The sequence below is a fragment of the Macrotis lagotis genome, chromosome X (genome assembly GCF_037893015.1).
Source record: "Macrotis lagotis isolate mMagLag1 chromosome X, bilby.v1.9.chrom.fasta, whole genome shotgun sequence".
Lineage (NCBI taxonomy): Eukaryota > Metazoa > Chordata > Mammalia > Peramelemorphia > Peramelidae > Macrotis > Macrotis lagotis.
In genome coordinates this window covers 560,902,786-561,046,964 of record NC_133666.1, presented here as the reverse complement: position 1 = coordinate 561,046,964, position 144,179 = coordinate 560,902,786, and positions in this window count along the sequence as shown.

Below are 144,179 nucleotides of genomic sequence, written 5' to 3'. Positions count from 1 at the left end.
CTTTAGAGGGAAGTAGGTAAATAATACCAGTGATGTCTTCAACACGTGACATCAAAAATCATACTTTTTTCATAGTAAATATATTTTAAAATGTTGCACACCTAGAAGAGTTCAGTAAGAGTCAATCACATTATATCAATTTGTTTGGGGGAGGGCTGGAGAGTGACAAAAATGAATAATAAATGAACAAGTGAATGAAAAAAATATTTTAATCAATTCCTTACCAAATACCTCTACCCTAAAAGAACAAATATTCTAATGAGCAAGATCACACATATAGTGAAAGAAAGAACCCTTTGATCTTGAAAGTCACAAGGATAGGGTCAATTAGGTAGAAGAATGGATAGAGTACTATCCCTGGAATCAAGTTCAAATCCTGACTCAGAGAGACAGGATTTTTTTTCCTTAGCTATGTAAGCTTGGACAAGTCACTTAACACCACTGCCTTGCAAAAAATGCCCCCCCCCAAAAAAAGTCACAAAGATAGGAAGGGGAGCCATGGAGGAGTAGATTGACACACTCAATATAGAGACAATGACAGAATGGATTTGATCAAGATACATGGTCTCAGAACAATGCAAGATGGTAGAGAAGAAGGAAAGAAACTATGAGACAGTTGCCAAAGGAACTGTGAAAGAAGCCAAAGAGTGGGGAGTAAAGAGAAATACAGTTGGGGTTTCCAGAACTTGTATTCATGATGATACAGTGATCAATGGGGGATGAGGAGGTGGGGTGGAGAGAGCTCAACCAGGAAATATCTCTCCATAGCATATTCTTTGGGAGAAAAGAATAGATAATTGTTGAGGAGGCTATAGAAGAGGAGACTGAAGAATATCTACTATTCATTCATTCAATAATAACATTGATTCAATTCATCCAATAAACATTTTAAGCACACTCATAAGGCCCTGTGATAATCTAACGGTTAAAATAAATATCAGTTGGTTGGTTGGTTGGTTGGTTGGTTCTTGTCCTTCATTATTGAAGAAAACCAAAATGACAACACTATGTTAGAGTAAGTATGTCAAACTGTGGATGATAAGATCAATACAAGCTCATAATGACTTTGGACATCTCTAAACTTTTGCATCTAATGGTTTCTTTGAACTGCTTTGATTCTTCCTTGCTCATAGAGCCCAGCACCCTCTTTGATGAAGGTTCACCAGCAAGGTCTCCCTTGCTGAACAAGAGAGAACATGAGGTATCACTGTTTCACTTTTTCTGCCCCTCCCCACTGCCCGTGAGTGCTTGCCCTGTGTGAATTCTCCATAAAATAGTCTTTTGGCAAGCAAATATTTGGCATTCAAACAATGTGGCCAGTCCAACTTAGTTGTGTTATCTGTAGTAACATTTGAATTCTTGCAGTTTATCTTGAGAAAGGACCCCAGTGCTGGATCTTATCCTGCTAGGTGATATTCGATATCATCCCAAGACAATTCAGTTTCAAAGCATGGTGGTGGTAGACTGTCCAGCTTTCACAGAGTTATAGCAATGAAGTCATCACAATGGCTCTGTAGAAATTTGGTTTGTTTGAGAGTCAATCTAATACTTCTTCTCTCCCACACTTTCTTTCAGAGCCTCCCAAATGCTGAATGAGTTAGCTCTGGCAATATGTGTGTCAGCCTCATTTGCATGCCTCCCTGGAAAGTATACTACCAAGATAAGTGAACTTATCCATAGTATTCAAAGCTTCTCCATTTGCTGTGACCAATGGTTCCACATATGGATGGTGTGGTGCTGATTGATGGAGCATTTGATGTTTTCTTAGTATTAATTGTAAAGTCAAAATTAGCACAAGCAGCAGAGAAACGATTCTTGCTTCATTGCACTCCAGCATCAGAGGCTGCATTAAGTGTACAATCATCTGCAAATAGCAAATCATGCAACAACACTCCCTCCACTTTGGTCTTGGCTTGTAACCTTTTCAGGTTAAAAAATTTGCCATCAGTTTGGTAAATGACCTTGGTAGCATGTTCATCATCAGTGAAGGCATTTGCTAAAAAGCATGGGAGCAAGGAAAGCTTTGTTTCACTCCATTGGTGACTGGGAAATCTTGAGAACATTGTCTACTCTCCAGAACCTGGGCATGCATGCCATCATGAAATTGATGTACAATACTGCCAGTCTCTGGGCAACCAAATTTTGACATAATTTTCCATAAACCCTCATGACTGCTGTTCTACAAACTTTGTATTCAGACACCTTTTATGCTCCTTGCAGTAAACCTCATATCAATTGTTTAATCTTTTCTGAAACCACATTGGCTCTCAGGGAGGCAACCATCTTCCAAGTGAAGGTTCAATCTATTAACAAGGACTCTGGCAAAAATCTTGCCAGAACTAAGAAACAACCCCTGTGATTATCACAAGACTATTTATTTCCTATACCTTTATAGAGATGGACAATGGAGGCTTCCTAGAATTCCCTGGGGGAATAACCTCCCCATGACATATAATCTGAAATTTTCAGTAAGTTTTTATTCATTCATTCAATAATGGACCTCCCCACCACCACCTTGTAAAATTCAGCTGAAATAGAAACAGCACCAGGTGTTTTGCCATATGAAAGGAGCCTAATGGTATTCTAAACCTCTTCTTCAGCTGGAACTTCAGGTAGGGAAAAATCAAATTCAACTTGAGGTAAAAAGTTGATGGTTTCCAAATTGATTGAAGATGTTCTGTTAAGAACACTGAGAAAGTGTTCAGTCCATCCTTCTAAGATCATGATCCTATCACTAATCAATGTAACTCCATCGGCAATGAGTAGTTGAGATGCACCATATGTCTTTGCCACATAAATAGCCTTCAGCATGTCATTTAAGCACTTTGAATTGCTACTATCTGCATAAAATTGAATTTCATCTGCCTTCTTCCTGAGCCAAGAATTCTGCATCTCTAAGCTTCACTTGTACCTTACTTTTAGTGGAATTAAATGCTGCCTTCTTGGAAATGGATGAATTATCCTGCTGGTAAACCCTATGGAGCTCTCATTTTTCATTTAGCAACTTCTGTTTTTTCCCATCATTTTCATCAAATGAGTTTTGATGTTTGCAAATGTTCTGACCCAGATGAGCAAATAAAATGTTGTACACCAGCTCTCTGAAAGCTTCCTACTCCTTTTCTGCTCCACTGCTGCCAACTGTTGGCTCAACAAGTTAGCATTAAACTGTTCAGCTTAGAGAAACACTCTAATCTTTTGACATTAATTCTTGTGATAGTCATTTTGCCTTGGGGTCACTGCTTCTGTTGAATGTGAATATTTAATTTGGAGAGCCTAAGTCTGTGATCAGTCCAGCATTCCACATCACACATTGTCTCTATCACTCTCACAACCTGTCTGTCTTTTCTCCTTATTATCACATAGTCTGTTAGATGTCAATATTTGCTATGAGGGTGCATACAGGAACTTTTATTGTGTTTAGGTAAATTAAAGACAGTGTTCATGATGAGAATATTATGAGATGCAAACGTCTTCAATAGCAAGTAACCACTGCTGTTGCTGTCTCCAATGCCATTCCTCTCAAGAACCCCTGCCATGTCTGGTCATCTTAGCCTACTCTAGTATTAAATACACTCAGAATTATAAACTTGTCCTCCAAGAAATTAATTTCTATACTGGTCACAGCAGTTCACAAATGTTAAAAGGAAAAGAAGGTTTGTAATCTGAATTGTTCAAGAATCTAGACATACCAATAAAATTACCAAGTCTTGAAGTATAGATTCACAGAATTTCAGAGGCATGATATAGTAGAAAGGACAAATTGATTTGGAGTCAGAGGATCTGAGTTCAATTCTCACTTCTGTCATCTTTGCAACACTGAGCAATTATCCACCAAGTCCTTAGTATCTTAATCTGTAAAAGGAAAGAGTTAGGTCAGATAATGATTGCTCACATTTTTATAATGCTTTAAGATTTATAAGGTACTTTACAGCAATTATCTAATTTGACCTGAAGAGTCTTAAGTCCTTTCCAAATAAAAGCATATGACTCTATGATTTAAGGCCATTTATTACATGCCACTGCCTGCTGGAAGATTCCTTCTTACAGCATCCCTAGACAATGACCATATAGTGTTTGCTTGGAGACCTCCCAAGAAAGGAAAGGATCAAGTTTGGGAGAATTAAAAGTGTTAGATTGGTTTTGTTATTTGTTTGTTGTTTTCTGTCCATCAGCTTCACTAAATCTACCCTTTACTTCTGGTTCCTCCCTCTGGACCTGTGCAAAGCAAATGTTACCTCTCTTTCCCCTGATTTGATGTCTGGAGAAACATTCCAATACCTTCTGCATTGTTACTGAATCTGGTACTGAAATTCTTTGTTAATAGGGATTTATCTAGAGTTATATTGTGGATGGGTACAGCTGTTAGTGGAAAGAAGGGTACTGAAATTCATGTCAGAAATCATACTCTATAGATAGAATCATGAGTCATGTGTTTAGAGTTGAATGGAAATTTAAAAGTCATTCAGTCCCACCCTCTCAATTTACAAATGAAAAAAACTTGAGACCCAAAGGGATGAGTGACAGAAGTGAAATGTGAATATGGAGAGCTGAACTCTTTGGAACCTAAGGATCTATATATCTATACCTATCTGTAATAAGAAGGAAGGGAACAAGTAATTATAAGGCATTTGCTGTGTCATATACTACATTTATGAAAAAATACATTTATGAAAACAAGACAACCCTTGAACTTAAGGAACTTCCATTCTAAGGATGGAAGATAACATATCAAAGAAAACTGAAAAGGGGAGAGAGAAGGAAAATTGGAGAACTTAGGGAAGGAATGCACCTTTTGGGTACCTGCTTCTAAAGTCCAAATAAATTTAGGAATAGTATTCACTTTAGTCCTCCACAAAATAAAGATTTCAGAGGAAACACCAATGGAAAAATGGGTGCAAGCTTTTGAAGAGTGATATTCCATGATGTTGGACCCAAAAGGTGATCAATTGTTCCAGGACCAAGAAGCCCCATGCCCTGAAAGAAATTCCAGTTGACCCAGTAGCAGTGTATGTGTGGTTCTTTGCCCCTCTCAGAATATCTCCACATTTTCATAGTTCAGAACTATTAAGGGCTCAGATACCAGACCCATATATCACTGGCATCCAGTCAAGAACCAAGAGTCTCAGTCACCAAAGAAAATAAGAAAATCAATATACTAGCTAGAACCAGGTTTTAGCTCTTATTTCTTACTGGAAAGGGTGTTGTAAGTAAGTTTCAATCTTCTTTTTTTATCAAAGGTCTTGACAATCTGGCCTCAAGTCATCCAGACTTCACTAAGGAACCAAAAGTATAGGCAAGAATTTTTGACAATTAAGGCAAATTCAGCTTTGGGGAAGGACTACTTCTTTGTCCACCACTAGTCCCAGAAAGATCAAAGATAGAAAGAAAGGCAACATATCAGAATATTCATAACTATTATTTTATGGTAGCAAATAGACAGATAAATAAAAAAACAAAGTAGCTACTCAATTGTTTGTAAAGAAAAGTAAAATCACTACATTTTACTGTAATAGAATATTATTGAGTCATAAGATTAATCTGAAACATTCAGAGAAGCATGGAAAGCATGACAAGAACTACTATAGAGTGATTTAAGCAGAGCCAGAAAAGCAATATACACAATGACTACTGCAATGTAAATGAAAAGAACAAGAAAAACAAACAAAATTGAACTCTATTACCTTCTCTTGTTTAATCCCCTTGTTTTCAATATTCAGACTCCTTTTATCTTTCTGGCTCTTTCTCTGTTATCTATACAGATGCTTAGCTCTCCCTTACCTTTTAAAACAATTGTCTCCTAACCCTGATATTACCTTTAGCTATACTTATCATCCATTCCATGGTAAAAATCTTAAGAAATATCTCCATTCTTTAGTTTTACTTCCTTACTACTTAACCTTTATTAAGTCTAACTTTCAATACTATGCACTACTAAAATCTCTTTTTCTAAGATCACAATGATCTCTTAATTGTTAAATCCAGGGTTTTTCTGTCCTTACCATTTCTGACCATTTTGAAAATTTTAACAGTTTATGTTTTTTCCCCATGGTTTTCATGATACTTTCACCTAATTGTCTTCTTACCTGTATGATGACTCTACTTCTCATTCCCTTTTCCTGAACATCTCCTGGGTCCTCTTTTCTTCATGCATTCTTTTGATAATTTCATCAACTCCTATGGGTTCAGACTTCAATTCTATGCATGTGACTCCCAAATCTGCATCTCTAGTCCTACTTTCTCTCCTTTGTTTTATTATAGCTTATCACTACCAACTGCCAGTTAAAAATGTCCACCTGGCTGTTCTGTAGTCTTCTCTATACTAAACAGCACTCTCTTTACCTAGTTAACCTGCTTATTGTACCAACTTTGAGGGCACGACTATCCTTCCTGTTACCCAGGTTTACATTTATCACACTTAATTCTTTCCTTTGTCCTACTGCCCTTCACACAGACAATCACCTGCTATGACTTATTGATTCTCCCGCCAAAATGTATCTCGCACGACTCCTTTCTATTTACATAGCTAATATCTTAGTTCAGATCACTTCTCACAAAGATTATTGTAGGCATTCTTCATCTGAATTTAAATGTTTTTAAAATATATTTTGGCAACTAATTTCACTATAATTGGTTTCCTTGGTGATTCTATGTCTTTTAATTTAATGCATTTAAAATATCAATCCAAAAAGGAGTCTATAAACTTCCCAGGCTGTCAAAGGGGTCCATGAAGCAAAAAAAGGTTTAGAACTCCTGAATGACTGTAATAGCTTCCTCCCTGATCTTTCCTGATTGATCTCTCCACTTCCAGGCTTTCTCCTCTTTAATCCATCCACCATGCAACTGCCAAAAAATTCTTCATAAAACACAAGTCTATGTCACTGTCCTTATCAAAGAATCTTCAATGACTTCATATTGCCTTTAGGATCAAATGCAAACACCTCAGTTTGGCATTTAAAGACCTTCCCGATCCATCTCTTGCCTGCCTTTTTAGATTTATTCTGCATTATTTCTCCTTATACTCTCCAGGTTCTAGACAAGCTGACCCTCTTCAGTTCAGAAAATTCTCTCACTGGTATGCCTTTATATAATATGTCAGTGCCTGAATTGAATGAATAAATGAAGGAATGAATGAACAGCATATATTAAATGCTTAGTCCATGTGAAGCACTGGGCTAAGTCTTGGGAATACAAATAGAAAAGCAGTCCTTGTGTATATTTTAACAAGGAAGTCAAGATTGAAAGTTAGATGTAACAGTCCCTTGGTGCTTAAGGTTGCAAAGGCAAAACAGGTTAAAATGCCTCTTCTTTCATATCTTTTCCACTAATAAATCCTTAGTTTTTGATTTTTTTAAATTTATTTTATTTTAAATTTATCCAATAAAAAAGCATTTCTATAACAATGCAATAGAAAAATTGCACATAAAGCTACCATGCATGCATAACTTGTTGAACCATTTCTCAGTGCCAAGGATTTTAACAGCAAAAACTTTCTTTCCTGGGTTTTTAGTAACTGTACTAAAGGAGCAGATATTCCATAGGGGTTTTCACCCCAGAATAATGCTGTCACTACTGGGATAAAAGGATTGTTATTTGCAAGATTCTTAGTTTCAGGGTCTTTGTCTCTAGGAAACTCTCCAGAGATATGTTGGTCAAGATAGTAGAAGAGACAGGAGGAAATGGACTTTGGGAAAGAGTGCTTAAAGATGGATCTACAGGGATTCATTTGGGGTGGGAAAACTCACCAATCTCTAATTCCAGAGGGTAAGAAAAGGCATAGACTATAATTCACAGATTGCTGGAATTGTACAAGTTACTACATAAAGTTCACAGATGATTACAAAAAGTTCACAGTTTAAGTTCTTTGGAGAAGCAGCAAGATAGTGACTTTCTTAAAAGACAGACTGATTAACAGAAGAGGTTTAAAAAAAAGTCCAAATTGCTTAAAATGGAAAAAAGGAAAGAGAAAAAGTTTAGATCAACATAAATCCAAGTGCATGAACCAGATCATGTGGTTCCAGTTTAGAGAAGAGAAGAGAGAAACAGTTCAGTTGGAGTCCAGGAGAAGAGAGAGCCTTGGCAGAAACTCTGCTTAAATGCTTTTCAAGTGGGTGGGACAAGGGTGGTTTCTGATGAGCTAGCTGTTCAGCATCTGGCTTCAGATATTCTTCAATGCATACTGCCACAGGGGTGGTCCCAAGTTGTGGCTAAGACCACACTCAATGAGCATGAGCAGTTGTTCAATGCCTTCTTCTGCCTCAAAGGACAGTACAGCTGTGTCCAGAGTTCCCTTGCTTCTTCAGCATGATTTGATTTGCCTATTTCAGTGTTCCTTGCTGCTTCAGCTAAGTTGACTAACCTGTCCTGTAGGTAACAGTTGGTCTTTGGTGGGAGAGGCTGAATCCTTCTCTGCAGGAGTTGTTCCCCAATAATGGCTGTTAAAAGTAGGCTAGAATCAGGGTTGGTATTCTAGGATATGGTCCCAAGGCTCCTATATGTGTCTATAAGAGCTGATTAGAAGTTTTGATTGATAATGAAATGGAAGGTGGTTCCCCTCTCTACAGTGATTTCTCTTTTCAAAAATGGCCAAGGGACTGGGTTGGAAGCAGTTCTAGTGGTTTTCTAATGGAGGTGGAGATGTGTGGGAAGCACTATTATTTTCAAGGCATTTGGGTTCAAGGTCCTGGGCTGTCTCCATTGGAGTCTGAGGAGAGATGGTAAGTTGGGAATGGTGATGATGGTATGACTTCCCCAGGATACCTTTAATAATTCAGCAAAACTCCTGTCTCACCTCTGTTCCCTTGACCCAAGCTTCCCTCAAGGCTCATGTCAATCCATTCCTAATTCCCTCAGTTGTAAATGTTGCCTACATCCCAATATTTTGTAGTTAGATTGTACTTATCCCTAAGGGAAGAGATGTTTTGCGTTTGCCTTCTATTTTTCAACATTCTGACATGGAGTAAGGGACTTCTTTAATTATGAAACTGTAATTCAGGCTATTTCTAGTTGTAAACCCTAGCAAAATTTGCTAGATCAAAACCTCAATTTCCAAATCTATAAAATGAGAATAACAAGAGGCAGTTTTTAATAATGCAAAGAACACTATTAGACATGGAGTTGGGATATATCTGAGTTCAAATCCAACCTTTTAGAGTTATTAGCTATATTTCCATGGTCAAATCAATTTAATCTCTCCAAGTCTCAGTTTCCTCTTCTATATAATGATTATACTTATCTCAAAGTGCTATCGAAGGAGATCAAGTAATTTACAAATGTTTAAATTATTTTATTACTATCTCAGAGATGACATGAGAAGCTAACAAACACAGTATATAAAGTTACAAATCATGAAGTGTTAATAAATGAGATCATCATATAGGTACAATGTAAAAGCCAGGTGGAAAGATCCCTGAATTGGGAGTCCGATGATTAGGATTCAGATTCTCCCTGTCATTTATAACTTCTAGGACTTTGGGCAAATCATTGGAGGTCCTGAGCCTCAGTTTCTTCATCTATTAAACTATTGATTAGATTAGACTAGATGGCCTCTGAATTCCCTTCCTACTCTGAATCTACGACCCTTTTATTACCTGATCAATCTATCCCACTTATTTGTCATAACTTCATATATATACCCCAAAGCATACTTCCTATACACACCATTATTTTACATCCCTAAATCATATTCTCCAAAATAACTCTATTATCTGTCTGATGATCTCGTCTTTCTGATTTATTTGGAATTTTTACTTTTATTCTTTGTATTCTTCTCATCATATCCCCAATCAGGGCTTACTTTTGGTCCTCTTTTCTTTATACTCCTAGACAGATTCTAATTTGCTACCTGGGCACCCAGGCAATGTGTGTTACAAATTTCTAGTTTTATACATTTATCACAGTCAATCCGAGTTTACCCTATTGGGTAGCTGTGAGTCACTCATCAATATCTACTCTGTACAAGGTGCAGTTCAACCTGCCTCAAGTGTTCCTCGAGGACTAAACTTTCTTGGATTACAAGTGGTGATGATCTAACTATAGCCATGATTGCTTCAAGTTCATATACGTGTGTGTGTGTGTGCATGTGTGTATGTGTGTGTGTATGTATAATACTGGTTTTCATGAATTCTCCTCTTTGACATTCAAAATAGTGTTCTCTCCCTGCATTTCTTCTGCAGCTTTAAAATAGCCTTATGTATTCCAAGACTGCAGAAGTCTGAGAGTAATCCTTTGTATCTACAACTGATTTGTCCTCAAAAGGAAACTCAGAAGTTAGATCTTTTTTAAACTCTCTCTCTCTCTCTCTCTCTCTCTCTCTCTCTCTCTCTCTCTCTCTCTCTCTCTCTCTCTCTCTCTTTCTCTCTCCCCCTTTCTCTAACATACACATACATACACACACACACAAACACACATACATACACACACAAACACACACATACATACACATAAAAATACACACACTCCTTATAATCCATTATTGAAAGTAATATCTCATTTGCCTTCAGCAATCACTAACTCATCTACAATCCTACAATCTTGAGGGAAAACTGGGATTTTATTTGCAAGTTAGAATTTCATTTTATTCAAGACAGTACATTTTAAAATGAGTTAAGGGGATCAACAGAAAAAAATGCAGAAATCTAGAGATTAGAGTCAGAGTCAGTAAATACTAAATAAGTGCCTCTTCTATGGCAGGCACTAAGCTAAACACTGGAAATATAAAGAGAGGCATAAATCAGTCCCTGCCCTCCAAGAGGTCACTACAATTTAATGGAGGAGACAATACATAAAATGAAGATGAAAAGGTAGGGTTACCCAGCATGGAGGAATGATGAAGCCCTGCAGTAGGGGTGAGAAATGATGAGGAGGCTTCTCTGAGTGTCCTCTTTAAATGGAGGAGGAGGAGGATCAGGAGCTACCAGAAGTCCACTTTGTTCAGCAAAAGGAGGGGGCTCCAGGGGCAGGGGGTGCTGAGGAGGTATGAGTTTCCAAGTCGATTTCATCTTGATCATGAAATCCAGGAAAAACAGTCCTCTGGGACCTAATTATTCCATGTAATAACTGGACTGAAAGGCTCTCTATCAGTACCAGGAAGTTCCAACCTACTCTTAGGCCAAGGGGTACAAAGCATTCCACTGGACCACAGAACTAGACTGAAATGAGACAAAGTCAACTAGGTAATCTCTGAACCAGTGAAAACTCCCTAGGTCTGCCCTGTTAGAATCTTCCTCACCCATCACTTCCCAGAGCAGACTCTTAGGGCACCAGATTTATATTAGCATACAAGGTATAAGCAAGCTTATACACAAGGAAATAGTACAAGTACAGAGACATGGAACTATGTGTCCAATTCCCTCCCTTTTTGCACTGCACAGCACTAGGTAAGCTGTTATCTATCCTGAACTATTGAGGGTGTCTCCCAGTGACACTCTTTGCTACCACACTATTTTTCAACCCCTCTTTTCATTCCTATCATATCCCTGAGTCAAGGGCTTGATGATGATGATGTTTGTCCTTCATTCTCAAAGAAGACCATGACATGTGGGAGGTGATGCCATGACAGGCAAGTGCATTGAATTGGAGTATGGGGATGCTGTGCTAAATCACCAATCTCACTTTCTCCTCTGTAGTCATCTGGATCTAGCAGTTGGATATAAATGATCCTAGACACTAATCAATTAGGGTTGTGATTTTCCCATGATCCCACAATTATGAATTCTCTGAGCCAGATTTGAACTCAAGTCCTATAACTCCAGGACTTGCCAAAAATTTTATTTCTTCACCCCAAGGAAATGAATTTTTTAGCACTGTGTCTCTGAATTCATCAACTAGAGAAGGTCAGTGCTGAGCTGTCTCTCTCCTCACCTACCCCACCCTCATCTCCACGCACCCAGAGAAAGAAACGGAGCCCTGGTAGTGGGAACAACCGAGTTATGGGCAGGATATTAGAGAGTTCAGGGCCTCTGTACCATCCACTGTACCATCTAGCTGGCTCCTCCCCCTCAAATTCCCCCCTTCTCCCCCCTCCCATCAGGAGCTTAGGAACCCTTGGAATCATCAAACTTAACAAAACTACATAGGAATTCAATAGAGCTAGGGTAAGAAAAGTCTTTCAAATCAAACAGAATGCCTCTGGTTGCCATGCAAATCAACTTGGCAGCAAGAGTTTAAGAAAAAAAATGGGATAGATTGGACCAGTGGAGTTCCTTTGTTCTCCTTCACATCAGGAATCAAAATTTTCTATATTCGCTAGATAATTCACACTCAAGTGTTAACAGCTGATTTTCTCTACTTGAAGTATTTTAACTGGAGCTACTGTTTTAATCCAAAAGAATGATTTTTTTTAATGGTAGGATTTCAGGGAACAATAACATACCACAAGTCCTTGAGGGAATATTTAAGAGAATGGGAAAGTGAGGCTCTTTCTGGCACCACTCTCTTCAATCTGTGAAAACAGCCTCTGGGATATGAAAAATTTTGGACAGTTTTGTCTGTATGAAATATCAGAGAAGAGAAGAGTGAGGGGCCCTGAACTCTCCTATATCCTGCCCATAACTCGGTTGTTCCCACTACCAGGGCTCCGTTTCTTTCTCTGGGTGCGTAGAGATGAGGGTGGGGTAGGTGAGGGGAGAGACAGCTCAGCACTGACCTTCTCTAGTTGATGAATTCAGAGACACAGCGCTAAAAAGTTCATTTCCTTGGGGTGAAGAAATAAAATTTTTGGCCTTTCCTGGGAGCTCAACAAAAAGAAATGGGTTTGTATGCATCACAGATTCTCTGTTTCATAGGTCATTCACAAACCCATTTTATCTTAGACAAGAAATTGTGTTTCCTGCTATGAAAGGGGACACAGTGATACCGTCCTTGTTTCACTACCTGCTATTTTCAGGTTTGATCATATATTGAAAAACATCTATAATACCAACCACTAGAGCTCCTGCTTCAGGGAGCCTGGCCTTAGAGGTTAGTCTTGTAATCTACTTCCTTTCAATAAGCTAGTCTTATTTCATCTTTCTTCTCAATCTTTTTCCCATCTCCATAGGTTCCACTGACCCTGCCTATATTTGGCCCCATTCTCTTTTTTCTTCTTGAAGGAAGACTCATAACTTAATTTTCTTTTTCTTCTGAGAAAGGAGACATTGAAAAGATGGAAAGAGGCATTTACTATTATTTGGATCAAAAAGCATGGTGAAATAAAAATGTTCCTTTGAGAAAAAGAAATTCCAAGAGGATGTACCAAGCATACTAAGGATGGTCAAGGATTTAAAAAAAAAAAGATCTGTCTGATTCCCTCTTGTGTTCTGAGAGGTACCCCTCCTGGAAGATCATTTCTTACAAACTGACTGCCTTTTTATCTGTCTATTTGGAATGTGTTTATCTACTCCATCAATTAATCAATGAACTCTCTTAAACTGAGCCTTCAGAATTGAGTGTGACTAATTTCATGATTAGTGGGGGTTGGGAAGGGAAAGAGAAACATCTTGTTGATGCTACTTTCTGGAATAGACATGTGGGTTTTAATCCATAATTGATCTGAGCCTAGATTCCACTCCCACCTTCTAACTATCTGTTAAGGGTCTTTTTTTTGTTGTTGTTGTTTTGGTTTGTTTTTGCTTTTGCAAGGCAATGGGGCTAAGTGGCTTGCCCAAGGCCACACAGCTAGGTAATTATTAAGTGTCTGAGGTCGGACTTGAACTCAGGTCCTTCTGACTCCAGGGCCGGTGCGGGCCGCTGGGTGGCACAGTGGATAGAGCACCGGCCCTGGAGTCAGAAGGACCTGAGTTCAAGTTCGTCCTCAGACACTTAATAATTACCTAGCTGTGTGGCCTTGGGCAAGCCACTTAGCCCCATTGCCTTGCAAAAACAAAAAAACCTAAAAGGGTGGGGGGAATCATCCAAATATTGGCAGCTAGATGGCTCATTGGATAGTGATGGACCCAGATTCAAGGAATCTTGAATTCAAATCCTGCCTCAGATATTTACTAGATAGCTATGTTATCCTGAGTAAGTCGCTTATCTTACACCCCACTCAAAAGTACTATTTGCTCCCCAGAAATAGAGTTGATTTTTAGAGTTGAAAGTATTATTTCGCGGGCAGCTAGGTGGCATAGTGGATAAAGCACCGACCCTAGAGTCAGGAGTACCTGGGCTCAAATCCGGTCTCAGACACTTAATAATTACCTAGCCGTGTGGCCTTGGGCAAGCCACTTAACCCCATTGCCTTGCAAAAAAAAAAAAACAAAAAACTAAAAAAAAGTATTATTTCCTTATAGGGGGCTGCTACATGTTAAAAATGGTTAGAGTGTAGAGCCTGGGGTCAGGAAGATTCATTTTCCTGAGTTCAAATCGAACTTTAGAAACTTATTAGATGTGTGACCCTGGGCATCCCTAACCCTATTTGCTTCAGTTTCCTTATCTGTAAAATAAACTTTTTTCACTTACCTTGTATGGGAGTCTATACACACTTCCTCCAAAGTTTCTACTCTATCCCTCTTCGTGAGTCATGACTTAAGAGTCAAGAGAGAACTGAATCAAGCCCCATGATATATCTGTGATGCTGAGCAAGTTGATTAACTCTTTGAAAGTCAGTTCTGTCATCTGTAAAATGGTGATAATGCCTGAATTATCTACCTTCAAGAGTTGCATGAGAAAAAGATTTTAAGGGGTCAGTTAGGTGGTTCTAGTGGATAGATTACTGTCCTGGGAGTCAGGAAGATCTGAGTTCAAATTTATCCTCAAATACTTATTAACTCTGTGACCTGGAAAAGTCACTTTAGCAGGAGTGCCTCCCCCTTTCCTACCCAAAATAAACAGATTTTAATTGTAAATATGAGTTATTATTATTATTATATTATTATTATTATTACTACCTCTTAAAGTCTTGAAATTTCAGAGGCAAAGATGTCTATTTTAGGTATCAAAGCCCTCTGTCTTTCAATATCAACCAAAAACCCTAAATCTTAATTTTTATACTTGCTTGTATTTGTTTTCATTCATAGAATGACTTAAATGAAAATGTGTTTTGTATGACTACATATGTGATGATGTTGATGTTTGTCTTTAATTATCAAAGAAGATCACAACATCAGGGAGATGATGCTTTGACAAACAGGTGAATTGGATTTGAGGGAGGGGGGCTGTGCTAAGTCATAAGTCTTACTTTCTCCTTTGGAGACATCTGGGTCCAGACAGGATAACCAGAGATGGTCCTGGATGTATAACACATATATAATCTATGTCCTTTTTTGACTTCTCAGTGAGCGGTGGGGAAGGAAGAAGGGAGAGAATTTGGAACTCAAAATTTGAAAAAAGATGTCAAAATTGGCTATACATGTAATTGGGAAAAAAAATAAAATATTATTAAGTTTTTTTAGGTTTTTTCAAGGCAAATAGGGTTAAGTGGCTTGCCCAAGGCCACACAGCTAGGTCATTATTAAGTGTCTGAGACCGGATTTGAACCCAGGTACTCCTGACTCCAAGGCTGGTGCTTTTTCCACTATGCCACCTAGCTGCCCCAAAATATTAAATATAAAAAATCTATTATTATTGACTTCTTTTCTCTAAGGTCTATCTAGTCTCTTATGGTTAAATATCAAAGCCTTTATCTATCATTATTTATTAGATGATGCAGGAATAGAATGCAAACCCAAGACTCGAGTACTATTAGAGGACAGGACTTCAAATCTCTTCTCTATCCCTTACTACTTTTTTATTGTATTTGTATCTTTATCACTTGAATAAGTCCCTTAAGATTTCTGTGTTTCAGATTTGGACAAAAAGATCTCCATGTCCTATTCTAGGACTAAATCTATAAATATAAGTTAAAATATAATATTTCCTCAAATGGCAACTATAATTGTTTTCCCCCTAATTTTAAGATTTGCCGTATATAATAACCCCCTCCAAAAAAACAAACAAAAAACTAAAAAAATACCTCCTCTGTTAATACCCCCATCCTCACAAGTACCAGGATTTTCATACCACAGGGATGACATGCCAGATTAGGAATAGCAAAAAAATAGAACTGAAAAGAGGGCCAGTAGAACAAAACACAATGACTTTGAAGAATTTTAAAGTCTAGAAAGGCAAAGGAAAAAAGTTCATTGAGGTTAGCTAAGACAGTGTAGGTATAATGGGATGTAAGAAAGCTGGCAGGCAGAGTCTAGAGTCCAGGAAGCCAGTGTCGACAAGAAAGGCAAGAGTTGCTTTGAACTCTGTTCCTTCAATAGAAACTATTTGTTCTCTACTCTGTCTTATGCTTCCTGCTGGGTCAGGGCAGCCCTGGGCCTGTAGGTACTCATCCTAGCCACAAGATAGGCAAAGGCCTGCAGGCCAATCCTGTCCCTGATTGATGTAGGAGTAGAAAGGTATTAAGATTATCACACCAGGTACAGTCAAAACTCTGAGATTACTTGCTTTTCACACAACTTCTGTTTTTATAGAAGGCCTAACCTTTTTTGCCTCTGGGGATTATTTAAAGCATATTAAAACATGCAAAACATTCAGAAGCATTTTTGGACTTAAAAAAAATTCACGATTACAACCTCCTCCAAGAATAGAATGTGTATACATATATATTCCATACACAGAATATACAGACTAAAAGAGGTGGAGGAAGGGCATAATGGGATAGGAAGGGAGGCAGAGAGAGAGAAAAATGGACATAGCAACAGAAGGAAAGGAACAGAGAGAGAATACTTATTTAGGGGACAGGTCCTGTGCTAAGTGCTTGAGATAGAAAGACAATAGTCCTCGTGCTCAAAGCAGCAAAAAGCAATACCAAAAAAGAGAACTGTAAAAGGTCCGGGGAAGATGACATGGTGAGAAGACCACAGGAAGCAGAATGGTGGCTCTAGCAAGATAAGGCAAAAAACTCACCTATTAGAATAAGAAAATCCAAGGGATGGTACCCAAATGTTTGTTGGAGTGAAGGTGGTAAGAGAGTAAGGTAAAGGTGAAAAAATGTTAGGAAGTGTCTAATATGATATTCTTTAAGATAGAATTAATATTTCTTGATCTATATATTTCTATATATTTATAACTAATAGTTATAAAATGTCATTCTGCTATATAAGGTCTGTCTCCTACAATGTTGACTTCATCTGTGTCAATACTATTTGGTCCTCTCAATGTTAACCTTACCTGATCAACAAACTTCAAGATAAGAGACATCCTGGATAAGCAGAGAGAAAATCCTATTGTTATTATATACATTTACTTACTCTTCAGCATAAGTAGAATTCTTGTCTATAGGAATTTTAAGAATCATATTGTGAAACCATGTCATCTATGTGAAATCTCCTTGGTTGGCTGCCAAAAGTTTTATGAGTCTTTGTTCATTTTGTCTAAAATGCCTCCCGAATTTTGTATCAATGTTGGCATTTGCAAGGATGCCACCCACCCATGGGTTTTGGTAAGATCCTAGAGGATTAAACTTCATTTACAAAACTAACTTTGTTGTTTCATTTTTAGCCTAAGGAAATTATGTTTAACAGAAGTAATGTGGAGACCTGGGTCCCAACAAGATAAGGATAAGGAAAAGTAGGGGAGCCACGGGAACCAAGGCAAGAAGTAGGCTGGTCATTATATAACATAATTCACTTCACATGTCTAAGATGGTGGAAAAGTGGCAAGATGTGGCTTACATAAAAAAACTCAAGGGATTTTCATGAACTATTATATAAATTCAATACAAATTGACCAAAAGGTTTCTTGAAAAAAGGTATGATACTGTAATAAAGTAATCATAATCCATTGAATAAAGTAATCATAATCCATTGAAGCTTGCCCTGGTCAGGTAAATCTAAAGGATTTTACTCCAACTTGTACACTGAACTTTAGAAAAGTCATCAGTACCATGAAGAGTATTCAGAAGAGAGCTAACCAAATGAGAAAGAGTTGCAAATTCCTAGAAGCAGGGTCAAAAGCAACTACATGATTGACAGAATATTCTTTTTTAGTATGTGTCTTGCTCATATAAAAATGTGTATGTCCACATGGAATGTCAAAATACAGACTTTTGACAAGAATAGTTAACTCTGAAATCCTTCCTACCTTTCTTCAAGGGAGAGTTTGATTCTTACCTTGAGGGGAGCAGGACAAGGGACCACAAGGACGGCTATTTTGTTCTTCTCTGAAAAAAAAGTATCAGAATAGATTTATATCCACCTACTTTTCTAAATATTGCTGACGCAAAGGCACAAATTTTAGTTTCAAGTCATTTTCCTAACTGCTATCACTTAAGGGGGGGGGGGGGTATATTTCAAGCTTATATCCACAGACTTGATTCCTTCCTAGTAAGTGGTAATTTATACAAAAGACCATCACCAAGAGTGAATAGTAAGTAAACTGACTTTTCCAAAATAGCAAATAGCAATTGAAGTTCTACAAATTAGGGATATGCTGATTTTACTCAAGGGAAAATTCCCTTATATCTTTAGAGACCCAAGATGGAATTTAGGGAAATATTAAAGTGCCATATCAGCTACATTTCTGTCACCTTCTTGTCTTTTCTCTCCAATAGTGTCTCCTCAAAGAGAGTCTGGCATCATATGTGACTCTCTCTCAAAGAAAGAATTCAAAATGTCTCTAATCTCCAAGAGCTCTCATACTAAATCTTACCTCACACACGGGCATGCAGTTTATTTATTGAGTTTTTTCTGTTAATTAAGAGAGTTATGCAAAATGTTAAGGACTTAGGTGAAATCAAGGTTATAAATGTCCAGAATAGAACCTATTTTCTTTCCCCAAATAACCTTCCCTTGCCTGAACTGTCCTATTCATGTTGAGAATACTGTTAGTTCTATTGTTGTTATTGTTCATTCATGTTTCGGTCACGCCCAACACTTTGTGACTCCTTTGGGATTTTCTTGGCAAAGATACTGAAGTAATTTGCCATTTCCTTCTACAGCTCATTTTACAGATAAGGAAACTAAAATAAACAGGATTAAATGACTTGCCTAAGGTCATACACAGATTTGAACTCACAAAAATGAGTCTTCCTGACCATAGACCTGATACCCTATCCACTGCACCACCTTGCTGTCCTAATCATAATTCTATACTCTCAAAGAGATCTTTCCAATCATACAGGTTCACAATCTTGGTCAAATTCTCTCTTCCTTAATCCACACCCTATTTTGTTAGCCTACAGAAGACCATTTGAAACATACCCCCACTGGTTTCTCTGCTTCAAGTCTACCCCAACTACAATTCATCCTCTACATGCTGCTAAAGTGACATTCATAAAGTGGACTTCTGACCATATTAGTCTTCTACTCAATAAATTTCAGGAGTTCCTTATCACCTCCTGGATTAAATATATAATTCTTTGTTTGGCATGTAAAGTTCTTCACAATATAACTCCTTCCTGTCTTTCCAGTCTTCTTATATTCTTCTCTTCCCTAAGCACTCTGTGATCCAATGATATTGCCTTTCTTCAAACCCATCTTTCATTCACTGCCTTTGTGTTGATTGTCTCCCCTGGAATATTCTTCCTCCCATTCTCTAATTCTTTTTTTGTTTTTAGGTTTTTGCAAGGCAAATGGGGTTAAGTGGCTTGCCCAAGCCCACACAGTTAGGTAATTATTAAGTGTCTGAGTTCAGATTTGAACTCAGGTTCTCCTGACTCCAGGGCCAGTGCTCTATCCACTGCACCACCTAGCCACCCCCCATTCTCTAATTCTTAGAATCCCTGGCATTTTTTAGGACTTAATTCAAATGACAGCTCCCTAAATTCACCGTTTTTTTTTCCTTCCCAACTAATGGTGTCATCCCTTCTAAGGTTGACCTCCATTTTCTACTTGTCTTGGTTTTTTTTATGTTGTCTCTCATGAAAAATAAAAGCTTCCTGAGGGCAGACCCTATTTTTGCTTTTTTTTAAATCCCCAGAAGTTAGCACAGTACCTAGCTGTGTGTTTGTTTTACTATGATAAATACATAATAAATTGATTGATGTCACATGAGAATTAGTTAAAGGAACCATGGGTATGTGTCCTGGAGAACAATTTCCCTTCAAGGGAAAATATGTTAACTTTCTTCAAGAATTCAAAGGCTGTCATATGAAAGGAGAATTTAATGTGATCTACATGTTTCCAAAGGGCAGTACTAGGTGGTATGGAAAGACAGATGTTTAGGCTTGATCTAAAGAAAATTTGCTAACAAAGTGGAATGGGATACCTTAAGGTGTTAATGAACTTTGAACAAAGATTGGATGATCACTTTTTAGATATTATTTAAAGAGAGTTCTTGTCCAAGTATGAATTGGACTAGACTGCAGCTGTGGAGCCTTTCAACCCTGAGATTTTATGTTTCACCAATCACTTTAATCCTTTTTATTCTCTTGGGGAATAAGAAGTCGAGAGAAAGAAGTCAATGTAGTAGACGAAGCACTGGACTTAATGGTCAAAAACCCCTGAATTTAAATCTGGTATTGGGAGCTATGGGAAAACATGTACACTGATGTACTCTTCAGTTTGACACAATTGATCGCCCTCTCCTCCTTGATATTCTCTTCACTTAGGTTTTCAGGACATAACTCTCTCCTGGTCCTCCTTCTACCTAGCCAACTACTTATTGCCAGTCTCCTTTGCTGGATCTAATTCAAATCCTGTTCATATCTATAGACCTCTTACAGGGTTCAGTCTTAAGTATCTTGTCTTCTCCCTCTATACTACTTCACTTGGTGATCTCATCAACTACCATGGATTTAATTGCTCTATGTAAATGATTCTCAAATCCATCTATACTCTCAACATCTTTTGCTGACTTCCAGTCTTGTATTTCCAGCTGTTTTTAGACATCTCAACCTGGATATCCAATACAAATCTTAAAGTAAACACATTCAAAAACTGAACTCATCTTTTCTCCTAAACCCTTCCTCCCTCCAAAATTCCTTATTATTGCAAAGGGTAACACCATCCCTTCAATCCCTCAGGCATTCATCTTAGGAGTTATCCTCAATTCCTCATTATTTCTCAATTCTCATATCCAAGTTAATGCCAAAACTCAACTTCACCTCAGCATCATCTCTCATCTGTACTCCCTTCTCTTCTCTGATATCACCACAACTCTAATGCAGACTCATATAACATTATGCCTTCCATAGACAGTTGGAGGATCTGCTTGCCTCAAATATGGCCCTACTTCAACCCATCTTCTATTCAGCTATAAAAAGTGGTTTTCCTGAAGCAAAGGTCTGGCCTTATTACTCCTCTACTCAATAAACACCAATAAACACTCCTATTACCTTCAGAATCAAATACAAAATACTCTGTTTGGCATTCAAAGTCCTTCATAATCTAACCTCTTCCTACCTTTCCAGTTTTCTTGCACCTTACTCCTTGCCATGTATTCTTCAATCCAATGATTATTGATCTGGCTATTCCAGAAATGACCCTTTATTTCTGGTCTCTGGGAATTTTCCTCTGACTGTTCCCCATGCTACTGACCTCTCTAGGTTTCTATAAATCTTTACTGAAATCTCAACTTCTAAAGGAAGGTTTTCAAAATTCCTCTTAATTCTAATACCTTCAGTTTATTTATTATTTCCTATTTTTCATGCAGGTAGTGCATTTGTTTGCAAGTTTTCTCCATCATTAGACTGTAAATTCCTTGGGAGTAGGGACTGTCTTTTGCCTCTTTTTGAATCCTTAATGATTAGCACAGTGCTTTGCACATCATAAGCACATAATAAATGTTTGATTCATTAATAATTAATAAACTATTGATGAGTCTTTGACCTGACCCAGTTCTTCTGGAAAACAATATAGAACCATACCCCCCCCCCAAAAAGCAATCAAATTGCATATAATCTGTAATCCAAAAATGCATGGCATGTAAAGTTCTTCACAATATAACTCCTTCCTGTCTTTCTAGTCTTCTTATAGTCTTCTCTTCTCTCTTATATTCCTCTCTTCTCTCATTGAGAGGCAAAACATAGAAAAATCAGAAAATCTATTCCCCAAAGACATCAAAGAAAGAAGAAAAACACATGTAAATAAATATTTATAATAACTCTGTCTGTGGTGGTAAAAGAAAATACAACTAGAAACTAAATTTTTCCTCATCTGTTGGAGAATGTCTGAACAAATTATTCTTTATGACCACAATGGATTGCTATCATGTTGTAAGAAATTATGAAGGTAATGGTTTCAGGAAAGCTAGGAAGAATTATTTGAACTGATGCAGAGTGGAGTATTCAGAACCAGGAGAATACAATAACAACAACATAAAGACAAACAACTTTGAAAGATGTTACGAGTCTATCAATGTAACGACCAGTTACAAATACAGAAGATTCCTAATGAAAAAATACTATCTACTTCCTAAGGAGGTGATAGACTCAGGGAGCATTTTGAGGAATATATCTTTTGGATGTGGCCAGTGTGGGAATTTGTTTTTGCTTGACTGTACATATTCCTTACAAAGGTTTTCTTATCCTTTCTTTTCCAATTTTTTGGGGGGAACTGGGGGGGGATGAGTAAGTTGAAGTTGGACTCCAGAATTTTTAAAGTCTCTCCCAGCTCTAAATCTATGATCTTCTGAGAAGAAAAGAGGGTCCAAGAAAGAAAGGGATTATGGTTCAAATATGAAGAAAAATAAAAGAGGAAAGGGATGTAATAAGAAGGGACTAGGAAGAAGAGACATAGATTGAAGAGGTAAAATCCTCCAATTGATTTGGTGTGGCAAAGTCTTCATAATTTACAATACTGAAAAGACTTCAGTTTTTCATCATTCTACCTTTTCTCAATTAATGCATATGAAGGAGCTTATTCTTTAGGATGTTGAGGTTTTTCCCCTTATTTCTCAGATAAGACATTTACCTACCAGATCTTTGGAACAGTACTTTTCTGGGTCCCATCTTATATGATAATCATTATAATCCAAGAGAATTTTTTATTATTGCTATGCCTTAAAAATATTTTCAAGTGGATACACATCCTATCTCTTTTTTTCATTAAAGGAATCTGTTAAATTCATTTGAGTCTGGTTTTGTTTTTTCACTGAACTTTCAGAAGGCATCATTTCTTTTGGGATTCCTAGTTTCTTTTCCCTTTGCATTCCTATTCTGTTCCATTTCTGAATATTATCATAGGCTTACAGAATTTAAATAAACAGGATAACTTAAACCATCAATCTTACCACCACCCAAATAATGGAAACTGAGGCTCAGGACTTTTCCAGGATCATATTCTTATCTGTCCTGTTCTTTCTTCCTCTCCCCTATCACTTTTATAATTTGCCTATATTCTTTCTGACCCTGGTCACGTTTTTTGAAAGCATAGTCTGGAAATCCTGCCTTATATCTAATCAAAATTTCAGTCTGTACTTTTAAAAAATTCCTCCTTTTTGGCCCTTAGAGGAAATGGAGAGCAGCTGGTCACCATCTTCTGTGTAAGAGCTCTTCATATACTTGAGAATAGTTATTAAATTGTCCTTCAGTCTTATCTGCTCCAGGCAGAATCATCCCACTTCCTTTCATCTCTCCCCATCGTCTGATTTTTCAAACCACTTTATCACTGGGCTCTGCTCCTAACCTGCTACAATGGAACCAAAGTCAGAATACTCTTTGCAAAGTTCCAACTACTAAAATTAGTATGTAGCAGGGAAAATCTCCCTGAAAGGCAGAAGAAATGCAAAATGGGTTAAAAAAATACAGAGGGAAGCAGATAAAAAGAAAAAAAAAGGTCACAATCATTGACACTTATGATAGTCCTTAAAGGACCTTTCAACTCTAAAACTCTACATTTCCCAGAATTCTCTATTACTTTCAGAGATTTGTTAGCTATAGTAGGAAAGGACCAATTAATGTTTACTGATAGAGTGATTAATAACCTTTTGCTATATCTTTGACCTGTTCTAGATCTTCTTAAAAACAATTTAGAAATATGCTTTTCTTTTTTCCAATTGATATTTTATTTCATTTTTCCAATTATATCTTAAGTTTTTCCACATGTATATTTATAACTTGCATAATTTTACATAATTTCCTTCAACCCTCCTTTCCCACTCCCCTCCTCTCAGCAGAGAACAGTCTGGTTAATATTGTACAAATACATTTGAGTTTAACATGTTTACAGAATAATCATTTTCTGTATGAGGAATTAGGATTAAGAGAAAAGAAAGAAAACCGTGAGATAGGAAGAAAATAAAATAAGAGAAATTTTTAAAAAGTGAATGTAGTATAGAACTATGCTTTTCTTATTCACATTTACATTCTACCCTGGGCCTGGAGCTCTCTGCCTAATATATAAGAATTTTTTTTATGATTTTATCTATAAACCCTCCCTTTGAAATTTGCTGGCTGACCTTAGGCAAGTTACTACTTCTCTGGTTCTCAGTTTCCCCATCTAGAAAATGAAGGAAATTGCACTAGATGATAAATTTCCTGAAATAAAAGTTAGCATTTGTATGGTACTTTACAAATACTATTTCATTTTAACTTCACAACAAACCTTGAAGGTTGATACCATTATTATCATTATCCCAATTTTACAGATTTACAGACTCCAAGGCACAGAGAAATTCAGAGTAAGTAATAACTATCTGAGGCACAAATTGAACTCAAGTTTTTTGAATCCCAATACAGAGTTCTATCCCCTCAGCTGCCTCTAATTTCAGTGATCTCATAATTCTGACTTTTCTGAAAAAGATGGGAGACTTTTATTGGACTGAAAACACACTATGTCAGCAGTGTGGAGTGGCAGTCAGAAAAAGGCTAATGAGCTCTTGGATTTCATTGAGAGACAAAACTTAGAGAAATCAGAAAGAGATAATTCCTCTGTCCTCTCCCATATTTAGACATTCATCCCAAGTATTGTACTCAACTCTGAGTAATAGAGCTTAAGGGCATTAATAAGCTGATGATCCTTCAGAGCAAAACTAGAAGAGTGAAGTATAAGGTAGTGTTAGAATCAGGAAGATGAGACTCAAATCTTGTCTCTGACCATAGGCTTGTACAACCATTCATTTCTGCCACACTTCCATGATCTCATAAATCATATTCTTTCATCTTTGGCAGTTTTGACAGTTGGTCAACCAGCATCTATCAAGTTCTTAATATGATCCAGGAAGTGTGCTTAAGGAAGGAAAGCCAAAAACATAGTTCCTGCCCTCAGAAAACTTACATTCTAATGAAAGACAACTGAGATGGATAGATTGATACATAGACAGACAGACAGACAGACAGACAGATAGATAGATAAATGATGGATATAGATGTGTGCGTGCACACACACACACACACACACACACACACACACACACACACAGAGTGAATAGAGTACTGGGTTTAAAATCAGCGAGACTCATCTTCCTGAGCCCAAACATGACTTCAGATATCAGTTGTGTGACCCTGAGCAAGTCACCTAATCCCCAATTTGCCTCAGTTCTTCATCTGTAAAATGAACTTGAAAAGGAAATGGCATCCACATCCAGAGAAAGAAGTATAGAATCTGAATGGAGATCAAAGCATACTATTTTCAGCTTTTTATATTTGTTTTTTGCTTTTTCCTTCTTGTGCTTTTTTCCCTTTTTGTTCTGATTCTTCATTCCCCAGTGTGACTAATAGAGAAATAGGTATAACATGATTGTACTTGTAATACCTATATCAGATTATTTGCTATCCTTAGATGTAGGGAAGAAAACTTTACAAAAATGGATGTTGAAAATTATCTTTACATATAATTGAAAAAACTAAATAACTGAAATAAACCTTAATAAGGGAAATGGCAAGCTTAGAGTAAAACATGACTGGAACAAATAAACAACAACATATACATGTATGTGTAAATAGTTATATGCTTTCATATTTATTTACATGCATAAACATATACATAATTCTGGAATTTTCCTCACCCTGAGGTCTCTTTCCCATGGAATATCCCTCTCATATGCTATAGTAAAGGTAAGTTTCATTGCTCTATCATTGCCACAGAGAGCTTACATTCTAATGAAAAACAACTGAGATGGATAAATTGATAGCTAGATAGCTAGATAGAAAGATAGATAGATAGATAGATGGATAGATAGATAGATAGATGATAGGAAATGAATAGAAATGAATAAACTCCAAAGTACTAGGCACTGTGCTAAATAATTTACAAATATTATCTTATTTTGATCTCACAATAATCTTGAGAGGAGCAAGTCAATAAGAATAAATGTGTCAGCAGCATAGCTGACTATTTTATTTTAAATCTCCATTTTATGAATAAATTGTTTTAAATAAGTTTTCAAATAAAGAATAATAACTTGTGTGTCAATGAATAGTAAATAACATATATGTATGTTCTTAAATAACTGATAAGCACACGATTGGACAAAATATCAATGGTAAAACCCTTGAAAGGAATTATATGGAACTCACCAAAGGCCCCAGTGTTCAACCTGTTCCTAGGCTCTGTTGGATTAATCTCATGAATCTTATAGCCTGTACTTGAAATCTGAGCAACCAGTATGCCATAGAACTAATTCAGAGGAAGACACATTGCTTTTGATAGACAAGAGATTCTAACATTGTACTTGATTCAAAAAGAGCTTAAGAGGTTTCTAAAAGAAGTAGGTAGCTTGTTTTAAGAAATGGCTAATGTTTGTATTATTTGCATTCATTAATTAATAACATTTGGAAAAATGGGAAAAGTACTGGGCCTATAGTAAGGAAAATTTACCTTTCTGAGTTCAACCTCAGACCCTTACTATATGTGTTAACCTGGGTAAGTTGCCTGACCCTATTTGCCTCAATTTCCTCATCTCTAAAATGAACTGGAAAAGAAAATGGCATCCACTCAAGTGTCTACATCAAGAAAACTCCAAATGGGATCACAAAAAAAAAAAAAATGGACACAACTGAACAATATGCATTGAGAAGTGAAAGTCTAATTAGTATTTCTTAGTCACAAGTTAGCATATGTAACAGAAGCATACACCCTACATAGACACGCCAGTCCCCTTCTCTCATTGGTGAGTTCCTCTAAGATCATTGATTTTAGTGATGGATCCAGGTCAGACATGTTTTCATTCCCTATCCCTCCATGTTTCTGTCCCTCCACACGCCCTTGTGCAGGTACCTTCTACTTACCTCCTTTTAGCTTTCTTTTTTCTTTTTTTTAAATTAATTGAAGGCAATGGGGTTAAGTGACTTGCCCAGGATTAAAATGTGAGTTTCGTGAAGGCAAGGATGCCTTTTTTCTTTATTGCATGTCTGTATTTGTATCCCCAACATTTAGCACAGTGTCTGGTACAGAATAGATGCTTAGGAAATGTCTGTTGCTTACATGGAGAAAGAAAAAGAGAGTGAATATGTTTTTGTGTTTATGTATGCATGTGCATGTATGTATGTGCACAAGTGTGTGAGATGTGTGTGCATATAAGTTAATGAGTTGTGTGTGCACATGTGTATGAGTTATGTGTGTGAATATGTGAGTTATGTGTGACTGTGTGCTGTGTTGAAGCAGTTAAGTATTGTAGAGGATAGAACAATCAGCATGGAGTCGGAAGACTTAATCTCTGTTTATCTTCATTTCCCAGCTATAAAATGCAGAAGATAATAACTCCCTCCTCTCAAGATTATTGTGAGATCCAAATAAGATAATATTTGTAAATTATTTAGCACAGTGCCTAGTACTTCGGAGTTTATTCATTTCTCTGAGTGCGCTGAGTAGGGGTGGGCGGGTAGATAGGAAGTGTTGGCTTATTTTTAAGATCCTCTTCAAGCCAAAGATATGAAAGGGAAGAAAAGGGAAAGTAGGGGCAGATACACATCAACATAAAACCAAACTTTCCTCAAAATATAAGAGAAGAAATAATAACAACCCATCTCTTTTTGTCCATATGTGTGACTTTAACTATATGAATACGTTGTCAGTCTGTCAATAAACATAGTTCAGCCCTATGCTAAGGATTGGGGGATACAAACAGAGGTAAAAGACATACATGCCCAGTTCTCTAGGAGCTTATAATTGAATGGGAGAGATAAACAAAAGAATCATTCATATTATATACATGTATGAATATATACATATATATATGACAAGTAATAAATAAGGAAAATTATAGATAATATGTGGCCAGTTAGGTAATGCAATGTATAGAACACTGTCTTGGGAGTTAGAAGAAGATGAGTTCAAATCCAGCCTCTGACACTTACTAACTGTATGACCCTGGGCTAGTGACTTAACCCTGTTTTGCTTCAGTTCCTCATCTGTAAAATTAGCTGGAAAAGGAAATGGCAAACCACTCAATATCTTTGTCAAGTAAACTCCAAATGAGGTTACAGAGTTGGATATAACTGAAACAATGCAACAATAGATAATTTTGTATAGAGAAATAGCTTTGTTGCCCTTTACTTTCCCAAGGTAAAAGCTTTCATTAGAGCTCTATTTTGTTTTTCTTTTTGCTCACTTCTTTCTAATTAAATGCATCATATCTTACAAATCTTTGTTTTTTCTCTATCTATATACATTAGACAATTGCATAAAAAAATTATGATAGAGAACTTAGATAACTTTTTCAAGGGACATCCCAATTGACTGGAGGGGGGTTGGAAATGAAGAGAATTCCTTTAGGAATTCTACTCTAGATGGTATTCTGAGCAATTCTGATTTGAGAGTAAGATTGATTTAGTTTTAGTTGGGCAATATAGTGGGAAAGGATCGGTAGTCTAGATTCTTTTCATATTGTTTCAACCTTAGCTAAAATTAGATTTTATTTATATTCATTTCTATAATACAGGATGTCTCATAAGATTTTGTGCCATTCCTGCACTAGATTTGGGACATCCTATATTTATAAAGATCTCCATACTAGAAAAAGTAATAGAACAGTAAGGCTATAGTTCAGCAGAGGCTATAATAAATTAAGATCACATGTTAGTTGTTCCTTTAAAGGGAAGGACAAGTATAAAGTCCTGAAAAAAAGGTCTTCCTGCACCAAAATGAAACCACTGCTCAAGTCCTTCCTACCACTCCCTTGTATCCACCTAGAATATGATGATTACTATACATTTGAGACATAAAATCATTATGATGGTCTCAGTATAGCTTTCAGAACACTCTAGAAAACTGCATGCTAAAGTCTCCCATTTGCTTTTCCTTGTCCCTTTCCTTCCCTTTCAGTATTACACCCTTCCCCAGGTAAATCCCCTTCATCCTCTTCATCCAATCATTCTGAGAATTTATTCACCCTCCAATGGCAGTCTTCTGTAGAAGTGTCAAGCATGAGTTGCATACAGCCCATAACACTTCCTAGTGCTGACAAACCATGCAAAAATTGAGAAATATTTTTAAAATAATTGAGGAATAATTTTCAAAATAAAACTAAAACACTGATAATATCAATATGTAGTTTTTTGCACCAATATGTACCTGCAGTGATTAGTGGTCACCATTTCTATTTGAGTTAGACAACACTAGTCTAATATATTACCTCTTCCAGAAACATTAAAAGATGTTGCCAGGACATGGCAATGTTTACCAAAAAGGAATGAATCACTAAGGGTGAAATTTCAGCCCGTAATGATAGATCATGAAGGAAATTTTTACATATCTCAAATTACACTGACTCTTATACTCAATATATTCTGCATCTGGAAAAACTTCCTACTCTTTGCCATACCATGAACATTTGCTCACACTATATTGAAAAGAATATCTGTCTAGGAGTAAAAACATCTGCAATTCATTTTGACTGTTATCACTAATTTACTATGTGAATTTTGTCATCATTTTCATCTCACTGTGTCTCAGCTTCCTTATCTATAAAATAAGTGGTGTAACTATCTATCTTTGCTGGAAACATAAAACGTATGAAAATCACTGATTACATGGTCTATGGCTCACAGCTGTAATCGTGTTGAGCTGTAAAGTTGTGTTCTAAAATGAATAGAGGGCTAGCCAGAAAGAGCTGAGTTCAAGTCTCACCTAGGATTCTAGCTAAAATGGAGATGATAAGAATTGAAGAGATTAATGAACTGGGGGAGTGATGCTATTTCAAAAGATATCAATATGTATAGAGAGGTAGCACAACATACTGCATAAAGAAAAGACTTTGAAGTGAAGACCTGAGTTCAAGTCAAATCAAGATATACCGATTGTGTAATCCTCAACAATTCACTTAATTTCTCAGGGCTCCAGGCATCCCTTTGAGATTATGGGATAGATTTACATTGGTAGAATTTTTTATATGGGAGCTCTCCTTGCTTATGAAATCACAGACCCAATCTTTATCCCTACCCTTATGGTTTTGAGTCCATTTTTGCCTTTCTCACATCTGAGTCAGGTGCTTCAAGTGAAACGATAAGATGTATCCAGACCTTTTAGTATAATATTGCACTTACATTCACATTGAGAAAATTTCATATTGCTTTTAGTCATCTTAAACTGCTATCTTTACCAAAAGCCCATCATTTAAAAACTAGTGTCCTCTAGGTACATGACTGCAATCAAATAACACCAAAATTAAAAAAAAAATGAATGTGTAACAGGATGAGGGGACATCTTCTTAAGAAAAAGAGGCCATTGGGGCAACTGGGTACCATGGTGGGTATAGTGCCAGCCCTGGAGTCAGGAGGACCTGAGTTCAAATCCAGCCTCAGACACTTAATAATTACCTCATTTTGGGATCTTGGGCAAATCATTTAACCCCATTGCCTTGCTGAAAGAAAGAAAGAGAAAGAAAGAAAGAAAGAAAGAAAGAAAGAAAGAAAGAAAGAAAGAAAGAAAGAAAGAAAGAAAAAGAAAGGAAGGAAGGAAGGAAGGAAGGAAGGAAGGAAGGAAGGAAGGAAGGAAGGAAGGAAGGAAGAAAGAGAGGCCATTTCTCTAGAAGGTAAAGGTGATATGATATTAAGATTAGTTGAGTTTATAACTGGTTAAATGTCCAGAATTCCAAAGGCATCCATTGTAATTAATTCAATGTCAATTTGGGTAGGTGTTCCCAGTAGAATTCCCCAGGGATGTCTACTTGGCTCTCTTTTGTTTCACATTTAAATCAAATATACAGATATACAATTTTATCAAATTTACAGATAACACAAAATTAGGAAACCTTGTTAAGATGTTAAATGACAGAATCAGGATTAGCAAAGATTTCCAGATTAAAACATTGGGATGATAAAATAAACTTTACCAGGAACAAATAAACATAACACTGGAAAAGCAAATTAAGTTTTTTTGCACATAATTTAAATGCATTATCTCTTTTTTAGCCTCATAACAATCCTAGGAAGTTGATTTTATCCTTGTTTTGTAGAAGACAAATTTAGGCTCAAGGAGATTAAATAATTTGCCAAGGGTCACACAGCTAATAATCATCTAAGAAAGAATTTGAAGGTCTTCCTGCTTACTGGTGACACTAACCTTGCTATTTTTCAAATATGAGATGAGAGGAGGATACTTAGAACTTCCATTATTAGCCTGGAGAAGAGAAGACTTAGAGGAAAAACTGTGAAACTGTCTGTAAGTATTTGAAGAGATGTTATGAGAAAGAAGAAATTTAAATTTTTTTCTGTGCAGACTTAAGAACAATATGTAGAAATTTTAAAGAAGGAAATTTAGGTAATGCAAGGACATATTTTCCTTACAATTAGAGCTATCACAAAATGGAATCTACTGGTTCCAGGGGCAGTGAGGTCTTGCCACATATAAGGTCTATGTAGTAGAAGAGATTCAGTAAATCAAAATAGCAAGTAGTCCTAATGGAGATAAAAGGACACATGGTAGGCATGTGTAGACTGCTGCACCTGAGGAAGGACATGAGTAAGCAAAAAAAGGAGGTGAACTGTTCATGAAATGAGAATGAATAGTACATGGAGTACCTAGAGCACTCAGGAATAGTGGCTGGTACAGAGTAGATAGTTTCTGAAGGATTTATGGCAAGCTACATATAAAAATCATGTGTCATTTTGATCAAAGGTCTCAGAATTAAGTATTAAAATAAGGAAACTATCAGAAATTTCCAAAGCCTTCTCTAATTCTATGATTCTATAACATCCTATGAAAGATGACATATCTCTCCCCCTATAATAATGACAATTGGATTCTTTTTATTAGGTTTTTGCAAGGCAAAAGGGGTTAAGTGACTTGCCCAAGGCCACCCAGCTAGGTAATTATTAAGTGTCTGAGGTCAGATTTGAACTCAGGTCCTCCTGACTCCAGGGCCTGTGCTATATCCACTGACCCACCTAGTTGCCCCTTTCCTTCTTTTCTTTCTCCCCTCTCACTCTGTTCCTTTTTTTACTCCCCTATCTTCTTCCTTTTCCTTCTTCCTTTCTTCTTTCTCTCCCCCTTTCTTTCTTCTTTTCTTCCTACCTGCCTCCCATCCTCCTTTTTCCTTTCTCTCTTCCATTCTTCCCTCTCTTCATTCCTTTTGGTTTTATATCACAGCCATTTTCTAATTTACTTTCTCCACTACTCAATAAGCCTTCATTTATAGAAAGAAAAAGAATTAAATGGAGTGAACTGTTCCAACAACTGGTCTCTGATGGCAAATATAGCTTATATGACATTCTGCACCAATAGTTCTCTTTCTCTCCAATGAAAAACAAATGAGTAGGTAGATCCCTCTGCCCCTTTCCTTCAGGTTAAGATTAGTCATTACAATTACAGTGTTCAGTTTCATTTTAGTGAAACACTAGTATCTGAAAGCATGTAATGAAGTGATGGCGGCAGAAATGAAGGTTTGATCGTTGCAATGATGAAAGCACCAGCTCTCTAACACAGGCAAACTGCAGAAAGCCTTTCAAGAAGTTGCATGACCTTCCATTCAGCCTATAGGACGACAATATAATTAACTTGGTTAGCTAACATGCTTCTACTAAAGAAGATTTAGAACTTGAGCACAAGGGTATATTTATAGACAATAGTCTTTGCAATATAGGGTTGTTATTTTCCGGGAGAATTGCAAACATCTTTATGTTTATTTTAGGCTGTCTATTCTTTGAATTTGTAATTCTTTAAGTATTAGTTATGGCTTATCTGGGACTTAAGAACAAGAAAGAGGGCAATATGCTGAAGTGTTGTAAATAATGAATGCAATGTGTAAGCTCCAGCAGAGTAAAAATATTGTAAAGCTAAAGAATTTAATTTGGCTTCATTCTCCCCCTGGGCTGTGTAACCTTACAAGCCCTTTGTGCCAAGTTTCAGAATTCCAACAGGGAAGAACTTGAGTTTTATGGGAGGAAAGGCTGTTGGCTGAAATAGAGAGAAGAACCCCTGGATCCCATAGAAATAGCCTCCTGATAATATACCATCCCAACCCCCCCCCACTTGCCAAGAAATGCCTTTTCTCTCCAAAAACCAATTTAGCACTAAACTAATGTCTAAACTAATGGCAATACTTTCCCATAAACACCAGCTTCTCAGTCTGTTAAAGTAAACAATGAAAGATAGATACATGATCCCAAGCTATTTTTCTCTTTGCAGCTTCTAGATGGAGCCCTATCTGACCCATTCTTTATCAGCAACGGGGCAAGCAACCTCCAACTCATTGAAGCACTTTTAAGTAGACATTCACTGGGATGCCCCTGGATGACCTAGAAACTGCCTTCACACAAATGCTTTGGACCAATAATAAATTCAACACTATCCCAACCCCACCTATGAGGGGACAACTGGATATGGTAAGGCTACACAGCCTTGGAAAGATGGTCACAAGAGTATCAGGAAGTAAAGAAAAAAAAAAGATATTTCATTTCCCTCCTCCAAATTAAACAATTATAGTCATTCTAATATGTAACAGTGTGTTCCCTTATTGCCTTCTGCCTGCTCACCAGAGGTATGGGAGTGGAGGTGAGGAGAAAGGGGGAAAGAAAGGGAAAAATAGTAAAATGATGAATAAAATTCCATTACCACTGAGGTCAGGGTTGAGGGTTAAAGGAAAGAAAAATGAGAATTGTGTCATGTTCCTTTAGATCTTAAAAGAAAGCTTATGATATGTCTAGATTATGGGATTATAAATCTAGAACTAGAGGAGCCCTCAGTGGTCATCTAGACCAAATTCCTCATTTGATAGAAGAGGGAAATGAGGCCCAGGAAGGCTAATTGAATAACCCAAGGTCATATAGGCAACAATTTTTAGGGTTCCAGAGATTTTAATCTAAGTCTTCCAGGAGTCAGTGTCTTCTGCAGACCATGCTGATGTTTCAATTCAATTCAAAAACTTCATTTATTAAGTTCTTTCTGTGTACAAAGTATTGTTAGGTACTAGAAATGCAAAGGTGTAAAAGCATTAGAGTCCCTCCTCTTATGGAACTTACATTCCCCCTGGTAACTACTATTCAATATTAACACAAGAGGCAGCTAGATGGTGCAGTGGATAGAGTACCGGTCCTGGAGTCAGGAGGACCTGAGTTCAAATCCAATCTCCAACACTTAATAGCTAGCTATCTGTGTGGCCTTTGGGCAAGTCACTTAACCTCACTGCCTTGAAAAAACAAAAAAAAATTAATACACACAAAAAAGTCAGGGACTGAATGAATGGAACAAAAGAAAGTCAAACAAAATTACCTCAGAACCTTTGAAGAGGGAGAGAACTCTGTCAGCACCTAGGTAAAGGAAATAGTGTGTGGAGTTGCATTTACCAAGCAAAATCTTAAAGGAAAAAATTAGGTTTTGATGGTAAAGATGAGAGACTGCATTACAAAGGGAATAAATGGCCTTCATAAAAGCACTGAGACAAGAGAAAGTCTGTCAAATTCAAAAGCAGCTATTAGTACAGATTGATTGAAATGTAGAATGCCTAAAAGGAAATAACGTGAAATAAGATTGGAAAGGTTGTTAGAAGGATGTTGGAAGACTTTAAATGTCAAACTAGAGAGTTTTTATTTTATCCTAAGGTGATAGGGAGCAACTGAAGGTAGCAGGTTTTTGAGCAGAGAAATGTCATGGTCAGATTTCTTTCTTGGAAAGATTGTTTAGCTAGCAGTAGGAAACATAAATTAGAAAGGGGAAAAACTGGGGAACCAATTAGGGAACTATTCAAAGAATTCAGACAGAAGATGCTGAGGACTGGAACTAGGGCAGTAGTAGCAATATAAATAGAGATATAAAGACACATAGTGGCTATAAAGTAGAGATAGAATGTGTAGGATTTAACAATTGGTTCAATAGGACTGTGAAAATGAGGGAGGACTAAAAGGTGATTCAAAAATTTCAAATATCATTGTTTAAAATGCCCTATTCCCACAACAAAAGTTGGAAAGTATTGAAGAGGGGGTGAATTTAAATGAGAAGATAGTTCTATCTCTATGTTTATATCTATTTATAGATATTTTGAATTTATGTTTTATAAGTATGTCCAATGCCTATCATACTTTGCATTTATTAGGGAAATGTCATTATTGAAATAATGTCCGGGGATAGTAACCTGTTTTTCAGGTTCTTGAGGTAATCCTACCTCCATTCCTGGAGACTTTAATGAATATTCCTGGAATGAATAATGATATGATTTGGAGCATTTAGAAATTTGTGAATATCAGTTCTTCAAGAATGTGTTGGATTTGAACTTGAGAGTTAATATGTGCATATATATATATAAATATATATATAAATATATATATATTTATATATATACATATATATATATGTATATATATATATATATATATATATATATATATATATATATATGTTCTATCAGGTGGGTATGGAAAAACTGAACTGAAAAAGCCATTCTTTCAAATCAATAGAGACAAGGGATTTTATTTACCTTTAGAACCTAGAACAGTCTCTTTTTTTCCTCGAATGAAGTCCTAAACATTAAGAAGACAGTTTTTCCAAAGTTCTCCGGGTCATAGTTCTTTCTAAAGCACCATGAACTGTCTTCCATGAAATTCTACAGTTTTACTGGCCTTGCCAAATGACTAAAAATTTAGCAGATCATGAAACTAATGCCTAAATGTTGTGGCAGTAACAAAACATAACAAAGTCTAAATGAAACATAAAATTCATAAGACCTTTTTTTCCTACCTAGAGAACACAAATCAGATTTGGATATACTTTGCTCAGAGACTGTCACGAACAACACCTAAATCTTTCATCTCTTTTCAGGGAGGTTTCTTTTGTAATATGAGAAAGGATGGTAAATATTTTTCAGGCTATTTCAAGAAGATGCTTCTTAAAGTGCTCTGATATTTAAATTGGGTCAACATCTTTTTTCTATTCATGTTTATTCTATGGTTGAAATCTTGATCTTCTATTCTGTACAAGTATTATTTCCTGCCAAATTCAAGATTACATACATGTTGCTAGGAAAGTCGTTAGTATTCAAGTCAGCAGGGAAAAGCCTTCCTAAATTAAATGAAATTTCACTGTGGTTATATAATACCATATCAGATTGTCTGATTTTAACAGAGATTTGGTTAGACTCAATTTTACATGTAATTTTCTATTTGTAGGAGCTAATAGAAGAAAATTGTAATAGACATGAAAGAGAACAGGAATCTTGTAGAGTTTGTCATATTCTCTGTTATGCATTAAAATGATAACACTGATTTCATGGTCAGCTATTTCATTAAACTTCCTGCTGTCATTAATGCTCTTATAATTAAAATAACCCTAAATTTAATACAGAAGTTACTACGTATTTATGACTTTTCCCTAATGCTGGGTAATCATCCTAACAGCTCTTCCCTTGAAGTGATGTGATTAACCTTTGCACCAACAACAAGCTATGACTTAGCCCAAAGAAATAGGAGAGATTTATTTTCAAGATAAAGATGACAGGCTATTGAGAGTGAGCAAGACGGAGAATAGAGAGCTGGTGTTGGAATGAGGAAGACCTGAGGGCAAGATTCATTTCTGACATATGCTGATTATGTGAGCCTGGACTTACTTTGTCTCAGTACTTAAACCTTCTCATCCCCATCCCACATAGTTCTAGAATGATCAGCCTTGATCAAATCAGCTCTGCTGACCTTGGACCTGTCAATTTACTTCCTTTCAGCCTCACTTAGTCTCCATGTAATTCTTTAGGCCAAAATGTTACTCTCTGGCCATTGACTCTCCTATATCTACTGTTTTCCACATTAAAATATAAGATCCTTTAAGATGGGGTGCTTGCTTTTATATTTGTAGGCCTGGAGATTACCATTTAATTACTACACAGTAAGGAATTAATGATTTTTCCTATTCATTCATTCATTCATTCATTCATTTATCCATTTTACCTTTTCCCAAGCAACTCCCTTAGATTCCTTATATTAATGAAATCAGAACTACAACTTAAAAAGAAAAAAAAAATGAGTGCAATCTAACATAAAGTCTTTTCTAGAGGGTGTGATTATATAGGAATTAGCATTTCAGTGCACACAAAAAGCAATTTTAATTGCTACTCTATCAGAACTTGCCTCATCTAAATCAGTGACTCAGATTTGGGATGTTGAAAGATTCTGCTCTTGCTGCTATTTTCAAGGCATTAGTTAGTGAATATCATACTGGATTCTGGTTCAGAAAATTCTGGGTCACTTAATCTCTCTTAGCATTACCGTCCTCACCTAAAAAATGAGAGTAATAATAGTCATATTACCTATCTACCTCACAGAAAAAATATATATGTAAAAGTGTTTCACAAAACTTATTTAGATAAAAATCTGAATCCTCTCTAGATGTTTTTCTGGTCTCTTCCATATTTTCCCACCCCACCCAAAGTATATGTTATGATTCATTTTTTGTTACGATTAATCTTGTTTTGAGAATTTCACAATACCTTTGAAACCATATATACACTCCAGAGAAATAACTGATAAATATAAGCATGTATAGTATGCTTTATTAAAGCTATATATTTATACATTTGTATATTATATATTTATATATAGGTAGATATTTATATACATATATATTTATGTCTATTAGTAGTATTCTCTAGGGCAGGATAGGAGGGAAAAAATTAAAAAATGCAAAGCAGAGAATAACAGAAAACTTAGAAGGAAGAATAGAAAAAGAGGGTAGCTTTAAATATTATGTATTTATTACATAGTTTTCTAAAAAGTAAACAGTATGAAACAAATTCGTGATTTTATATTTGCATTTAATCCTCTTTTTATGTTGTTCTCTTTTTTTTGTCTTTTTGTATTTAAATTCACCATTTCAAGGAGTTCAGTTGCCAGACTAGAATGACTAAGGATCTGAACCAAATTCTGCAAACTACAAGCCAGTGAGCTTAATAATGAGTCTTGATAAAATAGTAGCATGTGTAATTAAAGAGATAGTCTGTAATCATCTAGAAAAGGAAGACATGATCACAAAGAATCAACTAGGTTCTTTAAAGAATAAATCATGTCAAATGAATCTCATTTCCTTTCCCACTTTTCTAGGATTGCTAGTCTGGTACAAAGAGAAATATTATAGTTATAACTTGTCTAGATTTCAGTAAAGCATTAGGATTCCAAAAGACTTGGAGAAGCTTGTTGCTAAAATGATGGGCTATAACTAATAAAGTAACTGATATCTCCTCATTTTTTTTTTTGGTACTAGTACCACTCATAATTTCTTCCACTCTTTTGGACTCTGAAATATCTTAAAAATTAATCCCATGTGCTTCTAAAATGTACTTTCTCTGATATTTATTTTTGCCTAGCTAAATGAACATAATGCTACTTATATCAAAGACAGAATGTTAAGGAAAAGCTAGAAAGAAACAAGAAAGCAGGACTGACCTCATGTCTTGGGAAAGGAAGGTATGAATGTGCCTTGAAGAAACTCATTTTAAAGACTTGCTCAAGGTCACAGTATATATTGTATTTCCCCATGTACAACACACACCTTAATTTGGGGGCCCAAAATTTGAAAAAAAAATGAATTACATAAAGTTATTGCACTCAAGTTTTATTCATCAGGAAATTCAAGGTTCTTCTGCTCATAGCTTTCAGGCATCTTTTGGTCAAGTCTGGTATGTGATCACATGCTTAGTCCATTCCGTTTGATGAACCTCAGTTAGCAGTTGTGTCATCCTTTGCATCCTTTGAAATAAGTAACTTCTTTTTCATCAGCAATTCTTCTTGCCTCCTGCTAAAGATCTTTGTGGACACAAGAATTCCAATGGCCTCTTGTTCTTCAATCCATCTATTCCATTCACTCTCCAAATCAAGCCATTTTGCTGACTTGCCTCTCATGGCCTCCTTCTGCTGGCGTGTTTTCAGTCAGGTTTCTTCTTTCCCATGGTCAGTCTCAGATTGTTTCTCAGTTGTTGGAGGACCAAACTGACATTCAGCAGCAGGATTTCCATTCACTTTAACAAACTGGATCACTTTGAACTTGAATTCAGCACTGTATGAAAATCTTTTCTGAGCCATTTCTGGACAGAAAGTGGCAAAACGTAACCTAATATATTGTTAACAAATGTGAAAATAATGAGCGCAAAGACAATTGCAAAAAAGTGGGGAAATGCAGTTAAAAAAATATCTACAACCACTGTATAAGACCCTCCCAGTTTTTACACCCCAAATTTTTTGAAAAAGGGGGTATCTTATACATGGGGAAGTATGATTAAATAATACTGGAATTTGAACCCAGATTCTCTGATTCTAAAGCCCAATACTTTTCTTCTTTTTTACAACCAAAGATTTTTTTAGACTATTTTCTATATAGTCTTTTTGTGACCACGTTTGGGGATTTCTTGGCATAAATACTAGAGTGGTTTACCATTTCCTTTTCCAACTTGTTTTTATAGATGAGGAAACTAAAGAAAACATGGTTAGGTGACTTGTCCAAGATCATACAATTAATAAGTGTCTGAAACCAGATTTGAACTCTGGAAATTATTTGAAGTCTTCCTGACTTCATTCTATCTACTGTGCTGCCACTTGTGCAATTATAATGTGCCTTATGGCTCCTATCCTGGATGAAACCAAGGATATTTCCCAGCTGAGGATCAGGGAATTTTAGTGATTTGGTAGCTTTTATCTTAGAAATATAACATAAAGTCTTTTCTAGTGGATGTGATTATATAGAAGAATGCCAGTAGCATCTACCAGACATAAAATTTTTTGTGAGTTCCCAAAAGTATGAGATTCTGTGCCAATTGATGAGAAGCAAAATATATTATTTAAATCAAAAAGACAAATTAACAAGATATATATATATATATATATATATATATATATATATATGAAGGAATAAAGATGAAGAGAGCCAGCAATTGACAATGACACTGTACTAAGTGCTTTACAAACATTTTCTCATTTGATCCTCACTACAATCCTGTTCTATTAGTATTCTCATTTTACAATGAAAGAAACTGAGACAGACAGTGATTAATTGACTTGCCTAAGAATACACAGTTAGCCAATGTATGAGGTCAGATTTTAAAAAGGACTATTGCCTTGCTTAGGCAAAAAAAAGTTCAAAGCTGGAAAAACAGAAACAGGTCAGGTTCAGCTGAGGATACAACAGTTCTTAGTACTTGACATCTTGGGGACATGGCTGAACTAGAGAGTAGGTAAACCAAAATCTAACTTCAACCAACAATAAAGAATGGTTAGTTTACATTCAACAAAAAGGCAGTCATAGTACATAGCATAGTACAAGGCCTACTTTCTGATATCCCTTGAAGTAACTTTTCAGCTGAACAACCCTCCCATACAAACAATGGTTCAAGTGTTGGACTTGAAATGATCAAAATACTTACTAGGGTTATGACTCTGGTTAATCAATTAAACTCTGCGAATTTACACTTACAGCATCTCTTTATAGTCCTTTGATGTGTAGCCACCACACACTAATATAGGAAGCAGTTGTGATTGGGTCACAAAAATAGGCAACTCCCTAGATCAAAAAACAAAAATCTATGACTTTGTAAATAAGAAGTATGTAAATAAAAAACTTATTGAGGTACAAAGAGGTTAATCACTTGTCCATGGTCTTTTTTTTTTAATTTTTATTAAAGATATTATTTGAGTTTTACAGTTTCCCCCCAATCTTGCTTCCCTCCCCCCACCACCACCCCACAGATAGCACTCCATCAGTCTTTACTTTGTTTCCATGTTGTACCTCGATCCAAATTGGGTGTGATGAGAGAGAAATCATATCCTTAAAGAGAACAGAATTCTCAGAGGTAGCCAGATCAAACCACAAGACATCTGGGTTTTTTTCCTGAATTAAAGGTAATAGTCCTTGTACTTTGTTCAAACTCCACAGCTCCTTATCTGGATACAGATGGTACTCTCCTTTGCAGACAGCCAAAAATTGTTCCCAATTGTTGCACTGATGGAATGAGCAAGTCCTTCAAGGTTGAACATCACTCCCATGTTGCTGTTAGGGTGCACAGTGTTTTTCTGGTTCTGCTCATCTCACTCAGCATCAGTTCATGCAAATCCCTCCAGGTTTCCCTGAAATCCCGTCCCTCCTGATTTCTAATTAGAACAATAGTATTCCATGACATACATATACCACAGTTTGCTAAACCATTCCCCAATTGAAGGACATTCACTGGATTTCCAACTCTTCGCCACCACAAACAGGGCTGCTATAAATATTTTTGTACAAGTAATGTTTTTACCCTTTTTCCTCATCTCTTCAGGGTATAGACCCAGCAGTGGTATTGCTGGGTCAAAGGGCATGCACATTTTTGTTGCCCTTTGGGTATAGTTCCAAATAGCTCTCCAGAAGAGTTGGATGAGTTCACAGCTCCACCAACAGTGCAATAGTGTCCCAGATTTCCCACATCCCCTCCAACAATGATCATCATCCTTCCTGGTCATACGGGCCAATCTGAGAGGTGTGAGGTGCACCTCAACGAAGCTTTAGTTTGCATTTCTCTAATAATTAATGATTTAGAGCATTTTTTCATATGGCCATGGATTGCTTTGATCTCCTCATCTGTAAATTGCCTTTGCATATCCCTTGACCATTTGTCAATTGGGGAATGGCTTTTTGTTTTAAAAATATGACTCAGTTCTCTGTATATTTTAGAAATGAGTCCTTTGTCAGAATCATTAGTTGTAAAGATTGTTTCCCAATTTACTACTTTTCTTTTGATTTTGATTACATTGGTTTTACCTGTGCAAAAACTTTTTAATTTAATGTAATTGAACTCATCTAATTGGTTTTTAGTCATGTTCTCCAACTCTTCCTTAGTCATAAACTGTTCCCCTTTCCATAGATCTGACAGGTAGACTAGTCCTTGATCTTCTAATTTGCTTATAGTATTGTTTTTTATGTCTATGTCCTGTAACCATTTGGATCTTATCTTGGTAAAGGGTGTGAGGTGTTGGTCTAATCTAAGTTTCTTCCATATTAACTTCCAGTTATCCCAGCAGTTTTTATCAAAGAGGGAGTTTTTGTCCCAGTGGCCTGACTCTTTGGGTTTATCAAACAGCAGATTACTATAATCCTCTCCTGCTTTTACACCTAGTCTATTCCACTGGTCCACCACTCTATTTCTTAGCCAATACCAAACAGTTTTGATGACTGATGCTTTATAATATAATTTTAGATCGGGTAGTGCTAAGCCACCTTTGTTTGCATTTTTTTTCATTAAACTCCTGGCAATTCTTGACTTTTTATTTCTCCGTATGAATTTACTTACAATTTTTTCTAGCTCATTCAAGTAATTTTTTGGAATTTTGATTGGTAGGGCACTAAACAGATAGTTTAGTTTTGGTAGAATTGTCATTTTTATTATATTAGCTCTACCTATCCATGAGCAGTTGATATTTGCCCAGTTATTTAAATCTGATTTAATTTGTGTGAGAAGTGTTTTTATAATTGTTTTCAAAAAGATTCTGAGTCTGTCTTGGTAAATAGACTCCCAAGTATTTTACACTGTCTGAGGTTACTTTGAATGGAATTTCTCTTTCTAGCACTTCCTGCTGTTTCTTGCTAGTCATATATAGGAAAGTTGAGGATTTATGGGGGTTTATTTTATAACCTGCAACTTTGCTAAAATTGCTAATTGTTTCCAGTAGTTTTTTTAGATGATTTCTTGGGATTCTCTAGGTAGACCATCATGTCATCTGCGAATAGTGAGAGTTTTGTCTCTTCCTTCCCAATTCTAATTCCTTTAATTTCTTTTTCTTCTCTAATTGCTGATGCTAACATTTCTAATACAATATTGAATAGTAGTGGTGATAATGGGCACCCTTGTTTAATCCCTTATCTTATTGGGAATGCCTCTAGCCTCTCCCCATTGAGTATAATGCTTGTTGATGGTTTCAGATAGATACTGCTCATTATTTTAAGGAACAGTCCATTTATTCCTACACTCTCTAGTGTTTTTAATAGGAATGGATGCTGTATTTTGTCAAAAGCTTTTTCAGCATCTATTGATATGATCATATGGTTTCTGATAGGTTTGTTATTTATATAATTGAGTATACTAACAGTTTTCCTAATATTGAACCAACCCTGCATTCCTGGAATAAATCCTACTTGATCGTAATGTATTATCCTAGTGATGACTTATTGTAGTTGTGTTGCTAAGATTTTATTTAGGATTTTTGCATCTATATTCATGAGGGAAATAGGTCTATAATGTTCTTTCTCTGTTTTAACTCTTCCTGGTTTAGGTAGCAGTACCATATTGGTTTCATAGAAAGAGTTAGGCAGAGTTCCATCTTTCCCTATTTTTCCAAAGAGTTTATATAGGATTGGAACCAATTGTTCCTTAAATGTTTGGTAGAATTCACTTGTGAATCCATCAGGCCCTGGAGATTTTTTTTTTAGGGAGTTCACTAATGGCTTGTTGAATTTCTTTTTCTGAGATAGGGTTGTTCAGGTATTTAATCTCTTCTTCATTTAACCTGGGCAACTTATATTTTTGTAAATATTCATCCATTTCACTTAGATTATCAAATTTATTGGCATAAAGTTGGGCAAAAGAATTTCGAATTATTACTTTAATTTCCTGCTCATTGTTGGTGAGTTCACCTTTTTCATTTATAATACTAGCAATTTGGTTTTCTTCTTTCTTTTTTCTAATCAAATTGACCAGAGGTTTATCAATTTTATTGGTTTTTTCATAATACCAACTTTGGGTTTTATTTATTAATTCAATAGCTTTTTTGCTTTCGATTTTATTAATTTCTCCTTTGATTTTTAAAATTTCTAATTTGGTATTTGATTGGGGATTTTTGATTTGTTCTTTCTCTAATTTTTTTAGTTGCATGTTTAGTTCATTGATTTCCTCTTTCTCCAATTTATTAGAGCTATAATATATCCCCTGAGAGTTGCTTTGAATGAATCCCATAGGTTTTGGTATGTTGTTTCATTATTATCATTATCTAGGATAAAATGGTTAATCCTTTCTATAATTTGTTTTTTGGTCCACTCATTTTTTAAGATGAGGTTATTCAGTTTCCAATTTGCTCTGGGTCTATATCTCCTTGGCCCAGTATTGCATATGACTTTTATTGCATTGTGACCTGAGAAAGATGTATTCACTATTTCTGCCTTTCTGCAGTGGATCATTAGGTTTTTATGTCCTAGTACATGGTCAATTTTTGTATAAGTTCCATGTACTGCAGAGAAAAAGGTATATTCCTTCCTATCCCCATTCAGTTTCCTCCATAAGTCTACCATATCTAATTTTTCTAACAATCTATTTACCTCCCTAATTTCTTTCTTGTTTGTTTTATGATTTGATTTATCTAGATCTGATAGTGGGAGGTTGAGGTCTCCTACTAGTAGAGTTCTGCTGTCTATGTCTTCCTGTAATTCTTTCAGGTTCTCCTCTAAGAATTTGGGTGCTGTCCCACTGGGTGCATATATATTCAATATTGAAATGACTTTATTGTCTATGGTACCTTTTAGGAGGATAAAGTTTCCTTCCTTATCTCTTTTAACGCTATCTATTTTTGCTGCTGCTTTGTCTGAGATAAGGATTGCTACCCCTGCTTTTTTTACTTCAGCTGAAGCAAAATATATTTTGCTCCAACCTTTTACCTTTACTCTATATGTATCTCTCTGCTTCAAATGAGTTTCTTGTAAGCAGCATATGGTAGGATTCTGGTTTTTAATCCACTCTGCTATTTGCTTACGTTTTAAGGGAGAGTTCATCCCATTCACATTTAAGGTTATGATGACTAATTCTTTATTGCCCTCTGTGCTATCTTCCCTCTGTTTGTATTTTTCCCCCTTTCCCCCCTTTTATCCATATTCCCCAGTATTTTGTTTTTGAATACCACCCCCTTCAGTGTGTTTGCCCTCCTATATCACTCCCTCCCCTTTCCCCTTTCCCTGTTCCTTTCCCTTCCTTTTGTTATTTCCCCTTATTTCCTCCACTCCCCTTCCCTTTCTCTGTCCCCCCTCCCCCTTTCCTCTTTTACTTCTTGAAAGGTTAGATGTTTTATAAATTAACTGAGTATGTGTAGGTTGACTTTAAGCCAAGTCTGATGAGAAGAAGATTCAGGTGTTTCTCCTCTACTCTCTTCTTCCCCTCTATTACCATAGGTTTTTTGTACCTTTTAGTGTAATGAGATTTGTCCCATTCAATCCCCTCCCTCCTCCTGTCTCTTTCCTGTCCCCCTTTTTAGGGAGGTAGTGTATTTTTTTTTAGATCATTCTATCTAAGTCATAGAAAATTCTCTAGTTCAGTATATTCTGTTGAATAGAGTCCAAATTCCTGAGAGTTATTAGAGTCTTTCTCCCCAGTGGAGTTAAAGCCAGTTACATCCCATTAGATATCAGTCTCATGGATAGGTCATAGATGTCCAGCATTTCTGGCTAGGTATATTCTCTCTGTTAGAGTTACATTTCTCAGGATTCTCAGGATTTATGAGAATCTTTACCCCCCGCCCCCATGCTGGGATATAGCCAGTTTCAACTTGCTGGATTGCATTTTTTTCCTTTTACCGCCCCCCCCTTTTTTTTTACCTTTTCATGTGTCTCTTGAACCTCCTGTTTGATATCCAAATTTTCTGTTTAGCTCTGGTCTTTTCATCAGAAATTTTTGGAATTCTTCCCTTTCGTTAAATGTCCATCTTTTTCCCTGGAAGAGAAGGCTCAGCTTTGCAGGGAAGTAGATTCTTGGCTGCATTCCAAGCTCCCGTGCTCTTCAAAATATCTCGTTCCAGGCCCTTCGATCCCTTAAAGTTGATGCAGCCAGGTCCTGCGTGATCCTTACTGTGGCTCCTTGATATTTAAATTGTTTCTTTCTGGCTGCTTGCAGGATTTTCTCTTTTATCTGATAGTTCTGGAGTTTGGCCACAACATTCCTTGGTGTTTTCCTTTTAGGATCTTTTTCTGGTGGAGATCGATGTACTCCGATTCCATGATGTCAGGGCAGTTTTCCATCACTAGATCCTGTAATATTAAGTCCAGGCTTTTTTTCTCTTCAATGTTTTCAGGAAGTCCTATAATTTTCAGGTTTCCCCTCCTCTATCTATTCTCGAGGTCAGTGGTTTTGTTGATGAGGTATTTCACATTTTCTTCTATTTTTTCTATTTTTTGATTTTGTTTAACTGACTCTTGCTGCCTCGTGGAGTCATTAGTTTCTGTAGACTCCATTATTTTGGGGGGGAGGAGTTTTCTTCATTAACCTTTTCCAATTGGTTGATTCTACTTTTGAAAGAGCTTTCCATTTAACCAATTGAGGTTTTGAGAGAATTAATTTCTTTTTGCATTTGCTCATTTGAGGATCTGAGAGAATTATTCTCATTTTGCAAGGTATTAATTGTCTCCCCCAAATTTTCCAGTTGATTTTTAAACTCCTTCCTTATTTCTTCAAGGAAGTCTTTCTGTGCTGGAGACCAGATTGTATTCTCCTCAGATGTTCCAGGTCTCTCTGAGTTGGGGTCTTTTCCTTCCAGGAATTTTTCTATGGCTCCACCTTCCCGCTGACCCTTCTTCATTATGCTAAGACCTTGAGTTGGGTGGGGCTGGTTCACCTGGGCTTGGGATCTCTAAAGGCTTTACTGAGTGCAGTTTCTCTGGCTGGCCAGTAGGAGGAGCTGGTTGCCCTCTCTGGGGTGTCTGTGACCTTGGTTGGGAGGCCTTCTCCCTTTGCTTGAGGGAGGGAATTGGAGCTATTGAATTGCCTTCAATCAATGGTGGGTTTTACCCTGGCCTGAGTTGATTCCTCAGCTGGGCCAGTTCTTTTGCTCACACACCTGGGCCTGAGGCAGAAGTAATTTGCATTTGTTTGGGAGGAGGTCTCAGTGCAAAGGAGGCCTGGGTTCAGAGTTTCTCAGACCTGAGGAGCCCAAGGATGGTGTCCGCAGCTGTCCTGCACCAGACCTCTCCCTGCAGCCCCTTCCCCAAGCTCCAGGGGGACAGCCCCAACACCAGCGCCTCTGCTTCCCTGCAGACCCAAGCCCCCTTCGTCCAGCCCCACCGCTGATCCAGCAGGTCCAGCTCTCGGGCCCTCAGACTCCCGGTTCTGATTCAGCTGTTGGTCTGGCTGATCTTCCCTGGGAGCTCAGACTCACCTGCCGGTACTCAGCCAAGGCTGCTGCGGGAGACGAATCCTGAGGTAGATTTTCTCTCCTGGCTTTTCTTTCTGGGTTTCCTGGTTTGGATTTCTTTTAAGAGGTTTGTTTCCTGTGATAGATGGGGAAGAGATCAGGAGACTTTAGAACTGTGCCTGTCTTCTCTCCACCATCTTGGCCCCAGATCTCGTCCATGGTCTTTTAATTCCCTTGTATTCTAACTCTTCATCCTCTCTAACAAGTGATTACCTTCTGTTTAAAGATTTCTAACAACAGACATTTCCTAAATCTTCAACTCACTGCTTTTAGTTCTTCCTTCTAGGAATAATCAGAATAAATCGAATCCATTTTCTGTATGACACTTCTTTAAATACATGAAGATAACCATTATGGCTCAGTCAAGTCTTCCTATTGATTTTATTGAGATGAAGCTGGTATAAAAACTAAATAGGAGACTAAAAGTAATCATTGGTATCTTTTTCATTTAGAATTTGCTAACTGTGCCCTGAATAAATGTCTCCAGCAAAATAGTATTTCTATAGAGCAGACAGAGGTCAAATGAATTTGAAATATTAGTGAATTTGATGACTACATAAAAAGAAAGATGGGCATGTGCAGTTGGGTAAAATCTATCACCAAATTAAAGGATATAGAATATTATTGAGAAACATTGGCATAAGCAAGATGAAATGCATATAATAATGATCATTATTTTGTCTTAAAGTCTTACTTCTTCAGAAAACAGTGCTAGACAGAAACAACATGATGTCATGGAAAGGGCATTGATTCAACAATGAGAAGAGAATGGGGTCAACTAATTAGAATTTTATTAAAGATGGAGTTAGTTAATATCAAGAATAGGAAATGGGTGTTAAATGGCCTCATTGAAAATAGATGTTTTTGTCCTTCCCCCCCCTTTTATTTTGGTCAAATTTATTCAATTTGTGCTAGTAAATAATAATTTAATAACCAGCCCTCTAAGGGGAAAAAATTTGTAAACTTTGAAGTTTAATCTGCATTTGTAACATTATTTTCATCACTTTCTTGCATCTAGACAATCAACAAAGCAATAAATCATTCTCTGATTTGCAGTCTGCTCATTTCTGAGGTACAAATACACTGAAACACAGAAAAAGAGAGCGAGAACAAGCACAAAAGTGAGTACAATCACTGCAGGCTCTATCACAGACTTAGATTTTTTTAGAGAAGTAAATTGTGAAAACATTCAGTTTATATAGATTTAAGTAAAACATTTGACAAACTTTTCAAATGGGAGTTAGATGACAATAGAGTAAAATAAATTTGGATTTGGTTAGGATAGGCTAGTCCAGATCCAAAAAAGATTCATGAAATAATTGATGTCAACTTGGAAAAAGATAGTCAAGAGTTCCAAAAATATACATTTGGTCCTACATTGTTTAACATTTTATTAGTAAGGCAAAAAAGGACATGTTTATTAAATTATAGATGACACAAATATACAAGAGAAGATTAACACTAAGGGTAAAAGAGAATTCAGAAGACACCTTTATAGACTAAATCTCTGAAGATGAAATTTAAGAAGGCAAGATGGAGGGCTTATGACTGAGCTGCAGTTTATTTGAAAAAGATATGGAGGTTCAGTGGACTACAAGCTAATGTTATCTTGGACTACAAAATTAAAAAACAAAAATGATAGCATTTATATAATACTTTAAGATTTTCCAAGTGCTTCACAAATATTTTATTCTCAAATCAACCCTTAGGAGGTAGATGCTTATTATTTATTATTTATTATTATTATTATTGTAATTTCACAAATGAGGAAACTGAGGTGGACAGCAGTTAAATGATTTATCTAGAGTCAGCAAGGAAATATGTGAGATCAGATGTGAGGTAAGTTTTTCCTGACTCCAGGTGCAGTTCCCTATCCATTCAAAGGTCATATAGAATAATCCTGTATTCAGTTCTATTCAGACCACAACTGGAATATTGGGTTCAGCTCTGAGCATTGTCCTTTACATGGAATTCATTGAAATATAGAGTATCCAAAGTAGAACCAACAGGACAATATATCTCAAGATCAAATCATATAAGGATTAGTGGAAGGAAAGAACAATGCATTGTCCTCAGTATATGCTCAATAAATATTTCTTGAATAATTCAAGGAATTAATTTAATTCAACAAGAATTAATAAGCACATGCTATGTTCAATGCACTGTGTTAAATAATAGGAATACAAAGATAGAGGTCAGTGGGAAACAGTTCCTGTCCTCAAGAAACTTCTATTCTGTGGGGATACAATAAGTACACAGATAAAAAAGTATGAAGCATTAATGAGTAGGGGGATAAGGAAAGGGTTTGTGTGGGAAAATGGCACCAAAGTTGAATCTTGAAGGAATCTAGGAATTCCAAGAACACAGAGGTATGTAGGGATAATATTCCAGGTTGGGCAGATAGATCATATAGAAAGGCAGGAGATGGAATGTTGAATGCAAGGAATAATAAATAAACTAGTTTGACTAGAGTAGAATATCTGAGGGGGAGTAATATGAAATAAGTTTGAAAAACTGATTGGTCTCCAAACCACAAGTCTTTCCTCACTCCAGTCCATCCTCCACTCAGCCATCAAAGTATCTTCCTAAAATGCATGCCTGACCATTTCAAATTACACACACACACTCAATAACCTACAGGGCTACCTATCACCTCTCTAGGTTCAAATTTGAAATCTCCCTTTTGGTATTCAAAACCCTTCACAACCTTCTCCTTTCCCTACTCACCTTTCTTCTTAACATTACATCCCATTTCCACAGTTCCATCCTTTGATGTTGACCTCTTTGCTTTTCCCTGCACAAGACATTCCATCTCAGAACCCTGGACAACTTCATTGGATATTTTCTCCTATACTCATGATAAGGCTTTCCCTTCTCATCTTTACCTCCTGGTGTCCCTGGTTTCCTTCACATCCCAGATAAAATCACACCTTTTACAGGGAACTTTTCTCTATTTCCTAAATGCTAGTGTCTTCCTTCCATTGATTATTCTCTAGTTTTCCTGTGAATGGATTGTTTGTACAAAGTTGTTTACATATTGCCTCCCCCCATTGAATAGTGATCTCCTTGAGAGAGGGAACAGTCCTGACTATCTCCAGTACTTAATTTAGTGGCTGGCATAAAGTAGGCACTTAATAAATGTTTATTGACAGACTGAAAGGAAGCTTAAAGGTAAGTTGTGAAGAACTGTATGTAACAAATAAAAGTTTTCGTATTTTATACTGAACTTAATGGGGAATCCCTGCATAAACTTGATTGGAAGAGAATAAGAAGGCAGTGACCTAAACACTTTACAAATATTAGGACATTTGGTTTTCACAACAATTCTGATGGGTACTATTATCTCCATTTTCCAGATGAAGAAAGTGAGACAAATGGAAATTGTGTCAAGGTCATATGGTTATTAAGTTTCTGAGACCAGTTTTGAACCCGGCTCTTTATAACTCTAAGCCCAGTACTCATCATCCTAGAAATGATCATTAAACCCATAAAAGACAATGAGATCATCAAGAGACAGAGTATAGAAAGAGAAAATTAAAAGGTCCGTGATAGAACCATGGGAAACCTCCATAGCTAAAAAGGTTATGCATTGTCCATATGGATGATGATACAGTAAAGGAGATTAAATAAGATAAATAAGAGTATGAAAAGAAACCCATATCCTACAAATTCAGAGAATATCCAGGAGGAAGGGCTGTTCATCAGTACCAAAAATTGCAGAGAGGTAAAGAAGATGAGGTGTAGGAGAAGACCATTAGATATAAAGTTGTTAGCAATTAAGCAGTTAAGAGACCACTGAGAACAATAGAGAAAGCATTCAATCAAGTGGTGTGGTCAAAAGTCAGATGGCCAGGAGGTTAAAAAATGAGAAATAGAAATTTTAAATTACAGAGACGGTAAAAGGGAATAAGATATAGAATGATAACAAGGGGCTGAGAATGGGGGACTTCCTGGAATGTTTGTAGGCAGCAAGGAAGGAGTCAAAGAATAGGAGAATCTGGAAATTAAATAAATAAGGAAAAATCTAAAGATCAATATCCTGGAGGAGATGGGAATAGATAGAAGAATTAGACTGAAAGGAAAGGGGAAGGGTTCTTAAAACCCCATTATGTATCAGATACTTTGCTAAGCACTTTACAAACATTATATATCATTTGATTATTATATCATTTGATTGCCTCCAGTATCAAATACAAAACCTGCTGGTTGGCCCGTAAAACCCATGATAACCTATCCTACCCCCTACCTTTCTAGTCTTCTTACACCCTAATCCCTACCATGTATTCTTCAATTCAGAGATATTGGTCTCCTAGCTGTTCCCCATACCTAGAATGTTCTCCTTCCTCAAATCCACCTACTCACTTTTCTGGCTTCCTTTAAGTCTCAACTAAAAATCCATCTTCTACAGGAAGCCTTTCCCCAAATTTCTTAATTCTAGTGCTTTCACACTATTATTGCCCATATATTTTGTATATATAGTCTGCTTATATATATTTGTCTGCATCTTGTCTTCCCCCTCCCCACCTTAGATTGATATAGGGGGAAGGAGCTATCTCTTGTTGTTTTTTTATATCTCTCTAGTGAATAGCATAATGCCTGGAACTAGTACTTACTAAATAAATATTGATTGATTGATTGATCATCACAACAGTCTTATAAAGTAGGTGTTATTATTACCCCCATTTTACAGACAAAAAAGCTGAGGCACATAAGGTTAGGTGGCTTACACAGGTCACACAACTAGTAAGTGTCTAAGGGCATATTTGAACACAAGTGTTCCTAAATCCAGGCCCAATTCTAAGCACAGTATCACCAAATCATAGACTGACACAATATTGGAAGGAATAGAGGATCATACCAAGGGTCTTTGATGTATAGAATTAAAGAAAAGAGACAGCATATATCCTTCTTCATGAAATTTATAGGATCTCCATTTTTGCTTATTCTCATCAATGAGCTTTACTGAGGCTTTGACAGATTGTTTTTAGTTAGATGGCAACAAAAAGTCAACATTTCTCATCTTGGTAATAATGTACTTGAGTCGTTTTCATCAAGATATCTTGCTGGGCTGAGGAAAACTGACAAAACGTTTTTGCAACATTTGAACCTACCTTGTTATTAAATAGAAATGTGGTAATGGTAGGAGAGAAGGTGAGTAGAGTCAAAATCTCAGCAATAACACCACTAATTTTCACTTCCTTATTGCTTTGGTAGCAATTGCTATTTACATTTATATAATATGAAGAGAAGGCCCCTCTGTTAAAAGGATTATAGATTCCAATATTGGGGGGGATACTGAACTAAATACATAGTATTTGTTTATCATTTGATGGAAAATATTTGTAGTAGAAAGATCACTGTACTAGAAATCAGGAGACATAGTTTCTAAGCCTTTTTTCCATGAAACTTACAGTGTGACCTCAGGCATATAACTTGCCTTATATGGATCTCCATTCATATTTTGATGATATGATTTTACTACATGACTTCTAAGGTCCTTCCAACTCTAAAGTTCAATAAACCTACAAAGTATAAAACTTATAATCACACTTATATGTGAATAAAATATATCATTATGATGTTTGTGTATCAATATATAAATAAGTAGATACCAAGATATGAAAGGGAATCTCTAAATGAGTCTTTAATCTCTACTTTTCCCTTGTAACCATTGAATGGATCATCTTGATACTTTTTTTATTTTTATTTTTTAATTTTTTGTTGATGATTTCTGTTACATCACTTTTGCTTCCTAATAATTTCCTCCAGTAGAACTGCCTACTTAACATAAAACTACTGGAAAGCAAAGCAAATAAAAATATTGGCCAAGTCTTACTCGATTCCATACCTATAGTACTTCATTTTTCTACCAAGTGAGGGAAATACATTTCCATGCCTTTCAGACAAGAATTTATCTAAATTCTATGTCTTTCAAATACTAAGAATTTTAGTGTTGTCTTCCCTTATACGATCAATGTCCTTGTATATATTTTCTTAGTTCTGCTTACTTTGCTTCACATAAATACAAATGTCTTTCCATATTTCTCTTAATTTTCATATCAATCACTTCATATAGAACAATAACAGTACTTGATTTTCCTATGCCACAATTTGTTTAACAATTTCCTGTCTAAGTGGGTACCCATTTATTTCCAGTTTTTTTTTTCCTTTCTGACGTTTATTTAGTTATTTTTGATTGGTTGGGGAGGTTGTTTTTGGTGGGAGCGTTTTGCAACCACAAGAAATGTTGTCATAAATATTTTGCTATGTGTTTGGCTTCTCAGTTTATAATCTCCTTGGCATATATATCATAATCAGTCATGGTATTTCTTGTTCAAAAGATATAAACAGTTTAATCACTTTTCTAACATAATTTCCCATTGTTTTCCAGAATGGTTTAACCAATTCTATCCTGGTTACTTTGTGAAAGGTAAGACAGTCAGGTACTGGTGGACCCAGTCTTGATGAGGTATATGTCACTCAAGGAAGACTGAGGATTCTCAATGAATCTATCACTCATGTCTAATATTTCAAGGAAGAGAAGCAGAGTCCTACATGGTAAACAAACTAGCCTCCGATAAATGTTAAGAAGGACATAAGGATTCATTTGCTGAGTTGTCCACATCATCACTCAGGTATCGATCAATGTTCATTCTAGTTCTAAGCTTTGAAGTAACACAGTTGTAGTTCCAGTAAATCAGTCCCACTAGGAACAAGTGGGTGATTCTGTTGTGTAAATGGGGAGGATGGAGGAAAAGGGAGAACTCATTCCAGATAAGTCTAAACAGGAGATATGGCAGAATTACTTTGATGTCAACAGATATAATCATAGATGTATCAGTCAGTTTAGCTGCTTTAATTTACTTGTCTTTATGTCTACCTTCCTCTTTCTGGGAGGAAGGGCTTAACTCATTTATCAATAAACTTCTATCAATGTGTTGATTAATTTTAAAGTTGTTGTTCAATGGAAATTTTCTGAAATTGTTCCCAATGTTTCATTTCTTGTTTTTTAATGTGACATTTATATTCAATGTTACTGTGACCAAAGGGCAAAGATTGAGACAGGTCTGTGCAAAGGAAAGGAGGAAGGAATGAACAAATGATAAAAGGAAGAAAGGAGGGAAGAAAGAAAGCATTTATTAAATGTTTAATGTGTCAGGTTTTAAGGCTCGTAAAGTGGCTTATAAATATTGCTTCATTTATCATTAAGATTCTGGGAGTTGGGTGTTATTATCTCCATTTTTTCAGATGAGAAACCTGAAGTAAGTAGAAGTAAAGTGATTAGTCCAGGGTCACATAGCTAGCAAAGTATCTGGACTCTGTCGTGGACCATCTTCTCTTTTCCTTCTATGAAACTTCATTTGGTGATCTCATCAGTTCTCTTGGATTTAATTATCATCTCTATGTTGATGATTCTCAAATTTACCTCTCCTGTGTAACCTCTCTGCTGACTTCTAATCTCACAACTCCAAATGATCTTTCAGACAATCTGAACTAGATGTCCAACAGACATCTTAAACTCAATATTGCCCCCTATAAAGGGCAATATGATCCAGTCTCTCAAACTCACAGTTTAGTAGTGATTCAGCATTCCTCACTATTTCTCATTCCTCATATTCAAGTAAGAGAGACTAGGAATGGGAGGAAGCAAACAGAGAAAGAAGGAGCTATTGGGACAAAAAAACTTCTAGGAAGCTAGAAAAGGTTGAAAAAGAAGGCACTTGCAGATGTTCACAGTCCTTCATATACTGGCAACAGAGGTCATAGACAATGCAAGCAATACCCAAGTGAGGCTTCACCCCTGTTGGAAGCAACTTTTTGGTGGAAGATCTTGACTTCTTGAATTTATCGAACCATTTTCTTGGGTGCCTTTGTTGACCCTGATCTAGTACGTCCAGTTTCAATGTGCTCATTAATAGAATCATATAGTGCAACTGAAGAGATCTCTGAATCTGTACCCAAAGGAATAAAAGAATGAAATGAGTGAATGAATGAAATGAGTGGATGTAAAAATACTTATTGAGTGCTTATATTTTATCAAGGACTCTGAGAAGCACTAAGGATAAGAAGGGAAAAAAAGTCCCTAACCTCTTGGAAGGCCCTTAATTACCTTATCTTTCAAATGAAATGTACTACATGACGTCAGAAGTGTCCCCCAAGCAAAATCAATGATCCAAATGTTCTGTGACCTATGTCCACTCTGACCTTAATTCAGCTTTATGCCCTATGACTGTTGAAACATTCATCCAGCCTCACTTCGTAACTTAGGATATTTCCAACATAGAATGTCATGGAACATTAGATCAATATTTTTCCTTAGGCAAAGAAAATAAATATATCTAGAATTATGTGGCCTCCAGGAACCATTCCTTTGAGTATGCACAGATATTCCCTGCCTGCACCAATCAGCTTATTTGCTTTATCAGGTCCATTTAGAGTAAATAACTAATCAGTAGAATCCTATGGTAGACAAGTGAAGCTTATCTAACCAAAGATATGTTAGTATCTCATATTTGGAAATGTTTAGCACCTCTCAGATCTGATGATCATAAGGATAGAGTGAAGCAATGGAAAAGCCTGCTTTTACAGATCAGATGGTCAAGGGATCATTGCAATAGAGCAGAAAGTCTTAAATTGTAAACCTGGATTATTTGAGGTAGGTGAAGTGGGTGAGGGACTTTGTCAGCACATCAAGTTCAAAATGGTGGTTCTTAGTCACATACAATATTTCTAGAATGGGGCAAAATATGCTCATTCCAACCTCTCAAATGACTTTTATAATTGGTAGATAACTACTGGGTCATCTAGGTTTAGGTGGTCTACTTGAATCCTCTACAGTGTCATTCCATTTCTAAGGATTTTTGAATTCAGAATAAAAGCCATGATTGAATCTCTAATCCTTAAGTGGGGTAGAGGGATTTGACTAAATAAATCAAGATCATCTTAAATTACTATACTGTCTAAATGGGAATTTAACCCTGTGTGCTGGAGTTAAATGCCTGAAGAAATGGATGGACAATTTGTAGGCAGTAAACAGAGTGCGGAAACTTTATTTTTATCACAGAAGAAAAAATTCCTCCACATATTTTTTTACTTTTAGAGAAAAGGAAAAATCATCAGGCTGAATTGATTTACAGGAGCATTCAACAGAGACCAAATTAAGAGGCAAAACATCTGAATTGAGGAAACAAGAACAGGCAGGCAAAGATGGCCTTGGTTTAAAAAGTACTGAGGAAATCAGTCAGCAGACACTAATTCATTATGAGTAACACCAGACAAATGGCCCTATTCTCTGAAATTGCCTGTGTGGTTGCTCTCTTCCCACACTCCAATAGTGCCAAACAACACAATCTCTCAGTCTTGATAGTTAAAAATAAAATCCAGGAACACAGGGTGTGGGGGGCGGGGGGGGGGGGGGGGGGGGGAGTCTTCCCATTGATGACACACTGCAGGGCCATTGGACAATCAAGTTCTCAAACCCCAGACCCTGAGAAGTCTTAGAAAGGCAGTAAGCAATAGACACAAAAGCCCTTAACACTTTGAAATCAGTGGTTACAGCAGCAGTGTCTAGGAAAGAGGAATTAATCTGAAAAAATAATAGCATCAAATTCACTTCATGAGTATTCTATATGTTTTGGGGATTTCAGAAAAGGGTCCGATCCAGCTGTGGTAGAGGCTAGGGAGGAGGTAGGAAAGTGGTTCAAACATCTGTATTTTTTTAAGTTTTCAAAGTTCCAATTCAATGAGATTTCCCAAGTGTTTTTCCAAGGGCTTTTTACTTTGCTTTTTGAGCTCACAAGTGTTATGAAAGAAACTTAATCTGAGGGCCTGCTGCATTACACTTACCTCATTAAAATATTGCATTGGAAGATGTGCTTAATACCCAAGAAACCCACTGATCCTCTTCACTAAGCTCTTTAAATGAACCCTTCAAATAGTGAACAGAGCTGAACATCAAAAGTTTTCATTTAAGTTCAAATCCCACAAGTCTTAAATATTCAAGCAGGTCTGATCTCTCCACTTCTACCACAGTCCTTTCTGTCAAGGCTAGACTCCCTAGGCATTAACCTTGTGATCCACACTTTAGCCTCAACTTCTCCAAGTATAGAGATTGTTAGAACTGTGGACAGTTCCAGAAAAATAAAAGGCCAAATTAGACAAGATGTCACTCATCCCTGAAAATCACATCTACAATAGAAAGGGAAATCAATCAATAGACAATTAAGTGCCTGCTCTTTGCCAGTCTTTGTGCTAGGCACTAGGAGATGCAAAAAGAGACAAAAGACAAAAGTCCCTGCCCTCAAGAAGTTTATAATCTAATGGGGGAGACAACATGCAAACAAATATATAGAAAGTCAGGAAAAGAAAATAGATAATATTTAAAAGAGGAAAAGAACCCTATCTCTGTCATCAGATGATCTGGGTTCCAATCCCACCTCTAATGAGTGCTACCTAGTTTATCTGTGGCAAGTCACTTAACTTCCCTGGGTCTTAATCTCCTCATCTTCAAAATGAGAGAGAGAGAGAGAGAGAGAGAGAGAGAGAGAGAGAGAGAGAGAGAGAGAGAGAGAGAGAGAGAGAGACTAGGTGACTTCTGAGGTCCCTTCTCCCTCAAGATTTATAAAACATTTACAAAAATTCAATCTTCTTATTCTTTCCTTCCTAATCCCCATTATGCCAAGCAACTTGGTTTGAGGTCATTTAATCCTACTTAAAGGAATTCCCCCAAATTTAAAAGCTAGGAACTATCAATACAAAAGAGAAGAAAATATTGCCAGTTATCACAGTGGTAATGAATAAGGTTGAGAGACTGTCAAGGCTCAGTGGTGCTTATAGCATTCCAGAATAAAACAATAAAACAAATTTGTAAATAGCCATAATCACTGGCAAGAGAGGGTAAGTTAAATTAACCTTCCTGGTCCCTCATAATGAAAGAAGGTAGGAGCACCTTGCCATCTGGCCACAAAAACTGGCCCTTTTCGTCAAGGCCACCTGGCCTCTCAGACCAGAAACACCCCTTCCTCCCATCTCCTTCCTGATCATCAAATAATAATCAAATCAACATGCTAGCCTGGAGCTGCCAGTGGCACAGCCCCTTCCCCACCCTCTCAGTTGCCTCTGCTGGGAAGTGTGACAATCTACTATCCTATAAATAGCAAATTCTTTCTATAGAGAAAAAATTCTCTTCTCCCATTTACTGCTCTCTCATTACCTTCCATCTCAGTCTTGTCCTACTGCCCTTCTTCTCTGCCACCCTTTTCCAATGTGCTCCCTGGAGGAGTGAAGCATTTACAAAGAGGAATTATTTATTTCCCAAGATAATCACAAATATATAAACACATCCTCCCCCACCCCCCAACACAAGGGAGACAAAATCCTCCTTCCTCCATACAACCTCAGTCTCTGATCTGGGAAGATTTAGGTCCATAACTTAGCTCTGTATCCATAAAATACAGTCCAAGGTCCAAATCCAGTCTTACCTGGGGCTTGAGTCCAATGTCCTGAATTCTCAGGATTTCCATACTGACTTGACCTACTACTGCATTAACCCACCTGCAGCTCTAGCTCCAAGGTCACCATGGCAGAAACTCCCAGTCCTGTGAAGATCACTTTTGGCACCTGAATCTGAAGCCAAGAAACCCAAAGCAGAAATAAATATCTCCTGGCTCATTTCTTGGAGCTGGGTAAAAGAGAGAAAAGCAGGGGGAGGGTAACTTCCTTCTCCTCTCTCACAGGTTTGGTTCATGGAGTTAAGTCTGGATGCAGGTAAGGAAGTGTTGCCAAAAAGATGAAGGAAGAAGAGGAAAGTGACCAGCTCTGTTTTACCAGTTTTAAAGATGCCATCAGCCAACAAAGGCCACAACACTTTACCTGTTAGGAATGCAGAAGGTTCCATGTTAGGCAAAGTAGGCATGCTCAAAAGTTGAGTTACACTAGCATTATTAAATTTATATTATACCTAGACAGGGCACTGTCTGGACATCTTGGGGAAGTTTTTTGTTGTGGTATCTGAAGCTGGTTTTGAACTCAGATTCTGCTGACTCCAGGGTTAGTGCTCTATCCACTAGGCCACCAAGCTACTCCCTGGGGGAAGTTTTAATGAGTAGTAATACTATCCTCTATATCCCTTAAAATGAAGAGGAAAAAAGAAGGGGGAATTGAGAGAATGTTTTTCTTCCAATAAAGGATAGTAGTTTGATACATATTTCTAGAAAATGTGTCCTCTTATACTCTTTCCATTCAATTGCAACTAATTTCAATTTAATTCAACAAACATTTATTAGGTAGCTACTATGTTCCAGTAAAGTGTTAGGGATATTAAGGAAAAGAAAAGAAATGAAATGAACCGAACATCAAGAAGCTTATATTTTGTGGATAGAGCACTGGTTCTGGAGTCAGGAGGATTTGATTTCAAATGTGACCTCAGACACTTAATAATCACCTAGCTGAGTGACCTTAGACAATTAATCCCATTACCTGGTAAAAGCAAAAACACGAACAAAAAAAAAAGAAACTTACATTTTATTGTGAAGAAATAGCACACTCAGAAATAAATAGTAAATTCTTTCTAAAAAGAAAAAAAAACCTCCCAGTAACTGCTCTCTCATTACCATTCATTCATCTCAGCTTTACCCTACCTGTGCCACTTTCCCACTTTTCTCTGCCTTTCTTTTCCAATGTGTCCCCTGGAGTATATATGAAAAATATTTGCAAATTATTTGGTGGAGAGGATGAAAAGTACTAACTCAGGGGAGCCTGTGAGGTTTCCTAATGGAGGCTACACTGAACCAAAAATGAGCCTACTAAGTTATTTCATGGTATATGTTTCCCTATGAATGAGTAAGTTACCTATTAACTAAAAAAAGATCCCAAAGGAGGAGAAGAAAAATGTCCATTTTAGGTACTATACACCTTACAAGTAAAATTTACTTAATTGAATTTTCAGTTGAACATACTAATGACCTAGAGGGCCTTGAACAAATCTCACAGAACAAAAGTTAATTTTGGAATGTGTAGATTTCTTTGACCACTTTGAAAAGTGAAACAAGAAAGAATGACTCTTCCCAGAAGACCATGCATCTCTTACCACCCTCAATTCTAGGGATATAGTTTTGTTCCCCAAATACTTGGGTCCAGTTTGCTTCTAAAGCTCTTATAGTTGTTATCATTAAAAACAACTTATAAGAATGTGAACTTAATAAGATGGAGTGGCTACTGATAAAAGTTATTATAGGGTGGCATGTTGAAATCCAGACTTCTTTTCTGGTCCCACAGAATCAATCAGTAGACATTTATTAAATACTCTATTTCAAACACAAAAAAAGAGGGAAGAATCAGTGCCTGCCCTCAAAACGTTTACAATCTAAAGGGAGGAGACAATAATAAATTAAATTTTATATAAGATAATTAATGGAGAGAAGGAAATACAATTAAGAATGGTTAGGGAAGACTTCCTGTAGAAGAACAGATTTTAGTTGAGACTTAAAGAAAGCTAAGGGGGGTCAGAAGTGAAAGTGTAAGAGAGAAAGCATTCCAGGCATAGGGGGCCAACCAAAGAAAAATGCCCAGAGACTAGAGCTAATGTTTTGTTTCTGCAACAACCAGGAGGCCAGAGTCACTGAAGACTGGAAAGATAGGTTATGAAGGGCTTTGAATGCCAAACATAGAATTTTGTATTTGCTCCTGAAGATAAGAAGCCGCTTGGAATTTAATGAAGGAAGAGGTTGGGGGGGGGTGCTCAGGAAGCACAATTGGACCTGAGCTTTAGGAAAATAACTCCAGTTATTGAATGAAGAGTGGATTGCAGTGGAGAGAAACTTGAGCAGTCAAGACACATCAGCAGGCAATTGTAATAATTCAAGTGTGAAGTAATGAGGGCTTGCCCTAGATTGTTGGCAATGTCAAAGGAGAGAAGGGAACATATTCAAGAACTGTAACAAAGTTTAAATCAACAGACCTTGAGAACAGCTTAGAAATTGGGGGACTAGGGGCGGCTAGATGGCATAGTGGATAAAGCACTGGCCCTGGAGTCAGGAGTACCTGGGTTCAAATCTGGTCTCAGACACTTAATAATTACCTAGCTGTGTGGCCTTGGGTAAGCCACTTAACCCCGTTTGCCTTGCAAAAACAAAAAACAAAAAAAAGAAATTGGGGGACTGGGGGAAAAATATTAGGGAATCCAGAATGATTCTATAGGTTGTGAGCCTGGTGATGAAAGGATGATATTGCCCTACAGTAAAAGGGAAGATAGGAGAAGGGTTTAGGATGAAAGTGAGTTCCATTTTGGACATACTGAGATTAAGATGTCTACTAGACATCTAGTTTGAGATGGCTGAAAGGTACTTGGAGATGTAAGATTTGAGGTCAATGGAAAGTTTGGGGCAGAATAGATAAGCTTTGAGAAACATCAGTGATAAAAATCATTAGGAATTGATGAGATCACCAAGTGAAGTAGTATAGAAAGAGAAGAGAAGAGAGTCCAGGTCAGAACCCTAATGACACCTATAATTTGAGGGTACGATCTGGAAGGGGAGTCAGTAAAGGAAACAGGAAAGAATGGTCATATAGATAGAAAGATGTGGTATTCAGAAAACCTTGAGAAAAGAGACTATGTAGGAGGAGAGAATGATCAGTAGTGTCAAAGGCAGCAAAGGTTAAGGAGAATGAGGACTGAGAACACTGGATTTTTGTAATTAAGGGATTATTAACTTTGGAGATAGCAGTTTCAATGGAATAATAAAGTTGAATGTCAGATAGAAAGAGGTTAAGAATGTAGTGAGAGAAGAAAAGGTGGATGCATTTATTGTAGTTAGTCTTTTCAAGGAGTTTAGCTACAAATATCAGAAGAGATAGAGTATGTTAGTGAACAAGGATGGAAGATTCAAGTGAGGTTTCTTTTCAGGATAGGGGAGACATAGACATGTTTCTAGACAGTTGGAAATGATCCAGGAGAGAGGGAGAAATTGAAAATAAATGAAAGAGTAGGAATGACAGAAGGGGTAATCTGTTGGAGGAGACAGGATGGAATGGGATTCTTGAACAATTAGAGGGGTTAGCCTTGGCAAGGAGTAAGACTATTTTGTCATCCGAGACAAAGGTGAAGAAGGAGAAAATGACAAAAGGAGTCTGATAGGAGATGAGGAAGGTTATAGGATAGGAAGTTAATGCAAAAAGTTAATTTTTTTTCTATAAAATATGATGCAAGATTCTCACTTAAGGGAGTGGGGAGAGAGAGAGAGAGAGCCTTGGGAAATTCAAGGAGGGATGAAAAGGTTTGGAAGAGTCACCATGGAGAGTGAGATAATGAGTTGATGAGAGGTATAATAGAATTTCTAGTAGCAGTGAGGACCCTGTTGAGATTGTGCAACATAAATTGATAGTGAGCCCAGTTAGAAAGATTGTGCAATTTTCTCCACCTTCACTCAGCAGTAAACCTGTAAAGGTGAAAAATGGTAAAGGTGATCTAAAGCTGAGGTCTGAGGATCAAAGCTGAGCCTAATTAGAAATATGATAAGGACCCTACAGATTTCAGGGAAGAGTTATATAAAATTAAATTGGTTCTCCAGGGTGTTGAGATGGGGAGAAGAGGTGAGTATGGTTAGTGCAGGAGAGATGGGGGAGAAAATTAGGTCAAGGATTAGAGGTCATAGTATAGTATGCTTTTATAAGGGAAGGCAGAGAGAGAAAATCCTATAGATTGGTTGGATTAAGGGATTTCAGGATTCTTGAACAAAGAGGTGGTACATTTGAAGGTGATGGGAAGGTCAAAGGTTTGACCATTTTTGTGTGTGAATGGATTGAAGCAGAGGTGTAGCTCAAGGGAAGTGAGTAGGTTGAAGAACTGAGTATTTAGCATAGTTGAAAAAGGGACAATATGTATGTTGAATTTCCTAGTATGAGGACAAGAATTGGAATGGATAGAAAAATTATGAACCAGATATCAAACTTGTTAAGGAAGGAAGAAGAGTGATCTGGGGTCTGAATTTGATTGGGCAGTAGACAGGAATATTATGAACTTCAAAGGAAGAGAGATTACTTAGTGATTAGAGGAAGGGTGAAGAATGAAATGACTTGCCCACAGTCACTAGAGAAATCTTAGCCCTGCCCCAGAATTGAACTGTGCTATGAGAGTTACTTGCTGGAGTTTCTCTGAAGCCCAGGGAGAATCTAATCCACCACTATATCTGTAACACTGGAAGGAAATGAGCATGTATTTATCACCTACAGGGCTTTACAATGATCTCATCTAATCTTCTCAACAACTCTGAGAAGTAGGTACCACCTTGATTGGGAGTCAAAAAGTGAGTAGTCAGACAGAAAGGAAAAGAAATCTCAGTGCACTAACAAAGACTAGCAGCTTCAGATTTTTAGGGTAAAGCTCGAGTTTTTGTAGCTTTCTAGGCTTGTTCAGAATACAAAATCAGTCAATAGCATGGAAGGAAATGGGGAAGGGTACAAGCTTTGGGGTCGAAGCAGTTGCTAAAGCTCCGACTTGCTCAGAGGAAGAATGGAGAGCAAGTATTCCAAGTCACCTCTCTTGACCAGTGGGAAAAGAAGCCAGTATTAATTAGAAGGCTGTGTCATTGGAGGGAAGCCATATTTTATTAAGTACTAGTAGATGTAAAGAGTGGGAGAGGAAGATTTGAGATTAAAAGGACATTTGTTTCCCCTGGAAGAGTTATTCTAGAGAGGACCATATAGAAAGACTGGGTGAGGATAGGTTAAAGCCTTGGAGTGGGAGGGTTGAGATGGATGGGAATAAAGAATTGGTAAAGGATATGGAATGAAGTTTGGATGATGATCCTTAGTAATTCAGAGTCACCAGTTATGAAAATGTTTTAAGTGAAGGCATCATTCCTATACCCTCAAAGGACAGGTACATCAGGAGATGGGAGGCCTGAAGTCAAAGGGAGGGTCTCACTGGAATTTCTCCACATCCAAATGGAGAGCTTGGTTTTCCAACAGGAGGTGGAACTTACCTTGTGTTGACACAGTTCTAAATCATGGTTTGATCAAAAGAACATCAGAATTTCCTAATTTCAATACCCAAGGATGTTGTAAATTTGGAGTTCTAAGCTTTAGTGTGGAGCTTAATTTTTTTTCCTTTAAACAAACCACCATTACTCTGGTTTTAAAACTTTTCCATAAAAAAACTATAAATTTACTTAATTTTATTTCCCTTTTCACAAAGAAACTTTACTTTAAAAAACACTTATTTATACATATGACATCATTTTGAAAATACTTCTCTTAGGAACTTTTTTGCTTTTAACTCATGGTCAAAATTTAATATTACCACAATTACTTAAAATATTTTTTGAGTTCTTATTATGACTTTTATTGAATGAAGTTTATGTTTCCATGCTGTTGAAAGTACCATAATAATTTCTGAAAGGAAATTATATCAGAGATTTCTATGGAAGAATTACAATTTTTAAATTGGGAATTTTAATATACAAGATGATTTTTCCAAGGTTATCAACAATCTCAAGTGTTATGGTCTGCACCTTCATTCAGCCTCAATCATATCATCACCATTCAAAATTATGTTTTAAAGTTACTTCCTAGGATTTTGAAAGTCTTCTAACTTTCCATCTTTTCATAGACTTTGTACTTTCTTCTCTTCAAAATCTTGACACTAAGAATCAATTAGTCCACCATTATTCTCTTCTCTGCTTTTGAATCCCTTGTTCCCTGGGCTGATCACTATTCATCACTTTCAACATCCCAATCTTAGGATTACTGACACCATTTACCTTTTTTGTTCCTTGATGAGATAAATTCTATTAGTGTAAGTCACACAATCATACTGAATGATTACATAGCATATTTATGTTATCTAATCTCAACTAGGCCCCCACTGGTACATAACAATACTTTTGCTTTTTCTTCTCTAACTCTCTACTATAAGTATTTTTTTCTAAATACCTCTTTAAATTAACTACGCTATCTTCTCATGCATCCCTCTAATTAAAGGACCTTGCCTTATACTTTGTCAAAAAAACTGAGGTACATCACATGAACTCTGCCTTCTACCCAATTCTACACCTCAAGTTCCCTCAACATAATATTTTCTGCCTTCTTTCAGATCATTCTGAGAAATAAACCAAGGCAGGTCTTTGAATTTTGCACTAGATCTCAACCCCTTCTATCTCCCCTACAAGATTTACATCATTCTTTCTCTTTCTAATCTTCAACTTCTCTTTTATTATTACTGACATCTTCTCTGCCTCCCTCAAATAAACTCAAACGTCTTATCTTTAGTGAGAGTAGACATTTAGTCATTCCTTGACTAGGTGAGAATACTTTAATTGAATCAGATATTCAGAACTGAGTGTTCAAAGAGTGGCTAAATAAATTATGGTACTTGAAAGTAATGAAATATTATTGTGCTGAAAAAAGTAAATTATAAGTGTGATAAGTCTAGAGAAGAATAGAAAGATCTATATGAATTGATATAGAATTAAGTAAGAAAAACCCCCAAAATACATACATACATTATTTATATATATATATATATATATATATATATATACACACATATACACACACACACATATATATATATGTATATATATATATATATATATATATATATATATATATATATATATATACATACATAACTGGATGCAGAATTCTATATGGTTTGCCTATACAGGGATCCCAATTGTAGGCTCAGGTTGCAATCCCAGGAGAGGGTACCAGGGATCCTGGTCATAGATACAACAGGGAAAACAATGCTTGTAATCTCTCAATAAATACAGTATAAGTCAGAAGAGCAGTGACCACACCTCTCCTTACATCATAACACCTTTAAATAACTGAAAACTTGACAGGTTGCCAAGTTTAACTCTGAAAACAGAAACTTAAAAACCTAAAGCTTGGGACTGTACTCCATCCATCCAGGAGCAAAGCCCAACTTCAACATGAAATTAAAAGACAAGGGGCGGCTAGGTGGCATAATGGATAAAGCACCAGCCCTGGAGTCAGGAGTACCTGGGTTCAAATCCAGTCTCAGACACTTAATAATTACCTAGCTGTGTGGCCTTGGGCAAGCCACTTAACCCCGTTTGCCTTGCAAAAAAAAAAAAAAATAATTAAAAAAAAAGAAATTAAAAGATAAGAAGTAGCCAAGAAAAAAAGAGCAAACAACAAAATAACCTGAGCTTAAAAAGTACTTTGGTAATATGACAACAATATTCAAAACAGTAACAGTCAAAAACAGTAACATGCAAAGCCTCAAAGAAAAAGATGTATTGATATACAAATTCTGGAGTATAATCATTCGGGGTGGGGGGAAATGGCTGTTTCAAACATTCCTAATCAAAAGGTCTGAGCTGTTAGAAAATTTTATTTTCAAATACAAGACTCAAGAGAATCATAAAAAAAGGTAAACAGGAAAGAAAATCATAAGGAATTCAATAAGGTATGATGGAATTATATCCCCCCCAAAAAATATTAAGGATTGTAAAAAGAAGGATGCACTGGGAGAAGGAAAAAGGAAGAGGTAGAATGGGTAAATTATCTCATTTAAGATACATGTGAAAGAACTTTTACAGTGGAAGGGGAAATGACAAGTTGAGCAATATTTGAATCTTACACCAAAATTAACCAAAAGAGGGGATAACATACACTTAGGGATATCTTACCCTATAGCAAAGGGGGATAGAAAAGAAATAAGAGAAGGAGGAAGCAGTGTTCAGAAGCAAAACACTTTTGAAGAGGGATAAGGGAAAGGAGAGAGAGAGAGACAGAGAGACAGAGAGACAGAGAGACAGAGAGAAATGGAGGGGAAATATGATGGAGGGAGATTATTAGTAAACAAAACTCTGACTCAGAATGGCTTAAACTCAACCACAAAACAGAATCCTGTACTCTGCTGTTTACAAGAAACACACTTGAGACAGAGAGTCAAACAAAAAGTAAAAGACTGAAGGACAATCTTTTATGTTTCAGCTAAAGTAAAAAAAAAAAAGTAGGGATAAGGAATCATGATCTGAGACAAAGTGAAAGCAAAATGAAATCTAATTTAAAAAGATAAGCAGAGAAACTACATTTTTCTAAAAATACACATATATAAGCATATGTGTATGTATGTATACCAAATGGCACAACATCCAAATTCATAAAGAAATGTCAGTAGGAGTAGCAAAACTATACTAGTAGGGGACCTCAACTTTCCCCTCTCAGAACTGGATAGATCTACCCAAAATTTAAGCAAAAGAGAAGTTAAGGAGATGAATGGAATTTTAGAACTTTTAGACATGATTGACCTCTGGAGAACATGCAATGGAAGTAGAAAGGAATATACTTTTGCCTCAGTAGTACATGACATATATATATATATATATATATATATATATATATATATATATATATATATATATATACATACACAAAAATTGGCCACAAAATAGCACATATAAACCAAATGCAGAAGAACAGAAATATTAAATGCCTCCTTTTCAGGTCATGATAAAAATTTCATTTAATAAAAAGGTCAAGGAAATATAGGTTGAAAATTAATCAGAAGCTAAATAATCTAATCCTAAAGAATGAATGGGTCAAATAACAAATCACAGAAAAAATCAATAATTTCATTAAAGAGAATGACAATGAGACAACATAAGAAAATTTATGGGATACAGCCAAAATAGTACTTAGGGAAAATTTTATATCTCTAAATGCTTACATTAGTAAAATAGAGAAAGAGAAAATCAATGAATTGAGCATGCAACTAAAAAAACTAGAAAAAGAACAAATTAAATTCCCATTTAAAAACCAAATTGGAAATCCTGAAAATCAAAGGAGAGATTAATAAAACTGAAAGCAAGAAAATCTGAACTAAACAAAATCCAATAGTCATTCCTATTAAAAATACTAGAAAACATAGGAATATATAGAGCTTTCCTTAAAATAATGAGTAGTATCTATCAAAAAAAAAACAATCAGCAAGCAATATCTGCAATGAACATAAGCTAGAAGTCTTCCTAGTAGGGGCAGCCAGGTAGCACAGTAAAAGAGCACTGTCAGGAGGACCTGAGTTCAAATGTGACCTCAGACATTTAATAATTGCCTAGCTGTGTGACCTTGAGCAAATCACTCAGCCCCATTGCCTTAAATAAATAAAAAAAATTAAAAAAAGAAATCTTCCCAATAAAATTAGGGGTGAAACAAAGATTCATGTAATCACCAATATTCATTAATGCTCAATATTATACTAGAAATTTAAGGAATTATAATAAGTAATGAGGAAATAAAACTACCACCATTTGCAGAAAATATGATGGTAATCCTGGAGAATCCCAGAGAATCAAATAAAAAAACTAATTGTAATAATTACCAACATTTGTACAGTTGCAAAATATAAAAATAAATCCACCTAAATTATCAGCATTTCTATATATTACCAGTAAAGTTCAGAAACAAGAGATATAAAGAGAAATTTCATTTAAAATCTCTGAAGACAATATTGGGAATTATCTGCCAAGACAAAACTCAAGAACTATATGAACATATAGCAAAACACTTTTCACACAAATAATAATTCGAACAATTAGAAAACTATTGATTCCTTGTGGTTAGACCAAGGCAATACAATAAAAATGACAATTATACCTAAGTTAACTACTTACTCAATGCCACACCAACAAACTACCAAAATATTATTTTATAGAGGTAGAAAGAATAATCACAAAATTCAGCTCAAAGATTAAAAAGTCAAGAATATCAATAATTAATTAAAAATGTGAAGGGAAGTAGCCTAATTGTAACAGATCTCAAACTGCATTAAAAATGGTAATCAAAAACAGAGTGACCAATCAGTGGAATAGATTGGGTACACAGTAGATAATGGCCATAGTAATCTAGTTTTCTTTAAAAAAAAAAATCCCTTCTCTGGGAAGAAGCAGCCACTATTTGATAAAAAAAACTTCTGGGAAAATTGGAAAACAATTTGACATAAATGAGATTTAGACCAACATCTCTCACTACATACCAAGATAAGTTGAAAATGGGTACATGACTCAGACATAGAGAATTACATCATAAGCAAACAAAGCAAATTATGCTTAGAGATGCATGAAACAGTTTACCTGACAGATATGTGGACAAGGCAAGCATTTTTGATGAAACAAAAGATAGAGAACATGACATAATATAAAATGGATCATTTTGATTAAATTAAATAGGTTTTGTACAAGCAGATAACTGAAAGCAGGGGGTAAACTTTACAGCAAGTTTCTCTGATAAAAGCCTCATTCTTTAAATATCTAGAGAACTGAGTCAAGTTTATAACAATTGAAGTCATTTTCCAGTTGATAATCAAAGGATATAAAAAGGCAAGTTTCAGAAGAAAAAGTTACCTAAAGTCATATAAAAGTCATAAATTGTCACACAAAAAGCTCTGAATCACTATTGATTAGATGCAAAGTGAAATAAGAAGAACCAGGAGAATATTTTACACAATATTATACAGCAATAATAAACTATGATCAACTGTGAATGACTTAGTTATTCACAGCAATATAAAAATCTAAGACAATTCTGAAGGACTTGAGATGAAAAATGCTATGCATTCCAGAGAAAGAACCAGTGGAGCCTGAATAAAGATCAAAGCATATTATTTTTATTCTATTTTATCATTTTTAATCTGTGCTTTTTCACACAATATAACTAATATGAAAACATGTTTTGCATGGCTGCATATATACAATGTAAATCATTCTTGCCTCCTCGATGAGAGAAGGAGTGAAGGAAAAAAGGAGATAGTTTGCAACTCAAAATTTTTTATATATTTTAAATATTGGTTTTACAATTAATTGAAAAAAGAAAGTATTAAAAAAAAGAAAAAATGCACTGCATCCAAGGCCATCATCAATCATCCTGATCTATGTCTTGCCAATGGACTCTAATGATTGGAAGAGACAGTGAGACTGACTTTGCACAGTTCTGCCTTACTTAAATACAACTTGTTTTCAAGTCAAGACATCACCCTCCTGATATCATTGGTCCTCTTCAAGAAAGACAAACAAGGGGCAGCTAAGGCACCCAGTGGATAGAGCACCTGACCTGGAGTCAGGAGGACCTGAGTTCAAATTTGACCTCAGACACTTAATAATTACCTAGCTGTGTGACCTTGGGCAAGTCACAACCCCATTGCCTTGAAAAAAAATTACAAACAACAACAAGAAGATACTCCCAACTTACTCTTTATGTAGGAAGGAGGTTCATAAGTATGACACATTTTTGGACTTTTTCAATTGTTTTGATCAGTTATGTTGATTTTTTTCTCTCTAAAAATGCTGTTTTTCATATGAGATGGATCCCAGGGAGGTGAAGGGTGTGAGAAACTTTTGTTTTACTAATGTACTAATAATCAGTTATTAATTTGGGATTCCAGTTTTTCTCACTTATTTTTTTCATTTCAGGTCCAACCCCTGTAAAAAGTCAGTCTCCAAAGGACACGATTGATTAATAGCATTGTCCTAGCCTTCAAGGAACATGATCTTCAATCTTTGATGTGACCACACCCTACTAAGAGACCTTTCTTCTATTTAGAGTGTAAAAATAATCCAGTCTAGATGACTTCATATCCCAAAGGAAAAAACCCTGTCTTTGCACTGTTCCAGTAGAGTTTAGGTTGACTCAGCTCATGAAAGAGAAAATCAACCAGAGAGGTCTTTTTCATTTGTAACAAAGGGAAGGAATACTTTGAATAACTATGATGATTTAAGAAACAAAAAATATTTTAAAAGCACTGAATATAAATAGGCTTGTATCAATTGAATTAACCAAAGAAATTGTGTAAGAAACTGAGTCATAACCTAACCAATTCATATAAAAAGTGTCTCAGAATCTGGGAAAATACCTTTTAATAATTCGGGTACACAATCCAAAAAATCAGTGAGTCTGGAAAATAAGGGAGTATTTATCAATGGGGAAATGACTGAAAAAATTGTGCACTATGAATGTGATGGACTACTATTGTTCTGTAAGAAATTATGATGGTGGGGCAGCTAGGTGGCGTAGCGGATAAAGCACCATCCCTGGAGTCAGGAGTACCTGGATTCAAATCCAGTCTCAGACACTTAATAATTACCTAGCTGTGTGACCTTGGGCAAGCCACTTAACCCCGTTTGCCTTACAAAAAAAAAACCTAAAAAAAAAAGAAATTATGAGGGGCAGGATTTCAGAAAAATCTAGAAAGATTTGCAAGAACTAATACTGATTGAAAGTGAACAGAACCAGAAGAACATAATACATATTAACAACAACATCAACTATGATGGTCTTGCTCATCTTAGCAATTCAATAATAAAAAACAATTCTAAAAGATAATTTGAAATACCATTCACATACAGGAAAGAAACTATCAACTTTTATCAATTTTCAATTTTTGATTTTTCTCCTCTTGTGTTTTTTTCTTTTTGTTCTGATTCTTCTTTCGCAATATGATTAATATGGAAATATGTTTAACATAATTTTATATGTAAAACTTAGATTGCTCTCTGTCAGGGGAAGAGGGGAGGGAAGAGAGAAAAATTTAATCTCATTAAACTGCCTTGAAAATTAAATTACCTTAATAAAAGTATGTTATACTTGATTCTTCACTCTAATTTGCCCCCTTGATATTCAACCAGGTGCCAGGTTTTGTCAGTGGTCTCTCCCTACCCTGTTTTACATTTATCACCTCCTCTCCACTGAGCTAATAGGTATCATAGGGATAGATGACTGGGCCTGGAGGAAGATCTGAATTCAAATGAAGCCTCAGCTACTTATTAGCTGTGTGACCCTGGACAAGCCACTGTCTCCATTTTCTTTACAGTAAATTTGAATTAATAATAGCATCAACTTTCTACAGTTGTGAGGATCAAATGAGAGATTTATAAAGCACTTAGTAGAGCACCTGGCAAATAATGGTTGTTGTTCTTCCTTCTCAAAGTCAAGTTACAGTGTATCTAATTGTGATTGATCAAACCAACATGATCTTGGTGTACCCTAGCACAGATCCTAAATGTGAATATTTAGGGGGGATTCTCTAAATCTGCACATTTCATATTTCTTTTGACCTATTTCAATTCAGCTTTGCTCATCTTGGCATTTAATAAATGCTTTCTTCCTTTCTTTTTCCTTCTTTCTTCCCTTTCTTCCTTTTATATTCACATCAGTTTTTCATACTCTTTCATCTAAACTTTGACAGTTTTTTAGTTTATCATTTTGCCTCTAGTTTCTTTCCTTTCCAATCAACCCATACTCTATAAAATTGTCTGATATTCCTAAAGCACAGATCTATTTCACTTCCTTGCTTGAAAGGGCTTTTTTCAGCTATTTCCTATTTCCTCTAGGATGAATATAAACTTTTCTATGCATTTAAAGCCCTTAACAATCTGACTCCAATCCATTTTTTTCTAAACTGCTTTAACATTCTTCCCTTCCTGCCTGCACTCATTCCAACTTGGCCTATTTGCTGCTCCTTACACATTACATTCCACCTCACACTCCTTTGCTTCAATGCTGATTGTCCCTTGTACCTGGGATGATCCCCTTTTGCACCCTACTTTTTGGAATCTCCAGCTCCCTTTAAGGGGCAGCATAATTATTACCTTTCATTATGAGGCCCTTCCTGACCTGATACTTGATTTTTAATCCTCGCCTCCCATCCCTAAAATTATTTATTTACTTATCTGTATATAAGGTGAATTCATATCACCATAGTGGCAAGAATAAAACCCTGAGGAAGAAAATTTCTTTAGGTGTCCCTAGCATTTAGCCTGGTACGCAGGTTCCTAATTAATCCTTATTGAATTAAATTGAAAGGAAAGATCAAGGCTCTACTGTTGAAAATAGGTCTTGTATAAAGAATGCGCCATGTAGTTCTTAATGCTTTAGACTTGGAAAACGTTACTTATCCAAGTCACTTTTCTGTGGATTACATTCCCAGAAGATTATATGTCTACTGCTTGAGTACAACGCCAGTGCATATTATGATTGAGTAGGTATGCTTCCAGCATATACAATGGGGAAAAACAGAATGGCAGAGGTTCATTTGGGTATTGAACCATTGGTTCATCTGGCCAAAAGAGCAATAGGGGAGACAGAAAGAATTCCAGGCTTGAATGGGAACTCTAGAATTTCATTTGGACCTTTATTGTAATGAAAGGAGTCATGACTTGAGATTTTAATGTTTAGTTTTTTTACCATTCCATGAAACCCAAACTCCTAATATTGTTGCTGAGATTTAGAAGGGATTGACCAAGTTGAAAGCATTTGCAAAGCAAACTATCTCACATATTACTATGAATTTAAATGACTTGAGTATGTTGGGAATTCAGAGGTGTGGAATGAGGAATTGATTTTCATGCTTTCAAGGAGACATGGAAGAGTATTCTTTGATTTTTACCTTTTAATATATTTTTACTGTCTTTTGCTCTGATATTGTTATCTGACTGGATGGACAAAGAGTCCTTGGGTGAGGATTCAGGACCTTTGGATATGAATAGATAAGGAATATAAATGGGTACCAAGAGTCTGGGTATAACTGAGAAGTATTTTTTTTTTTTTTTTTTTGCTTTTCAATGGTGTAATATAAGTGGTGTTGGCTCATGGACCATAAAAATAATTCTCTAATACTAAAATCACAAAATAAATATAAAAAACAATGATATAACATGCAGGCCAACAGGGATCTTATGACTACAGAAGGAGTCATGTCTGACATTTTGTAGTGTTGTAGTCCAAGAATGAAGGCAATGGAGAAAGCAGAAATTCTCACCATCTGGTCCCTTATACCCTATCTTCTTCATTTGGATTTGATCCCCTAAAGTCCTTTCCTTAGTAATTAATAACAAGTAAATAAAAGGGATAAGAATAACCCAAAATGTCTCTCAAAGTTAAATTATAAGGAAAAACACTGAGAATGTCAAGAAATTTAGTCAAGAAATTGCTCCTGTTACTGTCCAGATGTGAAAAAATGCCTCTTTTGACTTTTATACTAAAAAAATTCAGTTTACTTTGAGAACTATTGACTCAAAAAAGGCAACAGATTCTAAGTCTATTGGTGTGATCCTGAAGATAAAGAGGATTATTACACCATCTTATTTGGTTTCAAATTTTGCAATGATAAAGAAGGTCACTTGACTGAGAAAATAAGGAGAAAATACAAAACAGGTGGTACTTGACAGGATTGGAACAGAACAGTGAGTTCCTCTTCAGAATGAGAGTCATTCCAGATGTACTCTTCACTACTAAAACAGCAGTGCAGTGCAGCATAGAATCAACATTTTAATTTCATTTATATTATTGTGTTGTTGATGCATTCATAGTGCACCTTTACCTCAAGGCTGGGAAGCAGAACAAGCTGTGTTCTTCACAATAAAACTCAGAACACTGAGCACAGGAGCTGTATTATAAATTGCTTTGCACTGCTTCAAGAGACTTGAAAGAAAATAACAAAACTATGTTTCTTATCAATTTGGTTTAGAGGTTGCATGAGATACAGAAGTAAAATCTGCCAATTTTCCTTCTTGGATTTTTCTTTTTCACTTAGCCATGAATAAAATCTACCCCCCCCCCACCCCACCCCCCCGCCGCTACTCCAAACTGCAGAGACAAGGATGGGATATTAAGACCTGCATGTTAGAATAGGTATCACCTAAGTGAATAATCAGTCTGGCACATTAGTAGGAATTTCATAAATGTTTACTGAAGAGTTAATTAATGCTAGCATTAACAATGCTATGACTTAATAGCTCTAAGCCACCTTTACTGGTATTACCTTTCATTCACATAGCATGAGGAATACTATACATGGGTACCAGATCTAATCCAAGTCTCTTAGCTTTGTATTCCTTGCCAATGGCCAACCTCTTGCTGCCCTCCCAATACCATTCCCTACCAGTCTCTACCCTCTACCAAAATGCAAAAATAATTTGTAAACCTTATGATTTCAATATAATAGCTGGCAATCAAAGTCAAATCTAGAAAAGGCAGGGATACTAGATTTTTCCCTCTAAGAAGGTCAATAGACCTGGGTCCAAGTGAAGGTAGGTTGGGTTCTGTCCTGGGGGAGTCTAGGCTATTTTTTTTCCTTTTCATGTCTACTCCTTGGAAAAATCACTTTTAGAATAGTTTGGTGTCATGTCTAGGATGTCCAATAAAAGGGAACAGAAAAGTTGTGGATATATATTCTAGATCAAATATATAATATCTATTTCCTTTTCGATTTATTCATAGGATTTTGAAGCTTAAATTTAAAGTTGAAAGAGACCTTAAAAATCAGCTAGTCCAACCCCCTCATTTTACAAACTGAGATGTAGAGAAATCAAATGACTTGCCTAAGATCACACAGGTAGTAAACAGGAGTTAGTATTCAAAGCTAGGTCCTCTGATTCCACAACCAATACATCTTCCCCTACCTCCCTTGAGCCATACATTAAACATAAAAATTCTTTACTTCAGGACTTATTATACAGTTGTCCTTTCTATCTCCATCTTGTCTCCCCAATGGTGTTAGAGTGGATAATTTTGGAGCCGGGAAGATCTGAGTTCAAATCTAGCCTCAGATGTTTTCTACCTGTGTGGCCCTAGACAAGTCTTTAAGCTCTCTACTTTAGTTTCCTCAAATAATAATAGTACCCCCCCCAAGGTTGTTGTGTGGATCAAATGAGATAACATTTGTAATGTGTTTGACCCATTATCTGACAAGTAAAATCCTGTTCCTTCCTTCTTTCATCTTGTCCTCTTCATTTAAATGATGAATTGACCTAATTCTGTCCTTGGAATTAATCACATCTTATTTGAAAAACCTATATATGTACAGTGGGACTAATGGTCACCCTCCATCTCTCCAATATGGGCCTTCTTTTTTCAATAAACTTATATATGCTAAATTCTCACCAGATTTAGAGAGCTTCTTTTGTGGCTACTTATAAAGATGATTTGCTTTCAGAGAATGGTGGTATCCATTTTTTCCTTTCTAACCTTTTCTTTTTTGTTGTTATTTTCCACTCTCTGTTTCAGTGTGTTGCTATAATATTTGTATTAAGTATCTGTCTTTTTTCCCAACTTTTTTCTTTCTATTCTATAATATTTGTATTAAGAACCTGTCTTTTTTTTCTGACTTCTTGTGTAAAGTAGTAAGAAGTAGCTCTCTTTGAAATCATTACAGCCTTCTGAATGTATACCTGTTGGTCAAAGAGAGAAGAGATGGTCTTCCTGCTGGTTTCTAAGTGGTAAAATAAATCTCTAAGGGACATAGACTGAACCAGCTTTTGTCAGACCCAACATCAGTTTTCCATGTAGGTAGGCATTTTGCATTTTCAAATGAATAAGTGCCCTAGTTCAACTATTGCAAGGAGCTCATGAGTCCAAATTCAACCCTTAGTAGTTTTCTTTTTTAAAAAGGGGAAGGGGGGTGGCTAGGTGGCGCAGTGGATAAAGCACCAGCCTTGGAGTCAGTAGTACCTGGGTTCAAATCCGGTCTCAGACACTTAATAATTACCTAGCTGTGTGGCCTTGGGCAAGCCACTTAACCCCATCTGCCTTGCAAAAAAAAAAAAAAAAAAAAAAAACTAAAAAGGGGAAGCACTTTAGTCTTACAAGGTATGGGAAGTAGAGAGTAGAGAATCAGGTTTGTTTCTGCATAGGCCATTCACCTGTTATATATCTCTAGGAAAACCACTTACATAGTTGTCTTCCCTTTGCCTCAGTTTTCCTTAGAAAGAAAGGAGAGTAAATGTGTGCTGGATGATAGACAACCAGTCATTTAAATGTCTTGGGAAAAGAGGTACATAAGCCTTATGACTGTTGACTTCTGATATGACAAGTGTAGGTAGTATCCTTTTTAAAATGCCATAAGTTTCATGTCAAAAAGTAGGTTACTGCAAAATATGCTGTTAAGGGAACATTACAATCTCTCAGACAATTCTTTATCTTCTTCTTTATATAGGAAAATGCTTCTATAAGTTGATGATTGAGTTTGCAATTAATAAAAAAAGAAAGCATCGAGTATGAGCTGTTCTGTCTCCTAGGTTTTAACTCTCAAACTATATCCAAGATTGAATGCATATTTTTGGATAACCCCAGTTATTAAGGGTTGTCTCTCTAAAATCACTTTTGTATTTATTTTGCATGCATCTTATATTTTCATAAATGTGTATATATATATATATATATATATATATATATATATATATCTGTTGTAAACTCTCCTTCCCCACTATCTCCCAGCAGAATATAAAGGTCTACTTATAAAGAAGATCCTTATTACTAAGAGGCTATTGTGTTTTCTGCTTGCTTGTTTGTTTTGGTATCTTCAGTACCTAGAATGATGACTGGCACCGCTCAAGCATTTTAATAAATTCATGTGGAGTTGAACTGAGTTGAACTTTTTTGTTTTTCTTTGTTGGAAACTGTTGAATAAAGAGATAAGACACAGGAAGATGTGAAGAATTTTCATTATCTGCTCACATGAGCAGGATGGCAAATTGTAAACTGCTGAAAGGGGAATCATCAAAAATGGGGAATTAAAAAAAATGGGGAATTGATTGGGTTTGTTTTTACAAGTTTTCTGAAAAAAGTCCCAAAGCGAAATCCTTATGATAATAGCAATTTGTTCATCATCCCCAGAGAAATATTTCAAAAAATACTATCCAAAATGTCTTATTAGAAGGAAGCTAGGAAGGTTCATGTCTGGTTTGCTCTTGACCACATGATCTTAATACCAGCAGGTATTTGAAATGAAAGGCAGAAATTGAAAGCAATGCCTTCTGGCTACTTGGTGGGAAGGGGATTGGAAGAAGGGAAGTATTGCTTATTTTGATTTCCTCCCCCCTCCATATGATTTATTGAGACCCTAAGACTTTAACTGAGGAAAACATCTCTAAAATATCTCTTATAATACTTCTTTATCTAAACTCTCATTGAATCGGGATTGGGGAGGCAGTAAACTCATAAGGCAATTAAGCAAAGAGTTATAAAAATGTTCTAATCTAAAGTAAGATAGAAACCTGTGGGCAAAGAATTTGATCCAATAGAGCTAGAGAGAAAAAAAGAAAAGAAAAGTAGACAATGCCTATAGATGCTATTTAGTTGACTAGCTGTGTTCCAAAACAGCATATTCCCTAGAGGCAAAAGTACTCCTTAAGAGTAAAAAGTCAGTCCCATAGCCAAGACTCTGAGAACCTGTAGATTCTTGCTTGGAGGAGGCAAGTAGCTGAGAGCTACTTCAAGGGACCTTTTTGGATAACCCCAAGCCTGATACTGTATGCTGCTGCTGCTGCTGCTGCTGCTGCTGCTGCTGCTGCTGATGATGATGATGATGATGATGATGAAGATGATGATGAGGGGAAGGAGGAGGAACAGAGGAAGAAAGAAGGGAAAAGGAGGAGGAGGAGAAGGAAAAGGAGAAGAAAGAGGAAGAAGAGGAGAACAAGAAGCAGCATTTATATAACACTTTAAGTTTGCAAATATTTTTCAAATATTTTTTCAGTTGATCTTCACAGCCACCCTGGGAAGTATTATTTTCATTACCATGCTTCAGTTGATAAAAAAAAAAATGAGACTGCAAAGTTAAGTTCCCTTGCCTAGATCATACAACTAGTAAATTTATGAGGCAGGATTTGAACTCAGGTGCTTCTAAGACAAGTCTAGCACATTTACCCTTTCACCTAGCTTTCTATGTAGATGGAAGATACCTGTACTGTCTGTGAGTCATGAAGCATTGGTTAAGGAAGAATCCATGAGGCAATGTTTTGCTCTACAAGATCACTTTTTAAAATGATAAATATCATAATCACAATTAGAGCTTGCATTTTCTACTACCTTCTGTCAGTTATATGATAATAAAGATGGAGTCAACTATGAAACATCATTTGTAAGTGTCCAATGTTTCCTAATACTTCAAGGATACCCTTGATAGGAATATGGATTATATCAGTAAAATGTTCATATTGATGTTTAATATAGGTATATTGGGAAATATTTATTGATGCTCTCTTGGTTACCTATTTGGGTAGTAAATAGCTCCAAGATTTTTTTCCTGTCTATGTTGTCTTTCTCTCCCTCAGAAACTTTGACAATCTGTCCCCTACAGCTCTATCTTCTCCAACTTAGATTTTCTATATGATATTTGGTCTAGTTCAGATGTTTTTGTGATCTTTGTTCTCTCCACTGCAATTTCTACTTCCTTTTTAGGTATATCTCTGACTGACTGTAATGTTAAAGATCACAGGTCATGGATACATTGTTATTCAAAAATGTAAAGGTTGACCAAAGAAGTTTCCTTGTTGACTAAATTTGATAAGCTTGCAAGACAGGGACCTTTTTTTTGGAACATTTGAGATTTACTTCCCTACAGAGAATATGGATGTACCCCATGGCACCTTGTTAAGAGGACAAAGGTAATCCCTGATTGGTTCTCAGATACTTATTATGAAATTATGAATAAATTATTATATAGAGTCTTGTAAGAGTTTTAGTTCCAGAGACTGAGGCTGCTCCCAAAGCAGCTTGTTGGCTAGGAGTTTTGAAGGGGTAGACCAGGGGTGGCTGTGTAGTGGATAAAGTACCGGCCTTGGAGTTAGGAGTACCTTGGTTCAAATCTGGTCTCAGACGCTTAATAATTACCTAGCTGTGTGGCCTTGGGCAAGCCACTTAACTCCATTTTGCCTTGCAAAAACCTAAAAATAAAGGGTAGGCCAATCCTCTAGACTGACCTATAAAAGAAAACAAACAAATTCCTCCCAAGTCCCACATTGAAATTTTTGGCTTTCCTCACCTTTTTCTCTGGAGTAGAGAGGCTAGGGAAATTTTTTTTCTCTCTCTCCTTCCCTAGAAGTCTCTAATGGTGGCCTTTTAGCAGAAAAATATGAGTAGTTATATGTACTTGCCCAGGTTGACTGAGACAGGCTAGTTTGTGGACAAGTTCCCTGGTCATTTATTGCTTTTCTATTTCCATTTCTCAGCATTGACCAGATTCTAGAGAATTCTACGTACTTCTGTAACCCAAAAAATATCAGTGATATCTGAAAAAACATATGACAGAAATACACATGTACTTGCAATGTGGCCCATAGGCTTGGCCAGTGTCTCCAAACTAATCTTTTCTACAGAGGAAAAAGATATTTAATGTCAATGTAATCTCAGTATCTAATCTGTTTTTCTATTTCAAAAGATAAATCATAGACATCTTAATTTTTTAATTCCCTTTTTATAAAGAAAAATTTTGTCTTTTTTTTTTTTTGGTTTGAAACACAGAACAAAACCCCAATTTAGCAAGGAGATATGTGTCCCATGTCTCATATCCTCAACTCCCATCCCTGCACACACAATTTGATACCACCCTGTAATATGAGTGATCAAAGTTTAACAGAGGGTAGGAGGAAATCTTTCTGGGGGATTTTTGTTCCAGCAAGGAACCCGTTCTAGAAGCAAGATAAGCTGGGGTGAGAAACAGAGGAAGGTTCACCCTCAAGGTAGTGCCCAAGTCTTGAGAGTTTGGGAGTTATTGCTCTGACTTAGCTGGGAGACTTCAGCACTTTCCCACCTCACTATGTCATTGGGGGGAGAAACTAATGGAAAAACAATAGTGTTGTTTGTATTATTAATTTTTGGACCAATGTTAACCCTAAGGGATACCTTATGAGTAACCCTTAGTTAAAGACTTCGAAATTGGACTTGTTAGAGACAGAATACCTTTTAGAGGAAAAAAATTTCCAAATGGCTCCCACTGCTGGAAGAATTCATAAGGAGCAAGAGATTAGGACTTTAGAACTCCTACCCACTATAATAATTTGAATATTATAGGTGTAGGGGCATTCTTTTACAAAGAGAATTCCTATAAAATAATTTTATATTATATTTGTTTTCAGAGATGCTTAAATCACTTGGTAGTTCTTCAGGTTTGGGAAAGTTTTTTGGAGGGAGAAAGAGATTTTGCAAAAATATCAGGTTTTCCCCCCCAGTGGCACTCCAAAGTTCATTTCCTGAGTATCTTCTTTATTTAGCTATGGATTTCTATTAGTCATGTGTACCTTCTGCATATTCTGTGGTGGTGGGGGGGGAATAAAAAGGATATTTTATTAGATAAGAATATTCTATCTTGGGGCAGCTAGGTGGCACAGTGGTAAAGTACTGGCCCTGGAGTCAGGAGTACCTGAGTTCAAATCCGATCTCAGACACTTAATAATTACCTAGCTGTGTGGCCTTGGGCAAGCCATTTAACCCCATTTGCCTTGCAAAAACCTAAAAAAAAAGTTCTATCTTTAGGGTTTATAAAAGAGCTGAGATCCCTATAACCTACATATTTGACAATAAAAACACAGACTTATTTGTACATTCCCAAGTGAAATTCTGATGAGCTAAAGAGAAAATATCCATTTGGTGTCAAACTCCAAGATTAGACCAAGTCATTTGAGCCCCCAAATTGAGTAAATACTGAATCATGGGTTACAAAAATCTTCACAGATTTTTTTTAAGTAGCCAAGTAATAGAATGGAGTTGTAAGACTTTGCTTTTTTTGAGTTAAAATATTTCTGGGGGCAGCTAGGTAGTGCAGTGAATAGAGCACCATCCCTAGAATCAGGAGTACCTGAGTTCAAATCCTGCCTCAGACACTTGAGAATTACCTTGCTGTGTGACCTTAGACAAGTCACTTAACCCCATTGCCTTAATTAAATTAAAAAAACCTATTTCTGAAGACTTTTAGATGGGAGGTTCCAAAAGAGTGAAAATATATATTAACTCAAGGATTTTCACATATATGTAGTTGATGTGAATAGTCTAAAATATATACAATCAGAATTACAAAGAAGGAGCACAAAGGATATTTTTGATGAAATGTCTTAGCATAAAAGGAGATGGCTTTGTTATGTGGTGAAAGTGAGGATTAACTGACAGACCACTTCTGTGATCCACTGTCACACTTGAAATGTTAGGAGTAAATTGAGAGTTCACCAAAAACATGCTGAAAAACTTGTAGAAGCAGATGGTTCAGTGATATGGGGGATAAGCAGGCATGAATGGGTTGTAAGCTGACTTTTTTGGAGGGATATATACTTATTGAGAGGATCACAGATTGATTTGAATATCTGATATTTGAGATGAGTGTCAGGCTTCCCCAATCCCTCTCTGACCCAAGACCTCTATCACATATGTGCCCAAGAGGATAGGGAAGAAGGTGCCAAACCTTAGAGAGTGTCACTAACCATATGACACCGCATCATCATTTCCCATATATTCTGGGTTATATGATATGTGTTTTTAATCCTCCAACAATTTGCAGCCCAATCCACTTCGTGATACTCTCCTTAGAGAAACATATAGCATAGTGGAATATAGACATAAAAGGAAATTTACTCTCGGAACCAGACACATTAGTGCTGTAGTGCCCTGCCTGGGCACTGGGTTTTTTGTTCTCCCTTCCCTGCACATAGTCAGGTCTTCCCAATATAAGGACCAGTGTAGAAATAGCAGACCAGAAACCTGGACTAGCTTTGTTTTTATAAGATGGCTTCAGGAAACCATAGAGGGGAAGAGAAGTTTAGTGCCTTCATCTGTGAAGGTTACTTCATCTGGTGATAGGTTACTGGGTGCATTGATATGTGGGGTAACAATAAGAAGAAAGAACACTGAGCATCAGACTGTCAAATAAAACAAAAGAGAATAAAAAAACAGGAAGAAAGAGAAAGAAACATGAGCATGATTAATGTATAGGTATGGAAATAAGTTGGAAAATATGAAGGGAATGGGGGAGAGGGAGTATTGGAGTAAGAAAACAAGTAAGGCCAGCTGATTCTAGGCAACTTGGAGTCATTGTAAAGGGCAAGGGTTTTGTTACCCCCATTTCTAATTCAAACTACAAAATATAAAGACTTTATTTTTGGACCAACAGATCAATACTTGTGTCAACCTGAAATAAAGAAAACTGCCAAATAGTGAAGGGTCTTTAATTGAGGTAAGGGAAGAAATTTGGGGCATCATGTAACTACAATATGGTGCTATAAAGGGGCAGAGAAGGGCAGGATTAAATACTTTTCTATGAGGATTCAGTCATATAGGAGACACAACTTCAAGAGGCTTTAATGAAAGTTGTTTTGCCAAATATCAAAAGTTCAAAGAGAAGGGTAGGGAGGTATCAGAGTAGTAACACCTAGTCAAAATAGTCAACCTCTAATTTTTTCCCCTTTTCTTTTGTTGTGATTTTGATTGCCCTCAGGCAATTCATATCTCTAGGATGAGGCTAGGCCAGCGGCTAGTCAGCTGCATTCAACATTTATGGAAAAAATAGTGGGGAAGAATGGGGGCAACCATAGCCCTGAGCTACAAATTTAAATACATTTAAGTGAATTTCTTGGTGAATATCTAATTTCTAAACCTTATAAAGCCTGACCTGTCCCCACATTGACCTAGTGAATATTTGCAGGCTGACTTTGTTCATTGCTCCACTTTTTAAAAAGAGATAGTCACCTTCAAAACAACAACCATCACCATATTAGATCTGTGAGAGCAGGAATTGTATTTCATGTGTCTTTATCACCTTTCCTTCTTAGAACCATCTCCACCCCAATACATGAAGGTCATATAACATATAGCTTCCAATAATTACCTAAGGAGAGATCAAATCAATAACCAAACAACATTTGTACAATGCTTTAAAGTTTGCATGGCACTTTTTATATATATTATTTCATTTGAACCCCACAACAACTGTTGTACATTTCAATCAAAGAATCAATGACTCCTGAATAAGATTATGAACAGGAATCTGGTACAAAATGCTGCCCTGGCCTTCTCTGTCTACACTTTGGTGAGATGGAAGCAATGTTGCTCTACTTCATTTACAGGGGGCTTTCAAGTGGCACCACATTATCAAAATATATTTAAACATTGACATATATGCAGCATGATGGCACTAAGCATACCCTGACTGGGCAGGACTAAAAGAATAAAGGTGGGCAGGAGCCAGCAAGCACATACAGGTGCCAATTCTGCCATCTGCACAACTGGCTTCAGTATTTTCGTTCCTACAAAATTAACTTTCTTCTTTGCCATCCCTCCTGGCTATGACTGCCAGATGACCATTTGTGGAACTGTTCTAGAGAGATTCAGATTTCAGTCTGAAGAGGTTCTTAGTAGTTATTAACTGGAGAATCAAGAACTTATTCTTAAAATGTTTTGATAACTGACCTTCAACAAAATTGGTTCCCTTTTTAATTCAATTTTTTGTTTTCTGTGATTAAAAATATTATTCTGAGGAGTCCATAGGGTTCACCAGACTGCCAAAAAAGGGGAAAACAGACATTTTTTAAGGGTCCACTATAAGCCTGTAGAATACATCTGGACCTAGTAAACAATTTACAAATATTATCTCACTTGATCCTCACAACAACCCTATTATTTGTCTTTGAAGTTGACTTTGAATTCAGGACTACCTTACATTAGGTCCAGCACTTTAGTCTAATAACCATAGTATCTGGTTGTCTTTTATGTCTAGAACACACACACATACACACACATATACATGTATGGTTAATACTTGCACTAAACTATCTATGAGGTCCTTCCAGATCTGATTCATTATTCAATTATATTCTTCACCTTACAAAATAGAGACCATAGGAAAGTAGAAAGACATTTCTCTCTTATTTCTAGTGAAAACACTACTAGACCTTATCTTACTGAGAATTTAATATTCTCCATTTGCAGAAAGGAGTCTGCTTAATATAGTTTATTAATTGCATGAATATATATATACATATATATATATATATAGAGAGAGAGAGAGAGAGAGAGAGAGAGAGACTCAAAATTAGAAGATTCACAAAATCTGCATGCAGATGTACTCTACAATGATTGTTATATATGTTTAATTCAGTCCAAACAAACTACTTGGGCAAGATAATATATAGAGAGTTCCCTGCATTATTCTGTGATTCTGTGTGGGAGTTCTATATGGGAAGTACCATATTTGGAGACATTTGATTCTCAAAGAGGATGAGATATAAAGTAATGGAAAACATCACAGATCTCAGTATTATCCAAAAGTGGTGAGAGAATATCAGTAACTATCAATATATAAGCCCATTTTTCCATCTTAATAAAATCTTTATGAGAATAATTGACACATGAATCAAATATATCCTTGATGAAGATATGAAACCTACCTGTTCAGGTAGGACTGAACCTGTTCAGGTAGGTTTCACAAATCATATTTTTCAGCAAACCACATCTTTGTAATTACATAACTGAAAAATATAGATACTACAAGTTCCTATTGTACTTATTCTTTGCTGGCTCTGAAAAAGCATTTGATTCAGTAAAGCAAAAAAGTTCTCACCAAGATGTTTTCCATAAATATATCAAAATTTTATGGTATTTTTTGAAAATTATAATGTAAGTGATACCTTAGGTTAATTACTCTTTATTTATTAATAATAAATGATGACTAATAATTAATGATAGTTCTCAGATTGTATATTATACTATATTAACATATTAACAACAAATATATAATTTTCCTCTGACTAATAGCAAATATGTTCACTATTGTTATGAAAGATGCTCAGCATAAAAGTCCAAATGGAGAGGAGATTCCTTATAGATAGTAACATGCTCTAAATCAGGGATAGGGATGCTTTTTTTCTGCCAAGGGTCACTTGGATATTTGGAAATCATTCATAAGCTATATTTCATCAAAGATTTAATTAAATCACCCCAGAACTACTAGATTTATTGAACTTTGAGTCCCACCAATATATCTTGGGTTGGAGGTTTCCCACGCCTGCTCTAGATACTACTTTTTATAGATGACATTGATTTGATTTATCAAATACAACTCAATTCTAATTCATAACTGTCCCCAACCTTAGATTATTTTAGGGCCACATTACAATAAAATAATTATTTGAGGTATACACCCAGAATAAAAAATACAGTGCAGGAATATAATAGTTAATTTATAGTCTAACACACATCATCCATATGATGGGCAAAGGGGCAAAGCGCAAAAGCAAATACAAAACAACAAAATGACAACACAACAGTATAACAGTAGGGGAGGCTGCTTAGTGGGCCCTGGAGTCAGGAGTACGTGGGTTCAAATCCAGTCTGAGACACTTAATAATTACCTAGCTGTGTGGCCTTGGGCAAGCCACTTAACCCTGTTTGCCTTACAAAAAACAAAACAAAACAAAACAAAACAGTGTAAAAGTAGATGTATATTGACTAGTCTGTATCTTACAGACAGAATGCATCCCACAGATCAATTGAAAATTCTGTGAGATATGTTCTGTTTGTAACAATACTTAAAAACACCAAAGAAAATTAACATCATCAATGAGATTATTTATTAGTGATGGAATTAAGAAATCTAATACACATTCCCTGCAAATTATTATTTTATTTTTTCTCTCAAAAAAATTAAAACTCACAGGTAGGCTGCATAAAATCACACTGTGGGCCACATGCATGGGAGTATTTTGGACAATCCTGTTCTAAATGATAGCCACAATCTCTCAACATAGTTCAGCTTCTTCCTATATGAAAGATTGGGAGAATGAAAAGTGTCTCTTGTCTAGACCAGTGATTACAAATTCAAATAAACACAGATCCATCTAGAATATGTATTGACTTCAAAAACTACAAATTAACATCACATGGATACAATATTTTTATTTACATTTAAAAACACATGCCAATTATATTTTAATTTTTTTAGTCACACTTGAAAGCATTGTGGACTAGTTTTATGACTCAGTTTCCTCATTTATAAAATAGGGATAATAAAAGCACCAACTTCATGAGTTATTCTGAGGATTAAATGCAAAGTACCTTGCAAATCATTAAACTCTATGTAAATTCTAGCTATTATTATTTAAATATTATTGCTATTATTACTTATTATTATTATTATTTTAATTCTATTATTAAAATACACTTAAACTCATTTGAAGGAACCATTAGGTTAAAACCAATATAAGACTGATTGGTGGGGAGGCTACGGTTAGGGGTGTTATGGTCAGAAGACTGATGAGGAGGATGTTTTAAGAACAGGATTCATTTATAAACTGTGCTACAGTAAAAGTCTTGGAGCTTTAACTAATCCAAAGAATCACAAATTAGATAGAGAGTTGTTGCTTCAGAATGACTGACTTTTCTAGGCTATCTTGCCAGGGCTGCTTATGAACTTCATGTGCTTTAATGGAGAGTTTGGCCAGAGAGCAGGACACTCAGTGCTTTGTTTCCCTTTATGTTTTTCATTTCATGAATTTAAAAGGCTCTCTTTTCTTCCAGAAAAACAAGTTTTTGTTGACTCAGATCACACAAATCTCCAAAGAGGAAGTTCACTTTACAAACCAAAATAATAGTTAAACTGGGAAGAAATTCAGGAAAAAACACAGCAGCTCTGGTCCTAGTGAAGGCAACTATTTGCCCAACCCTATCAGGACCACACAAGACTAAGATTTGCATCCTCAGTCACCCTCAGAATAAACAGTCTTCCAGAACAGGAGCCTGTGATGGTAAGAGAGAATATTCTGTTTATGGAAGGACTGTTTAATAGACCTATCATGTTGCCTCATCTGTCTTGTAGCAGCAGCCCGACCTATGGACCAATGCACAGAGCTGGGAGGCTGAATATCTGAATTCTAATCCAAGTTCTGTCACTATACCTCCTTGAAGCTGTCCAAAACAAATCATTCAGCCTCACTCTTGGTTTCAGTCATTTGTAAAATAGTAGCAGCAACACCAGCAATACCAGAGGCAGAGTGGAATTTACAAACATAAAGAACTATCTTTTCCTCTTCTGTGAATAGGGAAAATTGCTAGAACATTTACTTTAATACAGATATCAATCAATAAATAAATATTTATTAAGTACCTCCCATGTGTCAGACATTGGGCTAAACACTAGGGATTAAAAAAAAAGAGGCAAAAGATATTCCTTGTCTTAAAAGAGCTTAAAGGGGCAGTGAGGTAGTACAGTGGATAGAGCACCAGCCCTCAAGTCAAGAGGACCTGAGTTCAAATCTCAGATACTTAATAATTACCTAGCTGTTTGACCTTGGGCAAGTCACTTAACTCCATTGCCTTGCAACACCCCTCCCCCCCGAAAAAAAGACTTATAATCTAATAGAAGAGACAGCATATGAACAAATACATATACAAAACTAAAATATTTGAATATAAATTCCCAGGAGCCTGTATTTTCTTCACCATTAGAATATAGAAAAGCAGCATTACATAATGCACCAAAAGTTGTCTTTGAAGTCAAGAAGACTTGGGTTCAGTAGATGCCTCTGACACACAAACTGTGTGAACATGACCGAGTGACTTAAGCTGTTCAATGCCCCCAGTAAATTTTTAAGACTTTAAATGGCATAGCACAAGCTGATCTGCATTGGTAGAGGGAATTGGTTCCTTGTATTTTTCTATACTAAAAGATGGCATAGGTTTGGTCCAATTTAACTATGCTGTTGTCAGATGTTTTTCAGGCATGTCTGACTATTCAAAGTTTTATTTGAGGTTTTCTTGACAAAGATACTGCAGTAGTTTACTGTTTCCTTCTCCAGCTCATTTTATGATGAGAAAACTAAGGGAAACAGGGATAAGTGACTTGTCCAGAGACACAAAGCTCAGACACAAATCTGAGACCATATTTGAACTCAGGAAAACTGTCTTCCTGATTCCATATCTAACTTTCCATCCACTGAACCACCTAGCTGCCCTAATTTAAATATACTTGAGTCTCCATAATACATGCATCCCTTGTCCAAGGACTGGCTCAGTGAAGAATGGAGAGACTTGTCACCAGTGAATCAGCCACTAAATGATGAATTCTTTGGCCATAGCAGGTCATAGAAGTCATGAAGAAGAAAAATACTGACAACCCTTAGTCTTAAGTGGCTCCCTTCTATTTCTGAATGTCAATGGCAGAGTGGCCAAAAAGAGGGCAGAGGGTGCCAAGAATCTCATACCCATGAGAAATCTATAAATATTCATTTTACTGACAACCTATAAATATAAGAAACTTTCCAATAACTAATAAGTTGATATCTTGCTGGATGAATAGAATAAAGTCATATAAACATTGACATTATTAGCATAAATTAGATTCAGAGAAACTGGATTCCAGTCCTAGCTCTCACATTTGTTTACTAAGCATGTATTTCGTTTGTCTTCCCACTAAACTAAGAATTCTGCATCTCTCTAAGCCTTGCTTGTATTTAACTTTAGGTGGAGTTAAATACTGCCTTCTTAGAGATGGATGAACTTTACTCCTGGTGAACCTTGTGGAGTTCTTGTTTTTTCATTTAGACACTTCTGAATTTCCCCATCATTTTCATTAAGTCAATTTCAATATTTATGAGTGTTCTGATGCAGATAAGTAAATGCAGTGCTTTTATATCATATCTCTGAATTATCTTAGGAAAATTCTGAATCTTATCCTGGCAGGATAAAATACTAAACATTGTGTTCCTTTCTTAAGCTAAACTGCCAAGCATTCAAACTCTACTGCAGAGAATACAACTCTGATAGGCCAGCCACATTGTTTGAATGACAAATGTATATCTGTCTAAAAGATAATTTTACAGAGAACTCACAGAAGGCAAATGCTCACATGGGGGTTGGAAGAAGTAATGCAAGGATACTCTCAAGTTTGTTCTGAAGAACTTTGAATTTGATTGTTTGACATAAGAGATGTTGACAAAAGATCACCCAGTGTTTGTACTCACAACAAAGAAGATGCTGTGCCCATGAATAAATCAGAATTAAAATAGCTCAAAAGAAACACAAGATTCACAAATTTAGAGAATCCATGCCAAATTTCACATGAACAATTTGTGCACAACCCAGAGTAGAGATTTCTAAGTTTATATTGATCTAATCAACCAAAGCTGAACATATTGTAACTTGACTGACATGAGAACAAAGGACAGCAACCATAATTGAGCATGAATAATCTTGGACAAGTCACAAGTTCTCTGGATCTAGGCTTCTTTTTAAAATAAAAAGATAAAGCTAGACATCTAGGTACCTTCTATCTTCAAGATCCTCAACAAGTGTGGAAACACTGCTTTAGAGTATAAAATGAATTTTAAAACATTATTAAAGAAAATGATAGAAGATTAAGTGTAGTATTACTTCAGAAAATAGTAGAGCTATGAAAGGAAATAATGGTCTGAAGCAAGTTTGGTATGAGATCCAACAAAGCCAGATAATTATTAGAACATTTATTTATGGATGGAACTGGAAGGAGGACAATGAATAAATGAAAACTAGGAACTGATTTTCAAATATTCCTATTATAATGTATTTACAGTCAGGCATGATGACAAATACTTATAATATTTGCTATTGAGGATTGAGCCTGGCAGATTTCCATGCTTCAAGAGAACTAAAGTCCATTTGGTGTATAGCCTATGTTTGCCACTGATATGATGAGTCTCTAGGATTGGTGGACCCTAAAAGCAGAGCAAGTTAAAGTTTCCATACTGATCATCATTGAGGCCCTTGAGTGTCTTCCATATTTCCAACCTGTGTGAAATATAGAGTCTCAATTTAGGTTCTTCCATGCTTTGAGTAGAAATGATACTTGTAAAATAAAGTTCAGAAAAACAGCTATACCAAAAAGCATTGAGAAATCAATTTTCCAGATATCTGGAAAAAAAAAAAGTTAGGAAATAGAGTAAATCACAGAGACTATTATTACCACATATATATAAAAAGAGAATATGATTAAAACTAGGGGAGCCAACATAAATATATAAGACAAAGACCCTTTCCTAGTAGATAATTGAAGGATATAAGCAAAAATGCTCTCAAAAAAAATTCTTTCCTTTATCCCTTCTTCCCTCTCTCTGTTCCTCCCTTTTTTTTTGCTTCCTCTCTTCCTTTTTTCTTTCCTTCCTTATTTTTCCTTCCCCCTGAGGAACTTTGAATATAAAGTACAGTATATACTAAAGATATGACTATTATATCTATTGGTTTTGCTTAAGTGTCTTAATTTGTCATAAGGGAAGGTTGAGTGAGAAGGGCAGAGAGAAATGGTTTACAGGGAAATGTCTACTGCATAAAAATAAAAAAGGCAACAATAAAACTTTAGATAAAAATGAAGAAGAAACAGTCAGGTTTCTATAAACCATTATCTTTAAGAGGTCATAATTACACAGATGCCCAATTGACTGAAAAATATTGTGAATAGAAGATCTTATTTTGATTGTCTACGTATGATTTATTTGACTCAGTAGGTCAAAAGACAACTTTAAGAGCCCCCCTTTAATAAGTTGTTCCTCATCTTGTATGTTAAAAAAGTGTAAAAATAATGCAAGTTTTTTTTAATAAATGCAATCAAGCTAGAATTATGCCCAAAGAGATTGTGATCTATTTTAAAAAGCTAATGAGGAGAAAAGGAAAAGAACTTGTATGTTCTAAAATGTTTGCAGCCATTCTCTTTGTGATGGCAAAAAGAAAACTGAAAACTGCTGGGATATCCATCAATTGGGGAATAACTGAACAAATTGTCTTATTTGATTGTGATGGACCACTACTACAATATAAGAAATGATGAACTCAATGATTTTAGAAAAATATGGGAAGATTTGAATGAAATGTTAAAAGGCAAAATAAGAGCTAAGCGAATATTGTATACAGTAACAGCAATATTGTGTAAAAACAACTTTGAGCAAATAAGCTATTTTGACTATTATAAATACTCTAACTCTAAAAGACATATGAAGAAAGACATTTTTGCATCTAGAGAAAGAACTGTTAATAAAAGTACATATAATAGTGTTACATATATACATACACACATACATTTATAGGCATATATTCACACATATGCCTAATTTAACTATATCTAGAGTGGAGGTGGGAGAAGGGAAGAAAAGAAGAAATTTACAAGATAATTTGGTTGTATATTTGATAGTATACCCCTTCTGTCCTCTTGCATCACGATCAGTTTACTTATCTGAATTAGTCTTGTAGTGTCATGTGTGATTTTTTATTGTTCTATGTTATGGAAATACTTGCTTTATTCCAAAATTTTTTTTAAAATGTAGACACAAAGATCTTTATTGATAATCCTTAAGTAAGGAATACAATGGATTCCTAGGCCTTCAAAAAGCTTTTGCCAATATTATGGCTAAAGTCCATATTGAAAAGGACCCCCCTACCCTCCCATATTGCTTCTCCAAATGTTCCTGTATGAAAATGATAAGGAAATCAACATTCAAAAGATTACTCAAATGATAAAGTCCCAATCTTACTTGCTTCTTTGCTGAGATAGGAGACTGTTGAACTAAAAAAATAGCACATAATGTTGGTATTTTTCCATGTGTTGGCTAGTTTTAAAGAATCATTTTTCCCCTTTTCTTTAGTTTAGTTTAGTATTTTTTGATGTTATTGCTCTCTGTTAAGAAGAGAAAGGGAAGATAATCGGGAAATATAAGTGATAAGAAGTTAAATAATATCAATAAAATTATTTTGAGAAAAGACAGATCTAACAATGAAGAATGAAAATGAAAAATATAAGTAAAGAATGGCTTGTCTCCAGAATACAATATGCATGCGGTTGGATGGGCAGTCCACTTGTAAATAATTCATTGACAACCATAGCAGATGGACAATGAGGTGGACACCAAATTAACTAGGAAGAACAGAATGGGTTAGTTTGCTTTAGGGAAATTATACAGCATTTTTTTTTATCATCTCCTAACTTTTCCCTACAGTAAAATCAATTTTTTTCAAGTTTATACTTTGAAATCTAATGCCAAGGTCAGATACTATTCTGAAGATGCTTTTTAAATGAGACTATCAACCATGGAACATTACAATCCCCAAAGAATCAAAACTACAGGGGTTTTGATGGAAGAAAGAGAAGTAAAAATGATCACAAGTAGGCTATAGAATGTTTTTTTTTTATTTTGTTTGTTCATTTTTCCATTCTAAATGTGGAAATTGCATTCAAAATGCAAACTAAACTTTTTTTCATCTGTGGCATTGAAACAGTAAAGCAATTTGCCTTGATCATATTACTAGCATGTTTTCAAAACTAGAAAGGTCTTTGTTCCCTCCCTTCTTTTCCCCATCCCACTCTGTCAATGCAGAAAATAGTGCTTCCTTCTTTCTTTCCCTTCACCTTCTCTCCAACCCTGGCTACCCAGAACCCATTCAATCTACTTGACTGCTCATGCAGCTCAGAAGGGATGAAAATTACCAATTCTATTCCTTCTGGGGAAATGGAGTGTCTTACCATCTGCCCTGCCACTATGCCCTCCAGATAAATGATCTCTCATGAAACTGAAGGGCTTTGCTATCTCTCCTGCCCTGCATGCACCCTTTGGGTTATCGTATGTTATATCTTCCATAATTAAAATGTAAATTCCTTTAGAACAAAGACTGGCTTGCCTTTTATATTAATTTGTTTAGCACATTGCAAAGTGTTTGACATATAGTAATTGCTTAATAACATGTTGTTGTTTTTATTCATGACCACAAGATTGACCCCTATTCATTACACCATATAACTTCTCTTGCATAGGATCATATAATCAAAGATCTAAAGTTAGAAAAGACTTGAAGGCAATTTAGTCCAGGTTTAAGAAATTGAGGACCAGGAAAAATAAGTAACACAGAGCAGTGTAACAGAAAGGATTTGAACTTTCTCAGAGTAAATGTTCTTCCCACTGCACCACACAGAAAATATATCCTTAAAATGTGTGTCCTCAAGTAAACTGACCATGACACAGAGAGCAGAATGGGTAGCAGTAAATCAGCAAACATATATTGAGGGCCTACTATGTCCCAGGAACTGTCCTAGATGTTGAGAATACAAAGAAAGGAAAAAAAAGACAATCCCTGTTCTCTCAAAGTCTCAAAGACTAATTAATTAGGGAGACTGCAATACAAACAATGATATACAAAAAGGTACATTTTTTTATGAAGGATTTATGATAGGACATGGACAGGAATCACAAAGAGGAAAAGACATGAACAAATTTAGCTCTGCATCAGTGAAAATACATGAGATCACATAAATGGTAATACAAATCCAATGAAGTATTAAACTATAAGTGGCAAGTAGTCAAAGTTTTCATATTAAGTTTAGTCAGACAGAATCTAGAGCATAATATGTCCATATAAACTGTACCATATCTTCGTTATGAATGAAAAGGTGGAGAGACTTATTTTCTGGTTAATTAATCATTATATTGATTTTAGTTTTAAAATATTTGATAAAAGAATATTCATTTCTTTAATTAAAGCTTATATGCCTTTGGAAAAACTAGTGTTCCCAACAGGCAGCAATCAACTCTGATTGGTTAACAATTAATGAAAAGAATGAATACTGTGATGAGAAGTGGATTTATTCTAATGAGGGACTGGGAAACATAACTTTAATTATGTCATTCTTACTCCCAGACCATCTAAGGCCATTTAGATAAAAGATCTACCTTCCTACCCAAGCATTAGTAGAACACAATAGGTTTCCCCAGTTGAGTGGGCACTGAACAAGATTGAGAACAATGTTAAATCCTATTTCTTTATGAACCCTAGTGTTCGGAGGCTAATTGTACCTAATAGAGAATGAGGAAGTAGGAAGAAAAAAAATTCTAGATCTTCCCAATATTAAAATTGGTTATTTAATAATCATTTCTTTTATGTTTATTCATGGTAATATTTAGGACCCTGTTGATGTCAAAACTTTCCAGTCTTAGAGCTACAGAGAAATCCACCAATGTCACTATGGTTAATGCTATAATTCTTTTTTTTTGTAGGAGATCCTATTGGTCATTTCTTCAAAGAACCAGATGATCTAGTAACATCTGGTAAACCATATGAGCCACATTTCCATTTATTGATTCCCTTGACTGAAGGCAGATGTTATATACACTTGTGATCATCTCAAGGGAAACATTCTCACTCAAGGTGAAATCAAATAGCATGTATTCAAAAGAGAAAATTATTTTGAGAAAAAAAAATCAGCCCTGAAAACTCTGCTCATGTCACCTTGTGTTCAATTCTTACTGCTTTAAATGAGTATGGGAACTATAAAGTAGCTTCATATAAAACTAGTGAAGCTTCCCAATATGGTGGTACAAGTAAAGTTCACATTGCCAAATTCTTAAGCAAATCAAATTAAGTTCTTTGAGAGTATGGACTATATCATTTTTAGCTTTACATATCCAAATCTTGGGAATATGCCTTAAGGATATATAATTAAATTAGCATGTATTTATTGGTTCTCATTTTTATTTCATGGCCCTTCTACAAAACATGTCATTAGCGTGGCCCCAAAACAATACCTTCTGTACTATAGGTACTCCCACAAAGGTGTTTATGATTTTACTTTTATCAATGTTCCATAATTAATTCAGGGTTTTTATATCACAATAACTTTTTTAAGACAGAGATTGCCAAAAACAAAGACTTTTTTTTTTTTTAGAATTTTCTCTGGGCATTATAACAGAAGATTTCAAGGGGAAAATGAGAACTATGTTCAAGTATATGAAAATTTTATTGCCTAACAGAAGTATAAGAATTGTTCTCCTTGATTCCCAGAGCACAGAATAAAGAACAATGGGTTGACATATTAAGAAGGCAAATTTAGGCTTAATGTAAGGAAAACATGTGGAATGAACTTCCTTGTGATGTTGCATATTCCTCTTCAATGGAAATCTCCAGGTGAAAAGTAAGTACCCACTTGTCAAGGGTGCTATAGAATAACAGTTGTTTCAAGTGGAGTATGGAATTCTATCAGGGTCCTTGGCATCTTTTCAGGGAGTCCTTAAGGTAAAAACTCTTTTCATAAAAGCAGAAATATAATGTGTCTATTGAAATATATTTTCTGGAGGCAGAGTCAAAATGATAGGAAAAAAACTAGGAATTTCCTTAACCTCTCCCAGTTTTTCCTTGAAAATAACTTTAATCAAGCCTCTAAGCAGATTCTGGAATGACAGAACACACATACACACACACACACACACACACAAACATACAAAATACAGAGTTGAACATTTTCCAGAAAGGTCTGTCTCTGGTGGAGGGTGAATGTGACCAGGAGCAGGGAGCTGAAGCCAGTATGAGCTGTATTTGGAGGAAGTCAGCTGGAGGAGAACCCTGGGGTCCCAGTTCAGCAGACCAATGGCTCAGCTGGCAAGCTGGGAGGACCCCCCCTGGGACGGATTACCCAGCCCAGTGAACAAGCTGTTAGAGTTCTTAATACTGAAGATCTGATGCTAGACAGCCCCAGCCCAGTGAGCAAGCTATTGACATTCTTAATGAGTATGATCTGTCTCTGGACAGCCCCAGTCCAAGGAGCAAGCCTCTAGCATTCCCAACAGGGAAGGTCAGTGAGCAGGCCCCTCCCCCAACACAAGAATTTTGGGACAGCCCTCAGGAGCAGAACTCAAAATGATCAAGAAAGTCAGAGAAAAGTCAGAACCATCATAAGTTACCTTAGAGATAAAGAAGAACATAAGAAGATGGCAAAAACAGTACTAAAGGTGAAACTCCAGAAGAAAATATAAACTGGTTTCCAGCCTAAAAAGACTACTTGGAAGAGATCAAAAGGAATTTTAAAAACCAAGTAGAAGGCTTCCAACCAAGATGGCAGAGAGAAGACAGACACTTTGATAGGTGCTCTCTCTTTCCCTTCAGAAATAACATGAGAGAAACCTCTTAATAGAAATTCGATCAACAAAATCCATAAAGATACTTGGGTGAGTGTCAGGTATGAGATCCAACTTTAGCTGTGGAGTGTTGGGGAGGGGCGGGGAGAGCTACTGGAAGGTGAGTTCCAGCACAGAGTCTCAGAGCATGCCTGGAGAACAACCACCTGGGTCAGGGACCTGAGCTCCATACCTTAGCTGGAGCCTTTTGCCTAGAACAAACAATAAACAACCCCACCCCCACCCCCTCAGGGAGGGAGAGCTCACTCAGCAGAAAGAGATTAACTCCCTCCCCAAGGGCCCAGCCCAGGGTTCAAGATCAACTCAGACCCTGCTGCTAAGGACTCCACTCCAGAGAAAGCAACCAGCACCCCCTACTGGCTTACCCTTGTAATTACTAATCCAGGTGAACAAAGACTCTAGGATCCTCAAAAGCAAAGCTCTGAGAGCCAGCTACCCCCCCAACACAAGATGAAAAAAAACAGAGAAAAGGGGGGCCATGGAGAAATACTTAGAAAAGACAGATTCTAATGAAGAGAGATCTTGCACTGCTGAGAAGAATATGAATTGGTCTCCAATCCAGTCCAGAAAGACTTCCTTGAAGAAATCAGGAAGGAGTTTAAAAATCAATTGGAGGGGTGGCTAGGTGGCTCAGTGGATAAAGCACCAGCCCTTGAGTCAGGAGTACCTGAGTTCAAATCTGGTCTCAGACAATAATTACCAAGCTGTGTGGCCTTGGGCAAGCCACTTAACCCCATTTGCCTCGTAAAAACATAAAAACAAAACAAATCAATTGAAAAAATTGGGAAAGGAAAGTCAAGAGATAATTAACACATTGCAAGAGAAAATTAACATCATGCAACAAGAAAACAAATCCTTGGAAAATACAATTGGACAAATACAAAATGAGAATAACTCTCAGATCTTCAATTGGGCAAATACCAGAAATGACTCTCTCAAAACTATATTTGAGCAAATAGAAAAGTGCTTCAAAAATAGAATGGACCAACTATAAAAGGAGCTGAAAATGATAAATGAGGAAAAATCTTCTCTAAAAATAAAAGAATGGAATCAGCAGAAACTAATGACTTCATGAGACAACAGGATTGTGTTAAACAAAACCAAAAGATTGAAAAATTAATATCTCATCAGCAAAACCACTGACCTTGAGAATCGATCAAGAAGGAAGAATGTGAAAATTATTGGCCTTCCTGAGACCACTGAAGAGAAAAAAATGCCTGGACTTAATATTACAGGATTTAGTGATGGAAAATTGCCCTGATATCATGGAACCAGAGGGCAAAATAGTCATTGAAAGAATACAACGAATGCCCTCTGGAAAGAGATCCTAAAATGGAAAAACCAAGTAATGTTGTGGCCAAATTCCAGGACTATCAGATAAAATAAAAAAATCCTGCAAGCAGCCAGAAAGAAAAAATTTAAATACCAAGGAGCCACAGTAAGGATTACACAACCTGGCCACAGCAACATTAAGGGATTGAAGAACCTGGAATGAGATAGGAGGGAGGATGAGAATGAGGGAGATTGGAATGCAGCCAAGAATTGACTCCCCAACAAAGCTGAGCCTTCTCTTCCAGGGAAAAAGATGGACATTTAATGAAATGGGAAACTTCCAAGATTTCATGATGAAAAGACCAGAGTTAAATAGAAAATTTGGACATCAAACAGGAGGCTCAAGAGATACATAAAAATGTTAAAAAAAAAAAAGCTGCTATACAATAAGATGAAACTGGCTATATACCCACTTGGGAGAAAGAGTCTCATAACTCTTGAGAATTGTAACTCTATTGGAGAGAATAACAGAAATGATGAACACTCATAAATTTTCTGTGACTCAGATAGAATGATTTAAAAAAATACCTCCTCAAAAAAGGGGGGCAATAAGGAGAAGGGAGGTTGGAGGGAGACTGAATTGGGTAAATCTCATTACATCAAAAGGTACAAAAGACCTACTGTAATTGAGGGGAAGAAGGGAGGTGAGAACCACCTGAATCTTCATCTCATCAGACTTGGCTTAAAGTTAACTGAGACACACTTAATCAAGTTAGGAAATTTATATTACCTTTCAAGCATTAAAAGGGGAAAAGGGGAGGGGATGGGGATGGGGATGGGGAGAAAAGGGGAAACTAACAGAAGGAAGGGAATAAGGGGAAAAGGGAAAGGGGAAAAATGGGAGGGGGATTGATTTAAGAGGGCAAACACACATAATATTCAAAAACAAAACACTGGGGAATATGGATAAGGGGGGAAAGGGGGGAAATATAAACAGAAGGAAGATAGCATGGAGGGCAATAAAGAGCTAGTAATTATAACTTTGAATGTGAATGGTATCAACTCTCCCTTAAAACATAATTGAATAGCAGACTGGATTAAAAAACCAGAATCCTAAAAAAGTTTGCTTACCAGAAACTCATTTGAAGCAGAGAGATAGCAAAATATATTTTGCTTCAGCAGAAGTGAAAAAAGCAGGCGTAGCAATCCTTATCTCAGACAAAGTAGCTGCTAAAATAGATGGCCTTAAAAGAGATAAGGAAGGAAACCATGGCCTCATAAAAGGTACCATAGACAATAAAGTAATTTCAATACTAAATATGTACACACCCAATGGGACAGTATCTAAATTCTTAGGGGAGAAGTTGAAAGAGCTACAGAAAGACATAGACAGCAAAATTCTACTAATGGGAGATCTCAACCTCCTGCTTTCAGATTTAGATAAATTAAATCATAAAATAAACAAGAAGGAAGTTAAGGAGGTAAATAGATTGTTAGAAAACCTAGATATTATAGACCTATGGAGGAATTTGAATGGGGATAGAAAGGAATATACTTTTTTTTCCTTCTGTACATGGCCCTTACACAAAAATTGACTATGTACTAGGACATAAAAAACCTAATTATCAATTGCAGAAAGGCAGAAATAGTGAATACATCTTTCTCAGATCATAATGCAATAAAAATCATATGCAATACTGAGCCAGGGAGATATAGAACAGAACTAATTGGAAACTAAATAACCATTTTAATGAATGAGTAGATCAAGCAACAAATTGTAGAAAGAATTAATTATTTCATCCCAGATAAAGACAATAATGATACAACATACCAAAACCTATGGGATACACTCAAGGCAGCTGTCAGGGGATATATTATATCTTTAAATGCTTACATAATAAATTAGAAAAAGAAGAAATCAATTAACTAAATATGCAACTAAAAAAATTAGAGAAAGAGCAAATTTAAAACCCCCAATTAAATGCCACATTAGAAATCTTAAAAATTAAAGATATTAATAAAATTGAAAGCAAGAAAACTATTGAACTAATGAATAAAACCAAGAGATGGTTTTAGGAAAAAACCATGAAATTGATAAACCTCTGGTCAATTTCATTAAAAAAAAGAAAGAAGAAAATAAAATTGCTAGTATCATCAATGAAAAAGGTGAACTCACCACCAATGAGGAGGAAATTAAAGTAATAATTTGGAATTATTTTGCCCAACTCTATGCCACTAAATTTGACAATCTAAGTGAAATGGACAAATATTTACAAAAATATAAATTGCCCAGATTAAATGTAGAGGAAATTAAAAATCCTATCTAAGAAAAAGAAATTCAACAAGCCATTATTGAACTCCCTAAGAAAAAAATATCCAGGGCTGGATGGATTCAAAAGTGAATTCTATCAAACATTTAAGGAACAATTGGTTCCAATTCTATATAAACTCTTTGGAAAAATAGGTGAAGATGGAACTCTGCCTAATTCTTTCTATGACACCAATATGGTGCTGATACCTAAACCAGGAAGAGTTAAAATAGAGAAAGAAAATTATAGACCTATCTCCCTGATGAATATAGATGCAAAAATCTTAAATAAAATCTTAGCAAAATAATTACAAGAAGTTATCATTAGGATAACACATTATGATCAAGTAGGATTTATCTCAGGAATGCAGGGTTGGTTCAATATTAGGAAAACTGGTAGTATAATTAATTATATCAATAACATACCTATCAGAAACTATATGATCATATCAATCAATGCTGAAAAATCTTTTGACAAAATACAGCACCCATTCTTAATAAAAACAGTAGAGAGGGTAGGAATAAACAGTTTGCTCCTTAGAATAATAAGCAGTATCTATCTGAAACCATCGACAAGCATTATATGCAATGGGGATAGGCTTGAGGCATTCCCAATAAAATCAGGGATGAAACAAGGATGCCCATTATCACCACTACTATTCAATATTATATTCAAAATGTTAGCCTCAGCAATAAGAGAAGAAAAAGAAATGGAAGGAATTAGAATAGGGAAGGAGGAGACAAAACTCTCATCTTTGCAGACAACATGATGGTATAACTAAAGAATCCCAAAAAGTCATCTAAAAAACTGCTAGAAATAATTAGCAACTTTAGCAAAGTAGCAGGATATGAAATAAACCCTTATAAATCCTCAACATTTCTATATATGACTAGCAAGATACAGCAGAAAGAGCTAGAAAGAGAAATCCCATTCAAAGTAACCTCAGACAAAATAAAATACCTGCCAAGGAAGAGTCAGAAACTTTTTGAAAACAATTACAAAATTCTTCTCACACAAATGAAATTAGATTTAAATATCTGGGCAAACATCAACTGTTCATGGATAGTTCAAGCTAATTTAATAAAAATGACAATTTTACCAAAACTAAACTACTTGTTTAATGCCCTACCAATCAAAATTCAAAAAAAATTAATGAATTAGAAAAAGTTGTAAGTAAATTTATATGGAGAAAAAAAAGTCAAGAATTTCCAGGGATTCAATGAAAAAAAAAGTACAAACAAATGTGGCTTAGCCCTACCAGATCTAAAATTATATAATAAAGTATCAGTTCTCAAAACTGTCTGGTATTGGCTAAGAAAAAGAGTGGTGGTGGACCAGTGGAATAGATTAGGTGCAATAGCAGGAAACAATTATAGTAATCTGCTGTTTGATAAACCCAAAGAGTCCAGCTATTGGGATAAAAATCTCTCTCTTTGTAAAAGCTGTCAGGAAAATTGGAAGTTAGTATGGAAGAAGCTTAGATTAGACCAACACCTCATACCCTATACCAAGATAAGTTCCAAATGGATACAGGATTTAGACATAAAAAAATATTATAAGCAAACTAGAAGATCAAGGACTAGTTTACCTGTCAGATCTATAGAAATGGAAACAGTTTGTGACCAAGGAAGAGATAGAGAACATCATTCAAAACAAACTAGATAATTTTGACTACATTAAATTAAAATGCTTTTGCACAGACAAAACCACTGAAACCAAGATCGAAAGAAAATTGAGAAACAATTTTTGCAACTAGTATTTCTGACAAAGGACTCATTTCTAAAACATACAGAGAATTAAGCCAAATTTTCAAAAACAGAAGCCGTTCCCCAAATGGCAGATGTTCAAAGTACATGCAAAGGCAATTTACAACTAGGAAATCAAAGCAATCCGTGCTCATATGAAAAATTCCTCCAGATCATTACTTATTAGAAAAATTCAAATTAAAGCATCTCTGAGATACCACCTCACACCTCTCAGACTGGCCAACATGACCAGAAAGGACAAGGATCAATGTTGGAAGGGATGCGGGAAATCTGGGACACTAATACATTGTTGGTGGAGTTGTGAATTCATCCAACCTTTCTGGAGAGCAATTTGGAACTAAGGGCAACAAAAATTTGCATACCCTTTGACCCAGCAATACCAATACTAGGTCTAAACCCTGAAGAGATGATGAAAAAAAGGGTAAAAACATCACTTATACAAAAATATTTATAGTAACCCTCTTTGTGGTGGCAAGAAATTGGAAATTAAGTGAATGTCCTTCAATTGGGGAATGGCTTAACAAACTGTGGTATATGCATGTCATGTAACACTATTGTTCTATTAGAAACCAGGAGGGATGGGAATTCAGGGAAGCCTGGAGGGATTTGCATGGACTGATGCTGAGAGAGATGAGCAGAACCAGAAAAACATTGTACACCCTAACAGCAACATGGGGATGATGATCAACCTTGATGGACTTGCTCATCCCTTCAGTGCAACAACCAGGGACAATTTTGGGCTATCTGCAATGGAGTATTCTCTATATCCAGAGAAATAATTATGGACTTTGAACAAAGACCAAAGACTTTTACCATCAAATTAGGAAAAAAAATGTTATATTATTATGTAATTTTATCTCATACTTTATTTTTCTTCCTTAAGGATATAATCTCTCTGTCATCACATTCAACTGAGATCAAAGTATAACTTGGAACCAATGTAAAGACTAACAGACTACATTCTGTGGAGGGTAGTGGGGAGAGAAGCAAGAATGGGGGGGGAATTGTAAAACTCAAAATAAATAAAATCTTTTTTTAAAAAAATAAAAAATTAATAAAAACTAAGTAGAAAAATTGGGAAATGAAATACAAGAAAAATTCAACATCTTGCAAAAGGAAGCACAAAACATTGACTAACAAATATAAATCATTTACAAATATAACTGGGAAAACACAAAAAGAAAACAAATCTTTCAAAAATACAAATTATCAAATGAAAAAAGTAACTCCTTTGCAGGACTCACAATCAAATACAGAAAAGCAGAAATATTAAATGCAGCATTTTCAGATCTGGATGAAATAAAATCACATGCAATGAAGGGGCATGGAAAGATAGATTAAAATGAACTGGAAATGAAATAATCTAATTTTAAAGAATGAGGGATTAAACATCAAATCATAGAAATAAATAACAATTTCTCCTAAGAAAATAACAATAATAAGACGATGTAAGAAAACTTGTGGGATGAAGACAAAGCAGTTACTAGGGGAAATTTTATAACTCTAAATCTTTGCATGAATAAAACAGAGAAATCAATGAATTGGTCATACAACTAAAAAAACTAGAAAAAAACAATTAAAAATAACCAATTCAATACTAAATTAGAAATTCTGAAAAATCAAATATGAGAATAATAAAATTGAAAGAAAACTAATGAACTAATAAATAAAACAGTTGGTTTTATGAAAAAATAAAATGAACAAACTTTTTATTAATTTGATTTTAAAAAAGAAAGAAGAAAGTCAAATTACCATTATCAAAAATGAAAAGAATGAAGTTACCATCAACGATAAGGAAATTAAAGTAATAATTCAGAGATATTTTGCCAAACTGTAGGCTGATTAATTTGACTAAGTGAAATGGATGAATATTTACAAAAATATAAATTGCCCAGATTAACAGAAAAGGAAATTATACATTTAAATAACCCTATTACAGAAAAAGAAATTGAACAAGCCATCAATGAATTCCCTAAAAAAAAAAAAATCCCAGGATCAGATGGATTTATAAATGAATTCTACCAAGCATTTAAAGAACAATTAGTTCCAATTCTATATAAAGTGCTTGAAAAAATAAATGAGGAAGGAATTCTGCCAAATTCCTTCTATGATACCAGTATAGTGAAGATACCTAAACCCATTCCTATTAAAACACTAGGAAGCATAGGAATAAGTGGAGTTTTCCTTAAAAATGATAAGCAGCATCTATCTAAAACCATGAACAAACATTATTTATAATGGAGATAAGCTAGAAATCTTTCAGTAAGCCCCATATTATTGATGAATAATAATAAATTGATAAATAATAACTTGATAAACAATAAATGTTATTCAATGTTGTAGTAGAAATGTTAGCTTTAGCAACAAAAGAAAAAAAGAAATTTGAGGGGTGGCTAGGTGGAGCAGTGGATAAAGCACTGGCCCTGGAGTCAGGAATACCTGGGTTCAAATCCGGTCTCAGACACTTAATAATTACCTGGCTGTGTGGCCTTGGGCAAGTCACTTAACCCCATTGCCTTGCAAAAAAAAAAAAAAGAAAAAAGAAAAGAAAAGAAAAGAAAATCAACCAAAATACTATTTGAAGCAATTAGCAACTTTGGCAAAGTAGCAGGATACAAAATAAACCCGCATAAATCTTCAGCATTTCTATTTATTACCAATAAAGCACAGGAGCAAGAGTATCTTTAGACAATATAAAATACTTGGGAGTCTACCTACCAAGGCAAACTTAGAAATTATATGAAAACAATTACAAAACACTTTTTTAAACAAATAAGATCAGATCTAAATAAATGAAAAAATGTTAATTGCTCATGGGTAGGCCCAGATAATCTAATAAAAATGACAATTCTATCTAACCTTAAATTTCTTATTCAACACCATACCAAACTACTAAAAAATTACTTTATTGAGCTAGAAAAAAAATTGTAACAAAAATCATATAGAGGAACAAATGCTCAAGAATATCAAAGAAATTCGTGAAAAAGTGCAAATTAAAATGGTACCAGACTTAAAATTCTATTATAAAGCAGCAGTCATCAAAATTGTTTGATGCTAGCTAAAAAATAAATTGGTAGATCAGTGGAATAGAATAGGTACAAAAGAAACAATAGTAAATGACCATAAAAATCTATTGTTTGATAAACCCAAAGACTCCAGCTTCTGGGATAGGAACTCACTCTTTAAGAAAACCTACTAGGAAAACTGGAAAATAGTTTGGCAGAAATTAGGCATAAACCATCATCTTATACCCTATGCCACTACAAGGTCGAAATGAGTACCGGATTTAGACATAAAGTGATACCATAAGCCAGTTAGGATTGCAAGGAATAGTTTACCTATCAGATCTATGAAAAGGAGAAGAATTTATAACCACACAAGAGACAGAGAATATTATAAAATGAAAAATGGGTAATTAAATTCAAAGGGATTTGCACAAATAAAACCAATACAGCCAAAATTTAAAGGAATAAGTTGGGGGAAAATTTTACATCTAGTGTTTCTAATAAAGAACCATTTAAAAAAATATAGAAAACTCAGCCAAATTTATAAGAATACAAGTCATTCCCCAATTACTAAATGGTCAAAGGATGTGAACAGGCAGTTCTAAGATGAAGAAATTGAAGTTATCTCTAGTTACATGAAAAACTGCTCTAAATTATTATTGATAATCATCTCATACCTACCAGATTAGTCATCATGACAAAAAGGGGGAAATGATCAGTGTTGGAGGGGATGTGGGAAAACTAGGACACTAATGCATTGTTGGTAGAGTAGAAAACTCTCTCTGGAGAGTAGTTTGGAACTAAGTCCAAAAGGCAATAATTCCAAAGAGATAATAAGTAAGGGTAAAAAAAACCTACTTATACAAAAATATGTATAACAGCTCTTTTTATTGGCAAAGAATTAGAAATTAAGGAGATATCCTTCAACTTGGGAAAGGCTGAACAAATTGTGAAATATAAATGTGATGGAGTAATCATGAGGGGAGGTGCTACAGAAAGTCTGGGAAGACTTGCATGAACTGATGCTAAGTGATGTGAGCAGAACCAAAAGAACATGCTAAATCATCACACAATTCTTTATTGACCTATTATGAATTTTTGTAATTTTCCAGAACTGATAATTCTCTTTATTATTCCTATATAGAAGGAATAAGTGATTTAAAAATAATAATAGTAACAATAATAAAAAATTCATCAGAAAATGAGGTTTTATATTGTTTTGGTTTGTTTTTTAAATGGAATACCAGGACATTTGAATAGAATCAAGTTAGAAAAGATAAGGGCAGCTAGGTGGTACAGTGGATAGAGCACTGGTCTGAGATTCAGGAGGACAAGAGTTAAAATCCAAATTCAGACACTTGTCACTTACTAGTAGTTTAACCCTGGGCAAGTCACTTAACCCTGATTGCTCTGCATCCAGGGCCATCTCCAGTCATCCTGATTCATATTTGGCCACTGGACTCAGACGGTTCTGGAGGAGAAAGTGAGTCTGGTGACTTAGTATCCCCCTTACTCAAATTCAATTCATATGCTGTCATGGCATCACCTCTCTGATGTTATGGTCTTTTTCAAAAATGAAAGACAAATATTATTATTAGTTATAAAAGATAAAACTATTTAAATCAGTACTTCTCTTGAAGTTATCTGAATGATAACTCAATGAAAGTATAATTTCAGATTAGCAGCCCAATTTCAGATAAAATCTTATACTGACATATATAATCAGTTAACTGTGAAATATGCTAATTTTGTTTTCTGTTAAACAATATTATTATGCCTTAATGTTCATTGTAGTACATCTGAATATTGCAGATGGAAAATTTATATATCTTTGACCTTCTGTGAAATATAATCTTCCTCTTTTGTGAATGAATGTAAGTATGTATGAATAAATGAATGAATGAAAAGGCATTTATTAAACTCACTTTGTACCATTTTGTGCCAAGTACTATGAAAAAAAACAATACAACCTCTACCCTGAAGGAGTTTTCATTTTAATAGGAAAAGGCTACACATATAGGAGAGGAGTAAATAGGGGCTAGTATTTTGATCAGGGGAAATCACAGGGATAATGAGCAGAATAAGAGATCAATTAATCGACATCTTGTTTCAAGAAATGATATTGTTAATTTGATTGCTGTTCATAGAACTTAAGAAAGAAAGAAGGGTAACAGAAACAAGATGATATGGTATAAAAATGGTCAAAGAATAGAGACCTGGAGGTCTGAGTCTGGTGAGAACTAGGGAAAGTAACTGTAATTATTGAAGTTTTCTGAACAGATACCAGGCACCCTCTGCCAGATTAAGATTAGTGGTTCAAACTATATCATTCATTCATATAATATTTATTCAATGCCTTCAATGCAAAAGATATGAAAACAGAGTTGTTGATTATACCAACAATAAAGCATGGTCCTTGCCTTCATAGAGTTTGAGACAAAGGAATTAATCCATATCCACAGAGGGAGAAGATACAAAGAGAATGTGAAAGCGGAGTAAGGGTAACTAAAAAAGAATAGACTTGCTATATGAGCTCAGAGGTCAGAACTAGTACTAATGGGGAGAAGTTGTAAAGAGGCAAAATCAAAATGGCTTAAAGAATGAATATTTTTCTTTATAATTAGAGCTGTTCCAAAGAGAACTGAACTCTTTCTGGAGGATGGATGAGATCGGATGGTCTCTACTGTTACTTCCAGCTCTCCAGAGACCAGGTTTTATTCACAGGAAAATCTGTTGTTTTTTGGTGTTAAGTCTATCTGTCTTTTTGGCCATTCATACTCTTTTCCAATAACAAAATACATTTATTAAGTTTTTACCAGTTAAGTGCTAAGCATAGTGGGTGGGTTCAGGGGGAAGAGAGGCAGAGAGACTGAGAGACAGAGCAGACACAGAGAAAACAGAGCAAGAGACAGAAAGGGAGGAGGAAGAGGAGGAAAAGGAGGAGGAGGAAGAGGAAAGAGAGAGGAGGGAGAGACACACAGAGACTGAGAGAGGAAGAGAGGGGAGAGAGACAGACACAGGCATAAAAGTGCAAGCACAGCTGACTTCAACAATGTAGTAGCTGTCCTGAGAAAACCTAGGCTCCTAAAAAACCTATGTGATACTATTTATTAGACAACTGACCATTTTCTATATACAATAAGTTTGTACCATGTTTAAATTATACTTCTGATTCTTTTTAGCTATGTGACCCTGGACAAGTTACATTTGAATCCTATTCTCCTAATCTGAATAGCAAGATGATAATAGTATCTATTTCACAGGACATTTGGAAGGATCAAAGAAAAATATTCAAAATGTGAACAATTATTATTTTTGCCTTTGTAATTCCAGAACCTTCCAAAATATCTTAGATATAGTAGGCATTTAATAAATATTCACTAATTTATATCATTTGATCAATTAATCATTATATTAATAATGCTAGCATATTATTCATAAAGGGGTCAGTGACACCCTCAAATGCCAAAGAACTGTCATGGAACTCACTCAACATTTATATGCCCTTGAATGAGTATATGTTCTTAGGGTTACCAATTGACTCTGATTGGTTAACAAATAATAAGAGAGAATAAATACTATAATCAAAGGTGGACTGGGAGACTTGATTTCAATCATATAATTTACTTTCAAGCCACCCCCAGCTTTAGACAATTTATTTAAAGAATTTATCCCTACTCAAACATAACTAGAACACAAGAAATTTCTCTACCTGTTTGGGACCTGAACAAAATTGAGAAGTTAATTCAATCTCAATATCAATAATGTCCTTCAGAGACTGAACAACTTACAAACTTCTGAAAAGAACCTGGTCTTAATTCAATAACTGATTATTAATAAAAATAATTTTTCTCAGTAGAAAATAAAACAACTGATACTATTTTCATGTATATGTACATATATATATATATATATTATATATATATATATATATATATATATATATATATATATATATTCTGCTGACCGGTGACCTGGTGAAGACTCTTCTGCCCTTCCAACAACTGACTCCCATTGGAAAGAGACTCTTTCCTTATTGTCAGCATCCAATTAAATCACCAGGTTTTTTTTGAATACCTATGATATACACCAGTGTTGTCAAACTGAATTAGAACCTGAACTACTAGGCTAGTAAACTGAGCAAAGTATTCCCTTAGAGACTAGATATTGACACCTACATGTTAATATCTATGTTCTATTTTATATATTTCATTAAATATTTTCTGATTACATTTGAATCTTGTTCAGATGACAACTTGGGCAATGCCACTTGGGCATGTTTGACATTTCTCATGTAGAGGATTCCACTTCAGGCATTATGGGAATTAAAAAGAATAAAAGACGAGTAGGTTAATATGACTCCAGATAAACACTGTAACATCTTTAGAAAGGAAACTAAGGTTCCCTTTCTAGAATTCACCAGAGCAGGAGAATCCAGTTTCTTTTGTTTGGTTATCTTTCCAACTCACTATTAGTCCTTCATGCTTTATAGGACAGAGAATCAGTCAAGGGGCCCTTGACCACTCTCTCCCCCAAGCTCCCCACTCCTGTCAGGGAAGAAGGATGGTCAGGTTAAAGAGCGCCAGCTCTAGGGTCATGAGACTTGGGTTCAAATTCCATCTCTGCTGCTTACTACCTGGGTAGACTTGGGGAAAATAAATTACTAACCTTTAAGCACCTGAGATTTTTGATTTATAAAACAAAGAAGTTAGACTAGAAGGAATTTTGAAATATATTCCCAGATCTAGAACTTGTGGCAAATTGATGAAGTCACCTAAGCAACAGCTAACAAGGTGTTAATGTGTTAAATGAAGTGTAAAGAAATGTCTGTACCCTGTTACTCCTTCACAAAATGTGAAAAAATGTTCTGCTAGAATTAGAGAATAACTTGCTATTGCATGATGGCTGAAGTGTGGGTGTGGCCTGAGTAAAGAGAGAGAGAAAGACAAACAGGAGAATGGAAAGAGATATACAGATAAAGAAAAAGACAGAGAAGAAAACCTATAATGACTTCAGAGAGAATTAAACCTTACCTAGAGATACTTGCTATGGAAAGAGCAGTTCAAAGAACCATTCACCAACTAGGTACTGTGAACTCAGAAATAAGCAGTTGAAGACAACTTGAGAAGAGAAATATCATTTAACCTTAAAGTTTGTTGTCATGTTTGCATGAATATCCTAATGTATGTACCTCACTATTAGAATACGCTTTACTTGTGCCCATTTTTTCCCTAAGGCTTCGCCTAACTGTGCAAAAAAGTAACTGGGCATAGTGGTCTTTGGTACATAAGAAGGTAAGGTTGGGGGATAATTGGAGTTCTGGAATTCTAAGACACAGTAGCAAAGAAAGAAGCAAGTATTTATTAAGTGACTGCTATGTTCTAAGCACTGTTAAGTGCTTTGTAAATATTATTTGGTTCAATACTCTCATCAACCCTAAGAAGTAAGTGCTAAAGCTAACTGGGTGTCTATCATCAATATGATGATCCTCCAAGAGAAAGATACCATTAGGCTGTCAAAGGAAGGGAGAATGGACTCAGATTAGAAATGGAGCAGGTCAAAACTTCTGTGGTCATTGGTAGTAAAAGAGAAAGAGGGAGGGGGAGAGAGAGAGAGAGAGAGAGAGAGAGAGAGAGAGAGAGCGCGACAGAGACAGACAGAGAGTGGGGAGTGGGAGGAGGAGGGAGAGGGAGAGGGCCAGTTTTAAAATAACAATAAGCAGGAAAAAAAGTGAGTGACCAACTTTATGGGAGAAATATTTTATAGTTACACAATTGAGCGCTCATGAACATGTAGGTGTGTGAACCTATAGAGTATAGTTAAGCCCTAGGTAGCAATCACCCACTTTGGACCCAACTCACAACCTGAAAATCCAAGCACTTGGTGGAAAAGAAGGGAGGAAGGACATTTACAAACCATGAATATTTGACTGAGAATACTCTTTGGTATAATCAAACAAATGGTGAACTCATCAGAATTGTACTCTCTGTAATAGAGTTTGAATGCTCAGCAGTTTAGCTTGAAAAAGGACCTTTCTGGTACCTTATCCTGCCAGGTGATCTTCAGAATCTTCCTAAAACAATTTGAATGCAAGCAATTCAGTTTCTTGGCATGGTGCTAATAGACTGTTCAGTTTTCACAGACATACAACAATGAGGTCAGTAACATGGCTCTGAAGACCTTCTGTTTGGTTTGAAGTCTAATTTTTCTTCTCTCCCACACTTCCAGAGTCTCCCAAACACTTAACTAGCTCTAGCAAAGCATACATCAATCTTATCATCTATGTGTACAGACCTGAAAAGTATCCTGCCAAGGTACTTATCCACAGCATCCACAGTTTTTCCATTTTTCTACAACAGACGGTTCAACATATGAATGATGTGGTGCTAACTGGTAAGGAACCCCTGTCTTCTTGGTGCAAATTGTTAGGTCAGCGGGGAAACTAATACTTCTTTGTGAGGGCTACTGAGTCCTTTTCAGGGCTACCTTCCACCTTTGGCATCCACCTGATTCACTCAACTCTCCCTATGTTGTCAAAAAGTTATCAAGTTTGTATAAGATAGAGCCTGATAAACTCTTTTTAGCAGATGGACTAAATCAAGTTGAATGTAACCAAGAGATCTCAAATCCATAGGTGAGTTAGTGGGGTGTCTCCCAAGTATGTGAAGATTTCCACTGGCAGAATCAGTGAATGTGAATAATTGTTCTGACAGTCATGAAAATGGCTTAAACAGGTGTTTTGGAGAAGTTAGAACTTAGTTAAATATGGAAGACATTAAGTTCATTCACTGCTTCCTGAGCCATCATCAGTCATCTTGACTTTTATCTTGCCAATGAACTCCAATGATTCTGAAAGAGAGTAAGGACAATGATTCTAAAAACTCTATCTCATTTAAATCCAATTTATATAAGAATCCAAAGACATTATGTATACCATTTTATTGTTCTGTATGGTAATATGGGAAAGGGATATTTAGGGAGAAAGATAATGAGTTCAGTTTTAGACTTGTTGAGTTTAAGATGTCTGCTGAACATCTAGTTAAGGACTTCTGAAATTTAACTGAGAGATTAGGATGAGATAGCCAAATCTAAGGATCATCAACATAAAGATGATAATTAAATTCATGGAAGCTAATGAGACCACCAAGGGTAATAAAGAGGGAGAAAAGAAAATGACCTAGAACACAGCCCTTTGGGATATCAATAGTAGGGAAGTGTGAAGTGGATGAGTATCCAGGAAAAGAGACTGAGGGAGGAGTCAGAAAGGAAGAGAAACAGGAGACAACAGTTTCAGGAAACTGAGAGAGAAGATATTATCAAGGAAAAGGGGGGTGATAGTAGTGTCAGAAGCTGAATAGAGGTCAAGATGAGTGAGGATTGAGAAAAGACTAGATTTGACAATTAGGAAATAACTTTGGAGAGAACAGTTTGAGTGGTGTGGTGGATAGAGCATTGGTTCTGGAGTCAAGAGGACCTGAATTAAAATCTGTTATTAGACACTTAATAATTACCTAGCTATGTGACCTTGAACAAGTCACTTAACTGAATTGTCTTGCAAAAAAAATTATGAGGGAAATGATGAGATCAGAAGCTAGCTTGTAGGGGATAAAGAGGATGAGAAGAGATGAAGTGGATGAATCTTTTAAAGAGAGCCTTCTCAATGAATTTAGCTAGAAAAGCCAGAAGAAATGTAGAATTCAAGTGAGCAGAGACAGAAAATCATGCAAGGGGTTTTTGAGCATGGAGTGAACATGGATATGTCTGTAAATAGTAGGAAGAGCTAAGAGAGAGGCATTTCTCTGATGAGAGCTGTCAGCCTTTCCATGTTATTTTCATCAATGCTCTTAACAGCCCTAAGGTAGGTGCTATTCTCATCTATATTTTGTAGATGAGAAATTTTAATCCTGAGAGACTGAATAACTTCCCAGGTCACAGGGCTAGCAAATGTCTATGGCAAAATTTGAATCCAGGTCTTCCCACTTTCGAGCCCATAGTCCTATCGTCACATAATCTACGGGATCTCCTGAGCACCTCACTCAAAAACTAGGATAACTGCAGATTGTTAGAAAGGTTTTACATAAAATATTTCAAAAAGAAAAAAAAACATCATTTTGCAAGAAAACTCAGAAGAGCAATTGTGATCACAGTATAACTTTTCTGCAGCCCAAGAAAGTTGTCTATTAGAAACAAAGCTTAGTAGTCTCAGTAGCAGCAATTAATCCTTTGTAAAATGGTTCAAACATCAGAGATGTTGAGAGTTGATGACAGATGGGAAATGTGGGTGAGAAAATGCAGGGAAGACTCAGGGCTCATTTAACTGCTGCACTTTACAGCTATAGCAAGAAATCTTGATGGCCCAAAGAGCTGAAGAATACATGAAATCATGAAAGGAAAAGTGCTTATAGAATGTAATAGACCAATATTAAAAGCCATTAGCAAAGGGAAATGACCCACTTACCACTCCACTGCATATAGCTGCATCTTTATAAAGATAAGCTGAAACAGTTCTTTACCTGATTCTCAGAAGCACCTCTTCAAACATAAACACTAGAAGAAAGGAAGAAAAGAAAATGTAATGCTTTTCTTCCCCTCCAGGCTTCCTCTGGGACATAAATTGTTTATGATTAACTTGACTCTCTCATCCCTCCTGCCTCTCCCCCTTCAAGCTGATCTTATCCTTGATGTTAGCTCAGGTGACTCACTTATGCTATCTCAGTCCACAATAGTAGCTTTGGGCTACTAAGTAACATCCATAGAACTGCAAATTAGTTACTAATACTAAAAGTAATAGGCCCCTGCTTATTACTTTTTAATTCACATAGAAAAAGTAAGCTTAATTTGAGATTCTTACAGAAATGAAGTGAGGGATAGGCAAGGAGAGAAAGCAGTGATGACAGTGATGAAGATGGTGATGATGATAGCATTTATATGGTCCTTTAAAGTTTGCAAAGAGCTTAATTTATGTTATCTTAACATAAATTTAAAACAGAAGAGGAGACAAGAGTTCTTCCATGAATCTCCAACCTAGCTAGTAAGGGAATCTAAGTCTTAGATGATCATAGGATCAGAGATCTGGGACTGAAAAGAGAACTTTGAAGTCATTTAGCCTCATTTCTTCAATTTACAGATGAGGAAACTGAGATTCAAAAAACTTGTCACTTACTCAAGATCATATAAGTAGGAAGTGAGAGAGCCAGGATTTGGACCCAGTTAGTAAGTGGTCAAGTAGGGATTCAAACCAATACTCCAAAGTTGGACCTCTTTCTATCATGCCATGCCATGAGTTGATCATGAGTCCTAGGCAAGGGGATAAATGGATTCCAAAAAAAATGGAAGGTGCACCCTCTAGACTAGGTTCTTAGCTCCCTTCCTATTTCAGGGTGAGACATTTGTCATCTCATAGGACAAGGCTTTTGGTCCTGTGCAAAAGGACTAGATGTTTAGTGAGCTAATGAGCATATCCAAAAGTCCATGGACACTGGATACTTGATACTTTTCCTTTGTCTTAAATATTAGTTCCAATTACATACGTGTACCAATCCTTTTTTTTTATCCTCTCTATATAAAGGCCATATATGTTACAATTCATCTCTCTTCCCAGGGTTTATTATGTGCTTAATAACCAGACTGAACAATATCCCTTCTCTACCATTGACTCAAGTCTCACCCAATTATGTTCCCCAGTTTTAAGATCCAAGCACCTAAATTTCATTTACTTATGACAATTACATTAGCTCCTACAAAGGAGTATTTACTTCACACATATAGTCAGAAAAAAATATGCAAACATCTCCCATTTCACCTTGTTATCTGGGAGGGGAGAGGGCTTAAGTTCATAACTTAACACAGTTTCTTATGCAAAATTAATGCCATCATTTTCAAGTCTAAGTTCTCCCTAGATTTCCATCCTAGGACTCTGGTTTCTTGGGACTTTCTGCTACCTGGAAGTAACATCTTGTATAGAATTCTGGGCTCTGAGACTCAGGTTCCTGAGTTGGGGATCACATTCCATACACCTAGAACTGAAAAGAGGAAAATGAAAACTAGAATAAAATGCCAAAACCATTTTTCAGAGCCATGAGGTTTAAATAAATGGAAGGAGGCCCTTGGGTCCTTTTCTTTCCCCCACCTTTGAATGCCACTAGAAGGATCTAATAACTATATATGTTTGATGCTTTGAAAATCAGGTTTTTCAGTGAAGGGAAAGAGGCTGCTCCCTCATACACAGTAAGTCAATCCAGGTGGTCTTCTTTCAAAAGGATGGGTGTCTCCTTTGGGTGTGCCTTCATCTTAGGTAGTCTGGGTATGTGTCAAGTCCACTTATATGTGGATATCCTAAGTCATGGTCTCATACTTTTTTATCATATTTCCAAATGAAAATATACCATCATAAGCAATAAAAGAAGCAGGATAATATAGTGGAGGGGAAAGGCATGTTAAGTTTATATTTATATAGAGTTTGCAAACTTTTTGTTTTTTTGTTTTGTTATGACCTTTGAACCTCAGGTGGTTCAAATTATGAGTCAGGGAGACCCAAGTTTAAATCCCACCTCTGTTGCTCAATACCTTCGTGACCCTGAGTAAGTCATTTAATTCTTCTCTAGTTCACTGTCCTAGTCTGAAAAATGAAGGAGTTGGTTCAGGGGCTCCCAAAGTCCCTTCCAGCAATGAACCTATGGTCCAAATCTTTGAAGTAGTATTTTTGCTACATAGATTTATAAGTTGAGTGGTTCTCATAGGATCATACAACTAACAAGTATCCAAGGCAGGATTTGAATCTGGGATTGCCCAAGCACTCTTGCATTCACTTAACTTTTGGTACTTATAAAAGACTGTTGCTTACTGGCTGTGTGATCTTAGGTAAATCAATTTACCTTGAAGAAGTTGACTGAATAGAGACCTGGGTCTAAAATCAGGAAGACCCAAGTTCAAAACCAACCTCAGACACTTAATATCTGGATGATACTGGCAAGTCACTTCACCTCTGTTTGCCTCTGGAGAAGGAAATGGGAAACCATTCCAGTACTCTTCCCAAGAAAACCTCATGGACAATATTGGCCTGATGTGGTCCACAGAGCAAAGACTTTACTGAACAACTGAACAATTTAAAGTGATAATAAAGGAAACCATCGTTGCTAATAAAGTCAACTGCAAGATAAATATGATCATAGCACCTTCATTTGGGGTTATTGTGAGTTTCAAATAAAATAATATCTATTTGTAAGAGAGTAGGGGGGAACACTTAGAATAGTCCCTGGAATATAGGCTATATAAATGCTTAATCCTTTCCTTCCCCTTCCCTTACTTCACTGTCTAAATGGACTTCACATGGTCTAGATGACCTCTGAGACCCGTGAATAATGCATATCCTATCATCAATATATTCTCATTCTCTCCCTAGTGTCATTGTGAGGGCAGGGTTTTTTCATTATAAATTCACTGCTATTGAAACATATGCAGCATTTTTGGAGGTCTGTTCTTAGTTATCCTCACTGGAGAAAAGACAAATTTAGGCCCATGGGGCTATGCTTATTAGTGTTCCCTGGCACTCAGTTTTGAGTCTATTATGTTTTCAATGAGTCTGAGTCACCCTCATCCCTGGGAAGAGAATGGGGTTGAGGGGAAAAAAAGCCAAGAATTGCTCTTGGTTATAATTAATTTTTAAAGTACAAAGAGCACCCTTTGCCTGAGTCACATTGGGGTTCTAAAAGGACATTATTATGGGGTAAGAGAGGTAAGATCAAGTAAGCCTTCCTGGAGGAAGTGGCATTTGGGTTGAACTTTAAAGGATAAGAATTAAACTATTCTCCTTGGGACATTTTGAGACAAGACAACATAAACAAAGGGAAGGAAGAAAAATTGATTAGAATTTGCCCTGAGAATCCTGACTAATCTAGTTTGGTTAGAGTGAGGAGTACATGGAAAGGAATTATATGAGATTATACTGGAAAGTTAGGTGCCACCAGAATGTCAGTTAAAAGAGTTTGAACTGGGGCAACTAGATGGCACAGTGGAGAGAGCACCGGCCCTGTAGTCAAGAGGACCTGAATTCAAATCTGACCTCAGATACTTAATTATTTCCTAGCTGTATGGCCTTGGACAAGTCACTCTTAACCCCATTGCCTTAAATAATTTTTTTAAAAGAGTTTGAACTTTAATCTATAGGTAGTAAGAAGTCACTGAGGATTTTTTAATAGAAAAATGATGCAGCAATACATTAAGAAGATTAGTCTGACAGTGATACAAAGATTGGATTGGGCATTTTATTTCTATCACCTCTCTGCCAGAAGATGGATAGATTTTTCTCATATCTTATGATTTCCTGTATTAATTGGATATTGGAATTTGTAATTCATTATGGGATTTCACCAATCTTAGAAAATCTAGACCTACCCAAGTGAAAGCAGGTTGAAGTGAGTAGGTTTTGACACAACCACATGAGAGATGAGATAGAAATATTATGTTGATAGGTGGTTATTTCATGTCACCATTCATGTAATATTACCCACTGGGACAACACCACATTACTATTGATATTACACTTGCCTTGGAAACCTGTTGTTTTTATGCTAACTGGGGCCTCTTTGGACTCTTAAGAAACATTAACTAGATTCTCATATTCCCAGAGAGAGCCTTCTGGCATGAGTCAAAAGTAGTATTAATGAGAAGCTTTCATAATTGAAGCAGGAGGTCTATGAGCTCAAAGTTTCTGTAATGAACCAAAGATCATAGTAAGAATAAATCCTATAGAGAAAAGGAAAGAAGCTAACTTTGATCTCCAACAGCATAAAAAGGGGGGATAGAATGGGAGTAAGTGGCAGCATGTACTCACATATCTGAGTTATGAGAGCCTTGGTGATCTCAGGATAATTAGAATTAAACAGACATGGTTCAGATAGCATGACAGGGTTTTTTTCCTAATATTGAGGCAAGAAAGGCTGCAAAATCCTAATATCTAACTAAAGGCACAGAAGGATAAGATTTGAGAAAAACTTTGAAACCTGTTGGCTGTCCTTAAGCTACATAGATGAAACTGGAATGCCAATTAGAAAACAGAGAATAACTTCCATTTCAATAATGCAATGAATCTGATACTATCAAATGATGTCAGAGATGTCAAATATGCAACCCAAAAAATAGAATTGACTTACAACAATCCTGAGTCCTGATCCAGAGTCAAATGTATTTCCTATCTGATTTTATTGTGAGTATATATATATATATATATATATACATATATATATATATCCATGTATACATACCTATACATACTTATGTATTATATAAAAATGTGTGGTTTTATCAGTCATCAAAACTGTCTGGTATTGTCTAAGAAATAGAGTGGTGGATCAGTGGAATAGACTAGGTGCAATAGCAGGAAACGATTATAGTAATCTGCTGTTTGATAAACCCAAAGAGTCCAGCTATTGGGATAAAAACTCTCTCTTTGATAAAAACTACTGGGAAAATTGGAAGTTAGTATGGAAGAAACTTAGATTAGACCAACACCTCGCACCCTATACCAAGATAAGATCCAAATGGATATAGGATTTAGACATAAAAAAAACAATACTATAATCAAATTAGAAGACCAAGGACTAGTTTAGAAGACCAAGGACTAGTCAGATCTATGGAAAGGGGAGCAGTTTATGACTAAGAAAGAGGTGGAGAACATATCACTAAAAACAAACTAGATGATTTTGATTACATTAAATTAAAAGGCTTTTGCACAGATAAAACCACTGTAACCAAGATCAAAAGAAATGTAGTAAACTGGTAAATAATCTTTACAACTAATGTTTCTGTCACAGGACTCATTTCTAAAATATACAGAGAACTGAATCATATTTTTTTTAAAAAAAGCCATTCCCCAAATGACAAATGGTCAAAGGATATGCAAAGGCAATTTACAGATGAGGAGATCAAAGCAATCCATAGCCATATGAAAAAATGCTCCAAATCATTACTTAATAGAGAAATGCAAATTAAAGCTTATCTGAGGTACCACCTCACACCTCTCAGACTGGCCAATATGACCAGAAAGGATAATGATCATTGTTGGAAGGATTGTGGGAAATCTGGGGCACTATTACGCTGTTGGTGGAGCTGTGAAATCATCCAACCTTTCTGGAGAGAAATTTGGAACTAAACCCAAAGGGCAACAAAGATGTGCATACCCTTTGATCCAGAAAAGGGTCTATACCCTGAAGAGATAATGAAAAAGAATAAAAACATCACTTGTACAAAAATATTCATAGCAGTCCTGTTTGTGGTGGCAAAGAATTGGAAATCAAGTAAATGTCCCTCAATTGGGGAATGGCTTAGCAAACTGTGAGGGATGGGAATATTCAGGGAAGCCTGGAGGGACTTGCGTAAACTGATGCTGAGTGAGATGAGCAGAACCAGAAAAACACTGTACTCCCTAACAGCAGCATGGGGGCGATGATCAACCTTGATGGACTTGACTCTCTCATTCCATCAGTGCAACAATCAGGGACAATTTGGGGCTGGCTGCAATGGAGAATGCCATCTGTATCCAGAGAAATGACTGTGGAGTTTGAACAAAGTCCAAGGATTATTTCCTTTAATTTAGAAAAAAACTGATATCTTATTGTTTGATCTTGTTATCTCTTATACTTTATGTGTCTTTCTAAAAAATATGATTTCTCTCTCATCATACTCAATTTGGATCAATGTACAACATGGAAACAATGAAAAGACTGACAAATTGCTTTCTATGGGGGGGTGGGGGAGGGAAGTAAGATTAGGGGAAAAATTGTAAAACTCAAAATAAATAAAATCTTTAAAAAAAGTGTCACTTTCTAAGTCAATATGAAGGCTACAGGGTTTATATGGTTTAGCAGTTCCCATTTTATTTGACACTATTGATGTAAATTACAATCTAGCCGCACTTTCTCAGATTTGAATATTTCTTACCCTAATTTCTGCAGAGACAGAATATGTGTATAGGTACCTACTTTGTTGTGTAAAACAGACTTTTGCCCTCTTTCTGTCTTTTCTGATTCTCTTCCTCCTTAATGACGTTTTTTTGGTCTTTTCATGTATATATAATCCTTCATTGGTAACACTCTGCATCCTACTCATATGTTTCATGTCAATGACACTTAAATCTCCAAAACCAGGTGACACAATAGATAGAACACCAGGACCCCTCAGAATACCAGGAGGACCTGAGTTCAAATCCAGCCTCAGATGATCACTAGCTGGACAAGTCACTTAACCTTGTTTGTCACTGCTTCATCATCTGTAATATGAGTTGGTGAAGGAAATGACAAAGCACTCCAGGATTGTTCTAAGAAATTAATGATGAGTAGAACACAACTGAACAACATTACAAAACTAAATTCCCTAACCACTAATTCAGGACCTCAAAATCTAACTAATCCAAGTTCAAGAAGAAAAATTACAAAAAGGAAGCTATGACTGCAAAGAACCAAAACATTAACTGAAAAGAGAAAATGTTTTCCTGATGACATGAGTTATTTTTCATAGTTTCTGAGAGATTTGCATTAATTTGATAAAATCGTCCAAATTTATCATACCAGAGCAAAAATTATATTTACTTTTTGGCTGAGTTACTTTCTTCCTTTCTTAGATAAATAATCCTGCTGTAAAATTTGTGGTTCTATATTGAATCTATGATGATATACATATATATATATATATATAATATATATATCTTGACACAATTATTTGAACCTGTTATTTAAATATATTTGTCCCAGTGTACAAAAGAGTGATTTAGTTCAGAAAAAGAAATATTTATTTATCTTAGTAGAGACAAAGTGAAAGTCAATCAGTCAATAAACATTTTCTAAGTGCCTGTTATGTGTCCACCACTATGCTAAGTGCTGAAGATGTGATTTTGGTCCTTCATTCTCAATAAAGACCATGGCATCGGGGAAATGAAGCCAGGACAAGCACACAAATTGGATTTGAGTGAGGGGGTGATGTGCTTAATCACCAGCCCCACTTTCTCCTCCAGAGCTATCTGGATCCACTGGCCAGGTATAAATCGGGACAACTAGAGATAGCCCTGGATGCAAGGCAATCAGGGTTAAATGACTTGCCCAAGATCACATAGCTTGTAAGTATCAAGTGCCTAAGGTCCGATTTGAACTCAGGTCTTACTGATTCCAGGGCTGGTACTCTAACCACTTCATCACCTATGACTACCTCAACTGGGAAATATAAGGAAAGGTACCAAACAGTCTCTGCCCCTAAGGAACTCACAATGGAATGGAGAAGATAACATCCAAACAATGTACAAACAATCTGTATACAGGACAAATTGGAAACAATCAACTGAGAGAAGGTATTAGAATTAAGAGATTAGGAAAGACTCCATTCAGAAGGTGAAATTTTAACTGGCAGGAATTTTAATTTGAAGGAAACCAGGAGATGGAGAAGAGGATGAAGAGCGTTCTAGATATGAGGTCAATTAAAATGACCTAACTTGGGAGGTAGAGAATCTTATTTAACAACAAGGAGACCAGTGACACTGGATCAGAGAGTACATGGGGAATGTAAAGTATAAATCCAAAAAGTACTTAGAACAACCCATAAAAACCAAAAAAGGAAGTAATGAAAGATAATATGTTGAGGCCAATGATAGTGGATCTTCAGATAATGGACTGAAGGGTTTGAATATGATCTTCAAATCAGTAGGAATCTTATATTCCCAAAATGTAACAGTGACTTTGACAATGTCAGAGACAATTCTTTGACAACTTCTCTATTTTTAGGAAGATAATTGGTCAACAATGGATGTGGAGGAGAGAGTAAGAGGAGAGAGATCTTTATTTGTATGTATTTTTTTTTAGGACTTTGCAAGGCAAATGGGGTTAAGTGGCTTGCCCAAGGCCACACAGCTAGGCAATTATTAAGTGTATGAGACAGGATTTGAACCCAGGTACTCCTGACTCCAGGGCCGGTGTTCTATCCACTGCACCACTTAGCCGCCCCCTATTTGTGTGTATTTTTAAAAGAACATCAAAACTTTCCCAATTCATAAAGAGAGAAATATGTTTTCAGATGACACTTCTGGATTGATTTTTTTCCTGACTGTTTATTTGTTAAAAAAGGGGTTTTTTCTTCATTTTTAATTGGGGGAAGGGAGAAATAAAGGAAATAGTAATGCTCCCAAGAAAATAGAAAGTTATCAGAATGTATTTTTTAATTCTCAGAAGGGAATAGAAGGAGATTCAAAAGAAAGCACAAAGAGAACAGTTCAAAAGATACATGCTGAAATTACATTCACACACACATATATTTTTAAAGCAAGAAAAATGGACTAGAGATTCTCAATTTCACATGTCATACTTTCTGTATATGATAATGTTTTCATAGTGGAGAAAGAGGTGCTTTCAAAATTCAAGATCAAAATGACTTTTTTAAAAATGATATCAGATTTTCTACTCCATATAGAAAGGGTATATTCACGAAAAATTTTTAGCAGGGTAAGAGTGAAAGAATGCTTGGGGGGCAGCTAGGTGGCATAGTGGATAGAGCACCAGTCCTGGAGTCAGGACACTTAATAATTACCTAGCTGTGTGGCCTTGGACAAGCCACTTAACCCCATTGCCTTGCAAAAATCTAAAAAAAAAGATGTGGGAGGAAATTACACTGAAAAAAATACAATTTTCCTGCAAGTTTTATTTGTTATTTAATAGATTTAAGTTCATTTATAGGGTAGCTAGGAAGAAACTATCATAAACTACAACTATAATTGATCCCTTGTGAAATTCATAATTTGACACAAAATATTCAGTGTTGGAATGAAAGGGGGGAAAAATTTCAGCACCAGAATTGTTAAGTGCTTACTTTGAACCAGAAGTTGTGCTAAATTCTGGAGATGCAAATACAAAAGGAAGACAGACCCTCTCCTCAAGGAGCTCACTTTCTAACTAAAAAGAGACAATACACATATAGGGCAAATTATAGTTAGAGAAGGATGAGGTCAGAAAGGATATTAAGTGGAGCCATGGGACAAATGAATGGTGCACTATTTCCAGAAACAATGATTGTGATGATTTGATTACTATTCCCAGAGCAAGAGATGGAAAGCAGTGTAAGAACTGTATGCATCTGATAGCTTGACAGGAAGATGACCTGGTCAGGTGAAAAAATGAGCTCTCACCAATCTACACAGTTCCTGACGAAGGAGCTGGAGATCTAGTTAGTTCATGATTGGAAAAACAACACAGTTATTAGGAAGATTCTTTTTATCTGAGAGTATAAGGGAAAAAGATGATGAACCTGAAATGGCAAAATGTTCCTATGAATTGGATAATTAGAAAATTAATTTTAAGTTCAGAAAAGTACTCATTTAAATTGAACCAATACTGAATTTCTTATATCAATTAACTGCCAACAAAAATTTTAGGAAGACCAATATATAGTTGTTGCATCCATTGATCAACACCCTTTCTGTCATTAATACTTTTATTATTTTTTAATATTTTCTCTCATTTTTATTAATGTCTTTGTTTTTTCTGTCTTATATACATTTTAATCTATGCCTTGCTGTCTTTACTGCCCAGAAAGCCATTTACATTGTTGTACTCAATGTATATATTGTTTTCCTAGTTCTGCTTATGTTACTCTATATCAGTTTATATGTCTTACCATATTTCTCTTTCATTTTCATTATTTCTTATAGTATAGTAATATTATATTACATCCATATATACCACAATTTGTTTAACCTTTCCCCAGTTGATGGGCATCTAATTTAATTCCAGTTTTTTGCTACCATAAAAAAAGCAGTTATGAACATTTTTATGTTTAGGACATTTCTTTTTGTCTCTGACCTCCTTAAGGAATATGCCTAGCAGTGGGATAGAGAATTGATTTTTGAATTGTAATGTTTCAACTGGCTGAGATTCTCTTATACCTGGACATTGTAGGATGAAACATTTCAACTGCTAAGTAAATTGTGGTGAAGGGTTTATTGTGTCATGATAAGAATTTGCATGAAGAATTTCTCTTTACACAATAAACCAAAGTATAACCCTGCTTTAAAGTGAGGGCATGGATTGGCAAATGGCTTTCTAACCTTTTTTCCATATTTCACACTTTAACTCAATTAATTTGGATTTTTTCAGGTGCAATTTTGTTAAGAATGGATTTGGTGAGTTGCAAATTAAGATAGGATAGAATAATCAATAATTAGGTTTTGATTACATATATAGTACCAAAAATAGTTTGGAACAATTATCATTTGTTTGGGATGATGTCTATCACCAAAGGTATATTAAGTAGACTACTGTCATTGGAAAAGTAGAGGAACAGTCCCCCCTTTTGTGCAGATGGTACATTTTGAATTTAATATTATTTTCTGATAGAATAATAAAGCAAGTTTCTCTACTAGAATAATAAAAAAATAAAAACTGCTTTTAATCCTCAGAACCTACTACATTTCTTACCACTCAGGAAGGCCTTAATGAATGTTTATTGATTGGTTATGATGAGTTTCTATTTATGCATCATCAATTGTCAAATTCAGGGACATAAAAACAAAATAACTGTAGTACCATGTGAATACTTATAGCAGTTGCATCCAGAAATCAAGTCATTATTGCATTGGTCCTGGAATAGTTCTGGATTCAAAAGTATAGGAGAAGGAACAAGGTGTCAGCTCCATCCTGATGGATTCTGAATCATACATCAACATGCTGATTGGGCCAGTTCAAAGATAAGTGCAAGAACTACTTGAAGAATGAACAAAGAAGGTAGAATTTTGAATAGCTCTGTGTGTGAGCTATTTTTCAAGTAACAAATCACTTGTGAGATGAATTGAGTCCTGGTTTTTCTAATATCAAAATAATTGACTAAGAATGTGGACATTGCTGAGAGTGTTATTACACATGAAAAATGGTTGGGCATGATAGAAAGAGGTTTTGAGTAATAAATACAAACCATTCAAACATGAACATAAAGGATTTATCAGAAGGCTACACCCAACTGTTGGAAGGTATGGTCAGCTTCAGCCAGATGTTACAATGGGGTTAGAGGCCAGCCTAAGATAATCCAATTTAGAACTTAAAGGGACTTTAACATAAGGCAACAATCTTCTTTTATAGATTAGAAAACTAAAAACTCAAAGAGATTCAGTGACTTGCCCAGGATAACATAAACATAAAGTAACAGAAGTACTATTTGAATTCATGTCTTCTCATTTTAAATCCATCACTCTTACCACTGTACTACACTGCCATGAGCAGCAGGTAAGGTAATATTTAAAGGTTCCTGTCTCCAGCAAACATATCTATATCTATATCTATATCTATATCTATATCTATATCTATATCTATATCTATATCTATCTAGAGAGAGAGAGAGAGAGAGAGAGAGAGATAGATATATATAGATATATATATATCCTAGTTTCAAAAACACAGCTCTAAGCACTACTGGGTCTATACCCTGAAGAGATGATGAAAAAGGGTAAAAAACATCACTTGTACAAAAATATTCATAGCAGCCCTGTTTGTGATGGCAAAGAATTGGAAATCAAGCAAATGTCCTTCAACTGGGGAATGGCTTAGCAAACTGTGGTATATGTATGTCATGGAACACTATTGTTCTATTAGAAACCAGGAGGGACAGGAATTCAGGGAAGTCTGGAGGGATTTGCATGAACTAATGCTGAGCAAGATGAGCAGAACCAGAAAAACATTGTACATCCTAACAGCAACATGGGGGCGATGATCAATCTTGATGGACTTGGTCATCCCATCAGTGCAACAATCAGGGTCAATTTTGGGCTGTCTGCAATGGAGAATACCATCTGTATGCAGAGAAAGAACTGTGGAGTTTGAACAAAGACCAAGGACTATTACCTTTAATTTAGAAAAAAACCTGTTATCTTATTGTCTGATCTTGCTATCTCTTATACTTTATGTTTCTTCCTTAAGGATATAATTTCTCTCACATCACATTCAATTTGGATCAATGTATACCATGGAAACATTGTAAAAACTGGCAAACTGCCTTCTGTGGGGGGGGGAGGCAGAGTAAGATTAGGTAAAAATTGCAAAATTCAAAATAAATAAAATCTTTAATAAAAAAATACAACTCTAATTTATAATTGAAGAAATAATCCCTTAGAAATTAGACTGAGATCATTACATATTCTCAAAACAGATAAGGAATACCTTGAAGTGTTTGCATAGTTCCATGGAAGGTAACTGCATTTGAGCCTAAGAACTATTTGTATAGTCTATGGGGTTGTGGGGGCAGGGATTAAGGGAAAAGATCATATTTTTTTTCACTTTTTTTCCTATTTGCCTGTCATGATACTAAATTTCCAAATTCATGTTACCTTTAGGAAGTTGAAGCAGGTTGGGCCTTGAGATGTTACTGTATAAGGGCTAAGAAAATGGATACAAAGCTAGGTCTGGATCTGGTATTCTAGTACTAGTCTACTACTACTACTACTACTACTACTAAGAGAAACAGTAAGAAACTCTTATTACTTATGTTTTAGGGAAAGACAGAACAAAAATAGTTGAGAAATGACAACTCAGGATTCATGAAAAGACATTCAATGAGCCTCCAGTTTTCCTCAATGATTTCAAGTTACCATACCCATGAAAAATATATCCTAACTGAAACTACTGACTGAAACATATGTGATTGTTATGCTGCTGCCTGTAATGTTTTTTAAAACATCATGGAAAATAGACAAAGGACAAATGTCCCAATTTTCAAAAAAAGATAAGAGAATGGAATCTATAAAATGATAGACTAGAAAAACTGTTTATCTTGGAGAAATTATTTACCCTGTTATTAAAGGCATGCTATGCAAGAATTTAGGAAGGGAAGTGGTGATAACTAAAAGCCAGCATAGTTTCATCAAAAAAGGGACATGTCAGAATAAACCTATTTCCTTTTTTTAAAATATGGTTACTAGTCATAAAGATCAAAAGAATTCTGTAGTCATAAAAATTTAAATTATACTAAAATTTGTACTCTTTCATGTAATCTTCATGAACAAGATAGAAAGAAGAGATAGTATGTGAAAACAGAAGAAGCACAAGCTCAGAAGAGGATCTGTGTTCAAAGATCACTTTTGATAATTACTACCTGTTGAACCTGCATCAGGTGACAACCAACCTGTTTTTCAGTTATTCATGTATTAAATAAGAGAATTAAGTGTAAGTACTTAGAGGTTCCTTCCATCTCTAGATGTATGATCCATTGTAAAGAAAGTATTAATACATATAGTTGAATTAATTTAGAGATAATTAAGCACTAAACTACTAAAGTTAATAAATTAATTAATGAGTGAATGTTCACTTGAAAGTAAGAATAAGGTAGAGTGCCCAGGGATTTTTCAACCCCTGTTTAATCTCTATTAAGTAATTTGAATAAAACATAATTTTTCTTCACCTTATTTTATTTCTAAAATGATTATTGTACTCAATCTCTGAGGTCTTTTAAATATCAACTAAGCTAAGTTCTCATTCTTGAGTCCTGAATGAAAAAAAGAAATAAATTTATGTAGGAGTTTTTCTGTAGGACAAGAATCAAAGTAAGCAATGTTAGATAGATTTAATTTTTAACTAATGGGAAAAAGTAAGTACTCATACCTGTTGAGTCACTAAAGCTCTCTAAGTCCCTATTGTTTACAAGATTATGTGCCAAATATTGCAAAGACTATGAAGAAATATAATACTTACACTCAAGGTGCTTACTATCTAGCAAAAGACTTAAGAAGCAAATCTATTATTATTAAGAGGCATTTTAAGACACATAATTATAATAATTAGTAAAGGTTTTTAGACTGACAGCAGAAAAAACTCATTTATGGTTTAAAGTAGAAATGGGAAGGAAAAAGAGAAATTAGACAAGACATAATAGAATTGATGTCATTTGAGCCAGACATTGATGAAAAGCTAGAGAATTTTCTACATAAAGGAAGGTTAAAGTGAGATATAGTCAGGAAATCATAGTTCTTATTTAGGGAGTAGTGAGTACTCTGGTTCAGTGCAGGTATATAGATAAGATAATAAAGGAGAAAATACCAAAAAAAATAGTTTGAAAATAGATTGTAGAAGGTCTTGAGTACCAGGCTAAGTTTGGACTTTATTTAACATTTCTGAGCAGAGAATTTTATTGTCCATCATGACTTAAGATGACCTTGTCTGCCTCTCACAATCCACTCTTCATATGACATCAGTTTAAAAGCAAGGAGTTCACTTAGTAAGAAGTTACTATAATTTTTTTAATAAGGAAAGTAAGTTCTGGATTACAATAAGGAAAAAATACAAAGTAACAGATTTGGAAAATTTTGAAAGAAAAATAGTCCTTGGTGATTGGACACTTGCAGAGGGATGGGTGGAGGATAAAAGTGACAAAGATGACTATTTCAGCTATTCATCAACAGTGGTTCCTGTGAAGAAAAGCATTTCACACAATTTGAAAACAGTAAAAAGTAAAAAGCCTATTTGGAAAATTCTTAATAGACTACTAAAATAATTCAGAACAAATTGTTAGGGACTGTTGTGTGTGGAAGTACTGTAAACCTTCTTCACCTGGTGTCCTTGAGCACAAGAATGTTATTTTACTAATTGCCAAGGGAGTGGGAGTGGACCAAGGACTGGGGAGGATATTTAAGCACTTGTATTTTGGTAAATAAATGAAGATCTTGAAGATCTAGAAGATCTTGGAAATCTTGGAGTACTTGGAGATCTAGGAGATCTTGAAGAACTTGAAGAACTTGTCATCCTTTCCATCCTTTCCATCCTTGACTCCCACCCCATCATTGTTTGCCTGGGTAAGGATAAACTAGTCCATCAGGAACCCAACACTTCCTGAGCAGCTAGCCCAAAAGGAACTCAACATAATGGCACCTGTACAGGGACATAAAGGAGGAGCTGAGTGGAGTTTGGGATAAGGACCAGCAGATACAAGCAAGAGGAACCAGGCAACATCCCAGAGCAGAGGACTCCAGAGAAGTAACAGATGGATTGTTACCAGGAGCTGATTTTAAATTGGAACAAGGAGGTGTAAAGCTAAAGTAAGACTTTAAGGAATCAGTGAAAGAGAGAAAGCAATTAAGTATTCAGCATTGAGGAGCCAGCAAGAAGTGGAGTCTCTGAGGCATCACTGCAGGGGACAGAGCTTCTTCCTCAGCAGCAGTCCATACCAGCACCATGAACGGGATGTGGAGGACCTACTTGCTGTTTCTTTTGGATGTTGCTGCTGGACTGGCTGCACTAAGCACCATCCAAACCCCTAAATCTACAACCAACTTTAGAGACTTCTCATTATTGCTATAGACCCTGATGCAGACCCTGACAAAGACCCTGACACCTACAAGGAATTTCACCCCAAAAGCCACAAGAAGTTTCACTTTACAGCCTACAGCCAGGCCTGCTGTGGCTGTTGTTCAGGCACCAGAGGGCTATGAATTGCACAATAACTACATTTCCTGTGTTGAGAGCAAAAATGTCACATGCTATTGGACAGTGTGTAATGGTGTTGACTACTGTTTAGAAAATGCAACAACTTCAAATTGTACTGTTTGTCAACAACTAAAGTAATTTCAAATGCTTTCTCTCATTCTCGCCCTCTACAGAGGGAAGGTGGAGGGAGAAGGGGAATCTTCCTTTTTGGAACTTCAAAAGTCAAACCCAGGTCTCAAATAACTTATTTTAGAAATTAAAGGACTCCCATGTCTTCTTCCTGGTTTGGGAGGGGGGTTGGGCAATGACTATGTTTTTCAATAGCTTATTGATTGGGAAGCTTCATGGTTAATTAGTTCAGATAAAAGGGAAAGAAGACTTTTTTCTGGGATTGGGAAATTTAGATTTTGTCTTTCAAATGAAGCCTGTGCCTATGGCTTATATTTCTATTAACCAGTCTTCATTGGTGTGTTATGTGTTTAAATGTGTATTTAATCTCTCTCTACTGGCCTGGAGAGGTGGGAAAATGTTTCCATATTCTGAGATCTGGTACTGGCCAGGGTATTAATCTCAGCTTGGTAAATGCTGGGAGAATTCAAGAGAATTGGTTTCTGTGCCTGTGTTAGTGTCTAAACTCCAAAATAGGTAAAGTTAAATGTTACTCCTTTTAGTTTGAATTTTGAATTTAATTGCTAAAAAGTTCATTTAAGTTATTAAAGTAGTTGGGATTTGAGCCTATCTGCTTATACCTGAGATATAATTTCAAAAAAAAAGACAAATGGGCAATATGTTAGGGACTTTTGTGTGTGGGAGTACTGTAAACCTTCTTCACCTGGTGTCCTTGAGCACCAGAACCACATGTTGAGCACCGTAAGTTGGGCCAGCTAGGTGGTGCAGTGAATAAAGAAAAGGCCCTGGAGTCAGGAGTACCTGAGTTCAATTGGCCTCAGACACTTAATAATTACCTAGCTGTGTGGCCTTGGGCAAGCCACTTAACCCATTGCCTTGCAAAAATTAAAAAAAAACAAAAAACAGTATGTCATAGTGGAAAGAATGTTGGATTTGACATCAGGATAGAGTTAGGTATTAGTCCCAATTTTTACTTTTACAACCTTAGTAATCATGGCCAAGTCATTTTGGTTAAATGGGCAATTTAAATTGGTTAAATTGAACATTTCTTGGTGCCCAATTTTTCTTCCTTGTAACATGGCAATAATACCTGAGGTTAACTACTTCATAGGTTTATTGTGAGCATCAAATGAGATAATGGTGTTAAGTACTTTTTGAATTTTAAGGAACTACATTGATGTCAGCTATTATCATTAACTGTTGAATTGAAAAGAAGGGAAAGATGAAGGAGAAGACAAACTTGGAAAACAGAAGAGTCATGGGCTATTTACACAAGTCAAGTTAAGTCTTGTACAAAGCATGGAGGTGGGAGATGGAATGTGAAACTCATAATCAAGAGCTAGTAGTCTCATTTGCCTTGAAAAAAGAAAGCAAATTGGGCTATGATATGAGGTTGGAAAAGGTAGATTGCAGATAGATTAATGTTCAGTTATTTTTCAGTCATGTCTGACTTTGTACCCCCATTTGGGATTTTCTTGGCAAAGTTATTCTTTGACAAAGGTTTGTCATATCTTTTCCAATTTATTTTACAGATGAGGACACTGAGGACAAACAGAATTAAGTAATTTGCCCAGAATCACGCAACTAGTAAGTGTCTGACTTGGGAAAATGAGTCTTCATGACTTTAGATCTAACACTCTGCTGTACTACCTATCTTAGAAAGGTTATGGTTTTAAATAGTAGACTGAAGAGTCTGATGAAGATAAGGAATTCATTAACAAACTAGCATCTTGGGGTGGCTAGGTGGCGCAGTGGATGGAGCTTTGGCCCTGGAGTCAGGAGTACCTGGGTTCAAATCTGGTCTCAGACACTTAATAATTGCCTAGCTGTGTGGCCTTGGGAAAGCCACTTAACCCCATTGCTTTGCAAAACAAACTAAAAAAATTAACAAACTAGCATCTTTAAAGGCATTCCCATATAGAAGCAAGGTCAGATAATAAAAGATGACTACAAAATTTTGACAGAACCAAAATCTCAAAATGAGCTTGAATTGTTAAAGAATACGAAGACCAAAATAAAAAGTTATAACAGGAAAAAAATCACATGTAAATCAAAGAATGGATAAGATCCAAAGTGGGTAGAATGATTATGACAATGGACAAAAGATAGAGTAATTGAACTTTCATTTTCCTTCTGTTTTCTCTGCCAAGGATAATTATTTTTGGATTAGATAGGAAAAACAAAATAGTTAATAGAGAATTTAAACCCAAGTAAGTAGAGAGATAATAAGAAAGGAGCTATCCTTGATGACTTCAAGTCACAGTGACTGATGGATGAGTCACTGTCAATAGTATTTGAAAAATTTTGAAGAACCAGAGAGGTTTTGCAATATTAGAAAAGGTCAAACGATATCCCAAATTTTAAAACAGGAAAGAAAGTACACTCTCTAAACTATATCCTGACAAATTTCCAAAATATATCATTAAGTGTACAAAGATCCAGATTGACTAATTAAGAGCAAGTTTATGATAAACTAACCTCATCACCTTTTTCTTAAAAGAGTCACCCAACTGGTAGATATGGGAATATTTAAATTAATATAAATCACTTTTATATTATTTATAAATATGATAAATATAAATAAATAAAATTAATACAAAACTCATATATTGGATGACAAAGTTAGGATCCCAGAGGAGCTCTGTAATGCAAGATATCAGATACTCTTGCCAGAGTCCCCTTTAGTAGGTTAATTCTTCACCTGGAAGGTGGTCATCTACCCAAAACCCAGTGTTGCTTCAGAAAGGACAAAGGAATAGTTGATGTGATGTTTGCTGCCTAACAGCTACAGAAGAAATTGCAGGAGCAGAATAGAAGTCTGTATACCACATTTGTCAGTCTAACCAAGGTCTCTGATACTGTCAGTTGTGAAGAGTGTGTGGGATAGCAGGCAAAATTTGGTTTCACAGAGAAGTATTGTGTGTGATTTTCATGATGGTAGATGATTGAACATTCAAGGCAACTTCTGAGGCTAAGATGCACCAAAGTATCAATCTTTTATCTGTTGTGTGTGCTAATGTTGTCCTAACAATAACACCAAGAAAACAGGGCACCACACCATCCATCAGTTACAAGTGGAGAGATTTTGAATGCTGAAGATAAATTCACTTACCTTCATCATATAATAAGATTTCTCCTGCATTGCCAGAACTAGTTCAGTGTTTTGGAGGCTCTGGAGGAAACTGTGGGAAAGAAGAAGAAAGAAGAATTGAGCTGCCTTCCAGACTAAAGGTATATAGAGCCATTGTGCCGAATTCATTGTTACATGCCTGTGATACCTAAATAGTATATCAGCCCCATAACAAGAAAATAAATCACTTTCATTTGACTTGTCTTAAGATTCTGAAGATGACCTGGTAATATCACCTTTCTCAAGTTAAACTACCAACCATCAAACTCTACTGTAAAGAGAGCAATTTCAATGAGCTAACCATGATGTTTTATTATACTAAAGAGTACATTAGCCTAAAAGATTATTCTATGGAGTATTCATATAAGCAACTTACCACTGGGAGGTCAGAGAAATAAAAGAACACTCTTAAAGTCTCTCTGAAAAACTCTGGAATTGATTGTGAGCCATCAAAGATATTGCACAGTACCACCCAGTATGACATGCCTCCATAAAAGATGGTTCTGTGCTTTATGAGTAAACCAAAATTGCAGAGCTCAAAAGAAATGTAAGCTATTCAAATTAGTCCATAGTTCTGGTGGACTATTTTTGCCCAACCTGTGGTAAAGACTCCCAAGTTTATATTGGTTTGGTCAGCCATAGACAGACACACTGTACCTTGACCCCACCACAGTGGTATCAGTTTGAATTGCTTCAGAATGAAGAACAACAAGGATATCAAGGGAATTATTGGGGGAAATGTACAGGAAGGAGATCTAGCCATACCATATCTAAAATTGTACTATAACTCATCAGTTATCAAAACTATATGGCACTGACTGAAAAAAAGAAGAGGCAGATCAGTGAAATAGATTAGGTGCAAAAGAGACAGCAGTAAATGAGTATAGTAATTTACTGTTTGATAAACCTAAAGATTCCAGCTTCTGGGATAAGAACTCACTGTTTAAAAAAAAACTACTGGGAAAACTGGAAGATAGTATGACAGAAACTAGAAATAGACCAACATCTCATACCCTATACCAATATAAAGTCAAAATGGGTGCAGGATTTAGAGATGAAAGATCATTTATAAGTCAATTAGGAGAGCAAGAAATAGTTTACCTATAAGCTCTATGGAAAGGGGAGCAATTTATGACCAAAGAAGAGATAGAGAACATTATAAAAAAACAAACTGGATAATATTAATTACATTACATTTAAAATTTTGCACAAGCAAAACTACTGCAACCAAGATTAAAAGAACTGTGGTAAATCACGAAACAATTTTTACAACTAGTGTTTCTGACAAAAAATTCATTTCTAAAATATATAGAGAACTGAGTCAAATTTAAAAAAAAAATAAGTCATTTCCCAATTGATAAATGTCAAAGGATATGGAAAGGAAATTCTCAGACAAGAAATCAAAGCCATCTATAGTCATATGAAAAATTTCTCTAAATCAATACTGATCTAACTGTGTGACCTTGGGCAAGTCACTTAACCCCATTGACTTCTTTGCAAAAAAAAACAAAGAAAAATTTCTCTAAATCATTATTGATTAAAGACATGCAAATTAAAGCATCTCTGGTACCACTTCACACCTCTCTTACTAGCCAATATGACTAGAAAAGATAATGATCGATATTGGAAGGGATGTGGGAAAACAGGGATATTAATGCATTGTTGGTGGAGTTGTGAATTGATCCAACCTTTTGGAATTATGCCTAAAGGGCAATAAAAATATGCACAACCTTTGATCCAGCAAAATCTCTACTGAGTTTGAAACTCAAGAGATCATGAAAAAGGGTGGAAATCCCACATGTACAAAAATATTCATGGAAGCTCTTTTTATAGTAGCAAAGAATTGGAAACTGAGTGGATGCCCATCAATTGGGGAATGGCTAAACAATTGTGGTACGTCTATGTGATGGAACACAATTGTTCTATAAGAAATCATGAAGGACAGGATTTCAGAAAAGCCTGGAAAGACTTGCATGAATTAATGTTGAATGAAATAAGCAGAACCAGAAGAACATTATAGACACTAAGAACAACACTGGGTAATGATCAGCCATGATGGACTTGTTCATTTCAGTAGTAAAAAAGAAAATTTAAAAAGACTTGTGATGGAAAAATAGCATCCATCTCTAGAGAAAGAACCGGGTGTTTAAATGAAGTCCAAAGCTTATTACCTTCAATTTTTAAAAGCTGTCTTATGTATTCTGTATTATGTGATTTTGTTATATCTAATGATTTCTTTCTTCCATTTGGATCTCAGGGAAAAAAAGAATGAAGAACAATAACTTTTAAAGGATCCCAAATGTATAACTGGAAAGAACTTTTGACATCATCCTCTGACTTTGCAGATCAGGAATGAAGGCACAAATAAAACTAATGATATACCCAATGTCACATATTTTGAAATTTCAGACTTGGTACTGGTATTTCAGAATGGGTATTGCCCAAACCCTTTGAGTCCAACTCAGAAGCTCATTCCTTGATACCATGCTACCTATTCATGATATTCATATTTTGGACTTAAGAATAAGACTTTATATTCATTCCAAAAGATAATAAGATTTTATGAAATCTATATCCCTAGAGATCAGTCAATATTCTGACTCATATTAACAATGCGCATATCCTTCAAAGCAGGGAATGTGAGTGCGTATCTCACAGAAAGATTAGAAAACATGCCCAACTTCATGAAGGATGGCCTATTCCAGCAAACCAAGAAGTTCTACCAGTCAGTTTTATTACATTTTTTAAAATATCATTTTATTAGACTCAGCCCAATAGTCTAGCCTAACAAGACCTTTTTGGATTGTTTCTACCATCCAATGGGTTAGTTAACCCTCATAGTTGTCTGTCTTTGCAAAGCTGATAAGCATGCTATTCAAAAGATAATGAGATTGGTCTGGCTTGACCTGTTCTTAATGAAGCTATGCTGGCTCTTTATTATTGTCATTTCTTTTTTTTTCTCTGATCTAACACATGAATTAATCTGTTACTACCATTCTTTTTCATTCATGTGAACTATAAGATCTGTTATAAACACAGAAAACCCAATGTACTTAGACTATGTGTATAGTGGGGAAACAGTAAAAGTCTTCAGTCAGTTTTTCTTGTCATAGTCTTCAAGAGAGATCATTCTGATTTTCAATTAACATAATTCTACAGAAAAAAAATTTCATAGAAAATTTGGAGAGGTACTGTGGTATAATAGAAAATGGAATCAGAGGACTAGGCTCTGAATCCCAGCCTTGCAGTTCACTACCACTCTGAAAAATGGGCAAATCACATCTCTTCTTTGGGTCTTAAATTCATTCATCTGTACAACAGGCCAGGGAAATGATCTCCAAGATTTCTTCTAGCTGTAACTTATGGTCCTATTATCAAATCAAGTATTATAATGAAATCAGATAGTTGATTAATTTCTAATTAGAGGTAGAAAAAAATGCTAGGTTTATATAGGAATGACTGAAACTTTTCAAGGAGTGAATAAGCACTTATTAAATACCTTCTATTCGCAAGGCACTGTTATAAATTCTAGGGAGACAAAAAAGGCAAAAAAGCACAGTCCCCAACTTCTGAGAGATCATATTCTAATGGAGGAGGGAGTCACCCTCAAGGAGTTAAGCTATGAAAGAAAGGAAAGCTGTAGGACAAAGCTGTCTGTAGAGTTTATAAGAGTGAAGACATGATCATATTTGTAGGCAGTAGGAAAGCAGTCAGTAGACAAGGAGAGATGGATGATTAGTAAGAGAATGAAAATGATAGAGAAGGCAATCTGTTGGAGAACACAAGATGGAATGATATTATTTGTCTATAAAGAAAGATTTGCCTTGTTAAGGAGGAGAGCCACCACATCATATGAGACAAGACTTACTAATGTAAGCTGAGGAAGAAGAGGGGGAAAAGTACTTTATGAATGATCTAAATTTTTTCAGTGAATTATGAGGCAAGGTTCATAACTGAGAAGGTAGAAAGAGGAATGCAAAGGAAAATTCGCAGAGGGATGAAAATGTTTGGAAGGTTGCTGTGGTGAGTGGGTTAAAGACCCAGCTGCAAAAAGGGTCCAGCATAAATTTGTAATGTACAAAGTTGACATGGTTTTGTGGTTTTTCTGCTTCTTCATTAATTAATGGGTGCATAAGTAGGGAAAGCTGGCTATTTTTCAATCATAGATAAAATGCTAAACTTGAAGTAGAGAAGAGTCTGAAACTTGTCAAACAGAAACTTGTTACATACCTACTGCTTGCAAGGTACTTTGATAATCTTTGAGGACACAAAGCATGATGAAAGTAAACCAAGACTGGAGTCAGGTAACCTGGTTGGTAATAAGATAAGGGGGAAAGTATTACTGTATAGAGAATAAGGTAGAGTTGAACTGTTCACCTAAGAGTAAAGATAGGGAAAGGAAGAGAGTATAACCAGTGCAAGAGTCCTGAGAAAGGCCTGAGGGATGGAGGGATTGGAGATCAGGATGACTATGAAGAAAAGGGTTAGGCCTTATAAGGCGAAGGGAAAGACAAAATGATAAAGAATTATGATCAAATAAAGGTACTTCAGATTTCATGAACAAAGAAGTAGACCTCTTGTGGGTAATGGTGAGATCATGGGAATGACAATGTATGGCTAAAGTAGAGTGGAGGTCATGGGAAAGTAGACTGAGGAACTGGGAAGTTAAAATACCCAAGGGAGTTTCAATATCAAGTATCAATATCAATCAAGTTTCAATATCAATATCAATATCAAGTAATAATATGATATTGAAGATCCTTACATAGAAGGAAAACCAGAGATATGGTAGAGAGAAAGCTATAAGCCAGGACTGAACTCATTGAGAAAGAAAAGGAATTAGAGGGAAGGAAGTGAGAAGATAAGAGTAACCATAATCTTGGTTAAGTGATAAATTTGAAATAAATAAAAATCAAAGATTACTGAGTTATGGTGGGTGATAGAGGAGTCTAGTTGAGACAATGGAATGAAAGGAATATTCCAACTCTTCTACATGACCAGCAGTAGAATAAGGCTGCTAATATCTCCTACACTACTTCACAAGGTGCTTAAAAGGGTCAAATGAGATAATACACATGAAATAAGGCAGCAAAGCACTATAGTGTTGGATCCAAAATCAGGAAGACACTTATTAGCTGTGTGACCCTAGGCAAGTCACTTAACCCTATTTGCCTCATCTATAAAATGATCTGGAGAAGGAAATGACAAACCACTCTAGTACTTTTGCCAAGAAACCCAATGGGATCAAAGAGTCTTATAACCCTGAAAATAACTAAACAACAAAAACCTGAGGTCCCTTTATTTGATCATAATTCTTTATCATTTTGTCTTTCCCTTCGCCTTATAAGGCCTAACCCTTTTCTTCATAGTCATCCTGATCTCCAATCCCTCCATCTCTCAGGCCTTTCTCAGGACTCTTGCACTGGTTATACTCTCTTCCCTTCCCTATCTTTACTCTTAGGTGAACAGTTAAACTCTACACTATTCTCTATACAGTAATCTTATTACCTTATTATTACCCTTATCTTATTACCAACCAGGTTACCAAACACCCATATCCAATGTAGTTATTATTATCCCCCTGAGAGGTAGCATGGAATAATGAAAATAGTCAATAAAATAAAACCTGGGTTGAGTTTTCCTCTGATATTAGCTATATAATCCTATGAAAGTCATTTAATCTTTCAATGTCTCAGGAAACTTGTTAAGACTATAAACTGCAGAAAAAGTGTCAAGCTACATTGACAGAGTTTCTTTATCCAGAAATTCACTAAACCAGTGAAATCATAGGTACAAACATATATATATATATACATGCATACACACATATCCCACTCACACATACATGACCTACTCACTCCAAGCCATAGCTTGTTATTCATTCATAAAATAAACATTGATTAAGCACCTGTGTGTCAATCAATAAGCTTTTAAATAATAATGAAGATAAGAATAACTGATATTTAAATAGTCCTCTAAGATTTGCAAAAGTGCTTTGCCTATATTATCTCACTGAATTACTGGATACCCCCATTGGATCCCAGCCCTATGAGAATTCTACTTATAGCTATGTTTTAACTTTGTTTTCAAAGAAGACCACAATGTCAGGGAGGTGTTGCCATGACAATCGAGTGAAGTGGATTTGAGTGAGAGGTTGCTATGCTAAGTTACCAGTCTCACTTTCTCCTCCAGAGTCACCTAGGACCAGTGGCCAGAATGGCCCTGGATGCAAGGCAATCAAGTTTATTTGTCCAAGGTCACACAACTAGTAAATGGCAAGTGTTGAGGCTGGATTCAAACTCTCATCCTCCTGAATACAAGGTCAGTACTCTATCCATTGTACCACCTAGCCAGGAGGATGGGAATTCAAATCTGTCCTTAGACACTTGCCACTCATTAGCTGTGTGACCCTGGGCAAGTCACTTAACCTTGATTGCCCCATATCCAGGGCCATCTCCAATCATCCTGATTCATATCTGGCCACTGGACCCAGATGACTCTAGAGGACAAAGTGAGGTTGGTGACTTAGCAGGATACCTCCCTCACTCAAATCCGATTCACGTGCTTGTTATGGCATCACCTCCCTAATGTCCTGGTCTAATTATAGTTACTGCCATCCTTAATTTACACTTGAGAACCAGAATCAGAGGGGAAGTGACTTGCCTACAGTCACATAGCAAATAAATGTCAGAGGTGTCATTTAAACCTAAGTATCTCCTTACTCCAAGACTAACACTCTTTTCTACTATACCACTTTATTGAAAAGTCATTTCACCTTTATAGGCTTCCTTTTACTAATCTATTCAGTGAGGATCCAACTAGTCCTCCTGTCTTGGGTTCTTTCCAATTTGAACACCACTCTTAATCCCAACTTCTCAGCTATTGAAAAGTCAAGCATGTGGCATTTATCTCCTTGCTGGGAGTTACTAGCAATATATTTTCTCATTTTGGGCATATTTAATTAAGATCTTCAATTGTTTTGATTTAATCTTAAGGTTTTTCTCTCTTACTCTAAATCTTTGTCAGATGGGATTTTTATATATTCAAAATACTCCCCCTCCACATTCGACCTCCAGATTGTCCACCTGGCTCTCTAGGGCATTTTTCTTTATGTCCAGCTTCCAGCTGAGTCTGAATCTCTAAAGGGTTATCAAAAGTAGCTAGCCCTTTCAAATCATAAATGAAAAACATACTGAATAGTCAGAAAATTTCCACATTTCTATAGTCAAGAACTAATTATCCTTTCATTCAACTAATTTTATCTGTTTCTGAATTTTGATATTCTAACTCTCAAATATTCCCATTAAAAGAGGGCTACTGTGAGGCAAAGGATCAAAAAAAACCCCAATCTCTATTAGACTATGGAATATATTTTTATACTTGAATTAAACTTGAGTTTATACTTGAGTAGGAATTCAGAAGTCAGTTAGTAAACAAGCATTTATCTAATATCTACTACCTGCCAAGCACCGATGATACAAAAAAAAAAAAAAAGGAAAAAGACAGTCCATGCCATCTAGGAGCTCTCAATCTTTTGGAAGAGATAATATGCAAATAACCAATGAACAAACAAATTATATATAATATGAATAGGAAAAAAATCAACAGATAGAAGGCTCTAGAATTAAGAGAGGTTGAGAAAGATATTTATGGAAGACGTAAATTTAACTTTTATTTAAAGGATTCCAAGGAAGATAGGAAACAGAAATGAGGAAGGTTAACATTCCAGCATGGAAAAGAATCAGCACTGAAAATGCTTTGAGTTAGGAAATGGATTGTCATGGAACAGGAAGAAGGCCAGTTTGTCTAGATTAAGATGATGTGAGGTGTGGGGAGGTATAAAGTGTAAAAAGACTGGAAAGGTTGGAGCAGGGAGAGGGGGAGGGAGCAGAAACATTATGAAAGACTGCATGTTAAAAGGAGAACATCTTTATTTTTCATGTTGAAAGTGATAGGAAACCAGTGGAGATCATTAAACAGACAGCAACAAGGAAAGCTCACACCATGGAGATCCAATTCAGAATGAATAGAAAATTATCAGTTTGCCAAGTAATCCCTTTTAAATGTTAAGGAAGAACAAGATTACTGGGTTGTTAACTGGAAGCACCAGTCTCAGTAGAAGTTTGCTTCCTCTGACTTAGTCTGATTTATGTCTCACATTTTACTTGATGTTAGAAGAGTAAGTTTTAATTAAGTGTTTTGGTTTTAAAGTGATTATGTTATCAGCTGTATAAGAGCAGGGGAAAAGAAAAAGAAAGGGGGAGAGAGAGAGAGAGAGAGAGAGAGAGAGAGAGAGAGAGAGAGAGAGAGAGAGAGAGAGAGAGAGAGAGAAGGGGAGGGGAGGGGATGGGAGGGGAAAAGAAGGGGAGGAGGGGAGAAAAGAAAAGAAGAGAAAAGAATAGAGAAGAGAAGAGGAGAGGAGAGGAGAGGAGAGGAGAGGAGAGGAGAGGAGAGGAGAGGAGAGAAGAGGAAAAGAGGAACAAGTCTCCCCTAGTTGGTTACCTTGGTGATAATCAGATTCTATTCTAGGTTTCATTTTCCTTCCTTCCCAGTCTTGACCCTATAGTTAACCAGTTCAATATTATATTGCCCTCTTCTCTCAAATTCCTTTCCCCCTTGTCCTATCAACAGTCACGTGCTCCAACCCTGAATTACTCCTACCATCTGCCTTGTCCACTCCTCTTCATCTGCTGTTAAATAGTATTTGAGAATGTCCATCCTGTTCTCTATTCATGGGGATATATTTAAACTCTTATCACCTTATGTCCAAACTTTTATAATTGCTTCCTAATTAATCTCTCTCCTATTCATCTTCTATATGGCTGCCAAAATGGTATTCATAATACATCTCTGATCATTTTACTTTCGTGCTCAATAACTTAGCTACTTTGATCAATGCAATGGTCCAAGGCAATTCCAAAGGACCCATGCTAAAAAATGCTATTCACTTCCAGAGAAAGAGTTTATGAGCTCTCAGAATAGATTGCAGCATGATTTCCTAGCTTTCTTTATGTTTCTTGCTTTGTATTGTTTGTTTGCAAATGACATAGAAATATATTTTACATTAATTCACTGTATAATCTATATATCATATGGCTTGTCATTTTAAGGAGAGTAAGGAGGGAAGAAGGGAGAGAAATCAAAACTTATTTTTAATGTATGTAAAAATAAAGGATAAAACATTTTCTCTCCTCAGTAAACTACATTGGCTTTCTATGGCTAGGTAGTGAAGTGGATAGATAGAGTGAGGTGCTTGAAGTTAGGAAGTTTGCAGGTCAAATACTGTGTAGGTAATTTACCTACTCTATGACCCTGGGTAAGTCACTTAACCTCCGTGTACATTGGTTTCCACCTTTGTAATATGGGGACAATAATAGAACCTACCTCCCAGGATTGTCATAAGAATGCAGTGTTATTTCTAAAATGCTTTGCAAACCAAAGTCTTGCATTTATAGTAATGATAATAATGACATAGTATGATATTATTATATATTATTATATGACCTGATTTCAAATCCAAGTCTCAATTATTAACTGTATGACATGGGGCAAATCATTTGACCTCTATTTGCTTCAGTTTTAAAATGGGGATAAAATCAGTAATTACCTTACAGAGCTATTGTAAAAATAAAATAGTTGTAAAAACACTAACCATAGTGCCTGTCATTATGTAAATACTCATTACTTTCCATTCCCCTTTTTATTATTATGATCACAATAGGTACACTTTCCCATTAGACACTTAAAGCCCTTCACAACTTGTCACCAACCTTCTTTTCCAACTTCATTATACATTATACATTATTATCCTGCATGAATTCTATGGATGCCAAATTGACCTTAAAAATATTCCTCTAACAACTTTTTTGCTCATTATACTTTATCTCCTGCTCCCAGGTCTTTGGACAAGTTGGCCTGTAGATCTCCAATGAACACCCTTCTCATCTCAATCTCTTAGAATCTCTAGCTTCCTCAGAGATCTAGTTCAAGTACCACTTTCTATAAGTATTTTTTCTTCTTCCCCTTAACCCAGTTGTTAGTGCCTCCCTGAAAAATTTCCTTATGTAATATGCAATTAATCTTCACTTCTTATCTCTGGGGCAGACATTAAAAAGTGGCCCATGTTCATAGTCATTCTTTACTTAGAAATGTTATGAAATGGTTCATGTCTATGCCCCAGTTAGAAAGAACAAGTATCTAACAATGGATTGGTTGTTGAGCTCCTAGCCCTGCATTAGGAAAGATTCTTCTCTCCTCTGTGGTTCTCATTGTGCTCTCATGCCACAAGCAAAGGAGCATCAAGTGATGTGCTTATGGGATCAACCACAAGTATTTAAGAGAAATTATATTAAATCCAGCAAATGTATTCTTTGGCAGAATTTTTTTTTAAATCCAATTAAGCAGAATAATGAAGTGATGAGGTAAAATACACTCATCCCTCAAGGCTAATTTCTTTCCCTCCCACTTCTAGAATAAGCATTTATGATTAAACATATACACATACATATACACATTCACCCATGCACCCCCACACCCCCACACACACCCCCCACACACACAGAGAGAGAGAGAGAGAGAGAGAGAGTATTGCATACCTTTTAGACTTGTCTGTTTAACAATTATCTCTCACAAACTTGAAGAAGTGAATGATGGATGTGGTAGACACCAGCTTCCATGACTGTGATGTTGCCATGAGAAAACCACCACTGTTTTTTTCCTCTTCTCCATTCTTAAGAGAATCCCAGAAGTTCTACAGAAACCCCACATGTGAACAGACTCCATACTCATCTTAAATTATTTTTCTATAATTAGTTTTCTCTCATCTCAAACTGGAAAAAAGTATAAATGCCAGAGGTGTTATGGTCAACCCATCAACCCTTTGGTAGAAATTGCTACATTCATATTTATTTTATAAGAACTTGTCATTTTATATTATGCCCCCCCCAATAGAATGTAAATTCCATAGACAATAAGAACTGCTTTCATTTTTATCTTTGTTTCACTCTAGGGGGCGGCTAGGTGGCCCTGGAGTCAGGAGTCCCTGAGTTCAAATT